This window comes from Coturnix japonica, chromosome 1, assembly GCF_054131305.1.
Source record: "Coturnix japonica strain WE chromosome 1, WE-NBRP24, whole genome shotgun sequence".
NCBI lineage: Eukaryota > Metazoa > Chordata > Aves > Galliformes > Phasianidae > Coturnix > Coturnix japonica.
In genome coordinates this window covers 123,342,359-123,475,852 of record NC_140663.1, presented here as the reverse complement: position 1 = coordinate 123,475,852, position 133,494 = coordinate 123,342,359, and the positions used below count along the sequence as shown (strand labels likewise).

Sequence of the window (133,494 nt, the reverse complement as noted above, 5' to 3'; positions counted from 1 at the left end):
CTCTAAATGCATTAATTAGCAGATGTGTATCTCCGCTATTAAGTGATTTATTTTATGAAATCAATAGATCATTGAGGTTGTGTTTTTTTTCCATAGCCCTTTCCGGAGCTGCTTGACAACTGTCACCATAAATCAGTTCTACCAAGGTGCTGTGCCTTCCACAGATAGTCACTTTAATGGCAGCAATTTAGTAGTGCAGGCCTGAACTTTGGTAAGCCGATTTAATGCCTTTACGACATTAATGGTAGTGTCTCCATGACCTTGAATTTAGATTGGAAGAGACTGAGAAAGGTCATGGGTACCTCATTTGCCAGAGGTTGGGGAGTGCCAGCAGGAGCAGCCTGTAGAGCTGCTCTGTTTGTGGGTTCAGGACAGAGCTAAGCTAGTGTCAGGGCAATTGCATTGCATGCAAGTGCTCTTCTAAATAGTCCTTCCCAGGCCTGCTCGTGGTTTCTGGTCCCTGTGAGTAAGCACCTCTGGCAGGTTCAGCCCTGGGAGGGCACTTCTTGCTTTGTGATGAATAATGGAGAGGGTTTTGTGGTGCTGCAGGGCATCAGAATTAAACCTCATCTGAAAGAACATACACGTCACCCTCCATCAGCTACTGCAGGACAGATTAGTGGCTTTCTAGGGGGATGTTATAACCCAAGAGGGACAGTAATCTGTGAAGTTAGTTTTTTGCTGGTTCCTTGTAAGAAAAGTGTGTTCATTCTCCTCATAACACAGGCAAAAGTGAGGGGTTTTTTGTGCAGTTTTTCCTTTCTGTCATTACTTGTGCTTTATGTGATCTTGATATCGCTGGAAAACTACATTGTTGAGTATATTTGCTGGAAACCCAAAACCAGAGATGACAGGCTGGTCTCCATCCCTTAGGGTTTAGAACAACCTCATTGTTTAATAGCTAAGCGACAGGTTTAATGTTTAAATGGTAAAGTCCCTCTTTAGCTCATTCTGCACTGGGACACTTGGTTGTTGAATGATTTCTGAGGCTGTGTCCCCACATCAGGTGTCAGAAATAGTCACTGCTCTCTAGCCTGGAATTGTCACTGCCATGAATACAGAAGTACCAGTTTAAATGTTTAACTTCTTGGGAAACATAATTTTAAACACTTTCCTGTGAGTTCAAGCATTGGATTTGGTGACTTGGCAAAGCAAAGGGCTGCCCCTGCCCTGGAGTCTGAGGAGGCTGCTAAGCTATGTTTCATGCTTGCTTATTGTTAGTAGATGAATGGCACAGGCATGTAGGACAAACACTTCCTTCCAAAATGCTGTGGGTTTTAGATATTGTGTGTTGTTGTTTTTTTTTTACCTGAAAATAATAATAATAGTAATAATAAATGTTACCTTGTTTATTACGCAGTTATGGAGCAAGTAAAATTATGTCCAAGGTGTGGTCTGTCTTGAATGAAACCAACTGCCGCCTTATTCCTAGGCTCACCCATAATGACCAGTTGTTCTGCCCCAGAAGCTTTCTTCTGTGTGCTTGTGCACAACTCATCAGCACAGCCTGAGGTTGGCCTCCACCCCTACTGACATGAGCTCTTCCATATGGGCATGGTAGGTTAGATGTAGGCCCTTGATAAGTGCTTTTATTAAAGGACTGAGATCTCCAGGAAGAGTTTAGAAGCTACCAGAACATCACCCTGTAGTCAGTGTTGCTGGTTACTCTATAACCAAGCTCATTTCTCACCTGCCCCTTGTTTCTCCCACCCTCTTGTTTCACCTCTTTTTGCCAAGAGCCTACATGTGAAACATGCATACACTCACCCTGTGCTGGTTCACGGTGAGTCATCACTGGGAACTGGGGGAATCACGCTTTAGCAAGAATACATACACACACACACATAAAATTGCTTAGATCCTCCACAGCCTTCAAAGAATTAACTGTCTGTATACAATACTGTATTTACAGAGGTAGGAAGTGAGTGTACATTATCCAGGACAAGCAGAAAGAGGTGATATTTTGCTTATGTAATCTACAATTTTCTGGGTTCAGAAATACACATTTCAAGAGTTGATGAAACTTACTTCTTTTCTGCGATTTAAGTTTATGCCCCTTCATTTTCTGTCGCTGAAGTTTGATGGTCATTGCTGGCAACTTTTATGTCACTGTTTTCATTGTAGAGAGTTAATAAATCCTTGCAGGATATTTCACTGTTGATCTCAGCTGATTGGTTTTATGAGCAGCAGACAGCTGTTGTTAACATAGATTTTCCACATGACTTGGTAGAAGTCTGGCCTTAAATTTTACACAGAATGTTATAGATGCCTTGTTTTCAAAAGAAATTAGTGCAGTTTAGTGTTGCTCTTAGGTCATGTGTAAAACTAAAACCTTCTTCACCTCCTCACACAGCTTTGTCCTTGGGGAAGTTAGCACACAACAATCAGGTCAGAAATGAATGAAAATTCATTTCTTTGCATTAGAATGTTGGCTTAATGTTGACGATCACCCAAAGAAGAACAGGAGGTTTGAGTTTCACTGTAGTTACCATAAACATATGTTAAATGATTTTAAACAGAGCCTCTACCTAAAATACTCAATTGCAGTTGCGATCAAGCAGCAAAATCTTTTTTAATAGAAAGACCTTTTGCTTGGACTCAAAGATGATAAGGCTGGACACAATGCCTTGTAGCTTTTCAAAAGAGTGCAGAGAAAATGAAAAATATTGCCATTATTAGAGTTTTCCAAATAAAAAAATCAATAGTTACAGGGCAGTTTAGCAATAAGAAGAAACTTTTCAAATAAATTTGATGATGTTTTAGGAGGGAAGAGGCACATGAAAACCAACAGGAATATAAAACATGGGAACTTGATTGGAAATCTTTCAGATGAGTGAAAATTTAGTTAACTAATGGCTGCTGGATATTGTGGAAAGGAACACTGCATACTCACACCATGAGGAAGATGGCAAATTTTCTTTATATCAGTGAAACGACTTCAGTTAATCTCAATGGCACTTGATAAGCCTGTGAAATGCAATATTTGTAGCATATCACTGGAAAGATAGATCAGCCTTTTCTTAGAACAAGTTTTCATTGTGCCTTCAGAGGTCAAGGTCCTTCGTTCATCATGAGTATCACTCAGCTCTCATACCCCCTGTACCGACCTACACTCTGCATTTGTATATAGTGGTGTGTTGGCTATAGTCAGGTAGAGAACAAGTTCATTGTTTCTGCATGGCCTAACGCTCAGCCTCTTTTTATATGTAGGTACTTTATATAAATACTATAAATTTCCATGCATATATGTGCATGTAAAATTTTATTTATGTCTTACATAATCTCCATGTAATTAGCTTTGATTGACATACCTACAATTTAAAGGATTCCTCCCTTTCTTCATGAACGCTGATATAGCAATTGGAACCTGCTCCCGTATTCTTAAACCATTCAGCTCAGCATTGAAACTGAAATGTCAAAGTTCCTGACTGACTTAATCTCATGCATTTGCAAGATGTATTAAAAAATAAAAAATAAAAAAAGCAGAATTTGATCCCACAATTATATATGGAGATCAAAATGTGAGTATACTTTTAATCAGAGAAAAAACTGTACAGCAAAAGAAAAACAAATTCTAACCACAGGCAAGAGTGGCCCCATTCTGATAGGTTGTACTTGACCAAAAAAGGAGAAGCACTTTGCCACCTATGTACTTGATAATATTAGACTTCAACATGAATGACTGTACTTTGGAATAATTATTTGTTTTATATATAGCTCTTAAAATATGTTTGGATAGGTCATTAGGTAAAGAAAAATATTGATTTCTTTCAGGTTTCCTGGCTGTCCTAAAGGTAATGGCAAGGGTGTGGTGGAATCTCTTGTGTTTTCATAGAAATCTCAGTTCTAGTCATCCTTACAGAAAGTAAAATAAGGGAGTTGGGAGGAATGGTAGACTGCGTCTCAACATTTAGAACAAATGAATGTACTCAATGTCAAGACATGTTGCTTTATTGAGGAGATTGTATCCATTTCCTTGTATTTGTCCCTGGTTCTTTGCTTTCTTGTGCAACAGTCTTCCTTGGAAAAGCTGCGCCCAGTACTGACTCTTACAGCTGATCATGAAAGGAGCTCAGTGCTGACATGTTCAAAGCCAGATGTAGTGGATTTTAAACCCTTATTTTCTCCTGCTGTTGTTATTACAGCTACAGGCCCCGATGAATAAGGTGTCTCATGCCTCATAATTCACTGCACATACCACTTTATAACCGTTCATAACTTTTTCTTACAGTGCTGGCAAGAAATTTGAGTTTTGACTGTTGCTAAGAAGAGATGTGGCAGTGTACATTGACCAGGTCCTCTCCAAGTGACAACTCACAGAAAGGGGAAAAAAGACATCATTTAGGAGCTGGACTAGATGACATACAGAGGTCTGTTTCAACCTCAACCATTCCACATTTCTGTGATTAGAAGAGATTTTATCTATCCCCTTTGCTGTGGTTCTTACTCTGGTGGCTTTTGAGGAAGCCTTCTCTCCAGGTTTGTCCCACCTGGAACATGTTGAAACAGCACGAGAAGAGAGATGCAAGTTGCCAAAATCCCAATGGTCAAAAAAAATGGCAGGTTCAGCTGCAGTTTATGGAAACAGGCATAATTGTTAGGGTTCAGAGCTGGTGCTTAACAGAGGAGCTGGCTTCCAACTCAGGAGGTCACTCAAACTCTGGGTTTGGATTGTCCAGTTTTCTCTGAGAAATCATGCCCAAATGTTTCTGTGTGGTGCCAAAACCAGAAAGTATGTAAGTCTCCTCACTGTAAAAAAATCAAGCAATTATTACAGGATCTGCATAATCTCCACATGCACACAATGGGAGAAGTTCTGTTGAAAAGAGGAAATTTTGTCTCATTAAATTTGGTGGTAAAAAATTCCAAATTCAAGCATGATTTCACCCTATATTACACTCTTGCCATTGTGGAGATTTTTGGTTATAGATAAGGATCGGCCAGGGTTTATAACAAAGTTTATTTTGTAGTAAGTCTGTAGCAGCAATTAAAGTTCCAAAACAGTTTTCACATACTAGTAATTTAAAGAAAAGTACATCTCTGAAGATGTAATTTTCCATTTTAATCTCCATCCAAATATATTCTTTAGCTTTGGACAAATTCCTGTCAAACAGTTTGAGTTATAATTGTATGAAAAAAGATACTTGCCAGATGTAAGAAAAAGATGACTGCTGACTTTTTTATTTCTTTTCTACAAGATAAGCCATGAGAACTGACCTCTGAAGAACAGTATATAAGTAACCACTCAGAAACTTGTTCATAAATGGACTGGAAAAGTAAAGTGGGGAAAAAAAGGCTTAAATTATTAAGCCTGAATGTTGGGTTAATAAGAATGAATTATAGAAAAATGGCAACGAGATATTTAAATTCTTTTTGATTCTCAACCTTCTGCCTAAACCATACCTGCAACTGTAAAGATAGTACATATGGAACTGGGACACCACACAGGTATCAGAACATGGGTTATTTCAACTTCCAGTGCAAAAATTTTGGCTATATTCAATATCACAAATGTTCATCTTGAAATTGTATCAATTATCTTAAAAATATATTTGAATTATCCTTGGAAGAAAGTAATTATTCTTTATATAGAATTGTTCTGAATAAAGAATTAATTTACTCATTTACTGTTAAATAATTTTCTTTATTTAATATATTAATTCTCCCACAAATAGAGTCCTGGGGCATCCTGAAAGGAGTGACTGAGTAACTGGAGGCCTTAACATGCAGAGGTCTTCATAGGATGCTCAGTGTATTGAGTGAAAGAAATCACTGATCTATGGTCCATTCAGCTGTATTTGTCATCCTGACCACTGACCACAAAATTTTGTCAGACTTATGCAGAGCAAATAATACAGACCTAGTTCCCCATGAGTCTCCACAGGTGTTTTTCAGTATGGTTAGTTATATATGGAAGATACATCAACACATGCTTGATGCTTGACAGCACAGAATCCTCAAATAAGTAGCTACAATATTTAGTCTTATTTTAAATTTTCATAAAGTGCTATATGCTCAATATCTATAAAATATGTAGACTAGAATCAATTTTCTCACACTAGCATAGCAAGTATGCCTCTAAGATCCAGTTAATGATATCAAGTCGCACTGATATATTATTTCATTTTCTGATTTTATCTATAATAAAAACAAAATAAACTGAGATTTTTATTCCTCCTTACATTTGTAGAAGTAATTCTTTATGAAGCTTGAATGAAGATATGATAATGGATCATCTTACTAATAATGTGTCATTATCAATGCGCATTTGTTTTGCATGAGAAGGAAATTTCAGGATTGGGATCCTGATAGCACTAGTTCTGAAAAGTAGACTAAAATTAAAGCTTGTGAAGCCCAGGTGGAGGCATTAAGAAACTAAATACCTGAATTCAGGAAACCCCCAGCTTTATGATCATGGTTAGACCTTCCATCCCTAACACTAGATATAGAAGGAAAAATACAACAGTCTGTATTGCTGTGACTCCTGGAAAAGCAAAAAGCGTGGGTACCAGTTATTTACTGGACAGCATAAAACCACAAAATAAATTTAACAGTTTGGAGCCCTGATCCTTCTCATTTAAGTTTCTGTTTTTCTCTGCTCTTAGAAAAAGCAAAAGACTGAAAAAAGAAAAAAGATACAATACCCTGATTTCCACGATCTACGTAACCTTTGATTGAAGTTCTCTTATTGATTTCAATAACTTGAGCTGTATGGAATCAATCCTTATGTGCTTTGCTTTATTGAGACTACTCCCAACCTTAAGTTAAGCATTAAGGTTGAGATTCTTGTGGGTATCTACGTGTTTAATTATTTTCCCACATCAGAACTAGCAGATAAAGACCTGTTCCAAATTCTTGGCCATAAGGGCATGACAGTTCCTAGACACTTGTCTCCAAACCAGGCAGCCTGCCAAGTGGAAGGCTTAGTTGCCTCAAAACTTCAAGGATCCAGTGTGTCAGGCTGGCACAATGAACCGGTCACTAAATTCAGATCACGTAATACATACAAAAATGTTGTTTTCCTTTTGGCTATGAAAACTACTGTAATGTAATACAACACTTGAAGAAACATCTCTGCTAGTGTGCTACATCCTCTCTTTACGCCAATAGTGAGAATTCCACACCAAAGTGAATTAATTATCTAAAACAAACAAAAAAAAGAAGCATCCATCCTCTTGAAGAGTCTGTCTTCAGAGAATGGTTTTTTCTCTTTTTCATGTGCGACCTGAAAGCCACTTCTCTTTGCACAGTTTGTTTTTGGCCTTCTTCAGTCCTAGGAAAGGATTTAAATGTGTTGCCTTCCCTTTTTGGCTCTTTACATTCGTTGCTTAATTCCATCAACAGAGGTCACTGCCGCTCTTTTCCTCTTTGGTGAAAGCACGTCTTTTCCAGAGATAAAACAGAACAACTAATGCCCTCTTCTAGCAGAGTTTTGGTTTACCCTTTTGAGACTGGTTTGAGAAAATTCATACATAATTTTCTAATGTTGAAAACAAAATAAAAGCAACGATAATAAGAATTGACAGGAAAATCTTGAAAAGAGTCTCTTTTGATCCTCAGAACTTAACATGATTTATGCAGTTTTTATTACAGTGATATTTGGAGCTTTGTCGCTACATTTCTTTTTCTTTTCATTTCCTACAAGTAAGATCTGCAAATCTGGTCTTGGCACCAGCAGTCATATCTGCTCTGCAGCTCTTGGTAATTCAGGATCAAACTTTTTTCACCAGGGAAAAATAAGAGAAAAATTTATGAAAGAGTACCTTCAAATTGCAAAGGTTTGGTTAACAAATTTGTCAGCAGTCATCACTTTCATCTAAATCCACTTTTGCATAATTAAGAAAATGATGAAGAAACATTTGGCAATATCTATCATTAAGAGGAATTCAAGCCAAAGGGTCCATTTGAGCTAGCAGTAATGTGAGCCTTGCAGTTTTCTATTGCAAAATCCACTGCAGTAGATTAAGCCAAAAATGCCTGCAGACAAAGCTCCTTCAGAACTAAAGAGAATATAGGAATTGTGCACAGCGAGACACTGTTAAAAATATACATTACCTTTTTATGCCTACAAGGAGAAATACCTTCGTTTACTGAACAGGAAAATAAAACTCATCTCAGAACCAAAGCAGTCATTATGTCTACTTTTGAAAAGCTGATTTTCATTCATGGTTGTCAGAACTGCTTAAAGGATCAGAACAGTGGATTTCCACTTCTAATGGATGTATTTAGATGTTCACCATGAAGATGTCTACCAGTGAGGTAGGTGTCTGAGCTCCAGTCGGAGCTGATCAAGTCTAAATTGCTTGCCAGACCATTGCAAAGGAGCCATTCACGTTTGTTCAAGGGATGTGAGCCACTGGCTGCCTCAACCTGATGCCCATGGACTCCAGCCCCATGGGTGCATTCCATCTGCCATAAGGCTGCCCCAAGTCAACCTCTGTCCTCCAGCTGCTGATCCAATGAGCAGAAGGCTCCTGGAGTTCCCATGCCAAATCTAGCATCTCTCATAGCTTGAATCACATCTATATGACATAGCCCTGAGTGCCTTTATCTCCATTTTATGTGAGAAAACTGACACATAGAAAGCTGGAAAGATTTGTCCCAGTTCTAACACAAACCAAATACCTACAGCTTCAGTCACTTATTCAACAAAAATACAAAAGCTGAAACAAATTCCCAGAGTTTCTGATTCAGTTTCAAAGGAAAAAGAGTATTTCCCATAATATAGTTACCTCTTACATGTCCCTTCAGTGTTTTTTTGTTGCTCCGGAAAACATGCTTAATTTTTGGAAAAGACGAACCATGGAAAAAAAAATATGTGAAGAATTTTATTTTCTTTACATTATATATATTTTAAATATGACAAAATTTTATGGTTTTTTGTTTGTTTGTTTGTTTGTTTTTTAGGACAGATGTTTTTAAACAGCAGATCTTGACACCTGTCTTCAGGCGGTGCACAGTTACTTCTGTGCAGGTTGTTTCTATTTTGTGTGTGTGTGTGTGTGGAAAGAGATGAAGGAACAGTTTCAGCTTGTTCTTTTGTTCTGTTCCTTTTTGTCAATTTCAGTCACCTGAAGCCTAAGGGAAGTAAAGGCAGACATGGGGTCAAGGGAGCAGAGTCTCATGTTTGGTTCCTGGCACTGTTCCTGTATGAGATACACCCACAGCTCATTTGTTTTGTGCAAGTTTCTCTTTCTCCACCTTTCGCATGGGCTTTTAACACTGCCACAATTCTCAGGATGCTGTCCCTCTGAGCTATCTGTGGTTTCTGCGCACGCAGACCTGGAAGACACTGTGCAAGTATTCTCAGTATTCAGTGAATAAAATTGAGGCTGAATATATTTGGGCAGCTGGTTTCTGTTTGTACATTTTTCCTCACTCAGTGCAAGTTTCTGTTATGAAAAAAATATCCTTAAGAAAGGCATGGTTAAAGCTAGCTAAAGGACTAGAAGTTCTTTTCCAAGACCCTTAAAAAAAAGAAAGAAAGGAAGAAAGAAAGAAAGAAAGAAAGAAAGAAAGAAAGAAAGAAAGAAAGAAAGAAAGAAAGAAAGAAAGAAAGAAAGAAAGAAAGAAAGAAAGAAAGAAAGAAAGAAAGAAAGAAAGAAAGAAAGAAAGAAAGAAAGAAAGAAAGAAAGAAAGAAAGAAAGAAAGAAAGAAAGAAAGAAAGAAAGAAAGAAAGAAAGAAAGAAAGAAAGAAAGAAAGAAAGAAAGAAAGAAAGAAAGAAAGAAAGAAAGAAAGAAAGAAAGAAAGAAAGAAAGAAAGAAAGAAAGAAAGAAAGAAAGAAAGAAAGAAAGAAAGAAAGAAAGAAAGAAAGAAAGAAAGAAAGAAAGAAAGAAAGAAAGAAAGAAAGAAAGAAAGAAAGAAAGAAAGAAAGAAAGAAAGAAAGAAAGAAAGAAAGAGCTCTTTTATTTTGATATTTGCATAAAACGTGTTATTTTCACTGCTTATCACTGCTGATAATACAGCAAAGTAAGGAACAAACGGTGTTCAACCCAGTATCTACTAGTAAGTCAAAAATAGTACTTAAGCTACGTGCTAGCAAAGAAAACCCAACAGTTTGATTTCAGGCTTCTTGAGGTGCTGGCACAGCGGCCCAGAGAAGCTGTGGTGCCCATTCCTGGAGGTGTTCAAGGCCAGGTTGGATGGAGCCCTGGGCAGCCTGAGCTGGTGGGGGCAGCCCTGCCCATGGCAGGGGTTGGGGCTGGGTGGGCTGTGAGATGCCTTTCAACCCAAACTATTCTGTGATTCTACAATTCTTGACAGTATTGTAGTTAGCAGAATGTCTAGTAACCCAGCCATGTTTGCAGATGTGGATGACTAGTACCTAGCGCCACCAGCTCAGTGTGGCTCACTTCTTTTCAGCTCTTTTGCTCCCACAAAGACAGTGTGAAAGAAGTCATGGCTGACGTTCAGTTTGAATATCTACTACTGAACAGCTGTCATCTAGTGGCACAACTGCTGTTTGTCAAAGAAAGGGTAGCCTGAAAATCTGAGCTTGGTGCTATTGTATTCAGCCTAAGTCTCATTTCTTATGATTGAAAGGTAGCAGAAAATCCCATTGTTCCAAGAGGAAGGACGGAATAGAAATTAACAAGAACTATTGTTAATCATGCAAGTTCACTCATGAAACCAAAGCAGGAAAGAAAAAAAAGAGTTTCACTTGTGGGTAACATTAAGAGAGATTATTAAAAGGAAATAAATTAGGTAACTTAGTCCAGTATATTTCCAGTTGTCCTAACTATTTCAGAGTATTACTCATGTTACTGTGACACCTTAAATTTTGAGGTGAGTTTGATAAAACAATAAACGTAATTGTCCTACCTAAAAAGCAAACAAAATATAAAGATAGGGTAATCTGTTTTTCCACTCTTAATGTTTGAGTTTGATTCATATACGTAGACAGAAAATTAGAAAAGGAGGCTATGAAGAAAGGAAGCTTAGAAACATTGAACTGACTTTCCAGAGTCTCACATAGGCATTTAAATAGCAGTTTCTATTCAGATATGACAATTAAAAGGTTTTAAAGGTTACAGGAAAACCCCTGACAGTGTTGACATTAAAAACTCACATACCAGCAAGAAAATAAATATCACAATTATTTTCATCATCTGTTACTTAAAAGTCAATAAATTTATCAATAGCAATATTATGATTTAAAATTAGATTTCACTTGTCCTCTAAACTACCTCACTCTTAAATATGGATTAAGCTATCATTTGCTTGCTGAAAATGATCACAGCTGCTGCTTCTCTACAAGTATCCAGCCTGAAGCCTTGGTCAACTTTTCTGAATCCTATCAAATCTTGATTGCTCTTACTACATCCTAACTTAGTTTGTCTTTCAATTTGCCTCATTAGGTTGATATGCACGGCACTTTTCTGCCTGTCTGACAAATTGCTGCATGCAAAGCTCTTGCTCTTGTCTAGGCACTTGTTATTTACCATCTATTACTGTTTTCCTTCTCTGTCCTTGATGGAAACATTCCTACTTCACGTACTTCAGCTTCAAGCCATGCTGTGAGGTGAACTGTTCCACCTCCTTCTGTGTTCCTCCACTGATGTCTTCCCCTAGTGTGAAGCCTGAATCTTGTGTGAGTCCTTTCATAGTATCCTTCTCGCTCCTGCTGGTTGACATTACTATTCAGACAGCGCTTTGCTTCCATGGTTACTGTACAGACAATGGCAGCCTGGATTTCACGAGTGCAGAAATTTCCAGTGGGCACTGCTTTCCATGGAAGAGAGACCATAGAGATGTCTTCTTGTAGTGCACTCTATCAAACAATAACTGAAAACTGAGAGGTCCTTACACTACCTGCTGTCATACCTTGATTACCCATGCTCCCCTTGCTGTTGTTTCTTTAGTTGTAGGCTCTCTAAAGGAAATATTCTCTTTTACTGCAAATTCCTACTTGCCTAAGATATTAGTGGAGGAGTAAGAGCTACAGGAGGAATAAGAGCATCCAACAGTAATCATGCCATGTAGTAAATATGAAAGTATTGCCAGTTCCTGGAGGTTGTGGATGCTGCATCCCTGGAGACATTCAAGTCCAGGCTGGATGTGGATCTCGGCAGCCTGGTCTGGTGGTTGGCAATCCGGTTCATAGCAAGGGGGTTGAAACCAGATGATGACTGTGGTCCTTTTTCAACCCAGGTCATTCTGTGTTTCTATGATTCTTCATAACATACTAGTGACCTTGGAAACTCACTCTCTCACTCTCTCCTTCTCTAGTATTCTGTTGGACTGTTGTTGCTTTCATGATTAAAATATTTTCCCACTATCTTTTGTTGTTGTTGCTGGTTAGCAACTTCTATTCCAGTGCATCTTATGTTTTCCCTCTTGTGTTAAAGGTGTGAGGTATTCATTATTGTTATTCCTTCCTGAAGCTCACTCCTTCAGTATTATCCTTCTGCCCCAAGGAAACAGTCTTAAGTCCTGAGTTTCTTTCTTCTGTGGATTTTTAATACCAATTCTTCACCTTCTGGGCATGAGTTCCCTGTGCCAATTCACCTTAAATCACAGTGCAATTTAAATTCCTGGGTAAACAGTAGCTCTGTACCAGTCTGAAATGGAGACCTTGAAGTGACTTACACATTTCCAGGACGTAGCTCAGGCTGGTGTTTAGGAATGCCCCCATACATGAGGACTTACAAACCAGCTGAGGGTCTAAACTCCTGCCCTTAAAGACTTCAGTTTTCTCTACAGACCAGGCCTGAGAGTCTACAGACACAGTATGCGTTACCTGTAATGAAATATTACTGTAGCTATTGCCATTTAAAACATAAGCAATATGACTCTTCAAGGAGAATTCCTTTTCCACAAATATGAAATAACCATGAAAACAAATAAACAGTGCAACTTTATACATTGGAACATATTTTGTATAGGTATCTGCAGCATGGTTTCTTGGCTAATGACCAGCAGGCCCATTATCTGCAACTAATGGTGCATAAAAAAATTTTCTTCCAGAACTACTTTCTCATTGCTAGGAAAGCAAATTAAAAATAGACTTTACATGTCTGGGGACCAGACAGCAAAAGCTGGGAGAGCTCTGTTAACTGCTGGGTTCTCTAAGGCTTTACACTCTCTGAAGATCTGGCTCACGGATTTCCTATGAGAAAAGATTAGGAAATGAACCAGAAGTGGGAGATGTGGCTCCTGCTATGTACTAGCTTTATTTATATTTTAGAAAGACTTGATTATTTTTCTCCAGTTCTGGTATAAATGGTCACTAGAAATTAAACACTTTGCTCCCTACTTATAATAGGTAACTATAAAAATGTTCCACAACTTTTATTACATTCAATAAAAAATCTAGGAGTCAGTTTTAAGCATGTCTTCCAAAAATATCCTGACAAAATTGCACATATTTTCTCACGATCCATGTCTAGTCCTATTCAATGATACGGTCCCATTCACCTTCCTCATTTCACATAGACTTTGTACCTCTCCAGTTTCCCCAGACAAACTCTTCATTATATCTTCTTAAGAGGAAATGCTGAATTTGCAGCACACAGTAATTCCTGTTTAATCTCTCTCCTGAGCCTTGAACTCTCCTTTTCCTTTGAAGACAGGATTGAATCCTCTCTTCACTGTTCTCTCAGAGTGCCACTTTCTGTCCATTACTATTCTCAGTGTTTGCCTCTGATCCACATCACTCACTGCTGGTTTTGGAGATTCCACCTCCTTCAGACCTCATGATGCAGGAGCAGATCCCATCTTTTCATTCCCCCTTCCATGCACCTACATCAGCTGTGCAACCACTCATCTGATTTTTCCCTCAGTTAAATTTCATATTGCAACTGGGTATCCCACAGAAAATCAAGTCTTAAATTGCACTACGATTACACTTTTTCTTCCTTAAAATAATGTTTTCATTGATTCACTGACATTCATTATATGTCAGTATAATTTGCAGTAGGATTGAGATCTGGCATAAAGTTTTTGTTTAAGGACTACATGGAACACAAATTTAGTGAGCAGGATTTATTTGTTGATTTTCAGATACAGAATGGTGTTTGTTTGCTCATTGTCAGAACAAAAGACAAAGCTTACCCTTTCATAAAAGGAAGTTAGATAATTTATCTATCTGGTACAATGAGGAAATGCAAACAGAACCTAAGATTCAGAAAGCTCAGTAAAGTTTCAGTACTGATGATTCATTATGATCTTTAAATATTAACAAAAAACACCTTCAAATATGAGGAAAAAAAAGAAAGCTTTTATTTTCTCTTTCTCCAGTAATGCCTTCCAGTTTGTTAGTTTAGATACTACCTCTGCTGAATCAGAAATCCATTGTAAGAAATGTGATGAAGTCATAACTTACTCTTCAAAGATCTTTTGGGCAAGTGCTTAACAGTAAAATCTTCCCCCAGAATCAGAAAGGCGTCACTGTTTATCTCTTATCTTTCTGCTTCCTGCAGTACATTTACAGATCTCATGTTGGATAGCTAAGCAAGCTTTGACTAGAAGAGAGAAACTGGAAGAAAGTGACCAAACTTGATGAATTTCTCAGCTGCAAATTTTAGTAGAGCTGTAAGGGCGAGTTTATGGACTTCTGGACTCAAATTATTCCTTTGTTTTAAAATCTGCTTACCTACAGTTTAACAACACTGGTAATGCCTCTTCCATTTTGCAGAAAGAAGCTCAGTCAGAGGCACTTAGATGACCAGTGTTTCTGATTGGAAGTTTAGACTTCAACAAATATGTCCCAGGCCCACAGCTTCTTGCTTCCTTTGTTCTTAGCATTAGGGAGATTTACTTTTGAAATTTGTGCATGAGTACATGGAGTCAGCTGAAAAGAATGCTCAGCAGGAGAGGAGATTTAGGTTGGATATAAGGAAAAGTCTCTTACAGTGAGGGTGGTAAGGCACTGGAACAGGTTGCCCAGAGAGGTGGTGGATGCCCCATCCATTGAGACATTCAAGGCCAGGACAGATTAGGCTTCGAGCAACGTTATCTACTTGTGGATATATCCTTGTTCATTGCAGGAGAGTTGGACTAGATGATTTTACAGTCATATTTCAATTCTGAGGATTCTATGCGTCTACAGTCCTAAAAATCTGGCAGCACAATACAGAGCCTTTATTTCCTGCTAGCCAGAAGGATATAAAGTCAGACTAGACTCTCTTTTCTTTTTTGTCCAACTCTTGTTTCCCACCTAGGGTGCCAATCCAGCTTCAGTGACAAGAATAGCCTAGTGATTTGGGCACCCCCAGCAAGGTGGGAGCGAGAGATGGCGGTTAGCTTCTCCATGACAAACACCTCTGCCTCACTAGACTAGAGCTATAATCACATGTCTATTTTGCACATCCTTGCTGTCTCATATTTGAAAAATATGAGCTTCATGTTAGTCTCCAAACAGCATCCCTTCCAGAAGAGTAATCTCTGGATTTGTTAGAACTAGAATATCTCCTTTCTTTATCTAAAAAAACTGTACATGGGTTATGCATCCACACTGAAGTTTCAAGAATCCCAGACCATCCTATAACTCACTTCAGGCACTTTTCCAAAGCCAAAACCTGAGATGCTGGTGGATATCCAAGAGCTTAGAATGACCACTAAATAATTATTTTCATTTGTGTACCCTTCCAGGCATTTTCAGTGGTATTTAGGTGTCCTAAAAATGCCTTTATCCCCATTCTTACGTGGAACATTTCAGCTACTCTAAGGTTCAACTTGCTTAGACCTTTAAAGTTACCAATCTGGGCACCCATGTCTTAACCACATCCTTATCACCTGTGATTCGTTCTCTTGGATTTAATCCACAGTTTAGAACAAAAGATGGAAATATCAGCTCCCAACTAGAATGCCCAACTGTTGTTATCTAAACCCATGCCCAAATCCCTACAAAGATCATGTTCCTCTCTTTCCTGCACTGTTTTACCAAAAGGCAGCTTAATATAAACATATAAGAATTTGAGTCTGAGTACCACTAAGTACCTTGATACAGTACTTAAAAGTGATATGAGAACGACTGCACTGGTCCCAAAGGAAAAATTGTGGTTTGGTTCATATAAGAGCTTTGTTATTTTCTCTGTAACAGTGCACAAAGGGCCCTAGAGATGCAAATATTGCTCTTCTCTGCTCCTCATATATCTAATGGCTTAGCTGGTGCCATGATTTCTGTCTCTTCTTCTGACTCATACCCCTGTAGTTTTCTCACAGTGCCTCGAGGCTTTGGCATTGCAGCTCGACTGTGTGCTCTGGTGAAATGACGACGATTGATCGTACTTCCTCTTCGACCTGAGAAATGGGATGAACGGTCACATCTATCCAAGTGTGCCATTGGAACCAGCTCCTCTGGGTAGTGTTTTGTTTCTAGTGGCCATAGTCGGGGCTGGGGTTTGAACTTTACTGGGATTCCAGACTCAGAACTACTTCTGGGGTGATCTGAAAGAAGATACAGAATTCTTATGATGAAGGGAAAAAATATGAGACAAACACCATGGTGTTGACAAGGACGGTTAAATGGTATTCAGTATTGTACAGCATTATGGTTTTAAATCTTGAAATGGAAAGATTTTAAGTAATTGCTACAGAATAAGGGAACAGGCAAGATCTAAAAATAACCCTAGATCTTTACTTTCATCCCAATGCTGACATTTAAAAGATCTTATTGATCGTACTGCTACTCTGAAACCCTACTGAGAAAACACATTCAGATATCTTTCCATATGCACTGAAGCAACTCATACTTTCTCAGACAAGAGTATTCCTTCATGTATCTTTCAACTTTTCAACTACTGATTTAATGAATATATCTAGTGCAGTGGTTGAAAAATGTTGTAAAAATCACAGTAGAAATCAAACAGTGACTACAAAGACCCTAGAACCACTGAAAATCAAGATAACCAGTCACCTGTTATTAACAACTGGGAAGAAAACAGTTTCACTTGAAACTGGGAGTTTGACTTTATGGTGCTTTGATTACTTTGGGCGTGTCAGACCTACTCCTACCAGCTTGCCATGCTGCAAGTACACAATAAAAATGTGACTGCAATAGGCCCCAACTGTCTCTTTTATCCTGAAGAGTTTACAAAATGTATTTCTTTTACCCTTTTTAAGGCCATGTGTAGTCTGACAAATCACTAGCAAATTAGTTAACTTAAGAAACAACTCCTAAAAATTCAGGAAGTTTTGGGAGATAAAGATATAGCTACATGAAGGATAAAACTAGATCATATCCTGTAAAGCTTGCAGGCATTAGGTATAGTCACATAGTCAGAACTTACAAATGTATTACAATTTAATAACTATTAAGTTATTTACATTTAATATTGGCTAGATTGTTGCCATAAAATAAGAGGACACACACCTGCACTTAATTCTGCTGAGTAAGAGCACAAATCTTTAACAGCAGAGCCCTCTTCTGTTAGACCATGTGGGCGTACCACAAACACCCACAAGAAATAAGACAGGATAGATATTTTCAGATTTGAAGGGTTTCTGTTTTGTTCTTTGAGGAAATCAGTGGATATATACCGCCAAATAAATTATTTCTTTAATGAATGACAGGAAGCGCTGTTAATCTAAGGATCTATATATTTGCAGTCAATTCTGTCCTCCCATTTACTAAAATTTTTGCTTGTGCTATGTATGAGTTCAAGTAAGCTTGCTGGAGGGTGCTTACAGCAGAAAGACCTCTAATTCTCTCTCCTGCTGTAGACATTTCAAGCGGTATGAATACTAAAGTCCCTTGCAAGCCAAGCCGTTCTATACTAGATCAGAGAATGAAGAACGTTAACTGAACATTCATTTCAAAGTAAATATGACTCTAAGCTATTTGAACTATTTGATTTCTATACCTTCATTACTCCCCACCCTGTTTTCCCTTCCGTATGATAATTCTAAAAAAGCCCCCTTTAACTGCAGGAAAACCTTTATGTTCTAGTAGAAACAAGAAGTAATAGGACTGTATTGAGATGAGTTCATTTTGAATTATTTGTTGGACAGAGACTATAACATAATGTGTTCAGCCTTGAATTTCATATGTAACTGATTTTCATAAGAGCATTACAGAATATTTCATAGAGTTTTATGAAGTCAGAAACCATATCAAGAAGTCTAACTATTGAAATACATCACAAGACAGATCTCAAATTTAGGCCTGGATACTAGTAAAACATATCTATGTTAAATGCTTCAGAATTTACTAATCACTCTACTAAAATAATGTACCTATCTGTGCTAGCAAGACTTGGACCTTTGAAAGTGTCTGAAAGGCTTCTAGATCTGAGGCTGATAGAATAATTTGAGTCTTTTAGAAAGACACAAAAAGACACACATTCCCCACCATGATGTCCTGACAAACCAAACAGGAAAGAATTTGTTCTTCAAGAAAAACAAAAATTAAAATTAAAATTAACTTCCCCCCTAGAATAACTTTGATCTTCATTTCTAAATAGATGGGTTTCTGTTCTGCCTCCACCACACATCTAGGTGCGTAGCACCAGGGGGATGGTTTACCTACAGGAATATCTTCTGATTTAATTTATTTCAGAGCAAAACAAAAAGAAAAGGAAGAAAATAATTCTGCATCTGCATGGAATATCTTTGTCATCCAATTTTTGATATAAAGATGGTGATTAAAAATATGGTTCTAATAACTTCCAGATAATTTGTCCAGAAATGAAGAGTCATTTTCAGTGGTAGGTGATTGAATTTCAGAATCACGATGAAAGCTCAGAAAGGAGTCAGAGACATTACATAAGGAGATACTGATGACTATTTAAGTGTCCTAAATTCCATATTTTCTCTGACACTACTGTTGTATTTCATTGGGCAATTCAGTGTTTCTCCACCCCTGAACACCTCAAAAATAATATGACTAGCTGGTTAGTTTGTCCAATAATTACTACAGAAATGTTCACAGAGAGCAAGCTGGGAAAAAGGGAAGAAGATACCAGGTAATTGCTGGAATACCATGGGAGAGTATTTCAGGATCATACACTACTTAGAATAGGATGTTTAAGGAAGGAACCATAAGTGGGTAATAGAAAGGATCAGGGTGGTTTGGGGAGGAACAAGTGCAGAAAACAAATGGAGGAAAAATAGGATACAAAGGAGATGGTTGCATGTAAACATAGGCTGGTCAGTATGTGTGTGCAGCTATGCCATATGCCTGAATAAGACTGTCTGACCAGTATTCTTGTTAAACTCTATTTCTATTTTCCTGAGCAGCTCCCTGAACTGTGTGCATGTGTGTATGAAAGTCCAAGTACAGCAGTCAGAAAAACTGGGGTTCATACATACTGTGTAGATGCATGTCAGTGCAAAATTGCTAGCTATCAACAAGGCTGTAAGATAAGAGGCTTGGGAAGTAAGTGTTGGAGCAACCATAGCAGACACTGAAGAGATTGGGACTGTAAGATAGCTACTGGGTGGACTAGGAGGTCCAGATCAGTGATTAGAGAGAGCACGGAGTCTGTGGCTGGATACTGGTAGGGCCATAGCCTGGACAAGGTATCAGCAAGACTGATTTGTATGCATGTATCCCTGAATGCAAAGCAAGGGGAGACTAGGGAACCCAGGAGCCAGCTAGGGGCAAGACTGAGTGTCCAGTTCCAGTTATAGAGGGATCTACTGTGCATGTCTGTGTTGGGAGAGTGTGTGTGCACATGTGTGCATGTGTATACAGTTTTCCACTACCAGCCTTTCATCATGTTCAGCCAGAGAAGGAAACAGGAAGAGGCTGTTGGTGCTGTGTGATTGTGTGAGTGCTGTGCTACTTGGGGTAGCTGGCTGTGTGTGTGTGTTTATGCTGAATTATGGCATGTGGGTGTGCTACTGGGAACTCCTTCTCAGCCTCACTGTCCTGGGACATAGAGATGTGGGTACAAAAGTGTGTCATCCTCAACCCTATGAGGCTAGTGACATAAGCATCTCGTAACATTTCCACTTACAGTTTTGTCTATGGGGCCACAGGAAACAGTTTCCTTTCTTGGGCTTACACGGAAGTCATCATGCACATGTTAAATTGCAGGGATCAAAGAAGTATTTGTGCAAGAGGAAATTAGAGAAAAGTAGGCGGTGCTGGAACAAGACAGAAACTGCAACAGTCATAACCATATAAACAGTGGAGATAAAAAGATAGGAGAGAAGGGTGTAGCTCATTTAAAGAGACCAGTGACTTCCTTGCGAGTATTCATTGAGTACTGTTAAATCCATCAAACAACTGGCCACTTATCTCACTGCCAGAGCAGAATACAGCATCAAACATTTCCATTACCTGTAAAAGTAACATGCCTGGCTTTCCGCCTAGTGGGCTGGCCACTATGGTCCTGTGGCAAGGAGAGGTAGCGCACACTTGTGGTATTAACCTGTGTACAAAGAAAAATGAGTTCAACTCAACTTCACCTCCAGCGAAAGTCAGTGTTAAGTCAAAGGATAGGCACATGCACTTCTGAGATTTACCTATCCTATTTCAGGTAACAACTAAGAATTAAACAGGACTTTGTCCAGCAAGAACTTACTTTTCTTCTTTAACTAACTGTGATTATCTCAGCTGTAAATGTCTATGCTATCCAATGTCCACATTTGGTCAGAAAGATCTTACTCTTATTTTGTACACGTGAAAGCAATGCACTTTACATTACTCCTTACAGACACAAAAGGTGATTTCTGATCAAGGTATAGAGAGGCATATACAGATGGGCGTCTCTTTCCCTGTTTACAGAGAAGCAGAGGCATTTTTCTGAGTTTTGATTACAGGAATAGCAGTTTGCATAACAGGTACCGGTCTTCCCCAAGGTAAACTATTCCCCTTCCTGCAACTCTGCCTCAGGCTGTGTTGCCGACGGATGAGGATTTCCTGGGCCTGTTTCTCGCTGGTGTTGGAAGGCAGGTTGTGGCGGTTGTATGACAGTGCCTGTAACAGAAAGCACGCTCTGTTAGTTCCCTTTGCAATTGTAATGTTAATAAGGCGAAGCTGCAGAGACCAATAGATAGCATGGCCAAGGACACACTACCAACTTGATAAGAGTCTCTTCTGTACCTTGTGCAAAAAAAGCAGCCTCACACTAACCTTGCTCCTGCTCAGCATTTCAGGTTGGATATCAGGAACAATTCCTTCTCAGAAAGAGCAGTGAGGCAGTGACACAAGCTGCCCAGGGAGCTGGTAGAGTCACCATCATTGGGAGTCTTTAGGAACATGTGGATGTGGCACTGTGGAACATAGTTGAGTGGGCATGGTGGGGGTAGATTGGTGGTTGGATGAGGTGATCTTAGTTGGTTGTTTGTTTTTTCCCCAACCTTAATGATTCTATGATATCAGTGCCCGTTTTGGTAGACATATCTACCTGCATAAGCCTCTCAGCACCTCTGTCCATGCCTCCTTTTCTCAGCCCTGTTCTGGTCATGGAATTGGGAGTTACAGACAGAAAGCAGATCCCAGGAGGCAGATAGTTCACTAATCCATCTCTGAACTTTGGTGCTAATATTACTGAGCCAGAGCAAGTTGCAGATATGTTGAGAGGTAAATATAATGCTAAGAGTGTATCCCCCGAAGGCAAAGCACAGCTCAGTTTGCTTTCCATATTTGGAACTTAATCCCTTAGTATTATACCTCAGTATTACCTTAACACTGAACTTGTTTTAGGATAAGCTTCTTAATATATTGTTAACATCTTGGGAAACAGAGGAGAAGAGAATAATTCCCTGCCTTTAAGAAAAAGAAAAAATGTTTAACAGAAGGAGTTCAAGTTAAGAAAAACTTAAGTGCAGAATCTAGTCTAAATCTCACCTGAGTAGTTCCTTCTGAAATTGGTCTGGTAGGGCAAAGTGTGCCCATGCCTTCAAAGTTTTATTAGAAGCAGTATTACTTTACTTCCAGTCTTTCATTTCCAAAGCACAGAGTTTTCAATGCCACATAGGAAGTGACTGGCACTAATGGTCATTATTGTAATTGATTTTGAAGAGAGAGTTCATTTCAGCTATCTAAATGGAGGCAGCCATATATGCAAATTGTTACTGGTAAGATAAGAAATTAATATTATAAGAATAATTGACCGTGGCAAATCAAACAAAATTGAGAATGAATATAATACTAATAGTGACATATTTAAATGAGCAGGGCCTAGCATTTTCTAGCTAATGTGTGTTATGTGAGTTAGCTTAGTTTATCTGCATAATTTCAAGGTTACTGTAATATATCCTCTCCAACTCATTGCTGCATGAGATCACTCAGTTGTTCAGTTGTATATTCTGGGCTCCAGATTGAATTAAGTAGATAGGATGTCTTGGGCTGCATCAGAATCTGTACAAATTTCTGTAAAACAAATCCCCACTAAGGTATTATTTTTGGGGGGAACAACAAAAGCCTGTGAGACAAAGCTCCAGAGGATGTGGAATTTTTCTTTTTTCCTCCTTTGTCAAGGGGAAACTGTATCTCCCACACAGAGGGAGGATGCAGCCTCCTAACTGACTTTGAGTTACGCGATGTTTACCAACTCCGCGCTGCAGTTTCATGGCTGCTGGCGACCCACCATCCTGTTGTCCTCAAAAAAGAACAGGGTTCCTCAGCAGCTGCCAGCCCCACCTGCCACCATCCACTGTCCTGACATGCAAGGCACCTGCCCAGCTTCCCAGACCTGAGTAGCATGCTGGGTCCCTGAGGGGCTGTGCTATGCCTTTTTGGTGTGACACATAAAACACACTTGTGCCTGTTGCTGCAAATACACAGGCTCAATTACAGGGTGAGGCAGGTGGCCCACGTGGCTGTAGGGATTGGTGGACTTCAGCTGGAGCAGGCTACAGGCCATGGGTGCCTGTAAGGACAGGGTTGGAAGGTCAGCCTGAAATGCTGTTTCTGAGCTGCAGGTACAGTGAGGGAAGCCTGACCTCTACAGCTCACTCCTGGATGTTCTTGGATTTTCCCACTGCTGTCAGAGTGAAAAGCTGGTGGAAAACCCTGCTTTCCATTTGTCCACCCAGGCATGACTCCTTGCCTTTCCCACACAGCTGCTGCTGGTCCCACCACTACCAACACCCTTGCCATGAGGTGGGGAGGGCAAACAAAAGCCTTCAGTCAGCAAATACTGCATGAAAGCAGGTTGCTCACGCACCCTTTGTCTCACTTGGTACAGGTTATGGGCCAGGACATCCCTCATGGACTCTACCTCTGCAGGGGAGAGCTTGTGATTACGCCGCTTTCTACAGCGCCTGTAAATAAAAAAGTTTAAATTCAATATAAAGCTGATTAAATTCTCTTTTCATCAAATGGAATGTGATCTGCTTTCAGCATTAAGAAAGAAGACTGTGAAGAGCCTGTCAGTGAGCAGTGCTGCCACAAAATCATTTGAAGATGAAGGAATTACAACAGGCTTGACTCCCTTCTTGAGCTTTATCAATAGACAGGGGTGGTCAGAGATGGACCAAAGCCTTGACAGCAGAAACTCTCCATATCTTGGACTGATCAACCAACAGGAAGATATTCCAGTTCCCTCCTCTGTTTGAATCTGTTCTTCATTAGGATCTCACAGTCTGGGCCTTGCTGTCCTGCTGGCCTTAACTACTCTTCAGCACATCCTTAAGAAATAAAGCACATCTCAACTAAAAAGTCTGAGAGATCTGCTCTGTGACTAGGAGAACATGTAGGGTTTCCTTGGTGTTGTGCCCATTTCTCAATTTAAAATGAAAGAACTACCTAAAAGATAGTAATCTTTGCACTTTTAGCAAACTGGGACAAGAAGTGCATAGTCATTTGTAACTGCCTGGCCTTTTCACTAGCAAAACAATAGATGAAAGCTGCTGTGAAACGTTAACTAGATTTGCTAAATCAGTCAATCTGTGCAAGAGATAGTGTTTGGTTCAATTCCTAAGAAAAGAAAGGAAAAAGAAGAAAGTCATTATCCAGGATGAATCAGTCAAGTTCATCTTTTTGTTTCTGTTGTGTTTTGTTTTTTGGTTTTTGGTTTTTTTTTCCATTCTCCATTTTCCTTCTTTTTTCTTATTATAACTTTTATCATTAGTCTTTGCTCTCAACTAAGTGATGTCCTTAAAGTTCTGCCTGCAAACTGTGCAAGTAAAGAATGGATTATTATCAATGTACAGTTACCAGAGTTTTGTGTACCTGATTTTCACTCACTCTATAATAAATTTTAACAGCAAAGGAAGGTAGATTGAAACTTAATTAAGAATATGTTGTAATTGTTTGAAATATATATATATATATATATATAAATTCTGCAATGACACCTAGTTTATCAATATTACCACATTTTGAACTATAAAAAGACAGAGGGAGAGAAAAGTACTCTTTTTCTGAATTTGACCATAAATCTTATTTCAGCTTCAAGAAATCCCCACAAATAAATGTATGATTTCCAAGCTACAGGAAAGCTGCACCTTTTTAAAAGGTAACATTTTATTTTTAAAAAGACTATCTCAGTAGGAAAAACTGTACATCACAGGTTGACGTGCATTAAAATTCAATTGCAGCTAAATAGAGCTGGCAAATCTTAGTCTATAGTATCAGCTGTTTATTGTAGAATATTTTTCAATCTAGATGCTTATCCCAGGAGAGAACTCCTGAACTAATCTGAATCAATTTGTCTTATTTTCTCTTTCTGTCAAGAAAAGAAAGGAAAATGGTTTGTTTGCCATAGACAGTCTACCAACCTTGCACATTTACTCTAGACTCTGAGCAGTTAAGGGAATACAGCAGACAGAAAGGAGCCTGACAGACACACAATCTCTTTTAATATGATACATTTGGCAAAGAATGACTTAGAAAGAAAAGAGCTAGGTCTTACAATGCAGGCTGACTTTGGTTTCAAGAAAGTAGATGAATCTTGGCACGATTATGTCAGTTTCAAGAGAGATTTTAGTTTAAATTCCAGTTGTTACTTGAACTTTTTGAGGGTGATGTGAGAAGAGCATTCAGTAAAGAAGATACACTGGGCCATGCCAGAGGCTGCTGCAAAGTTACAGAACATATGCCTTGGGAGAACTAGCATTCATGTAGTGTACTGAGAAAACTGGGAAACCTTACTGATGTAAATTTCTTATTTTCCCCATTGAAAATCCAGAGTATGATTCAGAAAGTGTTCTCTGTATCCCCTCCTGTCTTATTTTTTTTTCATTTTCTTGTCTTTGCTGCAACCGTGTTCTGGCTAAAGCTGGGTGCAGAAGTACCAAAATATAAGAAAATCTGATGGACTGAAATCTGAAGTTAAAAAACCCTGCAAATACTAGAAGGAAATTTGTTCTCTTCTGCTTGAGATATTGGAATCAAGACCTTTCCTCTATCCTTCACTTCTCTCAGTAGCTGGCAGTGATGAGCAAAACCCTTCCATACCTGACTCATGATGTCTCTTCCGAATTACCCATCGCTGAAGAAAAATGTAGGGAATAATAATAATAATAATAATAATAATGGTCATTATTATTAATTTTCACTCTGTGAACAAAGAATCAATGTGGAAATAAGATGAGTGCTGGCCCAAAACGCCTCACTACTATCTTTATCTTACTTCTCTGTTAAAGTCATATTATTGCTTGTGTGGTTCCTCATTTTTTTCTCCTTCCTTCCTGTCCATACTCTGTAAAGGATAAAGAATCCCATACTCACTGTAAAGAAGCTGTGGATGATTCTGAAATTTTCATGGCATTTTCAGCCATCTCGATGGCCAGTTTTATCTCCATCTTTTTATACAATGTGACAATACTGGATTTGGGTTGGTGTTCCCGAATTAAGATTTTCTTCAAATACTTATTATCAAACTTCTTAAATCTGTAAAAGAGATGCTAAAATAAAGGGTAGGAAAATGATTTTGTTGTTGTTGTTTTTTTTTCTGTGGAAATAAGCTGATGCTCATTCAAATGTGCACATACATAGATCAGCAGTAGAAACTGAATCAAAATTGGAGGCACCTGTGGGCTCCTGAAAGACAAGTGAACAGAGACCTTTAGAGGGACATTTGACATGGTTTGCTGGTCCACAGAGACTCTGAAACCCGCTGGACAAATGGAAGAATAAAGCTGCAAACAAAGTAAAAGAAAGAAAAAGGAGGGGAGGGGGTGGGGGGTGGGGAGGGGGGGGTTGCGAGGGGAAATGGATTTGCATATAACTCTGCCACATTTGTGAGAAAAGAATGTAGCCAGTTTCCATGCTTTGATATAAACGTTGTACTCTAATAGAGTATAGCAGCAGCAGCTGGTCTTACAGTAATCTTGGCCTATTCAGCCAGCCACCAATAATCCTCCAAATGCTTCTGTAGTTACAGTATTTTGGGCCCATTATGTTGCTGATAATTTTGAATCCTGACAATTAGAGTGGAGAAAATATATTTCTTTGTATTTTGAAGGTCAGAGGACCTGAATGGACCACAAAGTGCTATGTGCACTCATGCTGCAGACTGTAAAATATCTCCAATGTATGGCAGAATTTAAATGTAAATGCATGTGTGTGGTTTGGAACAGGTATGTCCTTTCAGGCAGATGCTTATCAGCACAGTAGTGGATTCTCTTACAGCTTTCTCTCAAAGGAACAGATTACCACAGCAAAATAATGCATTCCACAGTGCTATGAAAAAGCAATAGAGTTTGCATGTTTTCTTTTCTTAAAATCTGGTCTTTATACTTTAATCGAAAAGAGAGGTGTATAAAGGTTTCCACTGGAAATGGAGCTCTTTATGTTTTTGTGTTTACCAGAGAGCTACCTGGAGTGTCATCTCTTAGGAAATTAATTCTGATACACATATGATAGGCATCTTTAAAGCTTCAGATAGAAATATAGTGAATACAAGTATCTGACATTAAGTGTGTAATAGAAGATCTAACACAGGTTCTGTGGTTTCTGAGTAAAGAATAGCTTGAAACAATCTACTTGTGCTAATAGATACTTGTATTCCACTATTTCCTTCAGTGTTACATATGTTATATGTTATGTGTGTAAACATGACTGAGTACAAAGACCTGTAAGACCAAATGGGTACTTATTATTGAATCTGTCCTCACCTACAAGGGATAATATTTGCCAAAGAGGCTTAAAGAGAGAGGCAGTGAAACACCACTCCCTATTCTAAATCCAATCTAAATCCTAAAGAAGCAGTGCCATTGATCAAAGACTTATGCCAAAGCCACATACACAGGCTGATGCCTTCAGCATGAGTTTATCTACTGTGTTTTTCTTTAAGAAGTGTGTATTTTCTTCCTATTTGTGAAGAAGCAGTTTAGCACACAGCATATAGGTACTGCATTCCCAAGAGATAGTGGTTATGCAGGAGTTCACCTTTAAAAAGAGATATTGCATGTCTCAAATATTTTCATGCTATTTTAGCCTCATGGGCCATAATATAGATTTCCTGTTCTACTTACCGTTTTTATTTTACAACACAGATGATAAGCTATTTTATTGTAACAGTCTGAGTAAGATATGCTTACTTATCTCTGAGCTGGTAATGACTCCAATGTCCACATATGTCTTCAATACCAGCCTTCAAGTGATCCATCAACTAAAGAAAATAAATAAATAAATAAACAAACAAACAAATAAATAAATAAATAATGTGGCCATTATGAGAAAATAATGGCACCACAAATATGCAACTGTTGACAAGATGCTGAGATTTTTAAATGGGGAGGGTGAGTTAATTCTGAAAACACCTAAAAATCAAGGCCAATATCCCATTATGCCACTGTGACAGGTGCTGTGCTTGGTTGCTGAGTCAATACTTTGATTAAAGTGGCAATTTTGTCAGTATGCCATCATCTCACCATCACCTAGCAAAACACAGACCCATGTAAAGGACTGTTCCCAGCAGCAAACAATACTGAGCATCTAAGCAGCATTCTCTTCTTTGTCTACTATGACCAAAACCTAAATTATTAGGTTTGTCACTCAAGTCTCTCAGCATGTGTGACATCCTTCCACATGCATGGGGAAAGATACTGCACACCATAACTTTTACCCTGTGACTGCAAATCCTCTGATGATTTTGCATTTTGTCACAAGAATAGCATCACTACAGTCAGAATTTCAGAATTTTTGACAATCTTTTTTTTTTTTTTTTTTTTTGTGTGTGTGTGTGTGTGAGTTGCCAGCATTACAGAAATGGACAGAAAATGACCAATTCTTGCATACAAATAGCCAAACATTTTGCTTTTAAGCATTGGTTTTGTTCAAAGCTAAGTGTAAAGGCTGAAATAGCAAGAATCAAGTTCATCTCAAGCTCTAGTCAGTTGAGAATTTCATTTTGCCAGCGTCCTTTAATGCATTTAAGGCACAGTTTTGTTAATTTTTTTATATGTTCCCTACTGTGAAAAGGAAAACATGCGCTTATATTTTATTTAGTGCTTTTGTCAGTTTGAGTAGCATTTTGTTATTTTGTATAAATTGAGAGTTAAAGCAAATGTTTAAAAGGGAAAATGACTGTTATTCATAATAACTCAGTGAAATTTGCAGACCAATGGTTCAAGACATTTCAGTTCAGTAAAACTTTATTAAAGACTTTTAAGGTGTCAACATGTTTATAATCAATCAAAAGATGACAACAAAAGTATTTGATAAATCTAGCTGAAAAGGATAAGGGAATTTTATAAACTCTACTTTCGTGTGTCTTTCCTACCACAGTCGCAAGTATCCGGGTGTGAGAGACCTGTTATGCTGTGACTGTTATGGTAAAAATTTAACAGTTACTATGGGTTCAAATGAACAATTATGTTTTAAATATTATGCCTAGGATTTCCTCCAAATGTTCCAAAATGCATCCAATGTTACAACACCCTTTTTCTTCTTCTTTTTAGGGTACCAGTTACTGATGTAAAAAACTTACACGCATGTGAATTTCTTCATTGATGGACTCCTTTTTGTTGGTCTTTTTAACATCCAGATATCTGACCAATGGTCCAATTGTGATTCCCTGCATTTGGGAAAAATGAGTTGAAATGTTAATGTTAAAACGTTAATAAACTTAAAAATAATAATAATAATAATAATTTAAAAAGAGAGTGAAAACAAGCAAATGGATTTCATATTAATCAGTCAGACAATTTGCCTCTTAGAGTAATTAGGGTTTAAGGCAGAAGAGGATTAAAACTCATAAACTTTATATATATATATATGGCTATTTTTAAAAATCAAGTTCATATTTATCAAGGCATTTTAACTACTCAAGGTTGTTAAAGATTTGGCCCTTTGTCAAATTTCACAAAAAACACTTCACTGGAATGAAAACCTTGTAAGGTCCCTACAATCCTGAAACTTTTTACTTCAGTATTTTCAAAATTATATATATACATATTAATGTTGAAACCATTTTCCATTGCTCCCAATTCCCTATTGCACTACTAGAGAATCTGGCATTTCAAAATGGGGATACAGAAGCAAAACTGGTTTACTGAAATTCTGATGGGATCTAATTGCCTAACCACAAGCATGCAGAGTCTCATGAACACCCTAATGTACCAGATCTTTGTAGGGGGAAATAAAGAGCATGGGACATTCAGATGATCCAGTTCCTCCTTGCAGGGCACTGTAAGCCAAGTGGAATAACCCAGTCACCTCGATTATGTGAAAGCAAATTATTAAGAAATATAGTTACCTGGATGAACACAGTAAAATATATAACTACAAGCGTAGCAGTAATGAACAATTTTTTTCTTGGGAAGAGTTTCACTGGAAGCAAGAACGCAAGAGAAAAGCTGCTGGCTCCTCGAAGACCACTGTAGGAAATAATGAGTTGGTCTTTGAAGGTGATGGGGTACGTTCGCAACTTGTTACTAACATAGAAGAGGGCAAATACACCTAAAAAGGCCAAAAAACAAACAACAACAAAAACAAACAAACAAACAAAAACGTTATTATTAGACAAGCAGGAAAAGACAGTGTTTAAAGCAAAACTGCATCTTGTTCCGGGCAGCTGTTGACAGATATTTCTTTTGATTTTTGGTTCTTGTAAGTTCTCTTTGACCAACTGCTGAATCTGCCTTATGTGAAAAAAACTAATTTAGAAAAGGAGTATATTTGCTACCTGCTTCAAGTTTTAAATATATGTATGGGCTTTGACGTGAGATTAGGGGAAAAGATTTATTCCCTATATTTATGATGCATAGTTCTATGAAATGCTCCAGAAAAGAGGTAAATCACTAGAAAACACTTTTTCCTGTGCTTTCCTTTGCAGTGTTCCCTGCTTTCTGCACATGATCTGCCCAAAGTGTTTGAACAGTTGTTTATTAACATGTTCTGTGGACAGGTTTACTGAAATGCAGAAAGTAATAGCATTTTAATTCTGAATCTTCCAGTTTATTGCCTCTGTAATTCCATTTATTTCTTAGCTTTCATTTCCCTGTTAGTAGGAAGCTAAACTTAATCAGTCTGTGGCTGTGTAAGAACTGCAGTTTTTTCTTCATAGAGTTAGTCAATTGCTTGAATTTCTCTTAATCTTCTTTATCAGAAGGCACATGTATCTTACGATTCTGTGTAAACTGTTACACTGCAGAAATGAATGCTGGGCAGATAAACACTATGCTAGACATCAACTACTCAGACTGAAACTGTGTTAGGGATGTCACCTTTGGGCCAATTCTTTTTACCTTATTCAAGGTACAGAGAAAATGATGCAATCATTTTAGCAAGCAAGTTCAAGATAAGTGTTTTGGCCTTCCTCAGGAAAACTCTAGCACTCACCTGGGTGAGATAAACAAACATGTGGCAGAAAAGTGACTTTTGTGTTACAAAAGCAATTTTTCTGTCTTTATCTGAAGGCTATTCCTATACTGACTCCAAAATTAAGCCTTTAAAAACTTAAAGACTATGCTTTGTCCAAAATTAGCAAGAAAATATCTAATAGTTACTGCCTTCTTGCTGTCATATCACCTCTGTTGTTGAGTACTTATGTCATCACTATATAACAGAGCTGTTCTCATGCATATTTTTGAATCGTCATAGGTCTACCTCTTTTTCCTCTAGTTAAATGCTTTCATCCAGGTCTTGAATTTCAAAGACCTTGAATTCTATCAACTTTGAGGGTCAAACCAATATTTCTTCTTGCTTTGTTATTCTGTTTGACTTAGGAATGATCCACTTCAGAGTTATACAGAATGCTGTACGAACATCAGTTTCTCAATGCCAACACTTAGTTGGTCCCAGACTTGGTGTAACATAGGTTGAAAAGGAACTTTGAAGGTCATCTTGTTTGAACTCCTGCTCAAAGCACATCTAATCAGATCAAGCTGTTAGAGCTCCAATCAAGTCTTGAATGCACTCAATGACTGAGAGCTGCACTGCATTTATAACAGTGGAGCACTCTTACTTTAGGAAATGAGTTCCTACAATCCATTTAGAATTTTCTGTGTTCCAGCTCTTGCCTGCTGCCTCTTATCCTATGGGGGTGCACCTCTATGAAGTCTGCCTTCATTGTCTCTCTGTCCTCTGACCAAATACTTGCAGATATCAATAGGGTCTATCCCAAGCTACCTCTTTTTCAGGCTGAGCAGAACTCAGATTCATCTTGTATGTCCATTGCTCACGATTTTGGCAACCTCCACTGCACTTGCTCCATGACCTCTTTACCAGGGTGTCCAAAACTGAGCACAGCACCCCAGACACATCAGATACTCTTACACTGCTGAATAGAGACCTAGAAACTCTTCCTTGAACCTACTGGTTACACACTTGCTAGTAAAGTGCAGAAAAGGACCTGGGGGTGATGGTTGGCATCTGGCTGAACACAAGCCAGCCGTGTGCTCAGGTGGCCTCTATCTAGCATAAGAAAGGAATTACAGATATTCCAGTCGTTTATCAATGCTTGCTTTCACCTTTTGTCTTTTAAAATTCCTCAGGCATTCCACAGGCTCTGGTCCTTTAGTGTTATGGACCCAGGACCAGAATTATGCTGATGTACATTGTACTAATTCTGTATTAGTAAGTTCATTACAGATGTGGTGAAAATATTATGAAGCCTACTTACCCATGAGAATATAGTTAACTTAGCTGTCTGCTTCTATATAGATGGAATCATGGCAGTGTTTCAGTTTTGCTTAACATTTTCTGCTCTTACCTAACCATATAGTTTGTGCTTGAAAACTGGCAGTAGAATCTGTTTGATGTTTTTTCTTCTTTTTCTGCATGTGTAGATTTTTGAAAGGAAGTTGTCTGTAATGCGTTCCTAGTAAATTCATCATTAAACCAGTTATACCAGTCTGTACGGGCTTTTCTAACATACCTTTGAACCAAAAGTTTTCTCTCAGAGATGCAGACCAGATTGTCCGCAAAAGCCGACTTACTCAGTGTCCGCCAAATGAGGCAGAAAATCAGAGTGAAGCAAATGAAGGCCCAGTTCCACTCATGATTTTTCCCCACTGTAGAAACTCCCATGAAAACAAAGATCAAGGTCTCGCTGACACTGCTCAACATCTTCATGAAGTATTTTATTGTTGTGTAGGAATTCTGGGAAACATTCTCTTCCACATATTTTTTCATAGTCACTGCACATGCTGTCATCCTGCAGGAGGTAAAACATCAGAGATCAGCCACAAACTTATTTTGTTGTTGGTTGTTTGTTTGTTTTTAATAACAGCTTGAGACTTCATTTATACTCTTCAGCAGCAAACTTTAACCTTCCTAGTATACTGTAGCATACTTAGTTACTACTTCACAAAAGTTAGTTATTTCAGTTAAGTAGAATAACTTAATTCAGCTTTATGAATCCATTTTGTATACAGGAAAAAGGAAGCAAATCAGTCAGCCTCCCTTGAGGGGAAATGAGGATATCACATTCCTGTTCAAAGTCCTTTTTATTCTGAATGCGTAACACACAACCACCAAGCATCAAATATTTGAGTCTCAAACAAAGGGCAGTCAATTTTGTACCAGGCTGTGGATGTATTAATTAGAGGGACATAACCTGCCTCTGAGTGATCTTTGCCTTGAGGTGTTGGTGGGAGAACATGGATGTAGTTCTATGCAGGGATCAAAGACTCCAGTGGGTCCTTGCCAGGATCTGGTTGGCAGATCAGCAGGACCAGGACAAGCTTCAGAAATTCTCTTCCCATAAAAGTCCACTGCTGCTCAGCAGGGGAAAATTTAATTACCCTTCAGATATGTCCTTCACTCTTTTTAGTTAACCAGGGTGTGGGAAATGCTCTTAAGGAAGGAAAGGAATTTTTTTCCACTTCTTTAGTCCTTGTTAATAAAGCTAGAGCCAGCTTCAGAGGAATTAGCCATGACCCAACACAGATATACTGTCATATTCATGTTGAGCAGTAGTCTTCAAGCAGGACTACTGAACAGTTTACTCCTATCTACTGAACAGTTTATCTATCATCTCCTTCATTTTTCACAGCTGTAGATAATTAGATAGATTCAGTGCTAGGCTAATTATATATTTCATCATCTACTGAGTTTCTGTTGATGTTACTAAGAATCTGGATGCTTCTTGTGATAATATTTTTCCAGACTTGTAAATTCAGAGAACACTGACTGTTCATTAAATAAGCCTTCATCCAGTTTCTGTTCTTTTAATTTCTGTTGAAGAAATCTCAAGGGTATTCTGGTAGAACTGAACAGGTCCAAGGACATTCTAAGACAGTGCCATTAGGCATTAAATTTTAATACTGTTGACTTTCAGAGACATAATCGACTTTCGTGATACAAGTGAAAAATGAATGAATTTCTCAATAATTTAGAAGGGTGACAATAAGTTCCCATCCCTAAAACAAGCAATAATTTCCTTAATGAAGCAGTAAGAATAATAAACCCCAATTATATTAACATTTTTTTATTACTAATAATTTCAGTGCCTTAATGAAAAATAAGAAATAAGAGAATATAGAGCTATGTAGTGTAGTGCAATGAATAGGCAAGGAAACAGTATTTTGGGCAGTGCAGACAGGAAAGAGCCCACATTGGTATTAATGCTCACTACGTGGTAGGTCTAATCCCGCTCATCTGAAATCACCAGATACTTAAAAGCAAAGATGTTGGAGACACAAAACAGAGCCCAAGACTTAATTCCTTTGCCTAATAGCTCAGAGAAACTCATTTGCTATCTAAAAACTTGTTTAATATGGATAATATTCTAATCTGGCTTCCCGGAGTTAGAACAAAGCCAGACTTTCTCTGAAGCTAACCAAACCTGAGTTTGACAGGTAGAAATGAACAGATGTAACTGTCTCAACAGCCACTTACTTTTATTTACTATCTTTGTCAGCTGGTTTATTCCCAACAAAGGGAACATCTTTCTGGAGATTCCTCTCCTCCAAGAGCACCATAATCCACAAGGACTCTACTGGCACATGAGCTCAAAACCACCCCCACTAGAGAGCAACTGAAAAGGCATAGGGAATACTCACGCCAAGATGCCCGAGATGTAAAGGATTTCAGCACACAAGTATGACAGGTAACTGAACATGAAGACTAGCAGGGGTTCAATAGCAGAGATGTTGTGGGTGAATCGAGTCATGAGGGCTGAAACAAATCCAAAGACAATGCCAAACAGCATGCCACCCAGCCCCACAACGAAGAAGCGAGCAAAACCAGCAAGGACATCAATGGATTCAATCTCTTCATACTTGTGCATCTGGGTGAAGGCGATGAAGATGTTGTATAACACCTGTGTGTAAAATGAGGAGATAGCATCAGGCGTCTTTCTGAAACTTGTAGACTTACTTGTTTGACACATGTATATGTCTATGTACATATGTGTGCCAGATGTTGCTTTAGGCAGATCACCACAGTAATATTTGAAATCTCAGATGTCTCATAACAGATCCCAAATTAGGTGTTTTCCAAGTGTTCTGAAAATGGCAAAATAATAATAATAAGTGAAGAGTAGGTCAATGGTTATGTAAAAAAAAAAAAAGTAGAACTCTCAGGGATCAAATGTAATTAATATAGCCAAAAAATACTTCTGCTTTTTTGGTTTTTGTAGCAGGTTCAAAGCCCAGCTGGGTACCTTAACAAGCTCACATACACTCTCAAATTCTCTTTCTGACTCATGATGGGGCAGGGCAGAAACTGCAAAATGTACTTCTTACATAAATCCTGTTCAGCTGGTCTGTATGATCTGTAAATTGAACACAGTTTGTTGGGTGGACTCTGAAATATCAAATGTCCTTCAGTAGTACTTGATGCACAAAAATCATTTAATATCACATCTCCAATGGGAAAGGAAACAGAAGGAAGGGGAAGGGGAAGCGGAAGGAAAGGAAATAGCAACCTCAGATTCGGATTGCCTCTAGCTAGACAGATACAGTTATTACAGTTCTGTTACTGGCGTTAAAGTAGAACACTTAGTTAATCAAAGTTTTAATGAATTGCCTTCTTAATACAATAATTATAGCTCATGCTGTTTGACCATGAATTATCCAGAGTAAATGGCTGTCACAAGTACATCTACACATAGAAATATCCAAAAGACACTTTCCCAGCCTGACTGAAACAGACACTGGTCAGACACCAAACCTCTTAACATTTAATATTCTCTTTCAGAGCAAGACTCAGTTGCCCCACCCACACCAATCCCTACCTACACATTTTGTGTTCAGGTAGCATTGGTCTGGGGAGGGGAAGTTCACAGTCTCTCTACTCTCAGGTGTTTTGTATTTAATGTCACTTAACCTCCTTCACAACCTCAAAGTAGGAAGTAAAAGATAATTCCATTTACGTAGTTTAGATCAGATAAGTTTACCATGCTCATATTATTAATAATTCTCTCCTACAAGAATTCATGATGAAAAATCTCCATTATCTGCTTTCATCCATCTTTTAAAAACTAATTGAAAGAAAGGGGTGGTAATAAAAAGTTCTTAGAAGCTGCTGACAGTTGGCTACCATTAAGTCTTGTCAGATCTGTTTACAGGGAATGTCTAGTATATGGGAGTCATCTTTCAGTTTTCAAGAGAATTTTGGGAACATCTAAAGACACCAGTTCTCTGTTATACCAGAGCATTAGTTCCATAACCCAAAACAGAGGAAAATCATTGATCATATCTGTTCTTCTTTCTCCTTTCTTCTTCATACAGTTAATTTCAGAAGACTATTAGGAAGATTAAAGCAGATATTTTCAGATAGAAGAATCAAGCTCATTAGGATAATAATTATTCCCCAGCTACTATCCAGTCTTAAATTGCTGCTGGGAATGTATGACCTTGAGCTGTCAAACAGGCTGTTCTCCAGGAGTCTCACCAATAATATTTCTAGGAGACAGATAAAGCTCAAAATATATTTCATGAGAGCATCTCAAATAAAGTACTGAGAGCCTCACTTTTCCTTATGACTGTTATGAAAGTAGGCTCTTCAATGATATGGAAAGAAAAGGGGTTTGTGTCCCACAACAAGTAAATGTCCTGTAATTATTGTGTAGTGTCTAATTACAAAGTCTATTCTCTTTCTGTTCCCTCTTTCTTCCTGACTTCAATCTCTTCTTATGACTTGAAATTTTTCACAAGTGATACCAAGGTACTGACCTGTGTAGTCTTTTGAATAACATAAATTATCATCAGTAAATGACTTTGTAATTTTGTTTCTCCCTTTACGCCTCCTAATGGATCTGCATAAGTGAATTGGCATAAAAATGAAAATTATTGAAATATGACCTAATTTCCTTTCTATTTTCTATTTTTTATTATTATTACTGGGTTTTTTGTGCATTTTTTGTTTGTTTTTGGCAGTGTGTTTTGTGAGAATAAACTGTTCTGCATACTTTGGGCATCACAAAAGTAAGCCTCCATATAAAAGTTGCTTGACGAAGTTAATTTGGGGTGTTTCTACTAGCAGAAGAAATACTGTATTTGTTTTTATGGCAGGAAAGCCTGGAATATCTCAGGATGCCCTGGTTCACTCACAAAGAAGGCATGGATTGATAGCTATCCTTACTTAACAACTTTGTGAATGTCATGCTTTGAGTTTTTGCAGGGGGCACTACCACTGGATGACTTAAAGAGTCAGGGAGAAGAAGAGCAAGCATTACATTTTCATGCATGTCTCCTGATGCTGGGCTCTCTGTGGCAAACATGACTCAAACACTGCACACAGTGCTCACATCAGGAGCTCTGTAAGCAAACGTTTTCAGGTGACTGCCTTAACTACTAACATAGGCTGCCTTGAAAACACTTTATTTCCTCTTTAAGATCACATGAATTTTATTTTATTCTAAACACAATGTGTCAACTTCAGTGACAGGTAATGTATCTCCATTCTCCTCCCTAACATCCACACATCTAATGGTCAAAGCTTTTCTAGAGACATCAGAGAGGTAAACTCAAATTCATTCAAACAGAGAAATTACTTTTAGCAAAATCAAGGTCCTTCACTTCAAGCTTGGATGACATTTGAGATGTATTTACCAGTATTACTGTTTCATTCAGGGCTTTGAAACTCCCACACTGGGACAAATTCTGTTGCTGCTTACACTATTCTGAGACTACAAGTCTGCCAAGAAAATACTGGGAAAAGAAATGATTAGCAGGACCTGGTGCCTTGTTGTTCCACTGACATACAGCTCTAATGAAGAGAAGGAAAAAGGGTATAAATGAGTTCAAAGGGTTCAATCATTGCAGCCTTTTGTTCCAGTCTCTTCAATCAGTGTTCTAATTCTGAAGTTTAGGAATTTTGTGCACTAAGGTATTAAACTCAATATGGGGAAGGGAGAGCCATTGTTGCCTCAGATATAATAGTTCAGCAAAAATCATACCTGCTTATCTTGCCAGTGAGAAAATAGCTGATAAGCAGGCTAGACAGAACCAAGGGGTATTTGTACTTAGATAATTGAAAAGAAAGAAAAAAAAAGAAAGAATATTTAGTGTACCTAGGCTCTACTGCCTTTTAGACACACTGAGTTAACTCAAAGAAAGCTGGTAAGAGAGAAACGAGGAGGAAATAGTCAGGTAAGAACAGTTTTAAAGTATCAAAGAGGAAAAAGCAATCTACTTGGGCTCCATCAACATGATAAATAGTCTAGACTTCTCTAGTAAAGAGACTAGTAGAGATTTTGGAAATGTGAATGCCCAGAAAATGTCATGAGAGATGACTACAGAGATGTAACAGAGAAGTCAACACATGCCTTGCAATGTAAGTGAGGAGGTACATGGGGCAAAGGGATCTCACAGCCATGTAGAGACGTCTCCCTTTTGTTTTTTTTCTGTCAACACACTTTGTACTGTGTAAGAATACCTAAACATCTCTCTTTTTTAAGACTTTCTGACACTATAGATTTACACTGTAACAGGATCCTGACTGAAAGCTCACCTAAATACTCACATCATGAGTTGGATCCACATCATAAACACAGATGAGAACAAGGGAAGACAGGGTAGAGAGCCAGGCAGACAACAGACCAAACAAGTTATTCCAGAATGAAGAACAGATACTACTTTCTGTAGTCTACACTGGCAGGAACCAAAAGACAGGTGGAAGTGATAGATGAATTGTGCATTGTTTGTTACAGCTATAACACATAAGTAGTATGTCTGTAAGATTAAGTAGCATTTGTCCCTTAATTCTACTTTTGCCCTATATCTCTGATTCATCAAGATGAAGGATTTACGATCACTGGGCATTGGCTGCAATAAATTATTTAATTCCTTTTACATTAAACATTACTCATGAACTGTATTTCTCCCATGAAGCCTTCGAGCAGTGAACTCCGTACAGCTTTTACAAGTCCACATCCTGCTGTACCTAATGTATGACAGTACCTCAACAGTTTTTATGTGTTTTAGATTCCTGTGATTTAAATTCTGTAAAGATCGTATCTAGCAAATATCCTTAACCTGCACTTAACTTTCAGCACATGAACACTCCTGTTGGTTTCTGTCTAATGAATTTCCTGCTTGAAATGTCTTGTTTGAAAAACATGCAGGCTCTACTAGTCAGTCCACAGCTAGAATTTCAAGTTGTTCCACTTTTCAGTAAAAGCACAGGGGAAATGGGGAAAGTAATAGAGAAAGGAGCTCTGTCAAAAAAAAAAAAAAACAAAAAACAACAACAACAAAAAAAAAAAACACAGAAAAAAACTCTCTTCTTTAAAAATGAAAAGCAAAGCCTTGTTTTGGGTACTTGGGACAGGACTTTCAAGAAAGGTGAATGCTTACTTGATGCCAATTATATTATCAATAAAAACGGAGTTATTCAAAGTCATTCATTGATCCTGAAATTCCTTTTTAAGGTCTCTGGAGAATATCCTAGAAGGGATGAAGGCTACCAGAGACTGTCCATTTTTTTTGCTGAGTGCTCTCTAAGGCATAAGACACAGGAGGGTCTCCTGCATTGCTACCCCTGCTGCTCTCAGTCCATAAGGAGTACGATGTTCTATTTCTTTGCTTGCAGAACACTGAGTGTGTTCCTATCAGCAAAATCTGCTTTTGTTTATCCATTCACTTTAGTGAACACAAGAGTAGGGCGTGTTGTCTTAATGTCTAACTAGAAGCAATATCTCTTCCAGCAGCTTGAAAACAAAGTGTTTTTGAAAGAATTAATACAAGATGTAGTTTTTATATACATTAAAATTAATTGTGAGTTGCCAGTAGAATATGCATAAAATATTGTATCAAAGATCTCCACAAAGTTGCCCATGCCCTGCATCCAATAACCCTACAAGCAATAAGAGTCCTAAGAGAAGAAGATGAAGAATGGAAAGAAACTCACCACAGTTATGCCATCATTTAGCAATGATTCTCCAAAAATCATCATGTGAAGCTGCTCATTAACAGAAGCTTCTTCAAAAACTGCCAGAGCTGCCACAGGATCCACAGCTGAGATCATGCTGCCGAAGAGCAGGTTCTGCAGCAAGTTCAGGTCAGTCAGACCAAAGGCTTCAATCTGGCAGATGCCATAGAGGGAGAGGCCAATCCCAAATGAGTTCAGCAGAGATCCTAGTACAGACCACCACAAGATGGACCCAAGGTTTTCAAAGAATGGACGAGTTGGCATGAAATAACCCTCTTCCAGCACAATGGGTGGAAGGAGATACAAGAAGTAAATACTTGTGTTCATCACTGGTGGGGATTTGTGGTCAGTACCAAAGATGATCGCTCCAACTAGTGCTCCAATGGCAATCAGGATGCAGCTTTCAGGCATGAGTCTTGGTAATCGGTGATAGAGATGGAAACCTTTAATAAAACATTTAAATTAGCCTGAAGTCAGACTTGTTTTGCCTGCAATGAAGCAGTGCAAAGAGTTTTCCAGTCAGAAAGGTTCAGCTTACATCCAGGCAGCAAGATGCTCTGCCACAGAAAACAAGCAGGTATATCCAATCTACCTGCAAGAACAGACCCTGATCCATAGGTTGCCTGGACACTCTGTAGAAGAAGTCTGTTGGACATGGGCAGAGGTTCAGAAAGAGCTCATCCACACTGACACAGTACGCATAGTTGGATACAGCCTGCTGCCACAGTGTGCCTTTACTTTAAAATATAGATGCAGCCAGGACATTTTAGAGAGAAAGGGCTACATTTAACCTATAAGTGTTATCGGTATTAATCTCTTTCAACCTACTCAGATGTCCTGCTTCTGTGTGTTTATGTAATTCTTCACATTTGACATGAATATTGATGCCAACACTGAGACAGCTTCTAATAATGGCTTATCCAGTTGCTGTATCAAGGATTGTATAATGAGTCATGTTATGAATGAGAGATGCCTTATCTCAAAATTAAGGAGTTGTTCAGAGTTTACAAGAACGAGAATGAGACAAAGTCAGTCATAAATGGTCATCAGTGTCTAGGCGTCCCTGTTGAATCGGGGTTGGACTAGATGGCCTCTAGCTTCCAACCTCAGCTTCTGTGCTTCTGTGTGCAATCCAATGGGTCTGTATTCATACCTAAAGCAAGATCAAATTTCATCCTATAACTTCAGCAGCCAGTGACACGATTGAATTTTGTGATGTGTGAATTATTCATGTTCAAAAGTAAAGGATAAGAAACATTGTTTTCTGAAATTTCATATTATTAATTTGGGAAATGTACCTATTTTTACCACTATGATCATAACACTACAATGTCATTTTAATTATTTTAATTAAAAATAAATTTAATTCATTTTAACTCACGTTCAAGACTTTAATCAGTTTTATCAAACAAAGGGATTCTTTTGCCTTCCAATGTCTAAAAATGTTTCCTACTTTGAAACCGGGAAATCCAAAAAGAATATTAGAATTGAAGGTAATAGTAAAGAAATGTAACAGCTTGGAACTCTTCTTCCCTGGAAGGCCAGATCATTCAAACTAATCATTTCTTCCACGTAGATTTGAACTCAATAGTGCTGCACTTTTCAGCTTATATACTTTTGCTGGAAAATTCCCAAAAATATGTTTATTTGGGAGTCATCACACAATTCATCTGAAATGGGTTATTTCTTGCTCAAAAACAAAATACGGAGTAGGTGTGCCTTGTGGCACTTCTGGTGTTTTTATGGAGGATAAATGAAGATATAAATCAGCACACTCACTGCTAACACACTCTGCTGATGTGATAACAACAAATTTATTTGTGAAAAAAAGAATTATTACTGTTTTAGCAGTGAAGGCATCCATTTGTAAGAGTTGCACTGAGATCAGTAGCAACTATGAAACTAAAAAATCAATCAGTGGCAATGACATTTAACAACTGTGCAACTACAGCATGAAAAATATACATCTTCAGTCTGCCTCCAGGAAATGATCAATCCTGCTTATCAGCCCAGTGCCTGAAAATCCCACTGAACTTCAAAAGAGTAGGGAAATCACTTATGTGTAGCTCTTACTATTGCAGTCATCTTCATTTATTTCATATTGTTGCATTAGTTCCAAAAAGCCAAAATCAACTCAAGCCCATCAATATGCATGACACAAGGTAAGCCATTTTTCTGCATTAATTGCAATCCCTATTTCTCCAAGAGCTGTCTCTCTTCTTTCAGATATCTACACTGAGCCCCAGGATAAGCTAGATGTATTGGAGCATATTCTATAGGCATTTATGCTGCTTTTCCTATGACCAGTATTCATTCAGGCTTCATCTCCCTCCTCTGATGTTACTTTTCGAGCAACTTGAAACAATAAACATTTAAAACAAAAGTTTATAGGAAATAGTTTCCTATTATTCATGTGACAGAAGAGTTCTTATTTTCTTCCTTCCTAAAGTAAGCACAGCTAAAGTTTCAGTCAGCTGTTCTGATTTCTATGGCTGCATCAGATTGTATAGTCTTGTAATATTCAATATTCATTACAAGATATTTAAATATTAGAACAAAGGATGGACAGCATTGTGAGGAGGACATTCACTGTTACTTATTAGCATAGACAGCCCAAGAGAAATGAGAGTCAGAAGTCATATACTTATTACAATACTTTGTAAGCATTGCAAGGTGAAAGTTTGTCATTGTCATAATAATGACCTGTTCATTCCAGGATAGAACAGAAAACAGTCGCTGGCACAAGAGCATATGCAAGATACTTGGTAACATGATATGTTTTTAAATTCTTACCAATAAAGGAGGATCCAAACTACCATTTTCACTTACCTATTTTTGCAAGAGAGGCAAGGAGTATCCAAAGAGTGACTTCATATGGAATTTGCACATTGTTGTAGTCCACCGTGAATACCTGCAGTCTCTTATCTTGTGAAGAACCGACAGCATCAGCGCGGTCATGTCCATAATGAGGCAACAAACTACTACCCAGGCTAGGCTCATCCAAATAAGCAGCAGCAGAAGGGCATACCAGAGTCAACAGTGACAGCAAGCAGCTCATATGTTCAAAGGCAGGAGAGCCCATGTCTAAGGCTGTATCTGTTATTACAGATAGAGTGCACAGTGCAAGAAAGAACGCAACATTCATACCTGTTGATTCCCACTGCTCATAGCCACAGTCACCTTTTCCTCACTGCTCCTTCAGTTGCCTATTAGAGGCCATTATAAAAGCCCTAACACACCTGCACTGCTCCTTTCATTACAGATGGACCTGGAGTTTATATGAAGATACCAGTTCTGAAGGTTCCTTAGACCCAGATAAATTGCAGACCCAGCATCACTCTGTGGAAGAGTAACAAGCTTTCCAGACACAATATTTTTCCAGCCACTCTGATTTTTTTCCCAATAATAACTACATACATCACCAATGTGCACCACTGAGGCAGTAAGGGCAGCATAAGTAGATAGTATCAGATGGGCAGGACGGGCTCCATGCCTTCTTCTCCTTCCTTCAGTCCATGTCTGCCTCCCCAGAGCAGCTGCACCGCAGGTACCACTCTTGGCACTGCTCCCTGCTTCTGTCTCACCTTGTAAAAAAACCAATCCGTGTGCAAATAAATGTGATCGGCAGGGTTTGCAGTTGGGACATCTGGTGGAGGGCCACGCAAATTACATTCTCCTTCAGAAACGTTATCTCTTTTAAAGGCATGTAATTTACTTGGCACATTACTAGCATTAAAATAAATAAATAAATAAATAAATAAATAAATAAATGAAATAATTTTTAAAAGATGATTATCTGAGTCAGTTACTTGCTTAAAACTGGGTACTGAGTACTCTTGCATTTAACATTAATTTTTTTAACCACATTAGCAATATGTTTAGTTGGCAACTACGTTACCCTCTCCCAGCAAGACATTCATAGCATCATAGGATCATTAAGGCTGGAAAAGACCTCTCAGATCATCTAGTCCTACTGCTACCCCACTGGCCATGTCCCTCAGTGCCTCATCCACACGGCTCTTGAACACCTCCACGTATGGTGACTGTATCACCTCCTTGGGCAGCCTGTGCCACTGCAGCACTGCTCTTTGTGAGAAGTAATTAAAATCAGTGAAGTAAGCACAGTCAGTGAGGAGGACCCTTCATCCACACCATATGCACCACCATCTTCTGCTTCTGCCCCAAAGTAGCACCAGGAGCTGTCCCAAAGAAGGCTTTGAACCCAACACGGAATTTGGCAGCTAACACTAAGTTATTCTTTTATTTTAACAACATAGTAGTTCTGTTAACAGCAGTATTTCCAGGAAGGAAACGGGTGGACCATCTACTCAGCATTATAAAAGGATTTGATCACTTAGAGTCCAGAAGAAGCCAGCAAAACTAGATCAATGACTCTCCTGCCCGCATTTTCTTAACAGGAACCACCACATTCTGCTTGGGCATCACCATACACACAGACTGCGAACTGCCTTAAGAGTAAGCGTTATGAACCCTGGCAGAGGTCTGCAAGAAAAAATCAAACGTTTCAGAGCCGTCAGGAGCCCACTAGCTGTAGCAACCAGGGGATTTTTAGCCATGATGTTCAACAGTTTCAGTGGGACCTGAGTGACCCTTGCCATGTGGGATCAGCAGTGCGCAGATGTTTCTAAGTATGAAAATATTTCAGGGCTAGTAGAAATGCCTTCTTCAACTGCAGGAAGGATGGTGGTTCCTGGGATCAGTCCTGACACAGCACTCCTCCTCATTTCAACCCCTTCAGCATTCCTAGATGTGGGAGCCTCCCAGAGCTTTCATTGAGGCCCTGGAACGAGTTCAAAGGAGGGCAACAAGCTGGTGAGGGGTCTGGAACACAAGCCGTATGAGGAGAGGCTGGAGGAGCTGGGAATGTTCAGCCTGGAGAAGAGGAGGCTCAGGGGAGACCTTATTGCTCTCTATAACTACCTGAAGGGAGGTTGTAGTGACCTGGAGGTCGGCTTCTTCTCTTGTGTCATTAGTGATTGGACCAGAGGGAATGGTTTCAAGCTACGGCAGGGGAGATTCAAGCTGGACATTAGGAAGTATTACTTCTCAGAAAGGGTGGTCAGGCACTGGAATGAACTGCCCAGGGAGGTGGTGGAGTCACTGACCCTGGGTGTGTTCAAGGAACGAGTGGAATGTTGTGTTGAGGGACATGGTTTAGTGGGAGCTATTGGTAATAGGTGAATGGTTGGACTGGATGATCTTTTAGGTCTTATAAAACCTTGGTGATACTATGATTCTATGATTCTAAGATTCTTGGTATCCTCCAAGGAAGAGGTAACTCATATATAGGGCTTAGATTTGTCCTACTGTTTGAACTCCAGAAAAAATTAAACGACAAGATTTCTCAGGAGTTCCTTTTTTTAATTGTTTTTGTTTGTTTGTTTGTTTTGTTTTGTTTTGTTGGGTTTTTTTTGTTGTTTTTTTTTTTTTTTTTGAAAAAAGTATAAAAACACATCAACAGAAAAACTGTGCAAAGAAAAAAACATTCACGTCTCAACATCACAGCAAAACAACGTAATTAATATCCTAATAATAATTTACTAAAGATAGTTTACATGTACACTTGTGTGAAGTGCCACATAGTTTTGCTGTGTGCACATTTGTTCTGCAGCCCTTCTTACTGTTCTAGAGTGAGCCATTGCTGGCTCAAGTGACAGTCCAGAGTACTCTGCTGATGTAATACATGGTGTTTAACTTCATTAACTCTTGAGATAGCAGTCATTCCTCTGTGAAATTTATGCTATCGATGTACCAGGCTGAATAACCTTTGGAAAAAGCCTTTTAGGCTGCAATTTCCCAACACCTTTGTGGTATTCACAGGCATGTGGTAGTGCATGTATTTCCAGAACTTCTTGTTTGGAGCAGTAGAAATAGAAGGCTTCCAAGTAATGACTGGTAAAATCCGAAGAGCCTTCTTAACTACTGGAGGCAAAGTCTCTGGCTCTTGGAAAGCCTGGAACTTTATTAAAACCAACTTGATCTTTTTGTCTTCCAATGCACAGTTCACTGCTGCTTGCAGTTCAAAGATGTTTGGTCCACTGACATAGGCTGGGCTCAGAATAATTATTGTTCTTCTACTTTGTCTAATAGCTGTAACAACTTCATCTGTGTATGCTGGAGAAGAAATTACAATTGTTATTGCAAAGTGCATTCGACTTTTTATCATAATTAGTTCATTTAATGATGGATAATCACCAGAAATACAGAAAAGTGGAAATAAAAGTGCTAAGCAACCACATCAACCTTAAAATCATTCATGATCAGAACGTATCTCTGCCATTCTTACACAACCTTGAGTACATAACTGGATGCTCAAAAGGTGGAGGGCACAGCTGAGGTCACAACCACAGTACATTCAAGCAAGTTCTCTAAGGACACTTGGATTTGTCTCTATCTCTCACAGAGAGAGGTACTGAGGACTTCCAATTATTGCCAATGGCACTGATCAAGGTGAGTCAGAAAGTAACTACTGAAAAATTCAGGGTCTTCTTTTCACAGAATGGACCCTGACTGTGAAGGCAGGATGTGAAGGATGAGAAGGATGAGAAGTTTTGTCTCATCCATGTACCTCAGAATGGAATGGAATGGAATGGAATGGAATGGAATGGAATGGGTTGAAAAAGACCATAATGCTTATCTAGTTTCAACCCCCCTGCTATGTGCAGGGTTGCCAACCACCAGACCAGGCTGCCTTGTGCCTCCTCAGCAGCCATACTCAAATATATACATTCCTTGGTTGCAGGGACCAGGTAAAAAGATCAAACATGGCAAGATATGAACAGAAACTTTGATGCCAAAACATATCATTTGTTGAACAAGTGCACAAGATTTTTAGGAAAGAAGAAAAATTTATAAGGAACTGAAGACTTTCTACCAACCACAGGAACCTTACCTCCTCCTGGAAGAATATCTCTTTCAAGAATGCATAACTTGTATCCATATTTGTTTTCAAGCATGTCTGGAAGGATCTCCAGGGCAAATTTTTCCTCACTAATAAGAGCAGAGTCACTTTCAGGAGAGTCTGTTTTTGCATAGGACACAAAGGCATCAAACTCTTTGCCATCTAAAAGAAATAAATACATACATAAGTAACGCAGCATACATTAACAGGTGTCCAAACTATTCCTCTTGTATGCCTCTTAATGCAGCATTTCCATTTCTGTTCTATACACTTGCTTCCTATTCAAGCAGACCCAACACAACTTGAAACTTGTAAAGCAATCATGAAGCACAGCAATTCAGTTATGCAAAGCCAAGCCTGTCTCTCCACTGTCTTCTCTGTAGACATAGCTACCAAAGTAAATGAGGATATTTCAGATGACCAGTGCAAGAAGGTTTAAAATAGGCACCTTATTTTTCTGTATTTTTACACATATATACTGGTTTTAACCAGTGGAAGATTTGGCACCTCCCAGACAAATTCCATGCTCCAGGGAATTTTTCCCAACCTTTTCCGTCATTCATCCAAATGCTGAGTACAAAGATAGTCACAAATGCACAACCTACTTTATAAACATAGTGAATTTTATTTTAAAAAGCTGGGAGGAGCAATGCTCATGGACATTAGCTGTTGTGAAAGATACACTGTTTTCATACACTGCTATGTTTCTAATCAGAGAGAAAGGTGGAAGTAGCAAAGACTAAATCTGATTCAAATACGAGCTCAGAAAAAGAGTACCATCCAGCTTCTGAACTTTGTTCCAGTCTTGTTAAAAGGATGTTTGCAAAGTGCAGCTGCTGAATATATAGCAAACTCTCAGCTCCAAAACATTCTGGTACCAAATTGGTGACCCAAATTTTAAGCATTCCTATGAATAAAACAAAAGAAATCTGTTTGCTAAACGAAATTTGTACTGCACTTGAAGGAAGATGAAAGAGAACATAAGAAGTTGCTCATGATGCAAAAGGCACACTGATCTCAGTACAACATGAATAAGAATGCTCCTAATGCCATTCGAGATGCCCTAACATTGGTTGATGAGTCAGCCACATTTTACATGGGCGCTATTGGGGGCCCTAATGTTTTGGAACAGGATATCCTCAGGCGAGTCAAATGACAGCAGATATCTTTTTATTTAATCAATTGACTCATGTTACATATCAATATAATCAAGAGAAACCAGAAAGTAATTCAGCTGTTCAGCATAGGGTGTTTCTGCAGAGTGAGCTGAGAAGTTCTCTAGATTTCACCATATTGATCACATTCCATAGAATGGGAACTGAGACATCTAACCCCTACACAGCCACCTAGGTAACAGTACTGAATCTTACCCTTCCATGCTAACATTCTGAATTCTACTATTTTACTGCTATGTTGAGCCAATGTAGGCCCAAAAGAGTGAATCAGCAACAGCAAACACTCATGGCTCGGAGGTGGGGCAGTGTGTCGCTAGACTGGTTTAGCTGAAATGTTCAGCTGTGTCCTGATCTGAAGGTCCTCTGCACACTACTTTTAAATGTCAATAAATCCTTCACAAAACAAGCCAGATATTCCTCATTTCACCCATAGAGGTCACTGCAATCTTACTAGACAACCACCAATGATAAATACATCATGGTTTTTGCTTTTTTTTTCTTTTTAGCATCACTGCTGTAATAACAAGTTAAAAATGCATACATAGTAAGTACAATTCGGCTTTTTTTTCCCCTCCAGAACAGTACAGGAGAATAGCTGCACCCTGAGAATCTTTTGAGACATATGTTTCAGATGCTCACAATGTTGGAAATGATGTTAGTTAAGCAAAATTACTGTAAAACTTGTCTATAAATATTAATATATTAAATATTAAATATTAAAGCTTCTTCACTGCTTCTTTCTCCCTGTGGGAGAGACAAGATTTTTAATAAGTTTATCTTAATTATCTATGGAGGAAGCCCAAGGGTTAGAAAGGTGTGAGATAAAGGATGAGCTCACTGCTGTTTTTAGCTAGCTAATGAAAGGGTACAGCGATGATGGAGAGATTTCCTTGAGGAGCACAGTGATAGCAGAGAAGGCTACAGACAGAAGCTACAATAAAGAAAATCCTCATTAGAAGTTAGTAAAAAAAACCTTTTCACTGCAAAAAATGGTCAAGAACTGAAGCAGGTTGTTCTGAAAGGTTGTGAATTCTCTACCCTTGGAGGTATGCAAAACTTGGTTGAACAAGGTCTTGAGCCATTCAGACTAGGCTGCTTCTGCTTTCAGCATTATCTGTAATCAAATGACTTCCAGGGCCCCTACCATCTTATGTGGTTCTGCAATTTTCTCATGCTGTGCTAAGTGGGAAAGAAGGAATGATGCAAAGGAAGAAATGGCAAAATGACATCAATTTTTTTGCTTTGTTGCTTCATGAGCAAGCCGTTTCAAATCTCAAGTAAATCGATACACATCCACACGAAGTGAGAAGGACATAATCCTACAGCTGGGAACACTTTTGGGGAGAGTCATCTTTGGAAGTAAAACTTGCTGGCTAGGCATAGCTAGTCTGCACACTTTATGCCCCCCTTGCTGTAAATGGGACTGTGTGCATGCAGTACACAGGAGTTAAGGAGTAAGAAGGACAGAAGGTGCAAGAGATCCAGAGGTGTCTTAAACTTCAATGTACAAATCTTGACAGGTCTGCCTTTGTCCTACTGACAAATGTCATCAGGTCTATGGGGACTTTCCAGAGGTTCTTAAATCAATCAACTACCAAGCAGAGGGGAAATTTTAAGTGATTTCCCAAAGCACTTTTGATAGTTGTCCTAGAGCTTGCAACAATACTTTCCGAAAAAGCAGTCAATTGTTTCATCGTGTATGTATTTATAGATACATAGATAAATATTTCATACATAATTGAAATACATCTATGGAAACACAAAAGTAAACTCGCATATTGTATATCTCAACATGCATCAAGACTAAAGGATTTTTAAAAAAATTTCCTTGGGTAATTTCTATCAGATATATTTAAATCCACTTAAAAAAAATCAAATGCTGAATTCATTGAAGTAGGCACTGTGATTTCTGATACATTATTTACTGCGTAATATGTTGGAGGCTCATTTTAGCTGAGATGACGTGGCAATGCCACTACAGAAACTTGAAATTTGGAAAAATTGATCACTGATGTAAAATCATGATAGACAACCTATCTTTCAGAAAGGAAAAACTGCCCCAAAGTGCACTAAGTTTGTGTTCCTCATTATCTTATTTCACGGAACCACAGGATGACTGAGGTTGGCAGGGCCCCCTGTGTTCCTCTGGCCCAACTCCTCTCCAGCAGAGCCATTCATAGCAGAGTCCCCAGGACCACGGCTAGGCAACTTCTGGCTCGGTCTCCAAGAAGCAGATCCCCTGGGCAGCCTGTGCCAGTGCTCTGTTATCCGCACAGCACAGAAGTGCCGCCCTGTATTCATAGGGAATTTCCTGTGCTTCAGTTTTTGGCCATGGCCTCTTGTCCTGGCACTGGTCACCACTGAAAAGAGATTACCTTCAACCTCTGTGCACCCTACTCTCAAGTATTTGCACACATTGATGAGATCTCCCTGAGTTGCCTCTTCTCCAGACTGAACAGGTCCAGATCTCTCAGCCTCTCCTCATAGGATAACCTACTCCTTTGATCATCTTTGTGACCCTCCATTGGACTCTCTCCAGTACATCCATGTCTCTCTTATACTGGGCCAGAACTGGACACGGTGCTCCAGGTAAGGCTTCACCAAAGCTGAGTGAAGCAGAAAGATCAACTCTTGACAAGCTAGAATAATTTGCTGAATGCAGCCAAGAATACTGTTAGCATTGTTAGCATTCTTAACATCTACAGCACGTAGTTGACTTGTGTTCAACCTGGTATCCACCAGGACCCTCAGGTCCTTTTCCGCAGAGCTTCAGAACAGGGTCATTAAGAGAACTGAATTAAGGAATTAGTACACACCAGATTAACTCAAAGAACAAAAGGCAATAGGAAAATTGGAGAATAGTAATGTTATACTGTTTCTTACTGTTTCTTACCTTCTGTAGTTTCATTGTGGACCATATAGCTTCTGTAAATTAGCACTATTTCAATCCAGTGCTGGTAAATAAAGGCAGTGCTCAAAAGGAATGCAAAGAGAATAGAAATGGCGCTGCACAGTACATACAAGAAAAACACTGTAGAAAGAAAAGGGTTTATCATAAGTCAGACTTTCCAACTTAGATAAAAAGCTCAGTTCACAAAAGGAGACAAACTAGCTCACAGTCTTCATTCCTTCCCTTCTAGCAAACTTTACAGAAGTCAAGAATGCATTTAGCTGCAAATTTTAGTACAGTGTTTCAGTCTACTGCTAGGGATCGTGCTTGAACTGCATCTCCCTGTTAGTATGAGATGAAAGGTACAGAGAAAATGGTCTACTATACTCTCATTATTATTATAATCAGGGCAGAAAATAATAATTGCTTAAGATGGAAACTATACACATAGCTGCATGCAGAATCCTGCTGGAGACTTCCTATGCCACCTTACTGACGAATGTCCACTGTGAGCTATGGTTCAAATGAGAGAGTGGCTTCATTTCCACACTGCTTCACTTTTTGGCCTTTGCTTGAAAAGCTACTGTATTCATATCAGGTACAGAATAAAAATGCATGCTAAGGATTGGGAAAACAGAAACATCCTATGAAAATCTGTAAGGGCAAGCAGTCCTCCATTTGCTCTTACCTCTCTGTTTTTTTTTCAGTTGGATCACAGCAGTAGCATTCCCCACAGAATTTTGAGCAAAGCAGATGAAGTTGCTTCTTAGGTCCCACTCAGTAACTTCTTCCAGTTTAACAACATGACGAAGTGCATGTCCCTTTAAACATCTTGGACAAACATCGAAGAGAAAAAGCATATATTTGCATGACACCTTTGCAGTTCATTCATACAATCACTAAACATCTCAAATACAGAGAAAGAAGATCTTAGAAACGTCTGAACATTTTACTTGAAGTTTTAACAGAGATGCAAATCTCTGGTTTGGAGCTCCCATTTGTGTTTTACTTGCATCATAAGAAGATAATGACATCAGAGGTCTACAGACTGAAAAGTTTATTCTTATTTCATCAGCTCAGCACAATAATTAATATCTTGCTTAGTTTTAAATATGTAGGTCTTTTTGACTTCCATAAGAATTTGAAATTTCCTAAGATTTTGAATATTCCCCCAGGATAAATGTAGAGAAATTAAGCTTCAAAAAAGAGCCCTAAGAGACTACAAGCTGAGCAAAAAGATGGAAAAGCACCATCTCTTTCCAAGGGATAAAAGTCACAAGGACAGGACGGACAAATAGAATAAAACAAAAATGAGGAATTGGAGAACAGAAAATGAAAAAGGAACAAAAGAGTGCCTTTGGGGCACTCTTAGAACACCCAGTGTTTCTGAGTCTGAGTGTTTCTCTTTGGAAACCACAGTACAGGTGTCTATGGGTCATCTCATGTAGGCCTCATGTCATACCACTGCTGGCCAGTGTGCCAATATGACAATATGAACTACCTCCACTAACCCAAGAGTCATGGGCATGATTATGGACACTTAATTTGAGGATTCAACATGTACTAAAGATCTGTTGAGAATGTTTTTTTCTGTGATTCTTTGATTCTATGACTCAGAACTGACTAGTAAAAAGATATGCTTGTATTGCCTCCACTAGATTTCTTGCCCAAGTTGGACACTGTATAACTGAATGAGACAGGAAAATACAGGAAGGAAAGGGAGGCACGGAGACAATTTGAGTTGTCCCAATTGACAGTAGGCTTAACAGTAGCCAAGAGGGTAACAGTATTTTAGCATATATTAGATACAGTATAGCCAGCCAGTAATAAGTGTCTCTCCTGTTACATATTAGGGTTGGTGCAGACTTATCTTGTGTATTGTATGCCATTATTGTTAACATCTTTGAAAGTGCCCAGAAGAGGACACCAAAGCAGGGCTGAAGGTATGTCCTGTGAGGAGAGGCTAAGTGCACTAGGCTGTGCAGTTTGGAGAAAAGGAGGCCAAGAGGTGACCTCACTGCTCTCTGCAGCACCCTGAGGAGAGCAATCACAGAATCACAGACTTATAGGGGTTGGAAGAGACCTCTAGAGATCATCGAATCCAACCCCCCTGCCAAAGCAGGTTCCCTACACCAAAGGAAGGAGACAGAGATGCTGGGCTCTGCTCCTGACAACTGATGGAAGAAGGGAAATGGCACAAAGCTTCACCAGGGGTTGTCAAGCTAGTCATTAGGAACAATTTCTTTACTTTAAGAGAGCTCAAACACTGGAACAGACTTCCTAGAGAAATGGTTCATGCCTCATGGCTGTTTGTGTTCAAGAGGCATTTGGATAATGCCCTCAATAACATCCTTTCATTTTTGGTTAATCCTGATGTGGTCAGGCAATTGGATTTACTGGTCTTCGAAAGTTCCTTCTAATTAACTATTCTATTCTATTCTATTCTATTCTATTCTATTCTATTCTATTCTATTCTATTCTATTCTATTCTATTCTATTCTATTCTATTCTATTCTATTCTATTCTATTCCATTCCATTGCATTCCTTAAGGTCATAGGAAACCTTTCCCCTGTATATCACCTCTCTATGGAGTCTGGTTAATTCTTGCCAAGCAAGACTTGCAGAGCCCTGAAATGTATTTCTGCACACCCTCAGGCTGACCTAATGCACATAGCTCAATAAACACAGCCCAACTTTTGAGGTACACAAACTCATTTCTATGTCATAGAGAACTAGTCTACAGCTCTGTTTCACTGGATCTGGTTTATTTTCCGCTTGGAGACAGCTTTCAGAGAGACAGAATGAATTGTAAGCAAGGCGCAACAGAGGGAGCACACAGCTGATGCAGGCACAGGGGAGGATTCATGCTGAAATTCCCTGTGAGATAAAGCTTTAGGAAAAAGAGTTAATACTACACAGAAAACATTGAGTTCTTCAATTTATGGCCATATCATAATTTGAATGTGTGCTTCTATATGTAAATGTGCTCATGGACAGACACAGTAACATGTCAAAGGATAGTTCTGAGCACCCTTCAGTAAAATTACATATTCAGTAAAGCTCTTGTAGAAAGATTTTTACAGTTGCCAACAGCGTAACACTACTACTGTGTTTCTTTCTTACCCTGTTTCCTGGTTCAGTTTCTCATTCATATTTTCTTTGTTGTCTCTTTTCCATATTACTTTCTGATGAGGATCTCTTTCGAACCCAAACTGTACACGGCATTCCAGTTCAAGGGGCTTTCCTGAGACAAGTTAATATAGGAAAAGCATGCATGCAGGTCACTGGAATGTTTTTCTCTTTAATAATCTGGGATATGTAAAATATATAAAAGTCATAGAAAGTTCTCATACTCAAGAGAGCAAAGCTATTTTGTTTATCAAGGTCTATCACCATCCACAATTAACTCATTTGAACATTTTCTTTCACTGTCAGAAAAAGAATAAACTTACCAAGCTCTGCTTCAAGGATCGCCACACCACTGGGATACAAGATGTTTGGTGGATGGATAGTGTTTTTTGCTGCAATTAACAGGACTGCTATTAGTAACTAGTGCTACTGTCAATGGCAAAGACCAGAGAAAACATTTCAAAGGTTTATCTTTTTCCGATGTTAGGTAGAAATCTGACATCACAGTCCAAGAGTATGATTTATGGTTGGTAAGCTGTCTGAGAGCTCACAGTATGAAAGCTTTGTCTACAAGACTTACATAGCTACTTAAACTGCTATGTCAGTAGTTGAACTGGGGAGCTCAGCATTGCACTGCACCTGAGGTTATTTAGGATTCAGAAACAAGGATCCCTTTTGCAAACCCCCCCCTGTGGGACCCAATCCCCACATGAGTTCCCTGTCGAGTTCCATTCCACATCCACTAAGCATGCATATTGCACACTAACTCCTTATTTACACTTTACACAGCACAGATACTTGCATTAAAATACTATGTTGTCAGGTCTTTTTTCTAAGAGTTGACAAAGAGCATGGATAACGACACCCAGTTTGTGCAGTGTGATAAACAATTACCCAGGCTGTGAGAAAGTGGTATGAAGGGCCTAAAAGTCACAGCTCTGATATTCTAGGGAAGTCCCATACTACAGGAAATGTTGAAATGTTGCCACATAAACCCTTTTTTTTTTTTTTTTTTTTTTTTTTTTAACTACACTGAAGCAGAGAAAGCTGCAACCCATCTACTTCTGGATACAAAATAGATGCAGCTATGCCACATTGCTGGACAGTAATGTTCCAGACTAAAAGACAAGGCCTGAAAGAACAGATCATAGTGACAGTGATGCTGTTCCCAGAGAGCATGCAAAAACAAAGAGCATTGTTGTCTTTGTTGTTAGTTAGATTGCTCTCAGGTCCCATATTTCCTCAGACACTAAATGCCATATCACCGTTTTTGAGTGAAAAAAAAATAAAAAATGAAGATCTCATGCACTGCAGAAGTAATCACCATGTCAACCCAATAGAGGATTCTCTAACTCATACTTTAAGTCAAGCCACCACTTCAGGAACACGTGTAGGACTGAAATATAGTGTTATACTCCACAGCTGACAAGCAAAATTAGCATTCTTCCCTCTAGATTTACCTGTGCCCATGACAGGTACTCAAATATCTTTCTGACATTGCACATACAGTGAGTGGAATACACTGGCTCCAGTAGAGGTTCCATGAATTCTACTCTCTGATTAAGTGATTTAAATCCTTGTGTAGATTTGATTACCGCTGTTAGGAATCAAGGCAGAATGAGATCTTGACACCTATAGCATTAGTAATTTTTTTACTAAATACCGAAGGTCCTACTCTGTCCAGAAATGTCCTCAGAAGACTTGGAAGTGAATTCTAATGGAAGTGAAGCTAGTCTAGTTTGTAATTTGTCAGAACAAGATCCTGAACAAAATATAAAGAAAAGAGAAAACATACTTTTGAAGTATTTTATACATAGTTACAACTACTCACCAATGACTTCTACTGTAACTACTGTTCTCATTATCCACTGAGTAGTGTTGTCAAACATGGTATAATCACATACGTATATTCCAGCATCTAGAACATATGTTGTTTTCAAATAGATTTCACTATCCACAAGCTTTAGGCTTTTCCTGGTTTTCCTGTATTCTAACTGACGGCCATCCTAACAACAATAAAATAATATCAAAGAATTCAATGATTTTTTATTGTTGTTGTCACTGTTGCTGTCCAACTATATTATAAGGTATTTGGATGGAATTGCCATGACAGTAGGGTTAAGTCATACTCTTTTCATCGAAAACAAAAACTTTTGCTATTTACATTTTAAAAAATTGTGGGCTGTAATATGTGAATATCAGCACCTATAAAACAAAACAACAAACAAACAAAGAAAGCCCTTACATTTGTGGCTGCTGAGAAAAATGCAAAACAGTGAATCTAAGTATAAATTAAATTCACATTACCAAAGGTCAAAGAAAAGGATCACTGTTTTGTACATTTATAGAATAGGTGTTTTTATTTTTGTAAATAAATGGCTTTGAAACCAGTTCCATGACCTGTTATAGGAAAAAAAAATATGGTTTTGGATTGTATGGGATTGTATCAATTGTCACTATTTTCAAACGGAAGAATGCTGTTTTTTGAAAAGTGCCCCTCGTTATCACAGTTTAGTTTAGGTAAAATCTCTATGGGTATAAGGAAATTTCCTTAGGACAAATGAAGCAAAGACATACCTCATATAAAGCTTGTAAGTAAATGAAGAGTCGCTTCATTTTGTTTGATGCATAAGTACTGTAAATAGTACCAGGTAGTAGAATGAACAATTGAATTTTCAGTCTTTTTTGTTTGCTTATATAGTATGAGTTTAGATAGAACTATTTGTGAATATAGTATATGATTACTAGTGACTATAGTATTATCTCACTTTAGTGAGAACTATTGATGACAGGTGGATGGTTGGACTGGATGATCTTGTAGGTCTTTTCCAACCTTGGTGATTTATGACTCTATAATTCTATAGCATTTTACAATTCTTACAGACAAAGTAGGGATAATTTTTAGCTTGCAGGTAATTTAGAAGTCATTTGAAAAAGACTAAGTCAGTAATTTCTCTGTGGGATGGTCTTTCATTAGAAACAGGTGTCTGAAAGAACAATTTGCTATATTAATATTAAAATAAATTTGTTTCTAAAAAAGCCAATTATTTTTCTTTCATACATTTGATATTTTCAGAATTTAAAATCAAAACAAAACTTTAACATTTTATATTTCAGCAGAGTCAATTTTGTAAATAACCAATTTTGATTCTCAGTTACTACAATTAGTTGAAAGGAAACTATGCCAAATTCTATACCTCCACTGCACTTCTGAATACTTAAAAGACTGACACTTACCTTGTACCACCTTACATCCGCTTTCTTTATATGGTTGTAGCATTTTGTCCCTTGACAAGCTATTGAATTCCCATTGTCAGCAAGAAGATACAGTGTATTTGTACCATAGCCCGAACATTTTGCCTCTGCCTTTGTATGAACCTCCAGAAGGATTTTGAGACATGGGATTTTTTTGCTGAGTGATACATAAAAAAAGTTAAACTTTTAATATAAAAGCAAAATAAATACATCAATTCTTACCTAGAAATATTATGTCTTTGCCCCATTACATACCGTATCATACAGATGTAGATTCCAGAAGCATTCTCCCTTACTGGTTTAAACCAAAGTGCATCCCCTTTCAGAGTAACATTAGAGTTTTCCTCGACAGCTTTAATATATCCTTTGTCTTTCTGATGCCAGAACCATTTCACCTCATGTTGCTTTAGAACTGAGTTGTTATAAATGTTGGTAGTATCATTATCTGGCAAAGCACATTGTAAAACAAACTCTTCATCACTAATTGCACGATAACGTACTTGAGGCTCTGCATGGAAACAACCTGAAAAGTAGGAAAATTTAATATCAGTACCACCTGAAAAGAACACATATCCGTCAGGTCTAAAAAAATAAAATAAAATAAAATAAAATAAAATAAAATAAAATAAAATAAAATAAAATAATTTTAAAAAGAATATTTAAAAAAAATACAGTTTTCCCTTTCTTCATGCTAATAATTTTTTTCATGTGGCCAATTGTCCAAAGTTCTCAAAAGTTTGTCCAAAAGCTGCCAAATGTTTGTTAGACCTTTTTCAAAAGCTTAATATGAAAATAGCTTAAGATTTTTAGTGAACCAAAGTTTTTCATGTGGATGCTAATCTGTAAAACCTCAACTCTATTAGAAAAAAAAACAACAGTGCATCTATCCCAGCTTCCCTCGGATTAGTGGAGAAGGGAGTGAGATAAACCTGAAGAAGTAGAGCCTACCTGCCCCACTCCCTAGTTAAGTTAAGACTGACAAACATTTCATTATTATCTCACTGCTTTCAAATCTTTCCCTCATACATTTCAGTCACTATGTCTAAATCAGATGGATTTTCAGATTCTGAATGCTGTGGTCACACATCCTAACCCTAAGTTCTCCAAAGGCTGACCAACCTCCTGGCAGACAGGATATAGTAGCCCCTCAGTGATGGGTGGTGGAATTTCATATCAGTAGAAGGAAAAACATGAACACTTTGGTTCCTCCCGTGCCCCCATGGGAAATCCTTTGCAGTTTTTATTTCTCTCTGAGTGTGGAATTGACTAAGCTCTTCCAGATAGATAGACTGTATGGGTGGAAGGCTCTGATATATTGATCTCATCCTGTCTTTGCTTTCCACTTCCCCCATGGCTGTACCAGCTGCTGAAGACTTCAGGAGTAACATAATAATAATAATAATAATAATAATAATAATAATAATAATAATAATAATAATAATAATAATAATAATAATAAAATTAATGTGTTCCATTACCAGAAATTCTCCTTTATTTTTGTCCTTTCCTTTTCAGTGGGGAACTGAATTTAGCACCCAGCACAGAGCCAACTGTACTACCAATACCTAAAAAGCCTTCAGAAAAGTTAGAAACATCCATATGCCTGATACAGGCACAAACTGGTGCAGGAAAATCTCATGAAGTCATGACAAGAAGTTGATTTGCTTCTCTATGCTTTCAGCAAGCATTATGACCACCAAAACTCACCAAAGCAGATTTCTTACCTGGAAAATTAATCCCTCTAACTTCCGTTCCAATGATAAACAATGCTAGAATCCAGTAAAAAGTAAGCATCATCTTCTTTATAAATTTTGGTTGGTATTCTGAGATGTTTCGAGATTCTTTAAGAATCATCTTGCTCTCTGTAAAAGAGAAAAACAGACTTTTTTGCTATTAATAATATTGTAAGTCAGGATGTTAAATATGTGTCTCATTGTGTAGCTCTGTGAACATTAGCAGACAATACAGCGTAGATACAGCTTGTTTTAAAAGTGAGGTTTGCAGTGCTCCTCCTGCTCATATCATTTCACACAAATGCAAGATAAATAGTAAGTGAGAATACACAAAACCTCTTTAAAATATCTTGCAATGACATATTCATCATATATCTTACATATAATACAGATATGCATACAAATATCTTCTGCATCACAGTGCTTGAATGACCTTAGAGAGCTGCAGAACAGGACAACATCCACACCATCATTAGGTACCATCTCTGTTCTGTTCCATTTGCAAGCAGAGAGTGGGGAGCTTCTAAAATCCAGAGGATCTGGGAGCAGGTCCACAAAGGTCTTACCTTATAACCTCCAAATCAAAGTGAAACCCCAGATCCTGTTGTAGAAATTATTCTGCCTCTACTGCACAAAGGCTTGAGCTGTGTCCCGCAGCCTTACCAGCTGTGGAGATAGAGAGAAAACACACCGTCCATTGTTTGTCTTCAACAGCCCTGGCTGAATCTGGGTATTTAGTTGGAACATCTCAAACGCCTGTGACTGATGTGTCTTATACAGGATCCCAGCAAATAAAGATGCACCCTTTGCTGATGCTCATGTTGTGCAATTGAGACCTCAAGGATTTTTCTTTGCTCTTTGGGCTGTAAAGTGACTGCATTTACACAGTAGCTAGAAAGACACTGAGTCATCCTGAGGGAAAAAAATGTCAGGCAAGGGCTAGTCCCTAATCTGTGAGCATCTCATGCAAATCAGATACAACTCAAACAGGCAGGCATCAAGGGATTATCGAGGGCACCATGAGTTGGCAGCCTTGATGAGGAGAACTCACACTGCATTTTTTTCAGGAAGCTACCCCACATAGAGAGGAGCACTTTAGTCACTGTTCTGTTCAACACATCTCTATTCCTTACAAGTGAGTGGAACAATCTATTTTTACACTCAGTGGTCATAAAGGGTAGGTTCACTTGTTTGCTTTAACCCATCCTGGTTCATTCTTACAAACTGTCAGCTATCAAATGTCATTACCCTGTATACATCTTAAAAACATACTGAAACTCCAAGTCAGTAAGTGAATCTGAATAAAGAGATAGAGTTTCACTGGGTGAAAGTGCTCCTAAACTTTAGAAAGACTGTCTTATCCACTTCATAAAGATGAATTGATCCCGACTCTCTTGGATCTGGTTTTAAGGCAGTCATAAGAGTCTCTCTCAAAGCATCCACTACTGCTGTATCTCTGTATAAAGCAAAGGTGATGTTCTCAGTTATGTCACCCACCAGTCCATGTGACAAAAGCATACTGCTGCCAGTCGCTCGGAGAACCCAAGAGCCTTGTTTGTGATTCAGTGCTGAACTCCCTTGAGCAAGGGTGCAATGGGTCACTGTTGCCAAAGGGAGGTGGACTCATCTGTCACTCTGTCCTACCACACCCTTCTCTCCTCACCCTAAAAAAATGGTTCAGCCCCTCTCTGGTGACAGCTGCAGTTCTCTTTCATGCCTCAGCCCATTTACTAAGCCATTATAAGTTAAGCTGTGGGACTGCTGATTTTCCAGCTGCTCATTTGCCCATAATCAGGGATAAGCAGTCTATATGTAGCAAAACCATATGAAGTGACTGTTCACTAAGCATTTAATAATGCTAATGACATATAATGTCTGTGCTCTCCAGTTTGATTCCATGCTACAAACCCACTTGTCATGTTCAAAAGGTTATCATGAGTGGGAAGAGGTGGGAAAGGGAGGGTTAACTAATGAATTTAATAGCTTTGGTCAGCAATTTCCATAGCACCCTACTGTATTCTGCTAGCCACACTAAGGAACATCACTAACAAGCGTATGAGCTAACTTAGCACTTATTAGAGAACTGCAGAGCCATCGTGACAGCATGTGAGGTTAAGAAGTGTGATCTTGTATACGTGCTGGATAGGAAGAAGGAAATTCACAGCTGAAGCAAATAATGATTGCCTAAAGAAGAGGGTTCTTGAAAAAGGATAATTTTAAATGACTATCTACATTTGTTTACACTGTGGGTGGACTAAAGGTGATTTAGAGACTTAAAATATTCAGTGACTTGCTTTTATCTTGTCAGTATTTGCCAGGAAAATCAAAGCAGTTTTTCCCTGGATAACATTATCTGCCTCTCTGTCTTCTCCAGCCATGTGTTCGTCCCTGTTATCATATACTTAGTTCAGCAATGTAGGATGCCATTTCACTGGAAATCAACATATATGCAAAAAAAGGCTAATGTGGTTTTAAAGTAATTTCCTGTGGTAAAACAATGTGAAAGAGAAGAATAAGAGCTGTATACTTTTTCCTATGTTTTAACTCCTATAAGACTCTCAGAAAAAAAAAAAAAAAAAAAGAAAAAAAAAAAAAAAAAAAAAAAAAAAGAACTGATGAAAGTCACTTCAGCCTTAGAGTTATCAATATCTATTTCAGATTTACATGAGAAAGGCAAAGATAATTTGATTCTAAATGTAAGATTACAAATCGTCACAGAGGAGAAGGAAAAACTTTACAGAGCTTATAAAGTAAAATATAGTCTAGTAAAGCTGCTTACTAATGCTTCTTATTTTAAGTTTTGTTTTATTTACGTATCTATTTTTTTATTTTGCTCAAGTAATTAAAAACACTTAAAACAATTAAAAACTTATATCAAAAGGCAATAAAACAAACTCAACTGTAAGTGAGGGGAGGGGGCAGAAGAGAGGAATGGACTAAAATCTAGAATAAAAAAAGAGACTATCTGAAAATCTTACCTGCACATCTTACGCTACGTGGTACGAATTGTGGTAAGGTTTAGCTGAATGCTGTTGAGTCTCTGTTTCCTTTACAGGAATTTCCTCTACTTCAGTGTCATCATCCCTTCCTTTTTCGGTTTAATTGCTTTAGGTTCAAAGTTTCCGGGTAATTTTCTTGTAAAAAGACAGGGGAAAAAAGAGTTGCCTCTACTAAAAAAAAAATCAAAGGTTTCTGAGCTTTAAATCATTTACTTGCACTGTGTTCAAAAACACATTGGATTTTTTAGTTTGTTTCATTTAAGAGGAGAAATTGTACCTTTTTTCCTTTCTTTTTTTCTTTCTTTTTTTTTTTTTTAATTTCTTTTTTTACCTAAATGCTGCTACTGGGTGAAAATAGTACATAATTTCCAAAATCTTCAAGCCAGCCATATATCTGCACAGTACAGAATAATATTCAATATACCAGGCAAGTTCTTACTGACCTTACAATCATAGAAACATAGAATTGCTCAGGTTGGATAAGACCTTCAAGATCACCAAGCCCTTATTTGCTTTCTGCATGCATGAGGGCTGTGACACATTATCAATATCTTCCTGTGCCCTCACATTTCTCCCCTGTTGGCAGCCCTAGCGGGGCTTTGCAGAACAAGAAAAATGTAGCCCTGATGAATACGAGCTGTGTGACATCCCCACTGGACCTACCAGGGCAGGCAGAGCACTTCAGCATATACAGCCCCACATAGTCCAGCACCTCTTCCAAGGTTCCTTTTAGGTTGTGAAATCCTTAAAAGACAGGCTGCATACTGACTTGGGCTACATAAAAGCATAAAATCATTTCAATAGATGTCATTGGGATATAGAGGTCTCTGCTTGCACCAGACATTTCAAGAGCAGCAGGACTTGTTTGCTCTTCCCCTGTGTGAGACTCACTCTTTACTGCAGTTTGGGATATTTACTCTATTGCATTTGGGTTCCACAAGAAGGTAAGAAAGGCTTTCTGCTGTGGTACACCAAGTAAATACAATGTTGCCACTGCTCAGAGAGTATGGAATCATGGCAATTAGAAGGAAACTTCAAAGGCAGTATAGCCCTGCTCCCCGGCAATGAACATACACAGCTCAATTCAGGTTGCTCAGAGCCCCATCCAGCCTAAAAATAGTCACATTCTTTTAGGCAATAGCCAGTACTAATGTTTGGTTAAGTTAGGTCCTGAGCATGTGGAAGTATAAGACAGGTATTCTCAGATTCCACAGCTGGTGATTAAGCTTGGTGGTTGTCTTCTTCAGTATCTTCAGTGTTCTGCCCCAGTACAAAACATGTCTGATTTATTAGTTACAAGAGGCTCCAATGGTTATAGGTTTCAATCTAAGGAGAAGAGCCTTATGAAGGTGCCCTTTCTGATGGCATGGGGGGGAAAGCAGTTTACTTTCCCCTTTAAGGAATGCAATACAGATGAAGTAAAGCCCATGCTACCTTCATAGAATCACAGAATCATAGCATCATTAAGACTGGACATCTAAGACATTCTAGTGCAATTGCAGATCCATCACCACTATGCTCACTATGTCCATAAAGCCATTGCTCAGATAATCAGGAAGAGGACTGTTTTCCAAATACAGATCTTCCAGACATACAATATATGTCAAACTCTTCAAGTACTAACAGGCTTATTAAAATAAATAATAATAAAAATAAAGTAGAGCAGTCCAATCACTTGATAAAACACCAGTCACCCAGAGTTTTGAATGTTGCCAGTTGGATAAAAATCTTGTCAAATAATACCATCATTCTGGCTTAGCCTCTGCCCAAACTCACCCACCCTCTTCTGTAGAAGTAACATATATTCTAAAAATCAGCCTCACACACTATAATTATCAGTCTCCTTTTTTTTTTTTTTTTTTCCTTTGCTGATAGAGCATGTTTACAAAGGAACCAATCCGGAATTCCCTCTCTGCCTCCTCTCCACTCATTCACTCATTCAGCATATTTTAGGCTACGGCCAGAGGAAACTTCAGGCTCCACACTCGATCATACATTCCTGTCCCTGTGGAACATCAAGGCAGGAGTCCACATCCTACCTTGTTCATCTCACTTCTGCTTGAGCATTCTGTCAGCAAAGAAGCAGAGGGGAAAATGCACCTCTCATCATCATCTCACCATCTAGGCATGTAATCTTATGCTAGTAGGAAGAATTAAGTCTCTTTTCTATTCTTGTACTATTCTGGCTTGACACGTTAATGTACCACGGCCTCGCCTCCCTAGCTATGGTTAACACTGACTGGGTAAGAAATTTTCCACTCCAGTTATTTTCTACCCTGTGTCAGTGGTGTTGGTTCTGCAGTCAGAGGTGTCTGAACAACATCTGAACTTGAACTTCAGTTCACCTTGTACTGGATTATATGGCCAGTGGAATAGCATACAGTCAAGAGTGGCTCATGGGGCAGTGGGGTAACTCACCAGTTTCTCCCTTGTGAAGTAAGGGAAAGTCTTGTTAGCTACTATAGATCTATTGCACTACAGTACAGTCTGCCTTAATCAATAGTGTGCAGTAAGACTAGTGTCACATGGATGCAATGGTAATTGAACAGATCACCTGAAAGCAAAGAAAAATGCAAAGGATATACTTACGAATCAGGCCTTTAAAATCTTTTTTTCTCATAAACTTTCACACTGTTAGTCAGAAAGGATTGCTTAGTACCTCAAATTTGATGGTAAACATTTTTTGGTAGCAACATCTTTCTTGACAGTGTATCCCACATATTGGAAGCCAAGAAATGTAAACCTGGCACAGATGTCCACCACTGTATTAAGAGTTTTCATGCAGAAACTCATTGTGCTTTAGCACTGATTTTTTTTTTCTTTTAGTGTTTGTTTTTTTTTTCTCTTCCTGGATTTATTTCTTTACTCGTATTCCTTTTCCCTTTCATCCAGTCAGCCTGAACAATTTAAATGCTTCCTGAGCCCTTTCACATGTTTTCCCAGTGATTCTTATGGCTCTGTCTTGCATCTCTCAATGTCTTACTTTGGTGACAGCACTTCCTCAGTATTTGCACTATATCATTTGACTTCATCATGTTGGCAGCTGTCAATGATCAGCAAATGCACTGCAGTTCTCCCAAGTTTTCATTTCCAAACTATGAGTTCTTCCTTGTAATTGATTTTTGCAGTATCTTCCTTAACTACTATAAATGTGAATATTCTTTATATACGACATTATAAGCCACAGCACACAGACAGACGTTTTTTCCACAGCTGAACTGAATATTTACGCTTTAGTCTCCAAGTGAGTATCAGGCTACAGAAATGAGGAGTACTCCATAATATTTGACTTTTCTCTCCTCTCCTCTCCTCTCCTCTCCTCTCCTCTCCTCTCCTCTCCTCTCCTCTCCTCTCCTCTCCTCTCCTCTCCTCTCCTCTCCTCTCCTCTCCTCTCCTCTCCTCTCCTCTCCTCTCCTCTCCTCTCCTCTCCTCTCCTCTCCTCTCCTCTCCTCTCCTCTCCTTCTTTCCTCATCTTTTAAATCAGATTTGTACAGCTTTACAGATAGTTTTGGATACACTTGTAGAACAGCATTCCTTTACCATAGTCAGAAAACCTAAAGCAGCTACAATTTCCCTGCACTGTACGGTCATTATTTTGTAACCACATATTAAAACACCTCCAACACACAACTGGAACTGATTTAACTATAGTGTTTGCCAAAATAATTGAGCAATGAACTGTAAATCTGTGCCATAAATAACTTAGGCCATCAAAGCACTGAACTTTACTTTGAATTTGATAAATAATACAAAGTAAATATATTACACTGGACTGCAGTGTACCTCACTTGTTGTACATACTATATTACGTTTACAGAGGCCAAAAGGAAGACGAAACAGTGCAATGTAAGAGACAAATCCCCCTGATGAGCTGATTACATATACAGCAAAACTCAAAAATGAAACTACTGAGATCTCTCTGCACCTGATTTCTCTGAAGTTCAGGAAATTTGGAATATTGAACCACAGGAAACCTTCACGAGTTGATCAAAACTGGAACAGATTCTTGTGGAGTGTTATTCGATATTGTATCTAATGTAGTTTGTGGCAGTTGCAGAAAGCCTGGTAAATACTTTTTCGCACAGGCATCTTATCTAAATACAGCTACTAAATCAGAAAACCATCACAGAAAAATCGCAAAAACATTTTCTTTGTCAAAACACTGAATGCTCTTCAACTATACCATGAGCACCTCACTAGAAGAGCAACACTTGAAACATTTTATTAAACATACAAAAGATTTAATGAGGGTAAGCTTTGCACCTTCCATGCAAGATAGAACACAGTCATTTTTAAGAAGTCTTTTTTTTTTTTTCAAATTCTCTGAGAGAACATGATAGAAAATGAAAATTTAAGTGTGTATTTGTTCTAAAGTAACCTTTTAGGCTAGACATGAAGGTTTTCATGAAATGTGCATGTGTGGCACTGAGGGACATAGATTAGTGGGCACGGTAGTGATGGGTTTGTGGTTGGACTAGCTGGTCTTTGAGGTCTTCTCCAACCTTAATGATTCTATGATCTATCTTCATATCCATCAGTCTCTACTTTTCCTCCAGTTAAGTACATGAGGCACAAATCTACTGTTTTCTGGATGTGATACTCAGAATAGTGGACCATAATGCACAAATCAGCTGCATATTGATTCTAGGTTTAACAAGACCAGCATAAAATAACCTTGTTCTGCACACACAGTCGGCACATGCCCAAGCATTCCCATGCAGGAGATCTCAATTTCGGGCTGACTGCAAAATTCCAGTTTAACTTCTTGTTCAATATTTTCATCAGTGACTTTGACAAGGGGATAGTGGCCACCCTCAGCAAGTTTGCTGATGATACGAATTTGGGAGGATTGGCTGACAAACCTGAAGAATGTGCTGCCATTTAGTGAGACCTGGACAGGCTGGAGAGCTTTCACAGTCACTAATGAGGAGACAAGAATCTTGAAGGCTGCTATCTTACAACAGCTGTCTCCTCACTGATCCCATTTGCATTCTCCTCTAGAAAATTATTTATTCCAGAAGCTTGTTTGAATTCAGCTGGGTTTATTTATTTATTTATTTTACAGCAAAAAAGAGAGACTTACTGCTTGTGGAGAGTGGGTCTAACAACACTCCTGCTTATTCTTACATTATTATTTTTTTTCCTTTCTCAAAATTTGATTTTTACTACTCACTGCTGAGTAACTGCAGCAAAAACAGAAGCCACTGTTGTACATAGAGGGAAATAAATTTTTATTAAGTGAAAAGAATGGTACAAAAATGCTAAAGGAATTACTGAAATGAACTCAAAGCAACAATCATGTCAGTTCACATATTAATTGACACAGACATCATCAGGAAAACCAATAGAACCACAGTCTATAAGAGCCTTACTAATAACCTCATTTCTCTAGAGACTGGCAAACTGAAAGCAGGCAGTTTAAACCTTGGTTAAAGTCAGCAGTTTGGGACCTAAGAGCAATAAGAATTGCTGTTAATTTATATATGCATAGCCCTATTTTCCCTTGTCTCCTTTTAACATGGTGCACTACTCAGCAGTGAATACAGTCAGCCTGATTAAATCTGACTCCTCTGTTACTGCCTTTCTCTGTTTTCACTTCTCTGCTCAGTGCTGCTCAAAGCCTGTCTGCCAAGCTTTCTAGAGAAGGAGCCATTCAGTCTTGCTTGCAAGCGTGATCCTTAGAAAATAACCATACACAAAACCCAAAGCACCTAAATATCAGTAATATGTATCCCTAACTAATGTCATTCTACAGGTAGGAAAATGCAGTACCAAAAGGTTACACAATTAAGTTGTTGTGGAATAAGTGTTCAGCTCTTTGTACAGACTGCTGAGTAAACATCCTTTGGAATATAATTTAGTACTGGAGTTAACATGGTTCTAACAAATGTGATGATTCTAACATTATTCCCAAATCTCAGACTGTTATGAGCACTGTCTCTCAAAAGTAATTTCAGTTTATCTTTTCTATTCGAATTTATTGAAGCTGGCAGCTTTCTGCAGCATCTTCCACCTCTAGAATTCCTATATGACTGTATTATAGTCACAGCCTCCAGTCCATGGTTGAGTCCCTTCTGAGCCTAGATCTAGACTCATACAGTGTCCTTTGGAGTTTGACTTGGTAGGTTTTGCAGGCATTAGGTATCGAAGGGTCTTCCAAAATCTGGAATTCACTGGGAGAGATTTATCTTTTTTCCACTGAACAACCCTCTTTGATGGCAAAAGAGACAGTGATTCTGGCAAGAAGTCGTAGTCACGTATAGGCATATATTCAATTAATATAATCTTCATTTTCCTTTCTACTAGAGCTTTATGCAGTCCACTTTCAAGTTCATATATGGCTCTGTCAGAAATGTAGTTCTGGCTCAGTATAATGATTAATCTTCGACTTTTGTCAATTAATGAATGGATATCATCAACAACAGCTGCAAATTAAAAATAAATATGTTATTAAAACAGATTGAAAGGGCAGGCATTGAACTGACTTTTCCTTTAACAGTGGTACATGTACAAAAATATTCTCCTTGTGAATTGACAGCATGGAAATATCCTGTCCTTAAGTATAGATTAATATGCATTACAGTTAATGAGTTTGTGAAAATAAGCTCTCCCATGGTCAAAGCTTAATCTCTGCAGCAGATAGAAATACACATATAGTCTTCGGTTATCTATCTGTAATCATATGTACAGAAGGTGAGAGTAAAATTTACTCTTCATCCGTAGATGCCATTACAGTGATTCCACATGAAGTCATCAACAGCCACCTCTCTCTGATTATTCAGTGAACACCAGCTCACTCCTCCTTTTGTGCCACTGAAATCCCAAATCTACTGCCAGTAATCCAAGGCTGAGAAGACTATCATGAGATGACAGAACAAGTTTCAGCATTATCTTGACAACCATGAGATAACAAGGTCTACAGAGAATACAGAAGCAGAAAATGTGCTTCGTAGGGAAAAAGAAAGTAAACAGCAGAAGTAAGACTGGCAAGGGTAACAAAAATAGAAGGCTCCTGTAAACAGAATGAAACAAAATCCTTTAGCTTTGCATGAAAATGATGTGTTTATTTAATTACAAGAATATTCAATACACTTACCTCCTCCAGGAGATACATCTCTCTCAAATATACATAACTTATACCCAAAGTTTTCTTCTAGTATCATTGGTAATGTCTTCAAAGCAAATTCTCTCTCTTCTTTACTAGTAGAAACACAGTCTTTCAGGTAAGATACAAAAGCATCATATTCTTTTCCATCTGTAAAGAAATCACCAATTTTTGTCTTGTTGGCAATGATTAGAAATAAACTGATCCAGGATTCTGGTTTACAGAATTAATGTCTCAGCTGCAGAGAAGATTATGCTCTTTTTTTTTTTTTTTTTCTTTTTTTTTTTTTTAATAATATATCCTCTCTCAATCATATATTAAGATCATTTATTTTGCCACGTCCTCAAACATGGTTGTTTTATAGAACCTATCATAAGCTATTTTTTAATCAGTGCACCACTTCAATGTCAGTATTAGCCAAGTCATACCTCCAGCAGTGTCATCTCTTTGGCTTATGTTCCTGTAGAATAGAACTAAGTCTACTCTGAACATCACACAGACAGCTACCACAGCCAGAGCAACACATGGAAAGAGTACAGCAAGTATCATTCCAGTTGTAAATACATGCTCAGGCAGATCTTGGGTGTTTCCTGTAAAGAAAAACCCAGAAAATTTTAGCCTTAACAGAGAGTATTATATGATAAAATTATGATAGTAAATACTCATGACATTTTAAAATCACTAAAATTGAAATGTTGATGTGAATCCTTTCCTGCTAATACTTCAGGCACACGTATATGCCATTCATACTGAGATGGAAAAGAACTACAGAACATAGATTACTATTAAAACTATTAATTAAATAATTAAATTAAATGATTAAAATTACATTATATATGCTCATATACCCTGGATACACACAAATGAGTTTCACATGGGATCAATACTGAGATAAAACTCCTCAAAGACATACAACATCCCAAATTGGAGAGATACTCTAGGTCAACTGCTTCCATGATAAGTTCTCTTTGGAATCTTTATTGTTTCCTCTTTTTTGCTACCCCTTTCTCAGATCATCAATAACAGCACTTAATGTCCTTCTTAATCTTTTTTTTTTTTTTTTTTTGTTCTGTCTCTACTCTCTTTTAAGCTTTTTTTGCTTATTTATTCTGTTATCCTCTCAATTTAAATTCCAAATATGGATTAAATGTTTGCAAAGCCCTTTGTGAAAGCACTGTCATGTCATGCTCATTGTAGTCTGTATTTCATTTGCTCTATTATCTGCTGCATATTTTAACATCAACTAGTCGGTTGCACACTTAACATCAAATATTTCCTCTAAATAAAGAAAGGAAAGGCCTGAGATGGAAAAAAAAAGAGGGGAATGCCCATATGCCAGGAATCTCCAACCTGGCATGAATAATAATAAAAAAATTAGAAGAATGATCCATAGCTTATACTGTACCTTTTTTCAGTTTCACTACTTTCATGTGCGTTATTTCATCAGCTTGCAATCTACAGGTGAAATTGTGATGGAAGTCCTCCTCTCTTACTTTTTTAATCCGTAGAAACCTTGTGATATAAAACTTGTCTCCCAAACTGCAATAAGGAATGATGTTAGCAATACTACCTGCATAAAAGTCTACAGTAAATTGAGAAGCAGATTTTGAGGAAAAGGTTGTGGAAGAATCTCAGGCATTTTCATTAAGGTCCACAACATACAACTGAAGATCAGTATTTCCTGGAAACTTACCGTGATTTTGTTAAATCTTCTTCACATATTGGAGGGTCAGCCTCGGGAATACCTGAACATTTCTTTGGAAACGTATCATTAAAACACCAGTAGAGGTTGACATCTTCTTGCATGTAATAACCCAAGAAAACTGTGCAGTTGAGTGTCTCTTCTTTACCTAAACAGAGCATAACATAAGAAGATTTAATCAAAAGCAACATTCACATTTACAGTGCAGCAAAATATGAGCTTTACAGGTCAGGTATCCCAGGTGCTGTCCTCCTTTCTGAACTTAGTAGCCTTTGCACAAAGTTCTATACATGCTCCATTTGCACAAGAGTTGCTTTGGCAGCCATGTACAAAGCACTGTTGCACTCCATTGCAGAGTGAGGATCTTACGACAGATTAACTCTGTCACAATCAGAAAAGGTTAAATAGGCCAAAAACTATAGTGAACTAAAATGTGTGCTGCAGGAAAAGTAAAGAAGACAACTCACCAGCGCCCCAGGTAAGGGAAATTAAGCCAGCTGATGGGGATAACTAAACTGTATACAACAACAAAAAGAAATAACAAAGCCTGCTATGGCTTGTGCTGACCTCTCACAGAAGAAGCTGTCTTCTCTTCCAGTGGAACAGGTCAAGAATCTCTAAAGCAAGTCTAGCTGAAAATACGTCAGCTTTAGGTTTAGACTACATGAATTCAGATCACAGTTGCACAGTCTGAAACACAGACTTAAACGTTTATTATCAACTACTTTGCAACTTGACCCTTACTGTGCACAAATACTATTTTCAGGGAAATGTTATAGAACACCATCTAAACAACACAAGTTCAAAAGTCCACGGACCAAATTCATCCAAAGTTCCCTTCATTCTCCACCATGTAATCATTCTGAAGGTAAACCAACATCTGGTGCCTTGGCTGAGCAAATGAGATTCATATATGAACAACAGAGGTGCTAAAGAAGAATTTGCAAAATGGTGTAAGAGAGCACTGGGTAATGGAATGGGAGAAGTCCTCAGACACAAGGCAGGAAAAAGACAGGAAAATTTACATTCTTAAGAATCATATACAGTCTCAATAAGAAAATCTTGGACTGTTTCCAATACTGTGCGATTCCTATAGACCATGTTATCTAACCCCCAGCTAGGAACATAGTCAAGGATTAGGCTTTTGACAGTACAACAAATTCTTTGCAGCAGTAAGGGATCTGCATCCTTTTATTGCCAGGACTGTCATCCCTCAAATTTCACACTGCACTTCAGAATAACATCTTTGACTGTAGCAGACGTGAAAAGGATTACTTATTACTGTTGATCACTGAAACAAAAAAACAGACATATTTCACATATTGTTCTGTGTTGTTTGCCATCTGAAAATAAAGCCATGGAGGGCTGTTAAATCATTAGCACCACTTTCTCTTGATGGTCATAACAACAACCTCCTCTTCTGCCTCTGCAAGGGTGAATTGTACTTTTAGATAGGTCATGGAATCCACTAGTGAAAACATAACCATATGTGAAGACATATTAGATCCAGCAGGTGTGTAGGCAACTATTTCATTTATGCTTAACCAGACCATCAGCCAGAGATCAGGACTAAAACATGTATACAAAGTTGCTAGCATAAAAATACTCTTATTAATTTGTTACCTATTTCAGTTTGAATTTCTTCATTGCGTCCAACTATCTCCAAAGTTACAGTCTCTGGTGCATCTAAAAATATATATAAAAATACAAAGTTTTTCTGTTGAAATAACAGTTTCTTACAACAGTAAAAAATGACACATTTCTGAAACTAATCACGTAGATTCCATTTAATTCAAAGAAAAATATCTCAACCCATCATTATCAAGCAGTTAAAAAAGGAGTATGTCCTGATGTATTTTCTGCATTTCATTACATATAGGGCAGATGGTTTACAGTGGTTGGAAGGGCTCTTCCCCCCAAATTTGTATAACATACAGCAACAATAAATTGTTCAACATCTTCATCAACGACCTTGATGAAGGTATAGTGACCACCCTCAGCAAGTTTGCTGATGATACGAAGTTGGGAGGATTGGCTGACACGCCTGAAGGCTGTGCTGCCATTCAGCGAGACCTGGACAGGCTGGAGAACTGGGCAGTAAGAAACCGGATGAGGTTTAACAAAAGCAAGTGTAGAGTCTTGCACCTGGGTAGAAATAATTGCATGCACCAGTACAGGCTGGGGGAAGACCTGCTGGAGAGGAGCTCTGCTGAGAGGGACCTGGGCGTCCTGGTGGACGACAGATTAACCATGAGCCAGCAGTGTGCCTTTGTAGCCAAAAAAGCCAATGGCATACTGGGGTGTATTAAAAAGAGCGTGTCCAGCAGGTCGAAGGAGGTGATCCTCCCCCTCTACTCTGCCCTGGTGAGGCCTCATCTGGAATATTGTGTCCAGTTCTGGGCTCCCCAGTACAAAAAAGACAGGGATCTCTTGGAAAGAGTCCAGCGGAGGGCCACTAAGATGGTGAAGGGCATCTCCCCTATGAGGAGAGACTTAGGGAACTGGGTCTGTTTAGCCTTGAGAAAAGAAGGCTGAGAGGGGACTTGATCCAGATTTATAAATACCTGAGGTGTGGGAGCCATAGTGGCGAGGCTGGTCTCTTTTCAGTAGTGCATGGGGATAGGACTAGGGGTAATGGGATGAAAGTACAGCATAGGAAGTTCCGTACAAATGTGCGGAAGAACTTCTTTACAGTGAGGGTGACGGAGCACTGGAACAGGCTGCCCAGGGAGGTGGTGGAGTCTCCTTCTCTGGAGATATTTAAGACCCGCCTGGATGCCTTCCTGTGTGACATGGTGTAGGGAGCCTGCTTTGGCAGGGGGGTTGGACTCGATGATCTCTAGAGGTCCCTTCCAACCCCTACAATTCTGTGATTCTGTGATTCTGTGATAAATAAATAAATAAATAAACCACCTAAAACTGCAGGGAAAACTTACTAAATAAATTTTCCAAATTTGGTAATATCTGAATTTCTGCTTTTTATTTGTGAAATATTGCAAGATAGATCAGACTTCCAGATCTAATCTTGTCAAAATACTTATCAAGAGATGTTGAACAACATCCAATCACAAATAGATTTAGTAGAGAACATTTTCCACAGTGAGGTGAACAGAAGGCATGCTTCAGTTTCAGAAGGTATTCTTACCTTCTTCTACAATCAGCCTAATTGTATTCGTGCTGTGGTATATCTTTCCTTGATGACTGATGGAAATTTTGCAGGTATATATTCCAGAGTGCTGAACTGATAAGGTTTTAAAGTCCAGTTCCCGTCCGCTTTCATTTTCATAGTTCTTACAGTCCTACATCAACACAGCAAGAAAATATTATACTGTATAAAACAAAACCTTAAAAAAAACAAAAACAGCATCACTCTTTTACTATCTCAACAACTTTTACCTGATTCAAAGGAGGTGGGACCCCAATTTCCAATTACAGTTATTTGAAGGAAACACCTGAACATCAAACCCATTAGAAGTTGAGAGCACCGCCTGAGCTACCTTACATTATGAATGGTTGAAGTGGCGAGCAAGGGTAGGGTGGATGAAACCTAGTCAGGGTGCTAAATGTAATGGCTGATTATACCAACACTCAACAGTTTACAAGTGCTTCATCTGTTGTCTGTGCACCAGCAAAACTGCTCCAAAGATCAGATTTGCCTAAAGTGAACAGAACTAGGTCTGTTAGACATTCTGTAAAACATGTTCAGAAACAGTAAAATTTTAAAGTTTCTCAATAACTTCACAAGTTATTGACACTTCATGTCAACTGTTAAACAAATACCTTGGCAATTCATTTAGTGTCAGGATGACACCTATACTGGCAAAGCCGATAAACAGGCTAACAGACATGCACATCTGATCTTCCACCATTCCAAACTACCAGTAATTTCTGATTATAGATATTTTTTCTAATGAACTTGAGAGAAGAGAGAAACTTTATTCTGAGTATCTCTCTAAAGGCTTTTTTTCCCCCCAATAGTTTGAAAAATTAAAGCACTATTGGGCTTTTGATAGTAATTCACTTTTCCTGCAATTAGATATTCTCTCTGTAGATATTCTATCTCTAGCCAATGCTTTGATTTTCTTCATTACCTTATACCATGTTATGCTGTCATTTTCATTGACAGACAGATCACTGCATTTCAATGAATAACCAGTTCCAGCATTTTGAATTTCAGTTGTTAAATGATTTTGATTGAAGCAGCTGCTTTTATTTCTTTCAAGTACATTCAAGGTCCACTTCTGAATTGTGAAATTTCGTTTTCCATTGCTGTGAAAAGAAGATTTGCAGAACCAGTTTTAAGAGCTTTTTAAAGGAATGCAGCTTAGCGAGCTACATAACAAAGTCCTCTAAGCTCTAGCAGGTAAAAATACATGTACTGTGAACAGATTATTTACTTTATTTACTATTCCCTTTATTATCTCTCTATATCATTTGATATTGTGCAGAAAATCACCAAAATTTTGGAAATGTTCCTAAACTCTGCAAGTCTCATGAACTACTGAATCACTTATGAACTTAAGCATGTCTGCAAAAGAAGGCATTTTGGAAAGAATTCATCTCGTTTTCAGATAGCCTCCACTGAACAGAGCTCTACAGTTTGCTGGGTAGTCCTGCGTGGGGATAGGAGTTGAACTCTGTGGTCCTTGTGGTTCCCTTCCAACTCCAGATATTCAATGATTCTGTGATATTCTGACTGATGAGCCAAATTCTGACAAGGAAAAACTCCCTGTAAGTTGCAAAAGTATACCTATGAAAAACTAGAAATAAATTAGCTATTGCTAATAATTTAGCAATTTCTAGTTGTCTGCAACACATATGACTTTCAACAACAGGAATACATTAAGTTGCATTGGTTGAACTGTTAGTGTCTGAGCTGTTATATTTCTGTCACCTGTGATTCTTTTGTGATTGTTTTTGTCCTCACAAAACAGTTTCTGGCTTAACAAACTTTCCATTTCACTAACCAAGAAGGAACAAAAACCAGCTTGACTTAGGAGAGCACAAGGGGAACTGAAAGCCCTTAAGACATATATCCAAGCTTACCATAAAGACTGCATATATATGCAGTTCTAAGCTTTTTCAGTGCAACAATCCAGTCTTATCTCAATATTTCAATCTACAAAAAAAAAAAAAACCAAAAAAAAAAAACAACCAAAAACCTGACACTCAGCCTTCAATACAATATTATCTCCACATGTGTGTATTCTCATTGCTTTCAACAGCTCTAAACACCTTAAAAAAGGTAAGCTATGTTAGGAACTTATATCAGGTGTCTGTCATGAATCTCCATGCATTCATTTATTCAGGAACCCTTTATTTCAAGGTCACTAGTACAGAGCCACAAGATGACCTGCCTTGTTGTTGGTTTCTTTGTTGTTGTTTTTTTTCCTCTGATAACCACAGGATATAGGTACAAAACCCACACACATTGGAAATCCTGCCAAAAATGTGTGACACAGATTTCTTCTTAACACTTCCACACCCAGTGCCTATGGAATCTTTTTTGTTCAAGAGATGTTGCTGAAGATGGACACACTCAGGTTTTCAGATGAAATTAATTCCTGAAACTATGTCCTTAGTCTACTGTACTAATAAATGTGCAAACACATCAGCATACACATCTTTGGCTATATACGCTACGTCTCAGCAGAACAATCTTGTAGAGCTATAAAACTTCTGATTATTCTTTAAGTCAAAAATAAGTGGACAACACAATGAACATACATTGTTACAACATTTTCACCTCTCCTTACACTCTGTCAGTTGCAACAGAGCAGGAAACAATTAATTAGCTTGCAAAACATTTACAATGGCACTGTCAAATAGTTACTGAAAGCCTGCAGTGAATTTGATTGACTCTTTGGTCAATAAAACTGTCTATGCAGCTAAAAAATCATTTCCAATATACCTTACAATATACCTAAGTAAATTATAAATCAAATAGATAAGTGAAAATATGCATAGCTTGTTTACTTCTAAATCAAAATTTTAGCCTAGCATAAACATTCTGAAACAAACTTCGTTCTATCAATCTTATTAAATCTTAAACCAATTCTGTAGCCCACAATAACCCACAGGTTTTCCATGTCAGTTAATTACTGAAAGCCATCCTTCACAGCAGAAAACCAATTCTTCTACTGCTTTAACTGCTTAATATGCTTTCCAGTACTAAGAACTATCAGAAAAACTGACCCCAAAATACAGTGAGAATCCCATTAAAAAAACCAAACACATTATTGTTCTAACAGCCTTCATTCTAATCCTAACAACAGCAACAGCAAACCCTGGATATCTGTATGAGTCTAACATGAAGAAATTGTAAATAAATAACTAACTTTAAAATTGTTTCATGGTGGTCAAAGTATTTTCTTTTAATTCAGGAACTTTTTTTCATAAATAAAAATGCTTCCTTTCAAATCACATTTTTCAAAGGTAGTGTCACAATACAGCGTCTTAGAAAATGAGAAAGGTTTTCATAACAAAATCAAAACTCAGTTGCAAACGAATACTTCGATAAAATCAAAAACTTCTGAGTTTCTTTCTTAGATCAGTAAATCACAACATTTCACAAAGGATCCCTCTCATGTTTTTCTGAACAGATAATCATTTTAACAAACTCTATCCTAATTTTATTCAAGGTCTTTTCCCATCACCTCCATCTCTTACATGCATTCGTTTTATACAATTGATGTAATGTACTGTTGGTTTACTATGACTACTCCAACTCCTCAAAGCTTTTATAGCTGTGTTATCACAAATTTCCTCTCTAATATCCCAATTATGAAAATCTCCTTTGGTAGCACTGTGGTTCAGGTATGCTGCTTACTCCATGCCAAAATAAGCCAGAGCATGTATTTTATAGCATTATTTAGGTGCTGGCAGTAGAGTGAGCTGTTAGATTTAATAACACTTTAGTACCGTATTTAGTGAAGTTACTGTATGGATGACTGCTCAAGGCCATTAATAAAGTAATACAATTTTGTGGCAAGTTCAGATTACAAATGAAAACTATAGGCCTATCAACAAGCCAAATGCTATCTAATCTCTGTATACCACAACTGATCAGTTTGCTTTATAACTCTGCTAATTTAGACATATACCTGTACACAGTAATATGCTAAATCTGTACTACTTTGAAGAACGAAGTAGCCAGATTACCACTGTCATCATCCCTAAGGCCAGTTCTCTTCAGACTGGGTTCAACACATCCTAGGAAAGTATTTCTCAAACTTTATCTACTAGTTGGAGAAAGAAAAGCTTGCCATTAAATGGAAATATCTTAAAAACAAAAGAAATATTCATGTGCATCTTTGCTCTACTTACATCTTCTCATCTACAGTACTTAGCATTTCAAATAAACAAACAGCTATACATGGAAAAGTATAACATGAAGTTTTCAACTTCTATGTTAACTTGAACTTTAACTAGATAACAAGTTAACAATTAAAATCTAACAATCTAGTATGTTATCAAATTTCTGTCTGAAGTGCTGCTGGAGAAATGTGGACAGCACTTCACAGTATTTGCAACTCTATAATGAAACATCAACCTTTATGAGCCAAGAAAGAATCTTAAAAAGATTACTTCAGCAACAGCACAGATCAATACATGCAAAATAATTTAAAATGAGTTATTACTCCAACTGTAAATCCTGAAGTACAGTTGTAGTGCAGGTTTGTCTTAAAAACTCCTATAAAAAATCTAGTCCTTCGGTCATTCTTCAAGGTCTGATAAGGAATACCATGATAACCTGAGGCCCAACCTTACTTCCCCTTTTGACTTGTGAGTAAGAAATTGAATCCAATTATTCTACTTGCTTCACAAACAGCTTCAGGTATGCAAGGCTTTGCACAGAAACTAGAGTTAAACTATGCCTCTGTTACTGCATCCCACTTGGTTTAATCAGCAGGCATCACAGCATGAGATCCACTCAACACACTAAGAACAGGTCTGGTGTAGAAGACAAGCAAATTATAGAATCAAAGAATGTTTTGGGTTGGAAGGGACCATAAAGATTATCTATTTCCAGTTGTCCTACTATGGGCAGGGTTGCCATCCACTAGATCAGGTTGCTGAAAACCCCAAATGACCTGGCTTTAAACCACTTTCAGAGATGGAACAACCACCACTTCTCTGAGCAATCTGTTCCATTGCCTCACTACCCTCACAGTGAAGGATTACTCTCCCTTCTTATGCTTAAGGAATTAGCTACAGAACAGCAGAAATGCTACCTGTTTTACCCAATCCTTGGAAGGCTGTATTTGCCTACAGCTATCTGTATGTACTATAGTTTCCTCTGCATGGTTATTGAAAAATTGTGACATCACAATTAATATAGTTCTTCTCCCTTCTTTTGTGTAGATACCACAAACAATACAAATTAAGACAAAGAAATTACCACATTCATAAGTAATGGTAAATGCAGGATGCTCATCCACTTGCTGTGTACCCACCTTTGAGTGACAAAATAATTCCCAGAGTCACCAAGTTCAGCTGGCCAAAACTCCAGAAAATTCATTTGGGATACAATTCTGTGTGTTTCCTTTATTTGCTTCTGCCTTCCAGCACCTTCTTTGTACCAGTTTATTGTGTATTCTTCTTTCCAAGAATGTTGTCGTTTTGACTCAGGAAAACAAAGGAAAAAATACTCCCCTTCTAGTACATCAATGGAGGCACGAAGAGGGCACAGCTTCTCTTCAGAGAAAGAGGGAAAAAGGCTCAATATTCTTTTAGAAAATAATGCCAACTTGACTTTAAAGTAGACTGACAGAATTTATTTGTTCCAGCAAAATCTATTTCAGACTGTCTTACTCAATCAAAACTATTAGACATAGAAGGATTAAAAAAAAAAATAAAAAAATTAGACATTTCCTTACAGTTCTTTCATGTTGTTCCAAAATAGGCAATGACAGCAGAAATTGCCCTCACTCTATAATAAAGCAGCTGCTGCAAGCAGGAAATTTACTCACATCTGGTTGGACTTGACAGAGATGGCTAATCCTCAGAACTGATCAACTGCCATAAAAGCAAAGAGTCTATGAATTAAGACATACATTTTCTTCTTAATTAATACCCAATCATTACATGATAATATTCCTTTAAAACTTTATATCTTTGGAAAATTTCTCTTGAAACAAGACTGAGACTAATTTTTTCACACAGAAAGTCTGCTTTTCTAATCAAATTTTCCAAATGTACAATTGCACATGAAAGTCACCTGAAATACAGAAAAGGAACCCTGGTCTAGCACAAATAGTCAAGACAAAATAAGCTTCCAAGCCCTATTTCTCCTAGAGTCTGTCTCTCTCTAGCCACTATTGAGGCTACACTTCTGAATGCCACAGTCAGGATCATTTTCCTCTTTGCTGTAGTTCTCCATACAGCCATGCTCCTATTCAATAGAATCAGGTGTGTCTAGCCATCTTCATCTCTAGTGTATTTACTTCATAATTCTTTTACTATAAGTGAAATTTCCAAAGTCTGGAGCTGGACTGAAACTGAAAAATATTTAAGATGTTATTCTTAAATGCAAAGTATAATAACTTCAAAGTCTCAAAAACTGTCAAGGTGTCCTATATTTGGCAAATATTTTGAAGGTTCTGCTATTGAAATGAGGATTCATACTTACCTGTGGCTGTTTCGGTGATAAAAATTAAGAAAAAAAACATGAGAGTCATTTCTTTGAGTTACTTCTCACTTTTTCTCCAGAAAAAATGAAACTGAGTTCTTCTTGGTCACACTGAAAGACTAGGGAAAATAGACTCAGTTCATCACAAGTGCAATGAAACAGACCTGTTTGAGCATTGTGTGAACTAATGCCCATCACTGAAGAGTCAAATGGAAAGTTACTCATTTTTACCATAACAGGTATTTTGATGTATGAGGTAACATATCACAGAATCACAGAATCACAGAATGACCCGGGTTGGAAGGGACCTCAAGGATCATGTAGTTCCAACCCCCCTGCCTAGCAGGGCCACCAAACATACACTACAACATATCTAGGTTTTCCTTGGCAAGTTTCATTTCAAATTCAGAAAGCAATGACGGATTCCAATTCAGTACAGTGTTTTGTGATGTTTTTTTTTTCCTACAGAGAGCATGGTATTTGCAAGACAGGACCTTACAAAAACACAGCTACTAAATTCCCTTATTTTCCAGGAGAACAGCACAACACTGATAGATCAGACATCCAAGTGTCTACTTTTAGACTGCTGGAAAACAGTGAAGTCTACAATTTTGTCTTACATTTTAATCTATTGAGCAAGTACGTACCAGCTGAAAACGCTAATGTTTTCATCTGGGGGCAAACAAGGGCAGAGCCCATCCTACAACCTGTGCTTCAGTTCTGCTGACAAGGCAGAAAGCATAGATGCTGAGTTCGGTGAACACAAATGTCCTTAGTCATCAACTTAGTCATCAACCTGAACATGCGTGTATAAATATGACACATAGTCAGGAGAGTTTTTTTCACACTCAGCTGTCAAAGGTTATCTCTTTGAGCATTCTATTTATTTGTCTTTTCAACCTAAAACTTTTGCAGTTTGAGAAGATACATACTTACTGTTATAAGCCACCTGTCCAAAATTTACAGCCAGAAACTTCCCGTGGTATAAACAAGCAGGATGAAGTAGGCTATTGCATTTCAAGTAATACTCCAGAATGACATCAAGATATGAAGTTGCTCTACCCACAACTCATTACAAGTATGCCATCATCCCATAAATAACTGTAAGAAAATGAAAGGACTATTTCATATCCCTTTTTTCAGACTGTCTGGTAGACAGATCCCAATTTAGAAAGTAGAAGAAAGTTGGGTGCTGAATACTGCAACAAGAAACTTTAAGGGGCCATTCACTCAGACTTAGTATTGGTTCCCTTCTATACATGGAGATTCAAACTATTATATTTTATAGGAAATAAGAAGGGTCTGTCTTGAATTTTCTTTACATTTTCATCCTCTCGTATCTAGAACAAATGCAATTGTCACAGACAATGAAACCATGAACCACTCTATTAAGATAAAATTACGTATCACCAGATTTTAATTCTAAATCCCATTCTTTATTGGCACATCACATCAGCACAAAATTGATGTTTTAATGAATGCACAGAATAGCCCTTGATTCTTGCAACAGGGATTAAAGAACAAAGTCTGATCCAAGCTACTTAGTAATGACCAGGTTTGAGATACCTGACTGCAAATAACAAGTAAAATATACCACCTGTTATTCAAATTTCCCACATGCTTAAAGCTACAGCTGGACTCCCAGTTATAAAAACAGCTCTTAGAATCATTTTGTGACATTTTTAATATGATAAAATCTTAAAGCAAACTTGAGCATATAGAATTCTGCAAACTGCATTAACTCTATGTTATTAAGTATATGGGTTGATACACTGAGATGTTTTGGTCATGTATCTCATTTTGATAAAGACTTTTGGAAACCAGAATTCCTATCGAAATAATTTTGGCATTCTTTAAAGCAAAGCAAAACAAACAACAACAAAACAGATCCTTCTGAACCTCTGACTGTTAGAACAAACATTCGGAGGTCCAGTGAGGAAGCTTCTAATCTTACCTCTTTCAGGAAGGCTTTTTGGGAAATGTCAGTCTCTTTCATATGTGACTACATTGTGCCACAATTCACACAGGATTCATGAAGAGAAAGGATCTAGCAAGCAGTTGTCTGAACCTTGGTAGGTCTAAAAACCATTCTGTTAGGAAAACAAGATATCAGTTAAAACAAAAATCCACCAGAATTCCCAGAGAATATAAGTGTTTACTCACTATGCAGGTTGACAGTGATGCAGAGGTAACCTTCCAAACGGCAGGCATTTACAGGCTGCACTCACAAACCTTCTGAATTCAGCACTGAAACTCAACAATCTTGCAGTGAGTCAATACGAAAACTGCTCAGAGTGAGAAACCTCCAGAAAAAGCAAGAGTGGAATAATCACTTTTTTTTTTCTGTTCTTGTTTTGTTGGTTTGTTGTTTTTTTTTTAACTGATGAGCACAGGGAGGAGAATGGAAAATGCAGAAGTGAGATTTTTACTTTTGCTTGTATCGCTCGGAAAAGTAACAGCAATTTCTGAACACGGACTTTTCTAAAGGAAGCATTTTAGAGACGCACCCTACCCACCAGGAGCCTGCGCAGCACCTCCCCTTCCTGCTTGGGGCAGTGGAGCATGGCAGGCGGCGGGTGCATCCCAGTTGGGTTAGAAGGCAGCAGCCTGGACACAAGCTCTGGCTTGTGGGCTGGGGTTACCTGGCTTGGAGAGTGCTCTCAGGGCCCTGCCTGCAGATGAGGCGAGATGGGCTGTGTCTGAACAGAGGGGATTCTCTCTCACAGCCTTTACAGGAGGGGAGGGCTTGAGGTGATGTCTTCGTTTGTTTTTGATGGAAACACCTCTTCTTCTGCTCTTCTGATGAAGGTTTGTGGCGGGACTCTGTTCTGAGACGTGTGATGAAAGTAGGATGGAGCTTCAGGAGTGTGCACACTAGCAGCTTCTATCTCTGCTACAACTTCCGTCCCCCCTCAGCATCCGTTTGAGGATGAGAGTGTGCTAAGAGATAAACAATAAAGCTGATACGCTGCAAAAAGATATAAAAAACCACAAAGACTGACAAATTACAATCTGCAGGAAAAGGGAAAATCTGCTCCTGTACAAGACTGTCCTGATTTAAGAGCTGTTCTTTCTGACCCGATGTCCCCTCTGGGGGTGAAATGATGCAAGGTTTCAAGACACAAAACATCTCACAGTTCCATTCCTCTGAAAGGAGCATTCACCCCTAAGCAAGCCCCATGCCAACAGCTGGCTGATTTTAAGCCAAATGCTCACCTGTTGGAGCTGTGGTTACACAGAGGATTTCTGAGAGCTGAGTTTCCTGTTTAAGTGCTGTTCCTGAATAATGAGTGTCTGCTACTGTTTACTTCACACCAATAGTTTATCTGATACGTACTGACTGATGGCTCCATCTACTTCTAAATGAAGCCTTTTTGATGGCAACAGAAACAAATTCATACAGTTGGGATTTCCTTTGTTTCTCAAATTACGCTGTTCATCTTCGGAAACGTGCCTGGTGACAGCTGCCATATTTTTATTTTTATTTCTTTTTATGCTTTTTACAGAATTTCCCAGAAATTCCCAGTAATGACAGGAGATGTCACTGTAAAAGTGAGAGGGACATGTTACATTAAACAAGGAGGGATTCCACAGAGCTGGCATTTTGCAGGTTTTGTTGCTGAGGTGAAGCTGAGAAACCCTGGACAGTTTTACTGTCTCACCGTATTTGTTTTTCTCATCAGAGATTAAGACAATATAAACACAATCAGACCATTAGGCAATGAAAATCAGAACTCTAGGAAAGTCAGCTGAGAATCTGACCCACTGTAACTACCTTTAAATGCATACACAATATTTCACGGTGTTAATTGTTCGTAAGGCTCAGTGCTTGATGTTAAAACTTAAAAGAAAGCATATACTGTAACTATTTCATATTTTACAGTTTATACTGATGATTTTACACAAGACTGAAAGCAATTTAGCAGACAAGAAACTGGTAAAGTTAAATGTCATCAGCTATTTACTTTGACAGGATAAGACTTGACAGTGGCCGTTCTGTTTTATTTACTATTTACAACAATATTTTCCATGAGTTGTTCCCATATTCATTTGCTTTTGAAATACCCCGAAGTTTCTGAACTTTCAGCTGCATTGTGGAAAGCTGTGCTTTTCAGCTAATGTTGTGTTTTGTGAACATACGCAGAATCAGGTTTACAGTTTTTCAATACAGTTTTTAATGGAGAAGTAATAGGTCTGCAATAGCGAAGTAGCTCAGCTGTGAAAATAACCACAGCTCAGTGTGCCATGGTGAAAATGCCATGATGAAAATGGAAGTTCACACTGATATTAAAAATAGATTTTTCTGTGAAGCTCCACCAATGAGTCAGCCCTGGCTGATTACCCTTTTCCATCCACCACACATTATGAAGGTACTAACTGAAACTGTGAATCCGATTCTTTGATATAGAGAAACACATTCAGCTCTTGTAACCACAGACTAAGATTGTTCTTTCTTCTAACTGTTAGTATTTTTATGTTTGCTTCTGCTATCTCTGCATGTGAGTTACAATAATTCTTAGCTGAGCATTACATTATACTCCAATATTTTTTTATCATTACCTATTCCTGATGTCAAAAAGCAGGTTCCCAACTGATACCATGTCTGTAGGAGTCTCATAAGTTTTTCAGTAGTTTTAGAATATGAAGGCTGCATGTTTTTCAAGCTTCCACGGCTTTTAGGGATAACATTTGACCACCTATCAGTGAAATCTTTCTCCAAATTTCTAATAGAAATTTCCCATATTCTAAGTTATCACTTGCATTTTTTTTTTATCCTATTCCTATGGTCCTTTGAAAAGATCTGGCTCCATCAGTTTTCTCTACCTTTCTTTCAGATTCCTGTAAACAGAAATATGAGATCTTGTCCTCTCCCTCAAACTTCCTGCACTTTTGGTAGCGTTTCCCTGCATTTGCTCCAGTAATTCAGCAGTTGTCCTCCTTTGTCACAAAGCACACTACTGACTCAAACTCACCTCAGTGTCCACCAAAACCTACAGTCTTTGTAGCAAAGCTGCTTTGTACTGAGTTGATCTCTAGGCTGTATTGTTGAATGGGAATTTTCCAACACAGATTCAACACTTTGCACATGCATTGGGTTGAACCTTGTTGATATCACTGTTCTGTTGTAATGCAAAACAGCAGCCCTGCACTCCCATGGGTCAATAATCTCTTCTTGGATTTATGTTTGAAAATTTCTTTATATAATAATCTGTTCCATTTCCAAGGTCATTCATAAGGATGCTCATAAGTTTTAGTATCAACATTAGGTGCCAAATGATGTCACTGGTAATTTAATGTGAGCTGAAGTTTGTGTGCTGATCACAATCTCTTGATCTGTCATAAATTTTCATCCCACTGTTTTTCCACTCACTGTCCACTTATCTGTATATCACAAACTGAATATGTGTCAAAGGCCTTTCTCAGCTCAAGAGACCAGCATCTGGTGTTCTCCCATTGCTCATAGTGTGGCTGGAGATGAATGTTATCCCCTAAATCCATACTCTCTGTTCCTTGAGATCTTCTGTTTCATGTATTTTGAAAGGAATATTGCTTCATAACTTTCCAGAGACTGAGATCTGTAAAGACTAGAAAAAAATTGTGAAATAGCTCTATTTCTGACACTCTCAAGGATCAGGAACATGTGGTTGTTCAAGTATAATTTTTCAGCAGCATATATCAGTTTTACATATGTATTGAATCACAGAATGGCTTGGGTTGGAAGAGACCTCAAAGATCATCTGTTTCCAATCCCCTTCTGTGGGCAAGGTTGCCAGCCACTAAATCAGGCACTAGATCAGGTTGCCCAGAGCCTCATTCACCCTGGTCTTGAATGTCTTCAGGGACAGAGCACCCACAACTTCTCTGGGCAGCCTGTGCCAGCACCTCACCAGTCTCTCAGTGAAAAATTTCCCAGTTTTACTCAGTAAAACGTTTTATCATCCAAATATAATCAAGTGAACAAAGTCAAAGCTCATTCCTGACTCTTACATGTCACAGGCCAAGAAGACACTTCTGTTCCTTTAAAACACAAGAAGGTCAACACTGAATTCTCAGTGTCATATTCTGAGCTGACATATGGGTACCAGGAGATTATGTATGTACACCCCAAAAATTTCACTGTGTTTGATTCTAACAGCATTCATTAATTGATTTCTAGTTCTCCACAATCTTTTGGTAGTTGTTCAGCCACTAGATGTCGTACTGACTCTTCAATATTAATCAATGAAAGCAAATTGTTTTCTTGATTCCCCTTTTCAGTGGTACCAAGAATAGGGAAGCACAGAGCAGAAGTTAAAGGGCATTAAGTCTCTAGGTGAAAGTTCTAATTCTACAACAAATTTGGTGGGGTTTTTTTGCTGTGTAGTTTATGTTTTGACTATCTGAATATTTGTGTGCTTTTTATGGAGACATAAGAGATTTTTACGCAGGGCACTCTTCCTTTTCATTATTACAGATTGCCTGGTGTAGTTTCTATGTATCCAAGACAATATGAAATACAAAAATGCCGATTTAAATACTCACTAGTTTGTGTGTATTGTAAAAGAATACCACAGCTTTACAGCTGTGATAATACTTGTAGGATGATATTGAGTGTGTATCTCTGATTTTTCCACTAACCACTAATATAAAAAAAGTGACAACTTCTGCATTCCACTGTCATTAGTCACTTACTCATCCCTAGGCTCAGTATAAGGTCTTTGCTACTCTTAGAGTTTACCCCTTTTGTTTCTTTAAAGGCAGGCAAACCACATTTAGAGTTCTTGGGAACTTCTGGTATTTTCTCTTTATTAGCCATGAAATATGATACAAAAGAACTTCCACCACAAGAGCCAATTAGTGGGTTTGTTTTTCACCATGCAGCTCACATAGCTAGTGTACACAAGTCAGTAAGATAACGCCAGATTTTGGAATGGCCCAGTTCTTTGTTGTCACCCTGTATTTCCCCATTGTACCTTCTCTTCTACTTCTCCTTCTCAGCTTCAAAATTCAGTTATCATTGTTCCTTCCTTTCCACCACTTATCATCCTTCCTTCCTTGTAAGTGCTCAGAACACACATTCTATTAAAAACTGATCGTATCTTCATCTTGAAAGGAAAAGAGTTTTAGAGTGAAAGGCAACTGTCCATCCTGCCTTTATACATGCCTTAGTACTAGTATTTTTTCAGTGGGAAGAAATGGTACTGTGACAACCATTTGAACCTTGACTAAGTCTGTAATAAACCAAATATCTTTTGTGGGCACAAATTCATTCTGTGGAGGTTGGAAAGAGATGTTGACACATATTTAGAGGGATCATTTGGAACGAGTCCTAGTACTGAATATGATCTAATGAGAAAGTGATAAAATAGAGTATTAAATGTTTTACAGTTTTGGTGATGTGAATAATCAGTGCATGAACACTTGAAAATATAGTAACTCAGAGAAAAGCTGTTTTGTTTCCCATCAACCTTTTAATGTCACACTGAAAAAAATATCAAGATATATATTTCATATGTGGTCTTCCTAACTCCAATAGCCATCCATAAGCCTGAAATTCCATACTCAGTAAAAATCTACACTGTACAATAAAAGAATGTGGTAGCATTAGACATACTGCATCTAATTTTCACTTTTCAAGTCCATCTCTACAGTTAACTGAAGCTCAAAACCAGGTCTTCTCTGACTGAAAAAATGAATAAATCTGTATTTAAGAAGCTAAAAAGATTAAATTTCCCAAGGATGTATGCACTAAAACACGTTTTGTTCATACAGTCCTGCACTCAGAAGAGATTTCATTCTGACATTTGCATCTCTGGGTATTCTCTGTCAGAACAGAGTATAACCAGGAAAAAGATCAAAGAATGGGGAAGAAGAGGGAGATTGGCAATTATAAATTTGCAGTGAGTCTCTATCAGTAGCTTAAATGAATGCTTTGAATACATTGGCAATGTACAAACAAAATATAAATACGTGAGTCTAGCACAGTCTACCATACTTGATAGGTCTAAAACACTGCTACTTATATGAATTTAAATATATGCAGTAGCTACTTTCAAAACAAAATGACTTTCTGATAGCTCTATGAAATAATTTCCCCTTTTGTGAGTTTCCCTTTTGTGTATAAATATATTAAATATATATTGGTCGATCATTATGTATACGCTCTCCTTAACTCTGTATTTCTAGAAAATACTGCATTCACATTAGTTTCAAAAGAGCTTCTCTTGAAGCATCCCTGCTAAGGAAAGATTAAATTTCATGGTATTAGTAATACTACTGAATCAAAAAGGAGCACATGGTGGATAAAGTGAAGAAGACCACATGATACTTTCCAGCCAAAGAGTACAGAAGGAATTTATGCTTGATCAACCGTATTAGAAAGATAAAGTAAATCTATTCAGTACCAAAAAAGATCTGTAATATGTACAAGTATATATAGGAAGAGCACAGGTAGATTCTGTTTCCTGTGACGTGCAAAATTCAGTTCTTTGCCTGGAATTATTCATTTACAGAATTCTCAAGCCTCACCAAAATTGCCTCATCCCCTTGACCTGCTCCATCCATTTCCCTCATCATTACTCAACCAAGTGGCTGAAAGAAGTGGGGAAAAAGATGCAGACAGATGTCCAGACTGCAAAGTAATGTACCTACTGATAGCAATAAGAGAATCATACACCGATGGTTCAACTTGATGAAGTACCAGCATTTTCTTGGCAGACTGTTCACCCAGCATTAGCTGAGTCTGAGGACCTGAATGTCCCTGGCATGTGGTACCTCACGTGTTTCCAGAACTTTGAGTTGGATGACTGTGGGTGCACAGTGTGCTGCTCTTTCCATTTGACAGTACCTTGCCGCTTGATGATGTACCTAAGAGATTCCTGAAGATTCTCATAAGTCCCCATCTTCTCCATTTCCAGTAGAATCACCTTCGTATCATTTTGAATGAGGGCGTTGTATAAAGCAATATGTTGATCGTAATTAATTTCTTGACAGTTAATCAGCTGCTGTGTGAGAAGGATGATCAGCCGTCTGCTCTTCTGTATCCTCTTCTCAATTGCATTCGCTTTATCTAGCAGTGCACACAAAAAAAACCAAGACTATGAAATTTCCTTCGTAGACTCTTTTGTATAGGCACTTAATTTATTTTTTAATCAGAAATAACATTTGTATCACTTCAGTCAGGGACAGTTTATTCATTAGAAAAAAAAAAAAAAAAGAAAAAGAAAAAAGAAGAGGCTTAAAAACACAGTGTTTGATCACAGTGATCAAAGTTTCAGGTGTTTTCTTTAGTTGAAATCTTAATATTTGTGCTGCTCTTAAGAACTGTGAGGAATTTCTAATTCAACAGCAGGTCAAGCTCAGTAGATCTGGATTGCACCATATTTGTGCTTGAACAAAAATTTCCACATAAGAAAGCATATTCTTAAAGTTTAGTGCTTTAAAAATTGAGCCTCCAGTACTTACACATCAAAACTAGTATTTGAAGACCTCATTGTGGCCTTCCAGTATTTGAAGGAGATGGCTGTTTACGAGGGTGGATAGTGACAGGACAAGGGGGAACAGTATTAAACCGATACAAAGGAGGTTTAGGTTAGATATTAGGAGGAAGTTTTTCACACAGAGGATGGTGATGCACTGGCACAGTAAGCCCAGGGTGGCTGTAGATGCCCCATCCCTGGAGGCATTCAAGGCCAGGCTGGATGTGGCTCTGGGCAGCCTGGTTGGTGGTTGGTGACCCTGCACATAGCAGAGGGTTGAAACCAGGTGATTGTCGTGGTCCTTTTCAAATCGGGCTATTCTATGATTCTATGATTCTGTGATTTTGGTGACTTACTTCTACGAAGCTTATTTTCCTGTAGAGGGAATGCTAATATCCCTGAGCTATAGAATGCTAATTTATATGAAAGCCTGTATAGTGAGCTGGCATCTGCTCAACATTGGTACATCAGCATGACTAAAGGTGTTTTTCTTTCCCTCTGCAGTGTTAGAGACAGACGATCAATCACAATTAGAACTATGGTGTTGGGGTGTTGTACTTAGAAGCCTCAAGAGCTTTCACGCTGTGGGAGAAAGATCTGGATATGGAATGGTAAGGAAGATAACCCCTTGAATGACTTCTCTGACATATTTATTGATGATGAGAGTATTGTCTGCTAATAATTCACCTTTCTGTGAGGTTCACTGTTTCTAATTCCTTTAATTTTCTTCTTTTTTCATTAAAATTTCCTAATATTAGAACCCTAATAATAGGTCATTTGGAAGATGAGAAAAACTAAGATCAGCAGCTATTTTCATACATTTAGTTTCCTTAACTGCAAGGGTTTAAAGAAATATACACCAGTTTTAAAGTACAGTCCACTGAGCTCAAGACTGAAAAATTATGGAACTTGGGGAGGTATTTAGTTCTGTATTTGGATTCCTGATAACACACTTATGGCAGTGTTGAGGATGGGACTTCAAATGCTTCAACATTAGAAATCATTATAACATATTTTGTGGATATCAGAAGTTCATATGAATTCAGAAAGTGGCAGAAAGCAGTGTGGAATTAAAAAGAAAGAAAGAAAGAAAGAAAAACCCAGACTGCTGCATAACTACACTAGGCAAAGTGTCATATAAACCTGCCCTGCCTTTTCCAGTCATTTGCCAATGGTCACCGCTGATGGTAAGGCACTTGGTTGCATAAAACATTTGTCCAGTGAAGTATGATCAATCTTATGCTATTTTCTCATGTCTCTGTCTATTGCTGATACAGCAGCTCTGGCAGCGTTTAGTCAGATTTTGTGTCAAGGAAAGTGGCTGACAAGAAAATGAGACCAAGAGTGGAGCAGAAGGTAATGCTGGTGAAACCTCTTGGTTTTCTGCAAATTTGTTTTTGCACCTCCCTGGGCATCTGTTAAACTGTAAAAAAAACCCTTAATCTATAAGTCTGGAAAACAAAAATATTGTGAATTAAGGAAAACCAGTGAGAGTCCAACAGCTACACAGCACTGTTTGTCACTGGAATCATTTCCTTGTATTGGTCTTCATTACTCAAATAATACAAAATTAAAGCCATCCTCTGGAACCAAGTCATAAACAATTCTTGAAACAGTAATTCCATTTTACATCTTCACTGTATATTTTTATCTGGAAATGTGCATAGTTTTACTGGGAAAAAACATGATTCACCAAATGATAAGTTACATTTTCAGGAAGGATCACAGTAACTCCAAGCGGAATTTGCTGTAAATACTCCTGATTTACTCCGTCGTTAACATATTTTAATTACAAGGTTTGGGATTTGGATATCTGGTAGTAAAAGGCTCAAGATCAGAAGGTAATCAAAAGTGGGGAGTATTTGGTCAAGTAAATCTGTTTGAAATCAAGAGAACTTTTAAGTGGTCTCCATGACAGGCTGATTGTCACTCTCCAGAAAAGAACATCAGTGATCTTGGCTCAACTTTGAGCAGATGAATCGCACCTGACCCAATGCAGACAATTTTGGATATGTTTAACTCAGAATGAGATATCTTTGGTTTCATGCCGGTTTTCTGATAAAAAGAGAACATCTGGTCCGTGGAAGATCACAGCACAAGTCAGACAAATCAGCTCCGGTGGAAAGTAGATAACACTTAGATTACAGCTGATAAGGGAAACAGCACAGAGATGTCCACATGAAAATTAACACTGATTAATGAACAAGATTTGCTTTCAGAAAACAAGGAACTGGATGTAAAGAACACAGAATGTCTCTTGAATTAGCGCTGGGAATTGTATGAAGTGAAAGTAGGTCACCTTAGTATACAGAAGCTGAACTTGCTGTAACCTTAGAACAATTGGCCTGGGTTGAAAAACAGTGAGTGATAACAGCAAGGTTAATTACTCAATTTGTGGTTTTGTTCTCTTTGGTGTCTTGTGGACCTATTCATGTGTGCTTTGTACGGATAGCGACAATGCAGACTTGAACTATACGAAGAGCAGGTGTACATTTGAAAGAGTCACCCTCTGGGTCACACTTCCTGCATCACCCAAGAAGGTGATAAACAACTCATGCCGCACCCTATGGCTTTTCTTAGAACTTCAACAATCACAAAGTGCCCTTATGTCACTCTGCCTGACACATCAGACACAGCTGCTGCTGAGATGAGTAACCTGATCAGAAATGCAAAGAAACCTCCTTCCCTCATCCCCCACCTGCAGGGTCTAGAAACACAGCTTTCTCCAATGCAATAAATAATGCAGTGGATTATCTAATTTGAAACTTACCTTCTCCAGGATATGTATCTCTGCCATAAATGCATAATTTATAGCCACATTTATTTTCCAGAATATCTGGCATAATTTGGTAAACAAAATATTCTACAAAAGTAGCTTCATTGGTGTGGCTCCGAGGGTAAATAACATAGGCATCATATATCTTCCCATCTGCAAGGCAGAACAAGAGGAAAATATATTAAGTTAACATGAATTAGAGCTGTCTATCGCAAAAGCTAGAGTAAAAGAAGGAGGGGAAGACGGAGGAGAAAAAAATGTCTTTGAAATAGATCTGAGTAGATCTTACTGCTAGTCATAATGAGGTACATCATTGAATACATCTTTGGAAATTAGAGAGTATACACATATTTCCATGCTCAACTATTGTGTCCTATGCACTCGCCACTTTGGAGTGTCTGACTATGGCATTGTAAAACATATATCTCGAAGCACGTAGAGTAAGGATTCAGTGAAGCAGAGATGAGTATCAGCCTTTGTTATTTCAGTGTCAGGCTCTTAAATCAGATTTTCAACATAACTCAGTGTAATTTTGTGTATGTTTTTTTGTTTTTAAAAGTGAAAAAAAATATTGAATTCATTGAGTACATAATAAATCACTGCAGAACTAAGTCAAAAGGTGAATGCAAAGCACCACCAGAGCTGTTTGTTCCTCCTTATATAATGATTGCAGAAGTTATGAAAAAGGAAGGGTCAGGCTTAACTGGTGTGTGAGTTAGTAAACAGCTATCAGATTTATCTGTTTCCATATGATTCCTTTTGTTTCCTTTTGTTTGAACTTCTTTGTGCAAAGCTTACTCACCATCCTTGACTGAATACGCCTGAAACAAATCCCGGTACAACAGGACGATATCAACTCGGAAGGACTGATACAGTATAACAGAGATTGCTACTGACATTAGCAGAACTAGAAATCCAGCAATCATGAGGACATCAGGACCAGCTGCAAAAAAAAATAAAAAATAAAATAAAATAAACAAAGAAATGAAGTGTTAACTGCAGCCTTAGCTTCTCTTATCTTCTGCTGTGGCTTTAAGAAGCTCACCCTGATAAAACTTCCTTCCCCAGCTGATGTATTCAGCATAGAGGCCTGTTGAACCCCTGGAGTAGAAGCATACTAGGCAATACATACTGAATATCCACCTGTGTTGAACCTAAGAGCACTGAATATCACAGCTGGCAGTGATGTTTGTATTTTGTAACGTGACCGACTATGATGTTAAACCATTTTGCAAGGCAGATGAGCCCAAGCCTGACAGTAGGAAACGTCCACACAGGGGCAAGCGGGGGCTTGAGTGTAGTTGCACAAACAGGGTACAGAGAAACACGTGCAAATAATAAAATATTCAAGATAAGGTCAAAGTATGCAAAACAAGCAGGGAAGCAGAATGAATCTGGTCATAAAAATAAGATAAACTACAGCAGAAGTAGAGGAGGCTCCTTTCAGGGACAAGGAGCATTAAGCATCAATGACTGATAAAGAAAACTGGAAAGAAAGGAGTCACCTATTGCAGTTCCAGCTTCCCTCATGGAAGAGCTCTTGAATCTGATTACCTCAGCCTCAGAAGTGAAGACTATCAGGGACAACCATCATCAGCTCTGTGCTATCACATCCTTACAGTTAAGGATACGTTTATGATCATCACCCTTTTGAGTAACAGCTACATTTCTGTAGCAGCCCGGAGAGCTATATCCCCATATTTGCACATTTGTTCTCTTGTTCAGTGATACACATAGCAGAAGTCAATTTAGATATGCATAGCCTCTAGATGTCATCCAGTTCTGCTGCAGTAAGAGATGATGGGAGGTCATTTTGTACTCTCTCCAGCCTAGAAAACAGAAAGCTGTAATAATCCACTGATTATTACAGTCACGGAAATGCAGAAATGTTTGACCTGTGTTCTGGACATAGTGAAAACACCCAGATTAAGTACTGAAAACGCTAAGAAATTCCAAAAGTTTGAAATTAATGTATCAAAGAATTAAATAGCAGTTATACATACAGGATGCATTATTCCTTTGTGTGGAAGATTAAAGTTCATTGCTTTACAGAAGAAATCTAACCCAAAGCAAAGGAAAGATACCTAATTTGATTCTTTGTGATTTTAACCTGTAAATTCAGAGCAGTTCCATGTGCAGCTTTTCTCTGACTGATGAATTAGTTAAGAGAGTTCCTTTTGTAGCCCACCTTATTTATCTACTTATTCCGAATGTCTATCATGATAATTCATCGTCCTATAGTTGTAGTAACAAATGATCTGGAGACTTTTCTGTCATTCCGATCTCTGAATTAGCTCGGATTAAAAAAATACATGGCCCCAGAAGAGTCAGCATGGGTGATGGAGTTTAATCCCAAAGAAATGAAAAAGAACAGGTTGTGCACCATATCTGTATAAAGGGACCAACCCACATATTTATTTTAGTTCAGTGTAGCAAACATAGCAATTGCCTGATGCAGTACCCTGCTTCTGAGCATAAGTAGAACCATGAATCCCTTCAGCATTACAATGGAGTTTTAGGCATGCTTCACAGCATCTCAGCTGATGGAGGATGCTTACATGTACTGGTAGAAGCTCAACCTAGACAAGCCTGATTTTTTCAGATCTGGAATCAGATTTCCAGGTCTTTGCCTCCCTCTGCCTGTGAAACACACAGAAAGCACACATGGCTGCTGCAGCAGCACCAGGCCATTCATTGGCAGCTGAGGAGCTGCATGACAGAGCAGTCCCAAGAGCAAGATGGACTAGAACTATTGGCAGACTGTGTGCAGCCAGCAAGCTCCAGAGAAAGGCATTGATCTCTGCAATCAAGAAGCAATTCTAGAGCTTCTCTTGGACTCATACTGATTGAATGAAATGAAATAAAGTATTTGACAGTGAAGAGCCTCCTGTATTGAAATTAACTGGTTCCTGAGTTTTGCAAGAAATCATAGAGTCATCAAGGTTGGAAAAGATCTCTAAGATTATCTTGTCCAACCATCCACCTTTTCACCAATTATGTTCACTAAAGCATGTCCCTAACTACCACATCTACTCGTTTCTTGATCATCTCCAGGGACAATGATGAATAAGACAGTGAACTGAGGAGGAGATAACCTTAAAGCAACCGACTCTGAGAAATAACACTGAAAAACTAGATAAATAAAAGGCTTACAAGGCTTACATTTCCCACTTTACTTGGTAGGAAATGAGGCAACTTCAACAGTGCTTTCAGACTCTACTGTTTCTTTCTTTCCCATTTAAAGAAAGAAAGAAACATCCAGCCATGAGGCATCTATCTGATTAATACTCTCCTCAGAATACAGGAAAATAGATATTCCAATGAAATCAAAGTAGGCGAGAAACCCAACCAGTTTCCTTTATAGCAAAGTTGGCTATTTTGTAGTTGTGACCGCATCACATGATGCCTACAGAGGAACCTCATCCATGTTCAAATGTATGATTTCATCCATAAACTCAGAAAACCTCTTCCACGACCTTGTGATGATTATCTAAGGGGCAGAGATGGTCATTTTTTTTCTTATTGTTGCAGTTGTTGACCCTGGGCTTGCCACAGCCTTGCAAATACTGTTCTAACATGTCAAGCATTTAGAAAGCAAACAGGAAAGGAAAGAGGTTCCAACAACAACTTCTGCAATAACGAACCTAAAAGGAGCTGTTTACATTTGGCTTTACACTGATTAGACCAATACTGAAGAAAAAAAATAAATAAAGGAGAAAAAAAAGGATAAAGTTCCTGTGCTTATAAAACTTGTATTGCTTCAGAACAAAACCTCCACTGGGGTCTTCCTGGAAGAGCAGGTTCAGTTCCCAGTATGGCTGACTCAGCCTCTCATTTCTCTGGAATAAATCAGATATATTCAGCATAATGGGGGCAATGGTCAGAAGCAACTTCTGGAAGCCTTGAACAAGGCTGATCAGATCCTGCTGTTCCATTTAATTTCACTGCAATCTTTAGTGGCAGAGAGTTCGCAAGCTGACTGTCACTTAGTACTGTTTATTTAAATTCAAGTGGAATGAGAACACAGAACTGTCAGCCCTCAGGAGACAATATTTGAGACGCTAGGGAAAACAACCCAGAAAAGACAATTTGAAAGCTTCTCCCGACAGACTCAGTGGGAACTGCATCTTTTTGTAAGTTCTTTGGCTTCTACGCTTCCAGACAACAGAAATAAAGATCTGGGTGTGGAATTTCTGCTCTCATCTGTCTATTGATGATGTGCTATAACATCAGCAAGAAATAACTTTGAGAAAAAAGATTTGCTGTACTGGGCTGAACTGGGTTAGAATGACTGGAATCTGAGGCATTCTACAGGGCAGATTGTTCACTTCAGAAGTATTTGTGGTTCCCCAGGCACTTTTCAATTTCTGGCAAATGAGAACTGAAATAAGACAATACTTGTAGGTCAGACCTATGAAATGCAGTCATCAGCTATTTAACTAGCCCTTAGTGAAGATGAGGAACTAGAAGCTGGCAGTAATTTAGATATAAATAAAAAGTGTGGCACTTGGGAGATATTCTGACAGCTCCTGTATCTCTGAGAAGGCAGATAAATGTAATGCTGAAGGGAGGTTCCTGTTTCTGTCTGCTCTGCTGCTAGAAGGAGTTAACATTTCCAGTGTTTTTCCACTTGCCATGGACTCACTATCAGAGTCTTTGCCTGTTGCCTGGTGTTCAGCAAGATTTGCTACATCCTCGCCAGGAAAAGAGGGAGAAAATGTAATGAAAAAACCGTCACAAATTCCTTATGCTGACCAGAGACTGACACCATGTAAAAAGTTATGCAGATGATCTCTGAGCTCATGAGATGATGCATCTTGTGGCAGAGAGGGAATGTAAAACATGGGATGATCACCATCTCTGGAATTAAATTTGGGAGCATGGAACTGAAAGAGCTGGAGGAAGTAACCAGCCTGTTTTATTGGCTAATTTTTTAAGTTTGCCTTCAGAAGTAATAGGAAAGGTAAAAAATGTTTTTTTGAGAAAGTGTTGGCCCCTAGGAGTCAAAAGATACTAAGTAGCCATGGGCAAAGAGGAAAGGATAGGAAACAGCATTGAAGGAAGGGTTTCATATTGACCAGCAATAGCCAAAGGCTATGCGGGGGCTGGATGAGAAAAAACAGAGAAAGCTTTTCCTCAGCAGGAGAAGCAGCAGCCTCTCAATGTAGCAGCAGTAGCTGAAACACACAGGGATGTCAGCACTGCCTAATGGAAGCAAGGATGCAGTCGCATCAAAATGCATATCCAAATCCCCAGTAAAATTCTGTTAAAACAGAATGTGTGTGATTTCTCTGTGTCCAAAAGACACAGTGTCCATAGTTTGAGTAGGAGCAAATCGCACCAAGCAATGTGTTACTTCTGATAATCATAGAATCACCAAGGCTGGAAAAGACCTAAAGGATCATCCAGTCCAACTGTTTACCTATTACCAATAGCTCCCACTAAACCACGTCCCTCAACACGACATCCAATTGGGTCACTTTGCTCATTTCCAAAGAATCGTAAGAACATAGAACTAAAAATCACCAAGATCCTCAAGCGCTCCTCTAGCTGCGTTTATCTCCTAATTAAAAACACAAGTGAAAAATAAAATAAAATAAAACAACAAAGCAACATACTGTTTTTTCACCATGCTGCACTTCTCTTCATACAGCGTACATCCTGAAATGGAACACATAGATTTTTCCCTGTGCTTTGTCAGTGACATTCCTTCCTGGCAATATTAAGAAATGTTTTTGTTTGTCATAGAGACAAAAGCAAAAAGCCCTCACAACCCTTGGCTGTGACAGAAACTCTTCACTCCCCTTTGGCAACTTTTAGTTCTTATGTGGATGACAACTTTTATTGAAGCAATCTAGCAAAATCAGCCATAAAGATACTGCTAACAATGAGCTAGTACTTGAAGTACTTGATTATGACTCAGAATGTTATATTTAATTCCTGGCTTCCTTGGAAAATGTCTGCATGAGCCAAATCATTCATTCAGCACATTTTTGATGCCTGTAAGACTAAAGTAATTCAGAGTAACTCTGATACAGTTGCTTACAGAATCTTTGCATCTTCCCTTAACCTACCATCTCTGTTGCTATTTAGCTAGTTCATAAAATGCCCCCAGAAGTGATTAATTGCAGTAGTAAACAGAACAACATATATGGATCTCCTACTTCCTATCACAGGCTTGTGCTACAAAGAATAACAATGCAACCCATACTAAATGCTTTGGGGAAAAAATATCAGGACACAGAGTGTGAAAAGCACACTGATGGACAGCAGCTAAGAGATGTGAGTTACACTGTAGGAAAAACAAAGGAACAATTATAGACATATACTTAAAGAAAAAAAAAAATCTGTGTTTGTATTTTATCATTAAAAACAAGAAGAAGCAAAAAAAGAAGAGTACACATTTTTATTACACAATTACAAGATGTGAGGCACAAGAAATCCCTGAGGCATTTTTATTTTACTCAGAGGCAAGCTATTGTTTTAGCACAAACATTGCTGGTCTGTGAGAGGAGCAAATAAAGACAACTAAAGCAGAGCACTGCCATTTCTGGATTTAGCCTTGCTCACACCAACACTGACGAGTAGCAGAAGCAGGCATCTTGACAGTAGCAGCAACAGGGAGAAGGGGATAGACATCCACACAACACAGGCAGCAACAAAGAGCTTTCCTGAACATTTACTGAGGACCTATGGATAAAAACAAAATAAGGTTTGTCTGAAGCAGAAATCAGGTTTAATAAATCACTTCATGAACACAAAATGTAAAGTACACTCATTCCTTCATATAGACTCCCTCATCTAGGTTTCAGTATGGGCCCAGTAAATGCTTTACATTGTGTGCCCTACAGCTAACAGGAAATGTTACTTAGTTTCCTTCCCTTTCTTTGCAAGAAGATTCCCACAGATAATTCATCACAGAGCTGATGTGCTCTCAGCTTCCTGGGAGGCGCTAAACTCTCACTTACCTGGCAACACGCAACCAAAAAACCTCTCACACTCCTCTGGGGAATTCTGGGATGTCCTTCTAAGTGATGCCCCCTCCTCTGCTATAATCTATTTTACTCTTTCCACCATTCTGTCATAGAAAACAAATCCCTCCTTCAAGGGCTTTGTGGTTTATTTTCAAGACCTTTGGTGGCTCAGCACATTTAAAGGGATAACAGAGAAAACCACCGACCACTATTTCTGCCAGAAGATTCAAATGCTGTGGTGAAGCAACAGTGCTTTTTGGGGATCTGACCATCCCCATTAGATTAAAGAGCCCCATAACAGATAAAGACCATCCCAGACCCCACCATTTACTGAACTTAAATTTTCTTTCTCTGACAGAAATGACTGGAAGAAAGAATTTAAAAATGAATCTGAGAGAAAGCTTTCGAAGCGTTACACACCGTGTAGCACACAGTGGGCACAGTGATGCTCACAGGGAATAAGCAGGAATATTCTAGAATCAGAGAGTGCTTGTCACAGTGCACCATCCTGCTCTTCATATTTACTCTCTTGTTAAAACTTTGCTCTCCCCCAGCAGGGTGCCACCCCCAAGGCTACATTCACCCCAAGGCCTTTCACAAAGGAATTAAGCCACAAGACTTTTGCCAATGACTTCAATATGCACTGACAAAGGAGAATGTTTTTTCCACCTTTCTGGAAGAAACTTTCTTACTATCAGAAAATAATAAATAAAATGAAAGAAATAAAAGAAAAATCGGATGAAATAAGCGGTAGAAAACAAAGCCACCAACACCTTTCTAACAACAGTGTGAAGTATGCAAGAGACAAAACGAAACAAAATTTATCCTTACATTTTTTTTTGAGTCGTAATGTCACTGTGGTCCTCGTGTTTCCCATTTCATTCATTGCTACACATGAGAAACTGGACTGCAAATCCGTATGTTCTATGTTACTAATGGTCAAAGTCGCCTCTCCATAGTACTCTTGGTGCTGTCCTTCAAAACTAACATCAAGAGAAAGAGGTGGTACTGGTTGCTGTTATTAATAGCTTGCATAGAAAGACAAGGTTATTACATATTACATGCACTTACAAACTAATTTCTCGATGAAATTTTTCTTCATCTGCATTTTCTGCTGGCTCCTCATTCACATCCCATGTGACAAAACCTATAGGCTGTTTTTTAATTCCTAGCCAGGCTCGACATTTCAGAGGAAGAGTAGCACCTAATCAAGATTGATGAAAAATAAGAATAAATTCATTTTCCCCATAACATTTTTTATTTTCTATAAATCTTCATACCACTTTTGGGTTTTGCCTCAGTAATTTTGGTATTTTCTGAGTTCAAGCACAGGAAGTGATTCACGGGAGGGTCTTGAAAAGAAATACTAAAAGGATATTTGAACAAAATGCATTACTAATACATTAACAAAGACTATAAAATAAACTATTTGTATAAAATGCTCTGAAGGGAAAATAGACTTACTTGTGATGTTTAACCCAGGTAATCAGCTATTGAGGAATGTGGAAAAGTAATGCAGTCTTTCATATAGACATATATGGAAATAGTGTAATATAATTTTCAATATACAGTATTTATCATAGATTTTATTTGCAGATTCTTATATTGGGTTTTATTCAAGCTGGAAAAACTAAAGAAAAACTGGGTAAAATTAAAACAGAAATTTTCTTCTTATGCATTTGTTATCAGAAAATACTTATTCAAGAAATAAGAGTTACTGTTGCACTGAAGTAAATGTAATTAAAACACCTTAAAGATTTTCACATGAATCTGCATCAAAACGGGGCTTAGGTAAGGTTAAAAATCTTATGATTTACATCCTGAATTGGTACTGGGGGGGTGTGGAGAAATCCCTTCAATTCTGCAAGCAGAAGACAATAAAAATGATACAGTGTTTTCTAAACATTAAATACATTTGCAACACGTGTTCTGAGATTAATTACTGTTCCAGAAGGGTAGGGCATTAAAGACTAGCCATCTTACTAAGGAGAAAGGAGCCTGGCACACTAGTTCTGAGTGATAAAGGAACTGAAGGAAGGGGGAAAAAAAGAACAAGAGTGTGTTTCCACATGGAAAGTGTTTGGGCCCAGGGTTTGGTGCTACAAGTTACAAGTAGTGAATCTGAACCTCTGAGAACATCCGTAGACCTAAACAAAAGGAAGATAGATGTACGTTCCAGAACACCAAGGTCTGGGCAGTCTTCTATTTGCTGCTTCATTCCCTACCCTTTCATTCCAGCAAGTATCTTCCAACCGGAGTGATCCACTCAGTGCTAGCCAGCACAGGCAGGACAAGCAACTAGTCCCCTGCTCTCCTTCATCAACAGAGATACAGTTGCTGTGCCTGGACCAAAATCACAAGCATGATACTTATAGTTGCAAAAATAGTCCGTTCTTCCCTCTTAAGGGTATCATCAGGCCATTTCAAAGGATTCAGTTACAGCCCGCTTTGAAGTGATGGAAGCTGTCACCTTTTCAGCTGATATGTTATAACTGACCAAATGAGTAATCCTAGTTTATCCCTGTCAAAGTAGAATAGGTTATTTAAACTTTTAAATTGCTGCTTTATTTCTAAATAGCCTGTCACATAACTTCATATTGCTATGCCTGGAATGAGTTAAGTCTGGTTAAAAAGTGCAGTGCAAAAATGTAATTAACCTCCCTGAAGCTGCCAGTGTTCATTAGGTCACCCCAAAATGCAGGTTTAAAAACAATATAAAATCTTTACTTACCAAGCTCCACTTCTATTACCTCTTCATCTTTTGGAAATAAAATTTGAACAGGTAGAGATGAGTGCTTTACTTTAGAGATTAAGGAGAGAAAGGAAGGACATATTAGAAAATTGTGAAAACACATTTTATGAAGTACTGGAATTACATCAGTTTGCTATGACAATGAACATCACTTGTTGTTAGAGTTCAGAAGAAAATTTTCCTCCCATATATTTATATTTCATCTCTGGTAATGAATGGGTCCAAGCTACACTGAAACACTTGGTTTGACTTAAGGATCGATTCCCCTTATTGCATTTTTCCTTGCCATTCAAATTCTCCCAGTAGAAAACCATTACTTGCTATCAAGTAATCATCAAGGCACTTGTATGAATCTTGTAACCACACTTCCCCAGAACATATGCAGGAATTTATTTAACTCCCTTTTCCCAGGCTGCTATAAAACCCACTCTTTTTATTTGGCCTGGGTCTACTTTTCATTACAGAATCACAGAATCACAGAATGACCCGGGTTGGAAGGGACCTCAAAGATCATGAAGCTCCAAACACCCATTCATTAGCTGCCTCTTGAAGGAAAAAAAGCCAGAGAAAGACAGTAACTTCCTAGCTAGCTGACAGTGCTCTGATTTTAGCTTCCAGTCTGCAGGCACAAAATGTTCTCTATATCAGTGTGCATTTTCAGACTAACAGGGACACACATAAGGCAATATTAACAATATGTAACAGTTTATTCATCCTGCAAACTTATTTTAAAGGCTAATAAAATCTCAAAGAAGTTGCTGTTAGGTATTCTGAGTGCTAAAAACTGTAGCAGACTCGACACCCAGTTAAGATTTCACATGCTGTGTTGCAATCTTTTCTTTCTAAAACGATTGAAAAATAATTAAATTAGCTTTGGAATGAAGTAATCTGCCTGGATGCAACAAAGGTTTCTGTAATTTTGGATAGCTGTTTGCCAAGTAAATAAGAGCTAATTCCATTATAACCCAGAGAGAAAAGAATTCTAGACTAGTTAGAAAAGTTATTATGAATGTATATTCAAAGAAAAATGCAATGTGAAGAAGAGATTGCCATGTAGACCAACAGGGTATTTATTAGTCAGAAGCAGGGAAGGAAAGGTATGATACCTTCTAAGCTACTGTACTTGCTCTCCCCTCAGACGTCAATTCTGATCAGTTCAGAATAACAAGAGCATGCTTTTCTACTGAGGATCAGGGCAAAAACTGTAACTGAGGCTCCACAGAGCTGGGCACATTTTCCCACAGCAAAATGTTCTGATGTTAGACCACGATGAACAACTATTTTTCAAAGAAAGCAAACAAACAAATGAACAAACTGTTTGTCTATTGACCTGATTGCACAACTGAAGAACATTTTGAAGTCTGGTAAGTTGATACAATCCAGAACTGACGATTTCTGGCGTGTTCTTGTCCTGACTGACACCAAAAGAAAAGGCCTTTCTGAGGACACTGAATCCCAGAAGCAGCCCAAAATCTAGATATCTCAGCTATGCTGGCCACTTTCAGATTAACAAAGGTTACAGTGATCAGTGAGCTCCAATCATCTTTTGCCAGTGTTCATCACTCATTTGTCTCAGTCAACAGAAATCCAAAAGTTTTTTTAACCAAGATGGACCAGCAGGTGTTGAGTTGTATGCAATCTGCACATCATCAATCCAGTGATTACCAGAAAATCCTACAGGCCCTTCCCTCACCAAAGCAATAGAAAATGAATTTTTGAAGCACGCTTTGAAAGAGCCCCTTCACCTCAAAAATACACGTTATCAGTCAGCCCTAACAACTACAACATGCAACCAGGGACACTGGAGACTATTACTGAGTGTCATTGGTTCTGAACATAGTGCCATCTTACTCTATCTGGATCCCCACCCATAAAATTCACCTAAAAAAATGTTGATCTAAAGTTTCATTGAAATACAACAGGCAAACAGAAAATATTTTTCTTTTTAATGTACAAAAGAAGTTTCATTTTCTTTAAGGAGACATAAACCGTTGTTATTTTACCAAGTCTTACCTCCACTTACAAAGATCCTTGTTGCTGATACATTGAACACCTTTCCTCTGTGAGTATAAGTAAATCGACAAGTATAATAACCATCGTCCTCCTTATTCAGGTTTGTAATATAAATATAAGGATCCTGCATGCTGTATCTCTCTCCCTGTAGAGGTCTGCAGTCCTGTAAAATAAAGCTCTCTTTGTCTGGTTGCAAATAGCTCCCACAGTAATCTGATCTACAGCTGGCACCACCATTGTTTTGTTTACCTTATACCACTGGGTGATAGTAGCATTCTCATAATTCCTAAATGTAGGACAAGAAATTTTTCCATTTCTGCTTTCATTTGCATAAAGTATCCGGCTTGGGAAACACTTTTCTTGCTTGTATGGATGCACCTGTACATTCATTTTGCGCTCTTTTTTGCTCCCATCTGGACTTTAAAAATTGAATAGAGATGGTTCAATGACAGCATTATTATGCGGACTAAAAAATACTTGCAGCAAATGTGAGTCTTGTTTAAAAAACATCTGGATGGTTGCTATATTCCAGTTACATATTGTTTTAAAAAAAAAAAAACAGCAGTTGCAGAATGGAAATTAATATATTGGTGTACACCAAATGACATAATTTCCATACAAAACAATTAAAATGCTTTTTTAAAACATGCATGATTTTTTTCTTTTCCCCAGCTCTTAACTGCTTCACTTTCCAGTATTGCACTTACTAAGTTGTAACACAAGTGTAGTTCCCGGAATCCGCTAAAGAAGTTGGCAAAAACCAAAGAAATATTCCTTTTGAAAACACTTGTGATCCCTCTTCTTCTCCAGGAATTATTTTCCTTGTGCCTGTGTGATACCAGGTAACTTTTGCAGATAAATCATTTTCAGGACATCTGACAACCAAAGCCTCACCTTCAATTGAATCATCTGCAAATGACCAAAAGATAAAAATCTCAGGTGAGTTAAGCCTTAGACTCACTGAAGACAGAAAAGAACTTGACATTTCTACATCAGCAGGCGATGTGCCTCTGTGTACTATCCTCAAGCTTTCAGAGATAATGTAAAGCAAACTGATTCCTGGTATATTCGGTTTTTTGTTTTGTTTTGTTTTGTTTTCCAAGGAGATTTTGCTCTGTTTTCAATGTAGAAAAAGGGAATACCAAGATTTTTTATTTGTTTATTTTTAATGGAAGAAAAGAGCTACTGGCAGGAGGAAGGGTGTAGATAAGATTGTTATAAAGGAAATCCAGATGTTCTTGCCTCTAGTGTTCACGCAAATCAAAACAAAAAAGCTGAAAGGAAGGATCTGGTGGAAATCTAAAAAGACGTCAGAAAGGAAAGGAATGAGAGAAATCACTGACTTAGAAAATCAAATCACATACACAAAAGGAAAAGAAAGGATGGAGCTGAGGGAAAGGAATTAAAACTTTATTTTTTTAAAAATATAAGTGAATGTAATACTGAAATGATCTGGAGAAACTTGAAACAGGCATTTTTTGACAGATATTTAAGTTCTGTGGTGCCTGAACAGTAAACTGGCTGCTGAAAATTCTATTCAGTCTGAAACACAAATTCTATCTTGTAGAAGAATAGAAAACTAATGAGGATGAAAACTGGACAGGTCAGCACAGGAGTTACAAAAGATAAGGGAATCAGTAAATGAGACCAGGTAACCAAACAGCCAATTGAAGCAGAGAATCTTCATCGAAAAATGACATTTTGGGGGCATATTGCCACCACCTGTCTTCAGACATGTGGAATGCAGATTAGGTGGTGAGTACCGCTGCATGGTTAATGCTTGTCTCAAGATTCTTTCTGAAGAGATCCTTCTTCACTGACATGACAAATAGCCTTAAAGACCCATCTAAATTACCCACATCAGGTACAAGTATGCATGAACTCATCGTTCTAACAGAATTCCCACCCATGAGTCCCGCACTGCCCCTCCAAAGGAGCAATGCAATGGAAATACATTACTCTTGGTGAATTATCTTGTTGAATTCTTCAGCAGAATTTATCCTCTCAGTAATTCAATTTTGTTTGTAAAAATTAGCATTCATTCTGTAAAACTGAGAATGCAAGGAAATATTTAAATATATAACATTGTTCTATATTTCTCAGACAACACAGCTCATCTGGAAACTAGTATGACATGAGTGCTGTATAATGCAGTGCCACCAGTAGGAAATGATTGCAGGGTCAGCAGAGCTGCTGCAACAAAGTGCACATATGAACTGCTCAGTGTAATTTAAGTACACTCACTCTTGGGGATTTTGCCCTAACTGGAGCCAGGAACAGAAGCTGCTCCCGAATCCTTCCAAAGAGGCTTTTATTTCTGCTTGCAGAGATGTGAAGAGCAGTAGAGCCTGGATTTAATGCCTGAGAAATGGACAGTGCTCAATGCACTTTAACACAAGGAGAAACAGAAACAAAGAGCTAACTTCTAAGCTGTGATTTACAGCTTGAGATAAACAAGCCAGTTTTAGATAAAAATAAAAAAAATAAAAAAATAATTTAAAAAATCAGGAATAGTTTGCTGAATAAAATTAATCAGAAAGAATATTTTAAGTCAAGTCTTACTTACATGATTGTGATATCACAGAAACCGAGAAGATGGATAGGATGATCAAATGTGCATACACCATCGTATTTCTAAGGAAAAAACATGAACAAAACAAAAGACTATCAGAATGTACTACTGATGAACATCCATGAACAGATAACAGCATCGTGCAGAGATAAGCTGAGTCATGTGGGCTGCTCTGTACAGAAGTGTGTGTGGGTGCGTGGCAGCCCTTCTGCAGCTTTGAGATAATGTTCAATGTAGTAACTGATGCACCATTAAAACTAGTCCTGTGACTTCATTTGATTTAAGGGTGGAGATATTGCTCTGCTATGGTAGGCTGCAGATAGAAGCCTCTTCTTTCTTGGTTGTTTCTATTTGTTTTGTTTTTAAGGAAGGTAAATGTATTATGACATTCTCTTCACTATCAAGAGTGCAAAATTATACCTTAATCTAGAAAAGGACATATCCTGGATTTGAAAATACATACCTTGACTGAGAATTAAGCTTTCATCCAATCTAGTGTGTGGGTGCATACCATCTTCTTTCTTTTGGAAAGTGGAGTTACCTCCAGTGACAGATCCTCACAGGTAAGTGCTTAGTGGCAAGAATGAAAGCAGATGAGCACCATCAACAGTGCAAACCCAAAGGGGAAGGTGAAGAAATGGACTGGAAAGGTACGTAAAGGAATATACACTGCCCTCATACGACAGCAGTAGGATAGATTCTAGGCCCCACTGATGTTTTCATTTGTATCTAATTGACACACACCTGCTGTACCTAGTACCTGGGACTGTGGCTCAGGCATGCTCCAGCAAACCACTGTATCAAAGATACCCATTGATTTGCAGACATTAGTTTGGATATACTCTGTGAACATCTCAAGAAACAGCAGATACGCTATCGAAATAGATTAAGGAGTCCTAAACACTTTATTTACCATCAATAAATCCTTCTCAAGAATGCTGTCTTGACCTGCAGATTACACAGCAGTGCCTGTTGCTATCAGAGGAGGAAGATCTCACAGATCACAGCAGATAAGTTGTCAAAAGAAAGCAAGCTAGAAGTGAACTGTTATTTGTACTGCAGATAGCAAGCACAGGAGGAGTTGTGAAAAATAGGCAAAAAATGTGCAGGCAGGATAAGTATTGCCGTCACACTTACTGTAAGGAATTTTTATTTCAGTGCCAAAGATTTCCAGACTAAACAAACATCGACAGGTCTCCGTCTGTGCCAAGTCTGAAATTCAGAACAAACTCAAATTTGATCTTTCAGAAACATAATTCGCTTTGTGCTGGCTTGGAAAGCTTCTTCTTTTAGAAGGTTTAATAAACATCCTGGGTTTTCTTCTTAACTCTAATAAAACATGGTGTTGGAAGAGAAAAGCAGGAGTATTTCGGTGTTGGTATATGAAGGGTTCATGGAAAATGTGAAGTTCTGACCTGAAAAATCAGGCATCCCAGCAAGGCTGTTGACATGGGAAGTGAGTGACCATCCAGGACCTCCAAAAAACAATCTGTGTGAGTATCTGCTTATTTCCATGACAGCTGGAGTAAAGCACTGCATCCAAACATGTGCAGGCTACCGACTTCTTTAATCTTAAGGATATCTTAGGCCAGCTTCATTGATATCTGGAATTACTTTTCAACATAACAAACATCAGCAGCTTTGTCCTGGAAGGAATTAATGAGTTGGCACAGGAGAGGGTTCATCATGGGCTGGGCTTTTGTATGACCCAGGATACAGAGAAAATTACCACACAGAAAAGCTCACAACAGAAGCACAGTAAAACATTTAGAGCAAGCAGAAGTTTTGTTTTGAGAACTTATTTCTCACACTACCAAGGAGCAGACAAGACTGGCAAGTGGGAACAGGAAGGTTGATTTTCATGTATCCTGATTACGATAAGCCAGAATCAGGATAGTTCTGTTGATCCCATGTATAACCAAAAAGCCCCTAAAGACCCAGTTTTAAAGGAGGCTGAAGAACCGTCTTGAATTAGAGGTAGCAGTCTGTCAGGCTTAGTTCCTTGCTTCTCCAGAGGGAACTGTTCTAGAAGCATTTCATGACGTTTTTTTCCAAAAGTGGATTTGCCAACAAACAGTTTGTAATGCTGTTCATGTAAGTCAATGGGAATTACAGAAGTATCATATCTTGCATATCAAGATAAAAATGAAAATGCTTCTGTAATTTATAATTTAGAAAGTTTGACATGCTTTGCAATATAAAAATACCAGCAAATAATGACTGTGTGAGATGATATATTCACAGATTTCCCTCCTTCATTCTTTGAGAGATATTTCAGCTCTTAGCAAACCAAAGAACACATTCTGACTGAAAATGAGCCAGTAAAATAGTAACAGTAAATCTGATGTGATCCAGAACAGTCACAACAGTTGACACCTATAATAATTAAACTATGAGCATCAAACTTAGGAAATTTGCTATTAAAACACAGTAATGGTTGAATTCATATATAAATATTTTTTACAAAATATTTTGAAGGAAGAAAGAACATAAATATACAAAATTGCATAGCAACTACTTTCTGTTTTTGAATAACTAACAAAATGATCTTCCAGAAAACTGAAGATTAACCGATTTCTAGCCAGACTTCATTATGGATAAGTCTTTATGTTGGTCCCAGAACTATATGTCTATCACATCAGCTCCCATACTTGAATCTAATAATATTTCTTGAGATAAAAAGGCACAGAGGTGAATTGAAATAAAGTTTCTTACAAAATTCTAGACAGTTTCCAGCAGCATCAGTTATCATTGGTTGAATAATAAAATATTTGACCTACCCTCTGGAAATTCACGCAGTACAGATGTGCTTTGCTCTGGGCTGAGTCCTTTCCTTGTACCAGACTACTGGGAATGCTCTTTAACTGGCTTCTGCAATGCATAATCTGGAGGAGCAGAATTTATAGCAGCATTTGAGACACCTCCCACTGAACAGAACAGAATATGCAAATGAATGTAGTAGCTTTCAGTGCATATCAGAGAGGGGATCTCCTAGTTCCTATCAATCAGATGTCTTTTTCCAAAGGCATCGGTTTTCCATTAATCACAAACTATGCCATTTTATCTTGACAGTACTGCATTAAACCTGCTGACTAATTCCTGGCTTTCTCACATGCCTGGGGAGTGCAACGCAGGAGCCCTCAGCCGGCAGAGGGTGCTTTGGAACAGGTTTTGCCTAAAAGCAAGTGTCAGCTTTGCTGGGGCTCCTGCATAACAGCTGTACACATTGCTGGGACTCTGGAAATGTTTTCTAGTGATGGACACTGCTTCACTGAAGCTAAACTGATAAAAGAAGGCCCCTGAGAAAGCAGATGTGTGCCCCAACAGATAGATTAGGTCTCTGAGGGAAAGAAGGCTCAAAGAGCAGAGATGTTTCACTAGAAATCGAGGAGAACCTCTGGAAAAGGATGTAGGAGTGGGAGAAGTGTCTGCAGGGATGACAGTGGCCCAGTGCACTGTGCCTGCCGTGAGCAGGTGTACAGAGGCTGTATGGGCCACCAAATATTGGAGAGACATTTTAAAAGCACTGTCAAAAACTGCTCAGCAGCCTTCCAAGCATCAGCACCAAACCTGTGCCAATCGCAGAATCACCAAATTGCAGTGGTTGGAAGGGACCTCTGGAGATCACTGAGTCTAACCTCCAAAGGTCCCCAGCAGTGCCATTCGTGTTTGGCAGTCAGTCCACAGGGACAACCTCTGCAGTGAAATAGCAAAATTCCTGTGGATAAATCAGCTTTGTATATCCTAGCACTATTTCTAAAAGCATTCCAAGAATCAGTGCTTCATTCTTCCTTGACAGAGTTGCTGATACTCTTAGTTACTTTCAGTGTTCCTGGGAACCAGCTATGAGTCGCAGTCATAGCAGTCAGCACACAGCAAACTCTCAGAAATATATGAAGATGTTGTAATTACATGCCAGCAGGCAAAAATCCTGCCCCTGTCATACCCATGTTCTCCCTGGCTCTTGGTAGATCCCTTCCTTTGAAGTGGTCTCAGGGGTTGTATTTTCCTTATAACACAGAAAATGAAGAGTGTTATATGAACACCCTGACACAAGGAAATATCACATTGCGTTGGTCAACCACTCAGCTCAAATGGCAATTTGACAATCTGGTGACAACTCCCTGCTAAGGTTCATGAAGTTTCATCAGCATGAAGGCCTTCCTCATTTCCTGAAGCTATTCTCTAGAGACGGGCAAGAAATATGGCACATGCCATCTACATTCAGTTGAAGACTCAAGGACTTTTCAGCTCCTCATTCTGCCCTGCAGGTAATGAGCACAGAACCACAGAACCATTAAGACTCTGCTAAGATCATCTAGGTCAACAGTCAGCCCACCCCCACCATGCCCACTGCCTGCATCCCTCAGTGCCACATTCACATGGTTCTTCAACACCTCCATGCACAGTGACTGCACCACCTCCCTGGGCAGCCCGTGCCACTGCAGCACTGCTCTTTCTGAAAAGAGATGTTTCCTAACATCCAACCTGAACCTCCCTTAGCACAACATGAGGCCATTACCTCCTGTCCTATCACTGTTACCTGTGAAAAGAGGCAAACCCCAACCTCACCACAACCTCCTTTCAGATCATTGTAGAGAGAGATAAGGTCTCTCCTGAGCCTCCTCTTCTCCCGACTGGACAATCCCAGTTCCCTTCATCAATCCTCATAAGGCCTGTGCTCCAGATCTTTCATCCAAGCTGGGCAAAGGGGGCAGCTGGCCACATTGGAGGTGGCTGTTGCTGAACAAGGACTGGATGGACATCAGTCAGCTTGTGACAAGCAACTGTGTTGTGCATCACTTGTTTAATTTTGCTTTCCTTCTTATTAAACTATCTGTATTTCAGTAACAATTATGTGTGCTTTCCAACCCACAGTACTCTATGATTCTATTTTGGGTAGTCCTGTGTGGAGCCAGGAGTTGGACTCGGTCCTTAAGAGTCTATGATTCCATGATCTCAAAGCACAATTTTTGACATTTTTTTATTTTTTTCAATTCTCTCCCCCATCCCTCTAACGTCAGTGGGATGTGAACAAGAAGCTGATGTGGTGCTGAGATGCCTGCCAGGTCAAACTACAACACAATCTCTAAAAAATTCCAATTTGATAAGCATATAAAGACAAAAAAGAGCGCTTATGGCATAATGGCAAGGGATTTCCTTGATGAGTTAGCTGCACTGCACTCCCTTAGTAGGTTGTATGCATAGCAGTCCAATGAATAAGAGTCTTCCAAGAAAACAAATCAAGAAATAATGGTCTGAATCTGAAGCAGGATAGGCAAGACAGGAGGAAAAAAAAAATAAAAATGACATGAAAGGTAATAAAGCTCTGGAGTAGCTTGCTGGGAACCCAGTGCAGATGCCACCAGTGGAAGACCTTCCATAAGGAAAGATCTGAGACTGGTAAGATTGGACTAATTGCATATGGTCCACAGTCCTCTACCAGCTCTAGCAGTCAATGGCCCAGAGACTTAGATGTCCATGATCCAATGGCTGGTTTTGTGCTGGATGAATTTAACCTAATTGTGCAGCAAAATTGCTCCAGAGCGGTGTAAACTTCATAACTTAATGCCACATTAGATAAGAAAAGTGAAAATACAGTTGAAGTTACGTTTTTTGAGATGAGTAGGAACAGTTAGAGGCCAAAAGGGAAAAAAACGCTGACATGAGAAAGATGAAATACTGAGATAAAAAGCAGAGATAGGTAAACAGCAACTCAGCAACATCAACATTTGCCCCGTGCCAAGAAAGAGTGCTTAGTTGAGCAGCTTAGTCTTATACCTGTCCCTATTCACCAAGAAATAATAGCTGTTCACTTTTTTATTTTTATTATTATTACTATTATTATTCATTTTTTTGTTTTTACACCTTGCTAGCAGACTGTCAGTGCACACTGTAGAGGATACTTGGTAGAAGTAACCCTGGCAAAGAAAGTTACACTACACGCAGTACTTGAGGTCAACCCATGAAACCCCAGTGAAGTCAATAAATGACTGAACAGCAGGGGAAAACAGTGATGGGTTTGACCATTCCCATGGTGTGTCTAATGTCTCTTCGCTGGTGGGAATACACCTTACGGAAGGTGCAGCATCCTTCCTGTGCCTGTGTGTTGGGGCTAGCATGTGCACGTGGCGGTTCCACCCTACCAGGCAGCAGGACTCTGCCACATCACTTTTGCACTCCCTCTTGCCAAAAGAACAGGGTGGGGGGAAATAAAATGGAAAAGGGACCATGGGTTGAGCTAAGGACAGGAAGATTGCTCATCAGTTAGTGTCATAGGCAAAACAGACTCAGAATAGGGATATTAATGATTTTTTTTTTGCCAATTACTAACAGATTAGAGCAGAGAAAAACTAAAAGCAAACTAAAAATACCTCCTGCTCATCCATCCTCCTCTGTGTCCCTCCCCTGAACAGCACAGGAGAATGGGGTCTATAATCAGACCATAATGACTTCATTCTGTTGCTCCTCCATCACCACTCCCTGCTCCTGCTCCATGTGGGTCCCCCCCACAATGCTGTCTTTCCTGAACTGAACTCTGTGGGCTTCCCACAGGCTACAGTTCTTGCAGCACCACAGCTCCATACAGCAGGACCGACATTTCAGGCACTGCTCCATATGGGTCCCCCAGACTGCCCCTCCTGCTCTTCTCTTCTGGGGCCTAGATTGTGTATTAAAATTCAAAGGATATAAAACACAGTTGAGAGTATCTTGAAGGAGGCAACTGTCCAAGAATTAAATGTACCCTTTGTAATGCTGACATGTATTTGCTGTTGGGTTGCACGTTGATAAGTTACAGAATCACAGAATCACAGAATGACCTGGGTTGGAAGGGACCTCAAGGATCATGTAGTTCCAACCCCCCTGCCTGGCAGGGCCACCAAACATACACCTTTTACTAGATCAGGTTGCCCAGAGCCCTGTCCAACCTGGTCTTGAACACCTCCAAGGACGGGGCATCCACAACCTCCCTGGGCAGCCTGTTCCAGGACCTAACCACTCTCCTAGAGTTACATTGGAAGTCCTTTTATCACCTGTAGTTTCTGGAATATCTTGACTATGGTGGTCAAGATGTATTTGTCAGGCCAAGGATGACTTTATTCAAACAAATATCTTAACACCAACACCAAAATCTCAGCACCTTTAGAACAGATTCCCTTTCCAACAAAGTTCTCAATTTCTCTGCTGTGAGATTTGCCCTAAAATGAAAACAGTCGAGCTGCCATCCTAAGGAGGCTGAGTACAAAGCCAGAATGAAAATAGCAGCAGATGCTCTGAATGTGACCAGGCCACCAGCAGGACTGCCGTAGCGTGACCACAAAGGCAACTGGAGAGAGTGCTGTTCCAGTACATCTGTTGCTTTTACAGAAATAAAAACACTTCACTGATTCCCTGGAATCTTCCATTCCCACTGATGGTCCTGTCAAGCTGCCTTGGATGCTGGACAGGACAGAGATAAAAGTGAGACTGAGCAGACAAACATCTTTGGGCAAGAAACCTATCCAAAGCTTATCTACAGAATAAAAGTGGAATAAATCCTCCATTCTGTGTCCAAATAATTTCAGAAAACATGTCCAAGGCAAAGACTACACATGCTCAAGTGAAAGTTTCCAAATTAAGTTAAAGATCTTTATATGCCAGACGTCATGCTTGGTACAACAGCAAAGCTATCCTCCTGTGCAGCACTCATTCTATTTCGTGTGACTGAAATCAAACATTACTCATATATTGTTGTTTACGTCTGACTACTTCCCTGAGAACAAGTTTTTCTACTATTTCTTAGGAATAAACTCTTAGAAATATCTAATGTTCTTGAAATCATAACTTGGATGGGAAAGATAAAATTCTTGCAAATTTACAGGACTAAGACAAAATGAGATTCTCCGAAAAGCCATTCAAGATAATTTGCTGACAGAGGATATAGTTTATATTGGCCTTGTACTAAACAGCTTTGTTTGTTCCTCAATGTATATGAATTACTGGAAGTGAATGCCTCACTGATAGAAGAGGGTCATGACATACTGACAGCATGTAGAGCAGAGGTTTTGCCTTAATAATTATTTCTATTATTTATAATATCACTATTTAATGAAACTTTTTGTCTACGGGTTGAACTGGAAGAGCATTTTTCATGAGAATTAGCTCACTGGGTTTACCATCAGATCTGGCAGCAATCCGGAGTCTGCAGTATTTAAAATTTCTAAGTATTTCTAGAAAAAAATCAATTTAAAAGAAAAAAAGAAAAAGAAAACCCACAAGTTATGAACATTTCTTGTGAAAAAGAAATGCCACAGAACTCCTCCTTTTCTGGAATTAAGAAAAAAAATAAGAATTTCTGTGTATTTAACTATTTTTTTTGCAAATGAAGCAGTCCAGACCCTCGAGTGAACGTCCTGTTAAAGTTCATAAATTCAGCTCTACTTCTTAGACCACCTATCAACACGGAAATGGTTCCAAGTGGTAAAATCTCTGGCCTCCAACAGCTACTTACATTAAAATTAGCTTAAAACATGTCAGTAATTTGGCTGGCTATCATAGAAGTGGATGCACCCGGTTTGCAAGATATCTGGGAAATTTCTTTCACTCTGAAAATAGGTGTTCCCTAGCTTTACTGTGCTTGGTGTTGTTGGCCATTGATGCACACAAAGCACTATTCTTGGGAAAACACACACAAACTTATCAGCTTTCAGTAACTGGGAAGGATATCTTGATGTAGTTTTGGATTTATTCTGAGAACAGTGTAATATTCAGCAGCTGCCAAGAGAGCAGACACTGTGATGAGTTATTAGAAAAAGAATAGAGAACAAAACAGGAAATGTTATTATACTGATGCAACATGTGCTTATCTCGTGCACTGGATGCAAATTTAGTCACCAGTGACTGAAAGGATATTACAGTAAATAAGTTCCCAAAAAGAGCAGCAAGGATATCAGAGGTACAGAGCACTTTTGATGCAAAAGTAAAGCAAATTGACTGGCACTCTCTAGATGTAAAAAGGGAGGACTTTTTATATGAGGCAAAATTAGACAGGGAACGATTTTTCAGAACATCACATGATAAAAGAAACAGGGAAAAAAACAGGCACATCACTAAAGCAGTGAACACTTTCACACAAATAGAAAATGAAGCTAGTTGACAGATTAAGTTATCCAAAAAAATGATGTAATGGATTCAGATGGTATGACATGAATTTAGGAAGGGAAGATGCATTGATCACTACTTAAGATGCTGTTGAAGAAGCTACTTTAAACTGAGGATGTCCATCCCACCTGACTGACACTGTTAAGGACCATTAGGATGCATCCTCTCCTTAGCCTGTTTTTGACCAACTGTGCTTCTGAACAACAGAAGGATAGAGACCTAGGTATGTTTTGTCAGTGTGAGCTGGTACAACAGTTGTTATTTTCTTATATTAATAGGGAAACAGAAGAAACACAAAATGGAGGCAATTTCCCTTCCCTAAGACCCAGGGGTCCTACGGAGCCTTTTCTCAGAAGATCTCAAGCTGTGCTTTCTGAAATAGCTCATTTCTTTCCTCTTCATTCTTGCCTTGAAGCAGAAAAACTGCCTGAAAAAACATCTATTTTGAGTATTGAGAATAAATGCAAGGTAGCATGCTTTTGCCTTTCTAAGGAAAAGAACATATTTGTTTAAGCCAACAGATGGTTTTCTGTTCCAAATCTCAGTTTCCCTGAAGCATCAGAGCATTTTCAGGAAACAGAATTTCCAGCACAGCCATCTTTGATGTTTCCTGCTATCCCATTAAGTAGCACAGCACTGAGTTATGTTGAAGCCTCACATGTGATGGGTACAGAACTGTAGAATCAATAAGGTTGGAAAGGACTACTAAGATCATCTAGTCCAACCACCAGACCCATCTACCATCAACACACAGGTACTGGGTCTTGTGGGTGTCCTACTCAGTAGCAGGTCAGCTACTCTTCTGGAGCAATGCTCATCCATTTCAGGCATAGCCTTGTTGGCCATCATGACCATAATTCCATTTTTCAGTTTTTGTAACTGATCCCTCAGCATTATGTGAGTGCAATAGGAAATCAAACCTGCCTTGTGTTCTAATTGTTGAAATGTAAAAAAAAATAAAATAAAAAAAATGCTGTTCTGTAGAGGAAACACCTGGAGTGTAGACACATTACACAGCTTGTCAGCTGCAGACTCCATTTGCTTTAAAGTGAGGCATTTGGGAAAAAAAAAAAAAAGAAAAGATACATTCATAATCAGCTGCTTTGGATACCTCTGGACCTTTCCTTCTTTGAGGAAATGACCCCTTGGTGTCCAACATAAACAATATTCCAACATCCTTATCCTTATAGATGGGCAATCAAAATGAGTTGGCTTAAAATAGGGAAAATTCAAGCATGCTTTTTAAATTTCCTGTTGAAGACATGTTGGCATTTGTTAGGGTATATGAACATCCCTAAAGCGGAATCATAAGGAACAAAAATGATAAAAATAATAATTAAAAAAAAAAAAAGATTAAAAATTCACATAGGCTGTTCAGTAAAAATCTGTCCTACAAAGAATGACAAACCATGGTGTGTAAAGCCCTCATGTGTAGAGCCCTCGTGTACTCTTCTGCTGAGTCACCATCAGTCACCCTGAACAATAATTGTGCATGGGTGATTGCTACAGCTCATTCCTTGTATTAATGGTTAGCTCAATAGAGATCCTGAGGCTCTTGTAAGTGACTTTGACAACTTGTCTGATATCCTCAGGTGACATCACATGCGTGTGCAGTACATAATATATTGATCAGAGGACACTGAGTTGAGGGTGCTCCCTGGCTGACTCATTGCCTTAGAAACCTTAGTGCAGATGTGTCTGCACCACTATGGATGTGATGTATGTAGTTATCTGGGTCAGACGCCGCACAACCAGATAGCAGTAAGACTTGTTGTTTTCTTATTTTAGGAGTATGTCAGAGACATTTCTTTCCTTATATTCATTTCCATTAGCCATGAAAGGGATTTTTGTATTATTATTGATAATCTTTCATAGAATTGTAGAATAGTTGAAGTTGGAAGAGACCACTAAGATCACCCAGTCCAACCAGCAGCCCACCTCCACCATGACCACTGACCACTGACCAGGCCCCAGTGGTCTACACAGCTCTTGAACCTCCCTGGGCAGCCTGTGCCACTGCCTCACTGCTCTTTGTGAGAAGAAATGTTTCTTAATACCCAGACTACTTTCTGGTGCATTTTAAAGGATTGAGACAGTCTGCTGTCCCCAGATTTCAAGTCCTGATAATACAAACACGGCCACAACTTGGCTATTATTCAGACTCCAGCTGTCATGTATTTCTACTTGAATAGTACCTGAACTCAGATTTGGAAAAAGACTGACCTATGTCTCAGGAAAAAATCCTGTACATCTAATAATGTCCAGCATTACCTAAGCTCATTCAATGTCTTTTCTGTGCTTAAGAGTGGCACCTTACACTCTAAGAATCCTATCCTGTAGACTGGACATTGAATTATCTCCAATATAAAATCATTTACAACTCAGACTGAGGACAGCCCTCAGTGCCCCAGTCTTTCATTCAAAATACTTATCTAGAAACTTGATCAAAGCTTTCAACTTCTGTAGAGGCTTCTAACTCCTCCATTTGCTTTCAACAAGAAAAACTGCACCACCAGGTAGAAAATAGCCCAGCTACCTTTGGAGAAGTAAAAAGCATCCCAAGAGCTTTTGAGAGAGTCCATTCTCCTTCAAGGCAAGAGAGTTTTGTTAGCTTGTTTGTTTTCTTTCTTTCTTCGCTTGTTTTTCTACTGAGTAATCTAACCACAGCTCTAGTATGAGAATGGGGAATTGTGTAAGGGTGCAGTGTCAACATCTGTTCTCAGAAAATATATAGTCAACTTACAAAATGACCAGAGGTGGAAGCAGGCATTTCCTATTGTGAGGGCCGCTTCAAAAGTAATTACAGTATTGTAGGGGCTGGAAAGGACCTCATCTGATCTAACCACCCTGCAAAGCAGGTCCCTATAGCAGGTTGCACAGATAGGTGTCCAGATAGGCCTTGAATAACTCCAGAGAAGGAGAATCCACAACCTCTCTGCGCAGCCTGTTCCAGTGCTCCGTCACCCTTACCATGAAGAAGTTCTTAAGCACATTGTTGTGGAACTTCCTATGCTTCAGTTTGTGGCCATTTCCCCTTGTCCTATTGCCACACACCACTAAAAAGAGGTTGACTGTATCCCTTTGACCCCCACACTTAAGACATTTATAAACACTGATAAGATCACCTCTCAGTAGAGTCCCAACTGCTACCACAGATGTCAGCAGAAGGGCAATCTGACACAGTGGCATCTGACACTCAATGCAGTGCAGATCAAGCAAATGTGCTGAATTCCTCTATGCAGAAAATATAGCAGCCACTGACATTTATCAACACTTGCTGAATGTTTCTGGGAACCAAACAGTGGATGTGAACACAGTGAGGTGGTGTGTGGTGCATTTCAGCAGCAGTGACAGTGGTTCACCTCTGCTGGTGCAGATTTTTACAGGCATAGCATGCAGTCTCTTGTTCAACACCGGTGAAAATGCATAGCTAATGGTGGTGACTCTGTTGAAAAAAATAAAGTTTTTAGCTGATAATTTGCTCTATCAAACAGTGGTTATCTGTTCTTTGTAACTGTTGTAATTTCCATTGGGAAAAAAAAAAAAGAAAGAAAAATAGGAGGCATTACTTTCAGAGCATCCTACACATTTCCCTATTCAGCCAACAGTGGTCCTTTTAGGAAGGAGAGCTCCCCCTGAATGTCTTAGGGGTCTTCATTTGCTACTGACCAGGTACACACATTAAACCATCCCTTTCCCTTTGTCTTCAGAAAACCCACAGACTTCTGTCATGAGTTCTCTCCACAGCCTGCCCTCCTACTACCATCACAAAGCTTATCTACGCATTAAAGTCAGCATAAAGTTTCTATCAGGTTGGTTTTGTACCCCAGCAAAACCTCAGCGTCAGATCTCACTTCTGCATAGGCACAGAGTATGAACTTTTAATAGTTCAGCAGAAAACAGCATTTTATCATTCAAGATGTAACCAGAAGATCTGTTTAATCTATCTTCACCACCAGCAAAGTAGTCTTTTTTCCTATTAATTCATATGCTAAAGGGCAGAAAGACACAGCAAGTAGTCAAAAATAGAACAGTCATACATAGTCAAAAATAGAACTATTACGTGGTTGATATATAAGTGAAGGTCCACACAAACATCATGGAATTCAGCATGGCAAAGAGCAAAGTCCTGCACATGGGTTGGAACCTGAAGGAAAGATGGGACAATTCTTTATCAGGAATTGTTACAATGGGACATGGAGTAATTTAAAATTAAAAGATGGTAGGTTTCAATTAGACATTAGGAAGAAATTACTCATTCAGAGGGCAGTGAGGTGCTGGCACAGCTGCCCATAGAAGCTGTGGTGCCCCATCCATGGAGGCACTCAAGGCCAGGTTGGATGGGACCCTGGGCAGCCTGAGCTGATGGGGGGCGGCCCTGCCCATGGCAGGGGTTGGGTGGGTTGTGAGGTCCCATCCAACACAAACTGTTACGTGATTCTATGAAGGAAAACTATCTGAAAATCAATTATGATGTTATGTATGCTTGGCAAGAATAGCTCAGGGGTACTGAAGTACTTGAGCAACTACTCTCATTAAAAATATTCTGTTCCATTTGTGGTGTCTTTCTGGAGAAAGTTTTTGCAAAGCTTCAGAAAGTACTAATGATGAGAATCATGTTATAAGTGATTCTGATGAGAAAATCTAAATCAGAAGAAAATTAATCTGTTTTATAAATATTTTAACTCTAGATGGATACTACATACACTTAGAAACAGAAATAGTACATAAGGTCATGACAACAGAAGGTTAATACACCAAACCAGCAGAGAAGATACGTCATACACTAATCAAACCTAAACTTTGACCTCAAGTATGCTTTCAAAAAACAGTCATAAGGAAAGCCAGGCCACATCTTTGATCTTCAGATTTCAGAAGAAGCTTCCAAGTGCACTACTTTTTAGTAGATATTCTTTCATAGCAAGCATGAAGAAGAATGAAAGTATGCATAAAAGAACTCGAGACTGCACACTTCAGGGTGGCCATATCTTTCAGTTATGTTTCCTTTCAATCAGTCAGTTAATCAGCAGCCCATCTGTGACCCTCTCTTTTTTTCCATTAACTTCATCTCTAATTTCTCATTGGAAATTCCATTTGCTTGCAAATAGAAGCAGCTAATTCTGATTATTTAAAATTTTTTTATATATTTTGCAAGTGGAGGTGGGAGGGTGAGAAGGAGGAGGAAGAGGCCTTCTTGAGTTGGAGAAGAGAAAGTCTAGAATGGAAATCCTACCATGAAATAACATCTGTGTGTTTTGTTGCAGTCGATTTCACCTGCCTTCCTAGCTAAAAAGGTGGAATTTAAGGGTAAAAGGTTAAATCTGTCCTAACTGTTCAGTGAAGTTAACTACAAATACAGTGTTATAATTTCATCTATATCTACCCCACACATCCTGTAACATGCCAGCAGAAAAGTCTGAGGTCCCAAATCCTTTATTGTTCTTCTCCTTTTTTTATATATGTCAGAGATAATTGAACTCATTGTAGGTCAATGAGCTCATTTTAATTCAAATGTTATAGTCTCTTAATTTTCTATCTTGATCACTTGGACAAAAAAATGTCAGGGAAGAGCCAAAATCTTATAACTGAAATCAAATAAAACTAATGGAAATAAGCACATAGAAGATTCAGTCAGAACATAACACCCAATGGAAAGCAGGAAAAGCATCACCTGCAAAAAGAGGAAATAAATATTTACATTCTCAAGACTAAGACAACAAAATAGTGGTGACAAAAGATCCTGCTCTAGCCAATATTTCTGGGTGATTTTCATCAACAGATTTCCATTTGACGACCCAGTAAAGGCTAGTCTGGGCAAATAAAATCAAGGCAAAAGGACATATTTCTATGAGGATTAAAAGCAACTGTGGAGCCTGTTGATGCAGTGTAATGGGTAATGACAAGGAATGGACAAATTTTCGAGGTCCAAGAACTATCATTCATGGAATTAAACAATTAATAAATTACATTTTTTAAAAAAGACTTGAAGGAATGCTCATCAACAGTGGCGTTCACAAATTGTAATGGAATGTACAAGGAAGTTTCATCACTGTCATGTATTTTCATTCATAGGAGTATGAGAACAGCTACGCTGGTTTGCACTATCCAGCTCAGTATTTGTCTGCAGTGGTGACTACTAGGAAAAATAAAGAGTAAGATAAGGGCCAGCACATACCATAACTCCTCCACAGGACTCTCCAAGCCTACAATTTCATCTCTGCACCAGAGATTTCCTGAGTCAATTATTTTTTTTCTGTTTATTTACCTTCTGTTGGATTTGTCTTCCAGCCTCCTGAGGAACTCATAGAAACTCCCCACTGCTGCAGCATACTCTGGCAAAGAGTGTGATGGGGCTGTTATCTTTTTCATGAAATCCATCTTTTATTTCTCTTTAATGCACTGGTTGACCAACGCCACACTTGTACTGAAGGTTTGTGGGTATTAAGACAAGCAAAGATGCGGTGTTCACAGTAAATGCCTCTTATCAAATGCTGGTGGGATATGACCTTTTTCACTGACTGTTGAGTCAGGCAACTAAAAGCCTATCAGATGCAAAACTTGGAAAAATACCCCAAACCCAAGCGTGTGGTCAGATAAGAGACATCTTAGACTATATGTTCCTGGCACAGTGTTTTAATGTGCAGAACTTGAGTGCTACAGACAGCACAATCACAGGAGCACAGATAATCACCCATCTGTTTAACCCTGACAAACCCATGAATCAGGACTGCTCATGCCATTCTAACTGACCACTCTTGCTTTCCTTGCAGTTCAGTCCCCACAGACTGCTGAAAAGAGGTTGTCCATGTCTCTTTGACTCCCACACTTAAGATATTTACAAGCATTAACAAGATCACCTATCAATCTTCTTTTCTCAAGGCTGAACAGACCCAGGTTACTCAGCCTTTCCTCACAGGGGAAATGCTCCAGGCCCTTCATCATATTTGTGGGCCTCTGCTGGACTCTCTCCAGAAGATCCCTGTCTTCTTTTGTACCAGGGGGTCCAAAACTCAATACAGTGCTCCAAGTTCATTGTGTAATAAGAACAGACCAACTCAGAGTTATTATGCCTGAATGGAAATAAACTCTGCTCCGTGTAACTTTCAAGGTTCAAACAACAATTCTGGGTTCTGGTAATTCTTTCTTTTAGTTTCTGGGAATTTCTTTCCTAAGAATGGGAAGGGACTTTGTAGGAAATAGAAAACTTCTTTTTCTCTCTTAAGAAGGTCAGCAGGATGATCAAGTCTAAACCTTTCCTAAGTAAACATGATTAAAACATCTCACTGTAAACGCACAGCTTCATTACAGCCTATTTGTTACAGGCAGGGGAAAAATTCATGAAATAATGTAGTAATGCAAGCCAAACAAGCTGCACAAATTCTGATGAGTATCACATAGAGGGCTTATTTTGTTGTTGTTATTGTTGCCACAAATGTGAATCAAAATATTAACCAAATTTCAGGGTTTAGGCACCAAACAATTGTTTTGTTTCCAGGACTTCAGTAGAGCTGGTGACAAAATCCTTGTCGTCTGAATTAACCATAGTCCATCAGCTACACACTTCGTGCACACTTCATGCACACTTCGTGCACACTTCGTGCTGACACTGTTGATGAGATAGAAAATCAAAGTACCATAAAAGCCCAGAATGCCTTTCCTTTCTTCTTTCCTTTCTTGTTTTCCTTTTCCTTCTCCTTTCCTTTCCTCCACTTCCAGCAGCTGGAGGGAGAGCCCAGAGGCCTGGTGATGGGCTTCTGTAGAGATAACAGATTTTCAGCAGTTCCTCTTTCTACTGTTGAAGAGAAAGTGAGATGCTTAGTCAACTGTTGCCCTTACTGAAGAGCATTACTCATGCTCTTCTCCAGCACCTGTTTTCTGTCTTTTCTTCCCAGCAAAGGGAACCTGCACTTGTCCTAATCAGTTGGAGCTACTGCAGCAAGCTCCCTTCAGCTGCTACAAGGCCTTGTCCTAAGGAGCACATAGGCTCATTACATCAAAACCAAACTTCATTACATCAAAAGTCTTGTTTTATTTTTCCCTCCCCCCATCTCCAAGCCATTGGGGATCATCTGTCAATGGATACATCCCACACTGTTCTGGAGTTGAAGATTTTCAGTGTAGGCCACATTTAACAGCTTCTGCAGCCAAACCTGTGCAGCCTGTAAAACTCCTATTCCCCTTCTCCTCCTGCTGACAAGTACTCTGTTCTCACTGTTTGAATAGACTTTGTCGATGGCAAACTCACACTGTTTAGGGGAAGCAAGAATCTGCTTTCCATCTAAGTAAAGGGAGTTTCCACAATGCTGGGTCTTACGAGAGGAACACTTTGAGGCAGGAGGTAGCCTTGCTTGGTAAATCAGAAGATTGCCTGACTGATTGGAATTATATTTGGGTAGAAAATCTAAGATCGGTGAAACATGTCCATTTCAAATACATCTGTGGTTAGAGAGAGGAGCATACAAAGATAAAACTGCACTTTGCTGCTTCACATGTCCTTTAAGCAGCTCAAAGGGTGCATATGATTTTAATCAGTAACTAAACAAGATGCTACTGGCTTTATTATTCCTCTCCTCCTCTCTTCTTCTCCCTCAATAGCGGCCAGGCCACAAAAATCTTACAGGTCTGCCAGGTCCAGGTCAAATTGGATAAACACTTAACAACATGACAGGGGTGTGGTTTCTTTCAATAAGCCTCCTGCTGGGTTGAGATGTTACTTAACTGCCAAAGAGGAAGCCTTATGTGTTGTTTTTTTTTTTAAAGCCTGTTTTTAATGCATGTTTTCTTTGTAAAATATTCATTTTCATTTAAAATCCCCTGTCCTATTACACTACTGACAAGCATTTTCATTTTATTTTGTGTGAACTGTCTTCAGTTTAAAAACTGAGAGTCAATTCTGAAGCAATCACTCTTTGAGAACTCTAGGATTGCTGAATTTTGCCCACCACCCAGATGCAGAAACAGGGCTTTTACAAACTCTTCAACATCCCAGACATCAAGACTTCCTTACCCTGTGATCATCGGATCCATTTGGGATCAACTCAGTGGCCTAGGCAGTTACTTACGTATGGATTCTCTATAGTTCAACATATCAAGTGATCTGTGGATTGCCTGGGGAGCACATGGTTTGTAATGGTCCTCCAGCCATCATGTGTGGTTAATATGTTGGAATGCCTCTCTGAAATAAAATGCTGTACATTTGTGATCTTGGCCTTGAATAGTCAATGGGGAGCATTGCTCAATATTAAGCAGTCAGCCTCAAATTGTCTATGCTGGATACTGATAAAGAAACACAACTCTACAGAGGATAATTCTTCTCAAATAATTCAGAGGTAAAGAGTTAACAGTTGTTCAGACATAAAGGCCAAAAATGTCATTTTCCAGTATGATCCCTGCTAGTTCCTACAAAGGATGGGAAAAGCACTAGAAATAATAATTGGTATAATTCAGAACAGCAGTCACCAGAATATGTGGTTTTTTTTACTCCTCCTTCATATAATTTCCAACAAGTTCTCATGCCACTGTAGGTAACAGCATTTTGTCTCGTTTTCTCTAAAAATATTGAAACCAGAGCCAGATCTCAAGCAGAACCAGATGTCACGACCCAGAAGAGAGAGTACACAGATGGTATGGGGACATACAGCATACAAGTTCTTTTCCACGGTGAATGGCCCTGTCAAGACAGCTTCTTAGCTGTCTCACTATTTGTTCCTGTATGCAATATGTGGAGGAGTCAATTGCCAATTTATTTTAAAGGGACAGATTAATATTATTTATTGTAACTCCCAACATACTGGTTTACTCACCATTTCAGAAGTGGGGGAAGTCTCCAACATCCTTTGCCTACCTCTAAGTTCTTTAATCTTGCAAGGATGCACTTATCCTGCTGTTTCTCCTGTGCTCCATTTGCAATTATGTGGTTGTGACACACCTTACCCCAAAAGTAAAGACCTCACTCAAAGAAGTCACGTGTTGTTAGCTGTGCTACCTGATGCTCAGTGGACATCAGACTCCCTTTTCCAATCTATTTCAACATGGGATGCAATCATAGAGGTAGCCAAGAACATAAGTAAACTGCACTACTGCTCTGAAGCTCACTTTTAGGGACCAACGTTCAGTGTGTCCTGGCAATTTCATCAAGCCAATATCATCACATCTTAAAAGAGAATAAGCATACACATTAACTGGCATATTTTGTCTTTTCTTTCCAGTTGAATACACTGGCATCAGGGGGAACAATGAGCAGAGAAGACAGAAAATTTTACTGTTCTTGTCCTTCATGTGTTGTAGGGCAAATCTCAACAAGAGACCTGGAGGTGCTCTGGGATAAAGCTGCTAACTTAATTCTACTTACATTCTTTCTTGAAACTATGAAATATATATCCATAAGTATTTTCAGGAGAACAAAAATATCTCCTTAGCCCAGATTTTTATAAACAATAGCTGTATTCTGGGAGCATGAGGTTAGGAAGAAGTGGAGTAAGAGTCAACCCCTTCTGGTCACACAGAGGAATTGCTTCCACCTGTGCTCCCAGGGCTGGCTATTCCTCTTCACCAGGTGCTTAATCACTGGTTCAGGCTGTGACCCAACAGTTCACATAAAGATGCATACATTAAAATGTAAAGCATACCATATTCACCATGCTTGGTTACAAAGGCAAGAAAGGCAGGAAAGTCAGAAAAGGGTGAAAGTATCCCAGAAAGCAAGAAAAAAAAGCACAAATCAGCAGAAGAAATATTGTACGGTTATGGCTTGAAATGATGAAGAGAATACATTCAATGCATCTTCCATCATATATCATTCAGATTATTTACTCTGTCAGCATAGATAGTACACTGAAGTTGATCAACCACACTGTAGTGAACAAATACCTCACAGATTATATCATAGTTGGTTTTTTTTCTTCTAAGCTTCCAGAAACAAACTTTTGCCAACTAATCTTTTTTTGTTGCGTGTTTTTAATCAAGAACAATCACTACATCTCTCTCTACAGTTCTTTTGTTGTACTGCAGTAAAAAAGAAAAAGTCTATTTCCCAAGTGATTTCCAAGAAAAAGTTTCCAAGGGGAGAAAAAAGTTACAAAATTCACCTTCAGAATAAATTCTCCTGATAAAAGGGTAAGCCATTCTGTGTCATGCTGCATGATAACCAAATCTATTCTCCCACACTTTTTTTTTTCACACATGCACAAACCTAAAACACTCACGAAATGTGGTTGTTTAAAAGAGCAGAAGCAGCATAAAATATCAGCACACCTCCATGCAAATCAAAGTACTTATCTGTATTACTGCAAATGCTGCATTGGGGTTTTTATCAAATTTATTTCAAAGCAAGTGAAAATAGATAGTTCAAAAAAAAAAAAAATTGCATTTTTTCAACATCATTTTTCGATTATTTCCCTTACTTCATCCCACAGAAATAAGATGATTCTGTTTCTAAACACAAGTGAAAAGAAATCTTGGAAACAAACTGCAGTTTTCAATGCCTTTCTGAGCAAATCTAAGCCTGGACACGATGTAAAAATTGACATTAGTGATTATCTAAATCCTCAGGTTCCTAAATGTATTCTTAAATGTTCCAATCTAAAGACTGTGTATTTCTAAAAAAGACCAACTCAGAATCTACTCCAGCAGCAGCACCTCACCTGATGGACCTATTCTGAACTTAGTTTCCGTGGCAACACCTTAGAAAAAACTTCTAGAGGTTTGGAAAATTAAACAGCTGTGAAATCCATGGTCAAGAGAGCAGGATACTACCCATAAGGAGCATCATTAAACTTTCACAAAGAAATAGCTACCGTGAAATACTGGGCCATCCCTTCTCTATGTATGTTCTCTAACCATGTGCATATTCCACAGCATGCACACTTCTGAGAATCAGCTGAATGGATTCTGTGACAGATGCTATGCTGGTAATAAAGATAATTTAAGAACGTGCTCAATTTTAGGTAAGAACACTTGTAAAGGAAGCAGAATTCATGTCTTCATTCAGATGATGCTCTTCAAGGATGGTGAGTGAAAATGGCTGTGGTTTCAGACCATCCGGACTCATCCCTTTTTCACAGCAATGCACACAGAACAATGGGTTGGTGTCCAAAAATACAGAACTACTTCCAAGCAAACAGAGATAGCCACACTCCTCTACTTTTTTTTCCTTCACAAGTACAGAAGATAATATCGCTTGCCATCAACTCCTAATCAGGTTTCAGAACTGGCCTCTTTCCACTCTCAAGAATGCCCTGCCCAAGTACATTCCATTGACAGGCTGAATGAAATTCCTAGGTTTGCACTTAATGCAGGTGAGAGACATAATGAGAACACCTTTTTCCTGAGTAGCAACAAAGTCCAGAAAGCTTCCAGGTTGAAAGAAGTCATAAATATGTTCAGAAAAGAAACACAGTTGCAGTTTTCCATTTAAGGTGTAACTTCGGGAAGGGATGAGCAGTTTTTACTCCTTGACCAAAAAAAAACCTCCCTTGTAATATGAAGAATTTGCGTAGAAAACATATTTCCGAATTACCTTCTCATCACTATTTTACTAAGTAGATCTTAATTTCCCTTTGCTGCAGAGTTGTTCAAAGTGTGAGGTGATAAACAAACTTCAGAAGACATTTTTCTCTTGGCTGGCATTTGATAGCGCACATTTTTCCAGAATCTTGTATTTGCTGAACAATATTTCTCTGAGAAGTCTCCTTTCCATTGGATAGCCCCGTGCTTTTGCTTAATATATCTGATTGATTCTGGCATGCTTGAGTAGTCCTCCATTTCATCCATTTCTATAAGAATCACTTGAGTCTCATCACGGATAAGAGCACTATACATAGCTAATTGTTGTTCAGAGGCATCTTCCAACTGGACGCAACTATATGTTTCAGATCCCAAAATAATCATCAGTCTTCTGCTTTGCTTGAAGGTTTCATCAGCAACGCTGACCACAGCTGGAAGCAACAAAGGAACAATCAAAGTCTGTATAGAAAGTTTATCATTAACACAAAGCATTGCACTGTCTTTAAATTGCATGCATAAAGAACAGTGACTAGCTCAAAGAACTAATAGATCTAAGATCTCCAACTGCCGTAATCCACTGCACAAAATTACTGACCAAAAACATTTCCTACGCTCCCCAGGGAGAGCTATAATTCAAAAGACCTCAGCTGTATTATTAATTCTACAGAGTACTGATTTGTTTACCCTAGGAAAAAGACACTATCATTTTAACATCAGAACAGAAATTTGATTAAGGAACAAGAAAACTAGAAATAAATTGTCCATCAGACGAGAGGTCTGATTTTCTATTAAAAACAACCAAATAATAACCTACAGTTTCAAATTTGCTTTATAGTAATGAAGGTTTTCTCAGTTGTCAATATAATCTTCTAACCCTACAACAATGTGTAAACAAGAAATGTATTAACTCTGCCAATTAAACCACACCTTCTCCTGGTAGGTCATCCCTTCCTAATATAAAGAGATTATATCCACATTGTTGTTCTAAAACGTTGGGGAGTATTCTAAGAACAAAGGTTTCCAGACGATAGAAGTTGCTGCCTCCATTGCCTTTTGTGTACAGAACACATGCATCATAGGTTTTTCCATCTAAAACAAACAAAAATATTTCTGTTAAAAACTAAAAACCAGCAACATGCCTATATTGCAAAGTTTCATTCTGGATTGCTTGAAATAGTTATAGTTGACTCAGCTGTCTGACAGAGTAACAGCAAAGCACTGAATTGTGCCCAAGCACAATACATATTATGTTGCACTTATTTCCATTATTCACACCTATCCAATGCATCTGACTACACTGCAGCACTAGAAACACATTAAAAGTATCACAGAATAGAAAACTGGTAGAATCTAAGTATCGGAACTTTCTGCATTTGTAAGTAAAGTTATGTGTAAAAGAGAAAAGTTGGAAGGGAAAAAACCCCCAGCAAATGAGAGTTTCGTTTTCAGTATGAATATCTAATATGCATTTTTGTACAGCTAGTCCACAGGATGTAGCTCTACTGACACCTATTGACCACCATCAGAGTGACCATAAATCCACGTGCAAATAACAACTTTCTTTGGAAGAAATGAGTTTCTCTTTGACCTCCCTCACCTTAATGGCCTTAAATATTATGCAGTGTTTACTACCTCAATTACATATTTCACCTCTGTGACTGAAAAGATTTTTCTATATGTATCTAAAAATTCTCAAGGAAATTCCAAATACATTCTTTTCCGCAATCAAATAATTGTTGGGAGCTAGTAGCAATTGGAAAAATAAATAAAATAAAATAAAATAAAATAAAATAAAATAAAATAAAATAAAATAAAATAAAATAAAATAAAATAAAATAAAATAAAATAAAATAAAATAAAATAAAATAAAATAAAATAAAAAGCAATAGGCTAGTTACACTGACATACATTGGTTACGTGCACATACCTTCCTTACTTCCAAAGGCACATCCAGAACTACGATACCAAAGCACCAGGTCAATCTTGAACATCTTATAGATGATTAGAATAATAAACGTTAAAAGTAACAAAGAGACAAGTCCTCCGGTCAGCCATCTTTGTACATCAGGAACTGCATGAAATACAATAACAGTAGAAAGAAAATGTTGGATTTGTCCAAATCTCATTTTTTATATAAATGTAATAAACATCTGAGTATCACATTTTTCACTTCCAGATCCCTATTATTTTAATAGATAAATACACTACTGCAGTGACTCTTCCCCTCCACACATCTACATGCTTAAATTCAGGAAAGTGTAATCCATGCACCTTCTGTTGATGTGATATACCAGCATTTGGAACCAATACCACAGTACTTCTATGAAAGCCAAGTCAATCACAGGCCAGAAAAAACAGCAGTATTCCTTACCTCTGTGTTTTAATATAATATAGGATGCAACTTGCCCAAAGGCATTGGAAGCTTGACAGACAAACGGTTGTTCATAATCTTCACTATGCACTTCTGAAATTATGAGCTTCACAGAATACATAGGGCGTCCATCATACGCAGTTTCCTCTCTACTCAAAAAGTGACAAACAGAGCCATAAAACCACTCCTTTCTATAAAGGTTTCATCACTAACAGATGCAACACGAGAATGGTCACTTCCATCTGCAAATACCAATCACAGCAGATGAATAATCGCATTATGTGAGGGAAACCCAAACAATAGCTCAGCCTCTTCCTGACATTTAGCGTAGACTAGTCTACTTACTTAGCCAAATGCTGTTCTTCTCCAAAAAGTACCATTAAAAATGCTAAGTAAAAGTTTGAAATAGATCATAAAGAGCACATACATGAGCAACAGGCCATAGTAGTATGAACACTAGAGTAAGAAGTAAATGAATCAACATCATTAATATAAATGACTAGATCCAGAAAATATTATGGCTGAAAATACAGTAAGACAATAATTTAAGTGCTAGGAAATACAAAAAAATAACATCACTTTTATGATATTGTCGGTGTCTTCATGCCTCTGCGTTATAGCCCAACTGTCTATAACATCACAATATATGACTTTTGTATACCATTTTCTCTCAGTGGGCACTAAAAGAATTCAGCATTTTATTTCCCCTTTTGCTTTATGATAAGGACTTATTTATTTCCAAGAACCATAATCTTATGTTGAAGATACCATTCTCATTTCTTCGTCATTTTCTCCCTCATAGATGATGCTTGATAACTTACAAAAGTGCTCATTTTTCCTTCATAGCATCACCAGGAGATGAGGGCTGACAAAAACCCTATAGTTTTCAGTTCTTTGGTTCCCAACCTATGATATCTAAGACATCTTTTCAGATTGCCTTCTGCCCCAATTTTAATTGTCTTTTCCAAGTCAAGTGTAATTTTTTTCCCTCCTAGCTCTGCTTAAACTACCTTTCATCCTCTGTTGCCTACAACAATCCTCACGTTATCTCCCAGTCACTTTCTGCAGTCCATGTCTTAGTCTTTTTCCTAAACCTCAAACCATCACTGGAAATATCTCTGTTTTCTCCTCTCAGTCCACTAAGCTTCAGAATAAATGTCCTCAACAAAGTCTTTAATTAGCTCTCCATCTGATCTGTTACACTTCACAACCTCAGGACTCTTAAAACTAGAAGTCTGAAGTTCTCTCGCAAAGCACAGGTTCCACCTCTTACAGCCTCCCAGATAGGCAGATGGAAAGGAAAAGGAGAACACAGGAGACAGTCTGAGCCTCGCATGCCCCGTCTCACTTGAAAGAAGTCTCTGCCACTCCAGAGCTTCCTCAGTAGAAACAGTATTAATAGTTATGAGAAACAGTATTATAGTTATGAGACTAGAAGCCTCTACAGAACACCTTTTTCCATGGCTGGAAATCTAGATGGAATTTTATAATGACTCTAAGGAGTCCAATTTCATGTGAAATTCATGCATCTACTATGTTTCAAGTATGATTTGGTAGAGGCAAGCATTTCATGTCAGAGGGAGAAAGTTCCACTTTGGTTGCCAACCCAGTATTTTCTAAGCTGTAAATATACTTACTTATAGGGCCTTGCAAAAATTCTGCTCACATAAAACACATCAATAAACACACCGTTGCCTGTCCAAAACACCTCAAACCCATCAGCACCTGTTGTATTGCAATCCACTGTGACCTGTGAGCCTATAAAATTGTGTTACAAAGTGAAAAGTTAATTAGGATAATTAGGATACAAAATGATATTTTCTTACAGTGAAAAATACTTACCAAGTCCCACTTCAATTGAGTTGTTTTGCGGATAAGATATTTCTGGGGGCATTTTTGGTGGGCTCACTAATCAAAAGAAAGGAAGTTATTTTCAGAAAAGCAGGAGTGATTGCAGTCTGTTAATGCTGTATAACCCAAGGGCAACCTAAACACATCTTGCTCTACAGACAATGTTGTCAGCAATTTTACTATAGACAATATGCAATACTCAAAACAAGAGTTTTGAAGATAGTCTTGTTACTTCTGAGTAGAAGCTCTGTCAGATATCTATAGGACATTCTGAAATATTTCTTATCAGATATTGAAAGTTCAAAGAAATTTCTCTACAAGCACACATCAACAAGGAAGTCATAAGGCATCCTGTTTGATGTGAAACACACAGGATTGCCACAGATACATTCTTCCCTGCCACAGATGCATCCTCTCCTTCCTCATCTTATAACTGTGTCCTTGTTATTGTCTGAACCCCAAATCACCCATATGAGTGCAAGCTTGCTCAGCTGAAGTCTTTGAACAACTGAGCTGCTTTCAGCCATTAATAGTGAAAGAGTTATATGATTCTGCTTTAGTGAGCTGCTGAAGCTGAAACTACACTGAAGGAGAAGTTTAAAGGGCACGTTTAAAAAAAAAGCCAATCGTAAGCCAGTCATTTCTAGCTACGTGTTCCTCATCTTTTGTTTATTCACATCATATAAGTATGACATTCATATCACATATTCACAAACACATATATATACCTATACATGTATCCATACATATATAGAGAGAGAAAACATGCACACACACAAAGAAAAAAACAACAAACATTAGATGAGGATGCAATAGATGAATAGACCTGAAAATGTGTTTTAGTGGGAATGTAAAAAAACTTTAAAAAAAAAAAAAAAAAAAGAAGGAAATAGAACACATTAAACCAAGATACTGCTACAGTTTGTCTTGGTTTA

At 38.4% G+C, this 133,494-nt stretch overlaps 5 protein-coding genes across 20 annotated transcripts in view; all 5 read right to left on the bottom strand.

The window, feature by feature from the left end:
* Positions 1-13,973: 13,973 nt before the first annotated feature.
* On the bottom strand, positions 13,974-42,712 carry SLC9A4 (solute carrier family 9 member A4). The gene is made up of 12 exons (XM_015850047.3): positions 42,435-42,712; positions 39,585-40,048; positions 34,292-34,551; positions 32,225-32,442; positions 29,542-29,744; positions 28,774-28,860; positions 27,383-27,453; positions 25,569-25,730; positions 23,062-23,158; positions 20,736-20,867; positions 20,229-20,319; positions 13,974-16,390 (listed from the first exon to the last, which is right to left on the bottom strand). Exons 1-12 carry the CDS (start codon positions 42,685-42,687, stop codon positions 16,089-16,091), a joined length of 2,340 nt encoding a protein of 779 aa, XP_015705533.2. The 5' UTR covers positions 42,688-42,712; the 3' UTR covers positions 13,974-16,088.
* Positions 42,713-45,064: 2,352 nt separating this feature from the next.
* Positions 45,065-61,822, bottom strand: IL18RAP (interleukin 18 receptor accessory protein). Of its 2 annotated transcripts, XM_032441906.2 has the most exons (12): positions 61,689-61,822; positions 59,277-59,376; positions 58,702-58,839; positions 57,233-57,500; positions 56,960-57,134; positions 55,554-55,728; positions 54,046-54,114; positions 53,717-53,837; positions 51,281-51,423; positions 50,596-50,733; positions 46,519-46,689; positions 45,065-45,740 (listed from the first exon to the last, which is right to left on the bottom strand). In XM_032441906.2, the coding sequence occupies exons 3-12, from the start codon at positions 58,829-58,831 to the stop codon at positions 45,367-45,369; spliced, it is 1,764 nt and encodes a 587-aa protein (XP_032297797.2). In that variant the 5' UTR covers positions 58,832-58,839; positions 59,277-59,376; positions 61,689-61,822; the 3' UTR covers positions 45,065-45,366. The 2 variants fall into 2 exon arrangements, with proteins under 2 accessions (XP_032297797.2, XP_032297799.2); XM_032441908.2 differs by lacking the exons at positions 59,277-59,376; positions 61,689-61,822 and having other exon boundaries at positions 58,702-58,954.
* Positions 61,823-66,916: 5,094 nt separating this feature from the next.
* Positions 66,917-82,666, bottom strand: IL18R1 (interleukin 18 receptor 1). 4 transcript variants are annotated; one of them, XM_085534206.1, is made up of 14 exons: positions 82,311-82,666; positions 82,102-82,237; positions 81,084-81,248; positions 80,148-80,266; positions 79,489-79,534; positions 78,973-79,213; positions 74,608-74,785; positions 73,662-73,815; positions 72,140-72,202; positions 70,508-70,664; positions 70,220-70,353; positions 69,243-69,404; positions 68,806-68,964; positions 66,917-68,134 (listed from the first exon to the last, which is right to left on the bottom strand). In XM_085534206.1, exons 6-14 carry the CDS (start codon positions 79,035-79,037, stop codon positions 67,734-67,736), a joined length of 1,473 nt encoding a protein of 490 aa, XP_085390332.1. In that variant the 5' UTR covers positions 79,038-79,213; positions 79,489-79,534; positions 80,148-80,266; positions 81,084-81,248; positions 82,102-82,237; positions 82,311-82,666; the 3' UTR covers positions 66,917-67,733. The 4 variants fall into 4 exon arrangements, with proteins under 4 accessions (XP_085390332.1, XP_015705541.2, XP_015705549.2 ...); XM_015850055.2 differs by lacking the exon at positions 79,489-79,534 and having other exon boundaries at positions 82,311-82,639; XM_015850063.2 differs by lacking the exon at positions 79,489-79,534 and having other exon boundaries at positions 81,080-81,248; positions 82,311-82,636.
* Positions 82,667-87,578: 4,912 nt separating this feature from the next.
* On the bottom strand, positions 87,579-109,567 carry LOC107306743 (interleukin-1 receptor-like 1). Of its 8 annotated transcripts, XM_015850098.3 has the most exons (13): positions 109,473-109,567; positions 107,830-107,904; positions 107,156-107,262; positions 106,687-106,754; positions 104,828-105,029; positions 104,370-104,538; positions 104,121-104,283; positions 102,087-102,155; positions 100,427-100,559; positions 100,187-100,338; positions 93,184-93,324; positions 92,376-92,534; positions 87,579-89,196 (listed from the first exon to the last, which is right to left on the bottom strand). In XM_015850098.3, exons 4-13 carry the CDS (start codon positions 106,745-106,747, stop codon positions 88,850-88,852), a joined length of 1,596 nt encoding a protein of 531 aa, XP_015705584.2. In that variant the 5' UTR covers positions 106,748-106,754; positions 107,156-107,262; positions 107,830-107,904; positions 109,473-109,567; the 3' UTR covers positions 87,579-88,849. The 8 variants fall into 8 exon arrangements, with proteins under 8 accessions (XP_015705584.2, XP_015705597.2, XP_085390369.1 ...); XM_015850111.3 differs by lacking the exon at positions 107,156-107,262; XM_085534243.1 differs by lacking the exon at positions 107,156-107,262 and having other exon boundaries at positions 104,370-104,533.
* A 17,059-nt stretch (positions 109,568-126,626) lies between these two features.
* LOC107306797 (interleukin-1 receptor-like 2) overlaps positions 126,627-133,494 on the bottom strand; it is an 8,567-nt gene continuing 1,699 nt past the window's right edge. The window contains exons 3-8 of one of the 5 annotated variants that reach the window (XM_015850186.3): positions 132,551-132,616; positions 132,346-132,466; positions 130,709-130,857; positions 130,265-130,408; positions 129,265-129,426; positions 126,627-128,768 (exon numbers count right to left, since the gene is read on the bottom strand). In XM_015850186.3, the coding sequence (XP_015705672.2) occupies positions 128,380-128,768; positions 129,265-129,426; positions 130,265-130,408; positions 130,709-130,857; positions 132,346-132,466; positions 132,551-132,616 (1,031 nt within the window). In that variant the 3' untranslated portion in view covers positions 126,627-128,379. Of the gene's footprint in view, positions 128,769-129,264; positions 129,427-130,264; positions 130,409-130,708; positions 130,951-132,345; positions 132,467-132,550; positions 132,617-133,494 lie in introns of those variants that run through there. The other 4 variants (XM_085534157.1, XM_085534151.1, XM_085534163.1 and 1 more) reach the window with 4 other exon arrangements.

Excerpts from the sequence above, each read along its gene's own strand:
- SLC9A4 (XM_015850047.3), bottom strand. The coding sequence starts at position 42,687 with ATGGGCTCTCCTGCCTTTGAACATATGAGCTGCTTGCTGTCACTGTTG. Across the intron at positions 27,454-28,773 it reads ATGAAGAAATTCACATGCGT|TTGATGGATCACTTGAAGGC; the intron begins GTAAGTTTTTTA and ends TATTTTCTTTAG. Across the intron at positions 20,868-23,061 it reads TGTACCAAGTGAGACAAAGG|GCACTGTCATACAACCGCCA; the intron begins GTGCGTGAGCAA and ends TTTCTGTTACAG.
- IL18RAP (XM_032441906.2), bottom strand. The coding sequence starts at position 58,831 with ATGATTCTTAAAGAATCTCGAAACATCTCAGAATACCAACCAAAATTT. Across the intron at positions 57,501-58,701 it reads TAGAGGGATTAATTTTCCAG|GTTGTTTCCATGCAGAGCCT; the intron begins GTAAGAAATCTG and ends CCTACTTTTCAG. Across the intron at positions 46,690-50,595 it reads CCACAATGAAACTACAGAAG|ATGGCAAAGAGTTTGATGCC; the intron begins GTAAGAAACAGT and ends TATTTCTTTTAG.
- IL18R1 (XM_015850072.2), bottom strand. The coding sequence starts at position 80,196 with ATGACTCTCATGTTTTTTTTCTTAATTTTTATCACCGAAACAGCCACA. Across the intron at positions 70,354-70,507 it reads GAAGATTTAACAAAATCACG|TTTGGGAGACAAGTTTTATA; the intron begins GTAAGTTTCCAG and ends TCCTTATTGCAG. Across the intron at positions 68,135-68,805 it reads AGATGTATCTCCTGGAGGAG|CTGTTGTTGATGATATCCAT; the intron begins GTAAGTGTATTG and ends TTTAATTTGCAG.
- LOC107306743 (XM_015850098.3), bottom strand. The coding sequence starts at position 106,747 with ATGGTGTATGCACATTTGATCATCCTATCCATCTTCTCGGTTTCTGTG. Across the intron at positions 102,156-104,120 it reads AAGGATCTTTGTAAGTGGAG|TAAAGCACTCATCTCTACCT; the intron begins GTAAGACTTGGT and ends TAATCTCTAAAG. Across the intron at positions 92,535-93,183 it reads GGCGTATTCAGTCAAGGATG|ATGGGAAGATATATGATGCC; the intron begins GTGAGTAAGCTT and ends TCTGCCTTGCAG.